The 144,179-nt window shown below is 41.6% G+C and overlaps 1 protein-coding gene across 1 annotated transcript; it reads right to left on the bottom strand.

Moving 5' to 3' along the window:
- Window positions 1-40,780: 40,780 nt before the first annotated feature.
- MYRFL (myelin regulatory factor like) lies at window positions 40,781-135,809 on the bottom strand. Its single transcript, XM_007082264.3, has 25 exons — window positions 135,782-135,809; window positions 134,550-134,640; window positions 117,702-117,769; window positions 117,346-117,604; window positions 116,344-116,435; window positions 110,414-110,564; window positions 106,989-107,184; window positions 104,630-104,706; window positions 102,752-102,862; window positions 101,099-101,189; window positions 91,775-91,975; window positions 82,604-82,712; window positions 81,741-81,850; window positions 63,325-63,488; window positions 62,648-62,711; window positions 57,686-57,771; window positions 54,915-54,989; window positions 54,779-54,831; window positions 54,478-54,654; window positions 47,324-47,386; window positions 46,586-46,673; window positions 44,545-44,619; window positions 41,613-41,733; window positions 41,206-41,280; window positions 40,781-41,046 (listed from the first exon to the last, which is right to left on the bottom strand). The coding sequence occupies exons 1-25, from the start codon at window positions 135,807-135,809 to the stop codon at window positions 40,960-40,962; spliced, it is 2,712 nt and encodes a 903-aa protein (XP_007082326.2). The 3' UTR covers window positions 40,781-40,959.
- Between the last annotated feature and the right edge of the window lie 8,370 nt (window positions 135,810-144,179).

Raw genomic sequence — 144,179 nt, 5'->3', positions numbered from 1 at the left:
CCTTCCTCTTTAGTAGCAACACTAAACACACACACACACACACACACACACACACACACAAACAGTTAGGAAAAGTGAGGAAGAAGAAAACCATTTCCTGGTCCTGTGTGGATCCTTATTCAAGGGTCCCTGAGGAAGCCAAGAGTTGGAAACTGGCTCCCACGAATAAATCTTTGATTTGGTTTAGTCTGCCTGTTTTGACCAAGAGCTAACCTCCCTCACCCAGCAAAGCCTTCCAGAGTATTCTGAGCAAAGTAAGCTAGCGCACAAACCACAGGCAAATCTGAAGTTTGCTTTCTGTTCAAACGGAGCAGGAATGAGAGCCTAAAGTGGAAAGTGCCCTCACTTATTAGCATGACCGGTGGTCTGAACTAAAATTATCCTGTGCTCAGAACACCCTGCGGGCTTTTATGCATCAAGCTTTTTAAAGCTTCAATCCAAATATGTTTTGGAGTATAGTTATAATCAGAAAAACAAGTAATGCAAAAATAACTCTTTATGAGTTCATGTATTTCCTGCCCCAAATAAGTTCTCACTGTAGCTGGCCCTGCACAGCCCCAATCACGTGGTGAACAGCCTGGGACTGACTCCACATCACGCGGGTTCAACACTGCCTGTCTCTGTATCAAATCAGTGACCACAAGAAAGTGATGAGTGGCTGGGCAGAGGGCAGAGAGAAAGATAGGTGAGAGACATATTGGCAGTTGAAAGAGAATGAGGGCTAGGTGAAAACTCTCCAGACAGCTTTCATTGGCCACGGTTGCTATTCTTTAGTTTCACCCACTGGTCAAATGGTGGGGGCAGGGGGGCGGGGGGAGCTGCTGTCTGTCTCTTTCCACCCTCCATCCTCTGACTTGGTCTGAAAGTGGAAAATTGCCACAGGGCCTCAAGCCTCTTCTAAAGCTCTGTGCACTCTGTTGGCAAACGCTTGTTTAATAACCCTTGCTATGCTTCTCTGTCTTAACTTCCAAATCTGTGCCTGGGATGTGTGAAGAGGAAAATTCAGTCCTGACACATAAGAATATCAGAAAGGGGAAGGTATGGGCTGCCCAAAGAGGAGGAAAGGGATTCCGTGGGACTATGGAAGTGCTTGCTTCATGGAGGTAAGATTCTCTCTCAGAACCCCTAAACAAATTGCTGGAAAGAATATAGAGAGGAAGTGTAGAGAGGGAATTAGATTAATCAGGTGCTGCATCATGTGCCCTGTTTATTGCACACTCACTGTATAACTAGCATTGTGCTAGACACTAGGGATACAAAGACAAGTAAGAGAGTTCTAGCCTCTAGGAGCTCCCAGTCTAGTCAATGTGTAAACAACCCAATACTTCCCCAAAGTAAAAACCAAGTTGAAGAGTCAGGGCCCGCAGAAATAGCAAAGGAGGAAGTGAATTAAGAGACAATGACCCCAGGACCTTTGCACCTGTTCTTCTCCCTCAGCTAGAAGCTGTCTCTGGAGATATCCTTGTGGCTCACTCCTTCAGTCATGCTCAGAAAAAAGCCAGCATCAGGGAGGAAAGAAAGTTAGATGAATCTGTAGGGTTTGTAGCATCCCTGGGACCTTCTGATCCAACCAAATGTACCAAATCTCTTACTGTATTACTCACCAACTTTGCTCACAGTACTTTCCTCATATGTGGGTCAGCTTTCCTCCGTACCAAATCTCTCATAGATGGTCAGTATTTCTAAATAACATGTGTTCTGCGATAAGCCCCTCACAGAAACCTAAGTCAAGCCCTCTCCTTGTTACTCAGTCACCAATCAGGGTCCCCCTGTGCAGTAAAGACATGGCCCCCTGGAGCTCCAGGCTGCAGCGTAGTAGTGGAGGTCAAGGGCAAGGCTATGCTATCGCTGGCTGGCATGGCTCATGAAAACGGGTGATTAAAGTCTTAAGAATTTTACAAGCCAGCTGATGACATGTTGGTGGCTTAAAGTCAACCGTGGTGTGATTATTCAAACCATCCAAACCAGCCAATGGTACATATCACGGCTCCTTTTTCTCCTGTAAAGCCAGTTTTGAACATTTACTAGCACACCATTGCCAAGGACGATCCTTCTGGGTTTTGCAGGGAACAGCTCTGAGCAAATGGTTCCATTAGCGAGAATGAGACAACACGTGTGGAAAGGGACAGAGAACAGCACCCTCCTTGACCCTAAGCAAGGACCAAAGTCCTCACAGGCTCCATGCTCACCAACTCCCCAAGGGAGGGGCTGGCAAACTTTCTGTAAAGGGCCAGAGTCAGTATTTTCAGCTTTACTGGCCATCTGGTCACTATTGCTACTGTGCAAGTCTGCCTTTGTAGCACAAAAATAACCATAGATAATATGTAAACATTTGCTGTGGCTGTATTCTGACAGAATTTTATTTATGGACACTGACATTTGAATTTCATATCATTTTCACATGTCACAAAATATCATTCTTCTTTTGATCTTTGTTCGGCCATTTCTAAATGTAAAAACCACCCCAAGCTCGCAGGCTGTACAAAATCAGACAGCAGGCAGGATTTGGCCTGTGGGCTTGTAGTTTGCCTAACACTGTCTTGGGAGAGAGGTGACCCCCATGTCTCAAAGAATAGTGGTGACAATTCTCATTATTGACAAGTTTTTGCACCGAGTGCCAGCGTAAGAGCTTTATATGCATTTGCTCACTTAATCCTTAAAGCAGTCCAAAAATAAATAACATTATTAAGGCTGAGAGAAGAAAAATAGCATGGTCAAGGTCACACAGTGGGAACATGGCAGAGCCGGCTAAGGATTTGGACTCATTTTTGCCTCATTTAAAGTCTGTGCTCTCAGCCTCTGCTGCCCCAATTTGAAATCCTGGGTCTTGTGTGCAGGAAATAACCCTGATCGTTCGCCCCCAGCTCATACATTTATCCTCCTTCAGCCATCGCTTGCAGCCAGCCCATCTTTCTGGAACCACCCTTCTCCGCATTCACGGGTCCTAGAAGTCATCCGGTCAACTTGCCTTAGGACGGGCCAAGGCACATTTATAACTTTATCTTTTATAAAGAACTCCATAAAATGTGCACATAGGTTGAGTAACACTTGTAACTTCTTTCCAAAAATCAGCCTAAAAAGAGGCACCTGGGTCACATGAGGATCCACGTGGAGCCCTGGGCTGGACTTCACCCTCGACTGACACAAGAGCAAGTGCAAGCTGACAAATGTCTTCTCCAACTCAGGAGCTGGCAGGACAAAGCCAGGAGCTCTGTTTTGACCATTTTTTAAATAAGGCACAGAAAATTAACTCTTGAGAGGACAGTGAGTCCTGGAGGGAAAAAAATTATTTAGTGTGTGGTGTGGTGTGTGTGTGTGTGTGTGTGTATTTATGGAAGTAATATCCTGAAATGAAAAAAACACACAAATTATAAGGTTAAATTATTTCTGGGAAATTAAATGTCATAATTTCTGTAATTATCTCACTACTTCAGTAAAAAAATCTGATGAAGCGTGTTAATATTGTTAGCTCTAAGTGAGACGTTTCATTATTCACCAAAAAAATTTAAACCCCTTAAAACAAATAGCATGATTGAACAAGAGACAGATTTTTCAAGAACAAAAATACGTTGTTTACCTCAAGTTCTAAGATAAATCAGAGGGATGGTGACCTAGGTGCAGTTGAGCGGTGTCCTGACAGTGATTTTCCAGTTTAGGTCAGCCCTGGCCACAGACGATCCTTCACTTGGCCATTAATTTTACTCAGCTTTGAAACAGGCCCAATCTATCCTTGCCAGTAAAACTCAGAAATCCAGGCACACGTTTAAAGGGAAATTTAGTTCAACCTTGAAAACGAGGATGAACAGATACTGGCTTATGAAGAAAGTTGATGTGTCCCCTTGGGAAGCTAGCTCTTTAAATAATAAAGTGCCCTCCATGCCTGCTTAACCTTGAAAAAGGTCAAGCTACTGGTGATGGAGCCCAGGCTTCAAAAGAAGAACCAGATGTCAGAATGGGGATGATCGAGAAGACTGATACTGATGATGCCAAGTGCTGGTGAGGCTTTGGGGAGGGAGGCACATGCATGCACTTTGGATGGGAGCGTACATTGATGGAACCTTCCTGGAGAAAAAATTGGCAACATGTAGAAAAGCCTGTTTAAAAGTCTCTACCTTTGGGGCCTCTGGGTGGCTCAGTCAGTTAAGCCTTTGACTTGGGCTCAGGTCATGATCTTGTGGTTCACAAGTTCAAGCCCCATGTCAGGCTTGGGCTGACAGCTCAGAGCCTGGAGCCTGCTTCAGATTCTGTGTCTCCCCCTCTCTGCCCCTCCCCCGCTCACGCTCTGTCTCTCTGTCTCTCCCTCAAAAATCAATGAACATCAAAAAAAAATTTTTTTTTTAAGTCTCTGACTTAGAAGTCCCACCCCTAGAAATTAGCCTTAAGGAAATAACTGGATAAACGTGTTAAAATAAACAAACGGGGCACCTGGGTGGCTCAGTTGGTTGAGCGTTTGACTTCGGCTCAGGTCATGATCTTGCAGTTTGTAAGTTCAAGGTCCACAACCCGCTAGCTGCTGTCAGTGCAGAGCCGGCTTTGGATCCTCTGTCCACCTCTCTCTCTGCCCCTCCCCCACTTACATGCTGTCTCTCAAAAATAAATAAACCTTTAAAAAATTAATTAAATAAACAACAGGATGTTAATTACCAGAGAGTTTATAGTACTGATAAATTGGAAATGACCTGAACATTTATCAGTAGGAATTTGGTTACATAATTATGACATCAATACAATGAAAAGTATGAAGCCATGCACTAGAATGATATGGCTCTATGTTTGTAAACGTGGAAAAAGAGATGTTCATATACTAGTAAGTGGAGGAAAACTGGGTCCTCAGATTCTACTAGGGAGAGGCGCACGTATGTAACTAGAGAGGGTTCTGGAAATAGTGATTCGGGAGCTGTGGCAAGACAACAATGTCAATTTCAATATCAACTGCAGTGCTAGGAGTGGACAAAGGAACATTAGACACCTGTCTTTGTTGAGGAAACTCCAGATACATCCCAAGAACCAGAGCCGCACCGATGTGACATCAAGATCCAGACTAAAAGCAGGAGTCACGTCAACATTTCTACATGACAAAGAGACCGGACCCTGCCAGGATGCCACATTTGAATGACTGAGCAGGCTAGACCTCAGCATCTGCAGCAAGAGAGAGAGATCATTCACAGTGACCTCCTGGAGCTGAACCAGATGAGCCGGCTGCAGTGATGGCTTGTTTTGCCAAATTCCTCTGAGAGCTGGACAGAAGCATCCACTGGGAACTCAGAGTCGTCAAGCAGCCGCCATAGCAAAGACTGAGCAAGGGTGACCATCAATGAAGAAGAAACAAATCTAAAACACTTCAAAGTATCTCTGCAAGCCATATGATTACAGGTGACATCAGGAATGGACACAACAGACAGACAAGCCCGGCAAGCGGTGCCCCAGACAGGACAGAGAGGCTGACAAGCATTTTTTGTTTGCTTGCCTTCAAATCTTCTATTCAGTGACATCAATAGTCTCTGAAAGCCCTCTCCCTTATTTTACTTACAAATTAATTTATGTAGGGGCGCCTGGGTGGCTCATTCGGTTGAGCGACCAATTTCGGCTCAGGTCATGATCTCATGGTTTGTGAGTTCGAGCCCCACGTTGGGCTCTGTGCTGACAGCTCAGAGCCTGGAGCCTGCTTCAGATTCTGTGTCTCCCTCTCTCTCTGCCCCTCCCCCACTCATGCTCTCTCTCTCTCTCTCTCTCTCTCTCTGTCTCAGAAATAAACATTAAGCAAATTTAAAATAAAAAAATTAATTTATGTAATAAGCTACATTATTACATAAATTAATTTCCATTTACCCCTCCATCCCCACCCCCATGCTCCTTTCACCACAGGCAATCATTTTAATGTGTTTAGTGTGGATATTTTAATTGCAAGTGTTTTGCAAAACATGTAACGTTTTGTGTTCACGGATTTTCAACTTACATCAATGGTTATGTTGAGCATCACATTCTGTTTTCTGCCTTTTCCACTCAACATCAGTGTGGCTATATGTTGCCAGATTCCATATTGCTGTCTGTATATGGGATTCATTGTTGCTGGCTGCTGCATGATGGGCCAATTGTGCATCTCCACAACACCTTACCCACAAATAATATTGCAGTTAATGTTAATGCATATGTCTTCTCAGACCTGCGGGAGAACATCTCTGGGATATACACCCAGGAACTGTACTGTTGGAACACTGGATGTGTGTGTACTTAATTTGACTAAATTCTGCAAGATTGCTTACCAGAATGGCTGTACCAATCTATACTGGCATTAGCACAGTGTGACGATTCCTTTGTCTCCACATCCCCAGGGGAGGGATCACCAACAAGAAATGGGTCACAATAGGGAGCTCTCTTTGAGACTATGGGCTTTTTGTGTCTCACTCCCAGGCTGGATGTCTGAGCTCAGAGCACCTGAGAAGCTCCTGGGAGTTGGTACTGAGAATGCCCACTGCTAGGGTTTCCTGGAAAAAAAAGATGAATTAATGTGCCCACTGTGAGTCAGTCATTCAGCAAATATTTCTTGAGTGCCTACTGTGTGCAAAGTTCCATTCTAATGGAGAAAATCTCATGTGGTCTGTGCCTTTTTTGTATGTAGAAATTAATGGGTAGGGGCACCTGGGTGGCTCAGTCAGTTAAGCACCCAACTCTTGATATGGGCTCAGGTCTTGAACTCACAGTCACCGGATCAAGCCCAGCGTGAGGTTCCACGCTCAGCATGGAGCCTGCTTGGGATTCTCTCTCTCCCTCTCTCTCTGCTTCTCCCCTGCTCACATTCTCTCTCTCTCTCTCTCTCAAAATAAATAAGTAAATATTTTAAAAAGTTTTTTTTTTAAAAAAAGAAGAAATTAATGGGGAAGAATAGCTTTGATTTAAATTCTTCCAAATATATCACCACAAGCACGCGAGGTTATGAACGAGAATTTCAGGATGCTGCGGGGAAACTAACCTAAACAAGAATGAAAGCCTCCCAAGGGCAGGGAGTTTCAATATTGTACTCCAGCTTCTAGAAGAATGCCTGCCATACAGCTGGCCCTCTCAAATATTTGCTGAATAAGTGACTAGACAAAAAGAGGGTCCGTGGGTAGGGCAGGCCTCCTTAAGGACATGACGCCCAAAACTAAGCCTTGGAAGCTGAGCGAGGGTAAGCTAGGGCAACGTGATGGTGGTGGTGATGCTGATGGAGGTTCCAGGAGCTCTCCCAGGTAAGGCATCAGGGATGGGGGCATAATGTCAGCAACACCTAAACACATCTGTGCAAATACTCTCACATGCCACCTCAGGCACAGGTGCCCTGGAAGGCTGAGCCCTCTTCTCGAAGCTGTTGGAACCAAGTCCAGACCTGTGAGGCAGGGGCACAGATGAGAGGAAATCCTGCAGCCACAGAGCAGAAGACAATGTTTCTATAGCACAGATTGGTAAAAAAAAAAAAAAAAAAAAAAAAAAAAAAAAAAAAAAAAAAAAAAAAAAAAAAAAATTGGTAATATATTAAAAAGAGAACATGTTTAAAACCACAGAGACCCGAATTTGAATCTCCTGCTCTATCTCTTGGCAGCTAAGTAAACGTTACAAATTCCCTGACTTCCTTTAGCTTCCTCATGAATAAAAAAAATGGATGATATCAACTTTATAGGGGTTTTGAGAAGCTCAGTTGGTTAAGCATCTGACTTTGGCTCAGGTCATGAGATCGAGCCCCATGTCGGGCTCTGTGCTGACAGCTCAGAGCCCGGAGCCTGCTTCAGATTCTGTGTCACCCTCTCTCTCTGCCCTTCCCCTGCTCATGCTCTGACTCTCTCTAACAAACATTAAAAAAAATGTATAGGGGTTTTGAGAAAATTAACTGAGATCTGTTATATCTATAAGACACTAGATAATAATAAAATATATTATTATTATAATAATAGTAGCCATTGCTAAACATTTGCAAAGCACTTTACTTAAATTTATTCTTCTATCTCTAGTACCTACTTTGTAGGGTTCTGTGTGCACATGAGCACTTAGAGTAGCACCTGGTACAAAAAAAACACACTCAAAAAATATTAGGGGCACCTGGGTGGCTCAGTCGGTTAAGCGTCCTACTCTTGATTTTGGCTCAGGGCATGATCTCACAGTTTGTGAATTTGAGCCCTGCATCAGGCTCTATGACGACAGTTTGGAGCCTGCTTAGGATTCTTTCTCTCCTTCTCTCTCTCCCCAGATAAATAAAAAAAAACCGTTTTAAATGTTAGATATCATCGCATAAATATTCTTATTTTACAGATGAAGAAACTGGGGCTCAGAGAGTTAAATAACTTACCCAAATTCAATTATCCAATAAAGGGCGGAAGCAGGACCAGACAAGCACAGGATCAGCCTCTGCGCTTTATGCCAAGGGCAGTGTCTCACACACAACAGGCCTCCAAAGACATGTTAGCCTCTCTTCCCACCCATCTCCCTGCCTCCCGTTTTCCTCTCTTGAGGAGTACTTAGCAATGAGAAACTTCATAAAGGCCTTCAAGTATGGACAGAACTATTAGTGACAGTAGGGGCATCTAAGTGCTCCTCTGTATACATGCACACACATAAACAGAAACTTACAGTTATTTCTGTCACATGTGGAAGGCAGGCCATAAATATTGTAACTGGTCCTAAACAGACACAACGAAATGTGCCAGCTTACTTCTGGGCGCTCCGGACCTTTATGACAAATATCAAGGGATTTTAAACAAAGTTTTGTTTAAAACTGGAGGTAATTTAAATGAGGAGATACTGAGTCACTTCTTCATCTTCCCTTGAAGAAGTAGGAAAATTCCATTATGGTGCCTGATAATTACTACCTATTTAATTTCTAAAGGAATACAAAATTGGGCAGAATCTAGGTCGCTGAATTCCATATAGTCACTTGGATTTTATTTTAAACAAAATAAACCCAAGGCATAAAGAGGCTCAAGTATTCCAGAGAGAGGATAAATCATTTGAAATAGACATATGGGAGCCTGAAGCATTCTTTTTCCTTCTCTCTCTCTCTTTCTCCCTCTCTCTGTAATTTATTTTCCAAGGGATATTTCACTCAGATGGAGTAATCTGTTTCCTGAGAGACTCCAGGAATTCTCTTGGGATGTCTTGAGGCTCTGGTTGAAGGTACAGTGATTAAGTAACTCAGTCCAGATGAAGAACCAAATGTTTTCTATCCACTCTTCCCAGGCTCCCTTCTCTTTTTCTCCCCCTCCCCCAGCTCTTTGAGTTTTTAACCCTGTGATCTCTTCCTTGCACGTGGATTTTCAGAGAGTGCACTTACCAGAGATAGAAAAGATTTATTTTATAAGATGGTCTAGATATCTTGGGCTTTCAGCCAGGCATAGAAAGGGCTTCTGACTGTGGAAATGTTAAAGGAAGATTGCTGAAATCACACACACACACACACACACACACGGAGTAGGAGAAAGGAAGATGGAGAGAAAAAATGGAGATGAGTTAGATCGGGTGCAGTTCATATTAATGGTGTACTAGGCGGGGCTTGAGGGAATTGCATGATGAGTAATGAAAATAAATCTAAGATAAAAATTTTTAAAGCTGAAAAAAATACAGGATCTGTTTTTCAGGATGAGTATAAAAACTATAGAAATTTTGTTTTATCATGAATAAATGTATGTTTCCAACTAGGGATGATTATATAGAACAACTTGTGAAATGAATCCTTTCCATCTCTGGTTAGGATACACCCTTTTCTCTTGAATTGGAGCAGTACAATGAGGTGGGGGGGGGGCGGGTGTATTGAATTACTGTCTACATAAATGGATACTATGTGTCATATCGATTTTCTGGTAATTTGACACTAATTCCAGGCAAAGAATCCTGGGAAATTCCAGACTTATGAATGTTTTTCTGGAAGGTCACAATCAAGATGTGTAGAAATCCAACTGTATTTCGGACAATTCCTGGATTCTTTTTAAAATTAGGAAACAGAGTGTCTGCATTGATTTGCCTCCTCTTTAAGCAAATACCTTTCATTAAATTGCTAGTATTTTAAGAATTTGACCTGATCCTCAAAATACTTCAGAAGGAAATGTGACAAGTGGTACCACTACGATTCTCCAGAGATTGAAGAGAATGCACTTAGCAGGCCAGTGGTGGAAATAACCATAAATGCCAAATTTCATGACTCATGGTATAGTGAGAGGCCCATTACACACGATCATCTCCTTGCCTCTAGAAATCAGAAACTGCTTCACTTCACTTAGAAACCCAAGTTACCTTTAACAAAAAATAAAAGGAAGCTGTACCGTTACATTTTTTTCACACAGTGCCAAATCATTCAGTCGATCCTGTGAAGAAAAAAAGAAGACAATTTAATTCAGCTAGCTTTAAATAAGAAAAATAACCCAACGTTGGGTCAGTTAGCTGCAATGAGATAAACGCCTCCTCCGTCTGACTACTCTCCTTTTTCCTGCTGTCTCCAATTTCATGTGCTTTATTTCTGCTCCCTTAACCTAAAGCTACCATCAACACCACTACTACAAAACAGTAAGAATGAACATGAGCATGTGCCCCTCTAGGCTCTCTGCCTATAGAAATAGGTACTATTATCATTCCCATTTTACAGATGAGGAAATAGCTTTAGCGAATGTTGAGTAAATGGCCCACCGTCACACACTAGGAAGAGTGGAAGAGCAGGGTCCAAACCCAGGGCCGTGCAAAGTTCACATCTTTGAGGAAGTCTCAAATGTTGACCATTTGCTGACCTTCCCTGTAATTAAACTGTTCATTGAAGCGTGACTCCTCCCATGCTCATCTGCATTTCCATAAGGACTTGATTAGAATGTAAACTCCATCAGGGTAGAAACTTGCTCTCTTTTGGTGATAGCTGCATCCCTGTGCTCAGCAGGCGGTAGACGGTCCATGATCAAAGTTGGTTTTATGGGTCTTCCAGCAGGGCAGTGGCACAGGGCCCCCACTCAGAAGGGCTCCACGCTTGCTTGGTGTTACTGTTCTGTAGTCAGTAGTGGCTGTATCTTTGAATCTGTGTTTTGTGGATGAAGTCTGATGGAACAGTGGAGCATGGGCGGGGCACTTGGAGGCTCGGCTCAAAAGTGGTCCCTCTTCCCACCACCTCCACACCGGCCGCCTCTCTGGGTTCTTGGCTGCACACTCCCCACCTGTAGTGCTCTGGGTGACAAGTAAGGTAGGTGGTTGGGGTAGGCAGACGGTGACTCTGGCCGAGGCATGGATGCCAAAAGGCTGCCGCTGGGTGCCTGTGCCCTGCAGCATCTACTGGATGGGCAGGGCAGCAGCCACCCCGCCCTGGACGGGCAGCTCCACAAATGCATTCATTGGGTGACTCCACCATGGCAAGCCTCTCACCACACCTGATCCAGGAACCAAGTGCATCCTGGTGTGGAGGCTGCAGTGCCTTTGGAGGACCTGCCTGTCCCCAGCCAGGGCCCAGCACATCAGATGCAGCGCTACATAGTGAGTCATGGAATGGGGTCCCAGGTTCCCGCAGAGATCAGCATTTCCCCAGGCGCATCCAGTACCCAAGGGAGCATGCCATTAAATGACAAAATTAAATCAGATTAGTTTAAATTAAATTAACAACATTAAATATACACTGTGAGAAATAAGCCCACTGACCCAATCAAAGAAGGGACACATAGACTCGCCGAGCACAGTGAAGCGAGGCTTTCATCAACGTCCTTGCAAGAGTGGGTGTCTGATGGACAAGCACACTCAGGGCAGTTACAGCAGGCAATTTATCTCTTAGCGTGCAAGCCCCTCCCGTGGTTCCTCATTGGCTGAGTACGACAGAGGTTACAGCCTTACCCGGAAGTCGCCTATGCCTACGTAAGGCACAAAGTAGTCTGATTGGAACAAATGTACATTACTTGAGGTGACACAGAGACTCCAGTTCTTTGGTGCATGCTCATTGCAAAGCCCGCAAAAAATAAGCCCACGAAATGGAGAAGGGGGAAAAAGAACGAGGAAGTGAAGTGTCTAAGTGTTTGGGACTCCACTGTTGGGGGCTGGGGTGTTCGTACGTATTTCCAACAGGTTGTAAACCTATTGTTAACTAGACAGCACAGGTTTTATTTGGTATTTCTGAAAATGAGTCATCTCACTGACTTCTCACACACATTAAATAAAACACCATGACATTTCAAGAGAGAAACCACAAAAGAAAAGGTTTAATATTTTAGTGTTTTTTAATCGCATTTTTTTCCTGCGTTTTGGATGGGGGGGCCACACGTTTTCATTTTGCAAAGGGCCTCACAAATTATGTAGCTGATCTTGTCAAGAGTTATGTATTATATATTAATAATTTGGACTCTCAGAAATCAGAACTTTTAGGTCTCAAAGGAATAAAGCATGAAGATCAAGAAACCGTGGCATCTTGAACTGGAAGTTTTTCTTTCAGATGATATTCCTAATATCATGGATGTTGGGGACAATGGATAAGACAGTGTGGATATTGGGGACAATGGATAAGAAAATAGTATATACCCAAGAACTTCTTGGCAATCAGAGCTAGCATAGGCCATCTACAGACACCTAAGTGAAATCTCCCACATGATAACTGTGGCTTCCATAGGCAAATTAACCAGTAGACATTTATTATTTAGCCAGTAAGGTCTTTGGGAGTCAATGTGATTGCTTTTTGGTATGGTCGTGCCATTTTCTAGTTGAGACCCATTTCCCGTGATGCCCTATTGTCTCACATTTGACTGCTTTTCAAATATTCTCACGCTTGCACGTGTGAAGCCTGGCCCCTGGAACATTTGTGTGTTTTACTCCTTTTTCCAGTATCACATGTGGGAAGATCTGTCACACTTCCTTTTAGGGCTGCAATTCTATGAATCTGTTACCAAAGAGAGTTCGCAAACACCATTATATATCTGAGGGATGTAATTATTTATTGTGGGGTGTGATATTTTTATATTTCCCTCTTCGCTACTGGACTATGCACTTTATGTAAGGACGCATGCGTTATTCATGGTAGTCTAACTCCTGAAACAAGCCTCAACTCTCACAGTGGCTTAAAATAATAAGGGTAGGTTTTTTCGCACTCATGTCTGGTCCAGTGGGAGTTAGTCAGGGCTGATATACTCCCCACAGTCATTTAAGGTCTCAGGTTCTTCCATCCTGTGATCTCCTCATCCCCTCCGTCCTCCAAATCTTCTACTAGTTTATTAGCATTTGGCTGACAGACAAGGAAAAATAGAGCCTGTTGGGGGATTGTGAGAGAGGTTTTTAGGGGTCAGGCCCGGAAGTGACATACATCACTTCCACCCACATTCTACTGGCTTACACCACCACCTGACTCTACTTAACTGCAGGGAAGGTTCCCAGGCCTTTTCCTGGTAGTGAAGTCCTTTCTGAAATTCACATAGGCATGGGATTTAAATATTTAAATACAGGGAATGGTCAGCGAATGGTCTGTTTTTGAGCCTGTCATCTACATTTGAACTTAGCCTACCCTAAAGTTAAATCCCACCCTGCAACTTTACTAGCTGTATAATCAAGGCAACTTACTTAATCTTCTCTTAGCCTGTTTGCATCTAGCTTTGTGCCTAGAAGAGAAAGAAATAAACTTTACTGGGATTGTTTTTTGTGGTTATGGTGAAGACTGTGGTATTTTCTTTATGTGTGTGATGACTGGCACCTCTGGAAGTATTCAAAACATATTTTCCAAATGAAGAAATAAATGAAGTGGGTTCGCTAGGATGGGGTGGGCTCTGGGAGCAAAAGGAAAATTCTGATCTGGGTGGATTTAAAATGAGAGGAGGAGTGTTATTTAGAAAAAAAAAGAATTATTCCAGGAGATGACTGGAATTATTGATTTGTGTTTGTCCTCTGATCCAGTGACTAAGTGGGTAATGTCGTATTCAAACTCAACTTTCTCTACTCCCATTTATTTTTCTTCTTTTAGTGAATTGCTTCTTCCCTTATTAGACTCCTTTCTTCTTATATTTGTCCATTCTCCAAAGAATGTGCCAAAGGTTTTCCAAATTCTGATCCTGCTCTTTCCGGGGTGTCATCAGTTGCCTTAAAAACACTCTGCAAGACATTAGTGTCTCAGCAGAGCATAATAAACTTCAGCTTGGCTTTAGGACAAAAGCAGTGCCACACAATGACGCATCTTCCATAAAATAAGCTGTCCCCTAAACAGGGAGAATATAAATGCAGCACACATTATCGTAGTAGCAGATATTCATCTCCACCCACAAACTCAAATGTGCCAGAATTATACCATTGGCATTTTCTCATTTCCTTTAAATCAACTTCATTTTTTTTTTTTCTCTAAGCTCCCATCCCACCTGTCTGGGGCAGAATTTCATTTTAGACATTAATAGAGCCTGAATCTGTCCAGAATCTGGGTTGGAGCCCAGAACCAGGAGAAGGTCCTCTAATCTCTCGTTTGTCCTGGTTCATCCTGAGTTCCTGTGTTGCCCAAACCAAAGTCCAGATGTTCTTGACTTCCCTGACATGTATGCGCTCAGTGCCTCAGTGGTCCAGCATCCCAGACACTATGTGGCCATCCTGTGTGAGGCTTTTCCTACGTGGAAGTATTCAGGAAGTCAAGATTAGAAGTTAATGGTGGATAAGAATACAATCAATGATTATTAGTAAAGTTTGGTGTCACTCCCTTGATTACTGCTAAGGAACTGTCAGTTTTACACAGATTGCTTTGGCAACATCAGTGCAAATGTCAACATAGTGACAATCTAGGGGCAGACCTCAGTGATATTAATCTTGCTAAGGGATACTTTTAAGGAAACAAATTCCATGACACCTAAGAATCTAAGTTCACACCAATGATGAGGAGTCTGAAAATAAGCTATATGATGTTAAAGCAGAGAAACCCAAAGTTGATTAGGACAGGGTAAACTCAAGCCCAACAAACAACAACAAACCTTAAGAACCTTTAACCCAACATCTAAACCTGGATTCAATTCTCCCACTTGCTTTTCTGCTCTATTTTTTATCCATCTGTCATAAGAACTATAATTATGTAGTTATATCATATTATTGTCACCTAATCTAATTAGAGTGGTCAATCTAAACACGGAAGTAGCAGGAATAGACTTCTTAAGTTAAGACATGACTTTCTTTGTGCACAAAACAAATATGGCCATTCCACAAAGAATTAAGCTTGAATTTCTTGAGGATGTTGTACTTTAATAGTTACCAAATATTGTGTAAAAGTCCCACTAAGAAATTAGATTTTACACCCTGGGTCACTGGGAAATGGGAATAATAACAACAATACTTTATGTGTGTAGCAAAGCAACTATACGTCAGCCAGTTAGATTATCATCCCAGCCCAGAATAATAGGGATAGAATAGCTTATTAATCCCATTATGCAGAACGGAACACTGAGAAATTATGTGATTTGCCCATGGTCATATATTATTAAGTGGAAGAAATGGGACCATAACTCAGGCTATTATCTAAAAAGCCTTTAATCCTTTCTGTTCTCTGTTTACGTACATTTTGATTCTGTTAAATTATATTGTTTTTATTTTCCCATTAGCTCAAGGACAACATCTTAGTAGAACATCTGGATTTAATATTCTTTCCACAAACTCTTCAGAGTCTATTCATTTGAATGAAGGGCTTTTGTCAACAGTTAACCCTTCAGACTGCCTGTCAGACAAACAAAAAAGCAAGACCGACTGTACAGATTTAAAATACATTTTATAGTAGTCAGGGAATTGAATTTACTTCCTAATTCTGTGGAATGAATTATTTATAGTCAAGATAGACTGCTAGATCAACCTTTATCTGTCTTTAAGCACCAGACATTTCCAGAATCCAGAAGAAGGGGTCAGTCACTGAGATGGTTGGTTTATGTCGTAATCCTGACCAGGCATCATTAGAATGGAGAAGATTTAGGAAGTCTGGGATTCCAACATATTTGCAGGACCAGGCAAAGACCTGGAGTCTGAGCATAGTAAGTAGGCCAAGGGAATATCATTCTTCTGATGAGAGGGAGGGCAGAGGGGCAACACAGGAATTCTAAGATAGGTCTACAATACGGGCCCTGCTCACAGGGGATGGGACAGCAAGATGTGTGGCACAATAGGAAAAGGGCTCAAGACAGAGATCTTGGCTTGAAGTTACATTCTATTATACGACATAGCCAGTAGGTGTTTGAACCAAAATTACAATGTAGGCAATCCAGCTCCAGAGTCCCGAGGCACTTAAGGTGTCCTTGGTAAGGACATTTAGAGAAGCACCGATTGAGTCCTACAGGGGAACAGAAGGAGGGAGAGAGGGACAGATACCACTCTGACCAAAGGGAATAAGGAAAGCTTCAGAGAATAAGGAAGGCTTCACAGAGAGGTGCATTTGAACAGGCTTCGATATTGGGCAAAATTCTGATAGCCAGAGAATAGAATGTGAGTGATGGAAAAACCCACCTAAGATGGTTTAGGCAGAACAAAAGTGTTCTGACGTACATGTCTGAAAAATCTAGTCATAGTTCTGGCTTTCAGCTCAGCTCGATCAGGGCTCCTGTTGGCATTGTAGGGGAGGAAAAGAAAATTTTTCTCTGTTACTTTCCTACCTCCTATGTTCTCTGGCTGGAGCCCTACAAATTAAACTGACAAAAAGCAGATTAACAAGAAAAAAAAAACCAATTAACACATGCAGCATGCATGTACATAGGAGAAACTCCGTGACAAGTAACTCAAAGTGGTGGTTAGAACTTGGGGCTTATATAGCATCTTAACAAAGAAGAATAAATTTGTACAGAAGTGATAAGAGAAAGGAAAGGGTTTTAGGCTTCGAGGGCAGCCAACGGTGGGAAGGTAAATCTATCGGGAAAATTAACAGAGGAAGATTTGTTCGTGCTGGTTCATCTTGGTGCCAACTTCCCATCTACCTCATTGCCATAAAACTTCCCCAGGAGAGGACAGTCCTCATTTCTCAGAAGTTTCTGCTTTTAGTCAGATGATGGGCGTTCCAAGAAGGCTTCTTTCTGCATCTGTTGATTCTCATTTTCCTCCAACTCAAAATGATCCCTTTACCAAAGTGACATATTTCGGGATGGAGTGTTTGGATTTCCTGCAGCACCTTCAGGACCTGGTTTCTCTAAGCTCTGTCTCCAGGACTGTATTTGTAACTACTGGCCCGGACTTTCTTCTGTGTGAAGGAGCTTACGTTTGATCCTGAGGAGAGACGTTTTTGTGTGGAGATAATACATCAGTTGCCTGTATGTTGGCATGTCTGTATTTAGGCGTCCCAATTTCCCCTCATACTTGCTTTAGCATCATGCTACTTTAGCCTATATGACTGTGTGGGTACATGGGGACTGAATCTGTATGACCAGGAATCAGTCTACAAATGGCTCACCAATGGAGAATGACTTCAGAATTCCTATCCCCCAAGAGGAAGCATATTTACAGCCATCCAGTGGGAAACCAAAGGACATGTCGCCGAATTCTGGAGGTCTTCGAGTAGGAAGGCAGACCAAGTAATCAACACTTGGGATAAATTTGCAGTTAAAGCAAAAGAGCCAATTGTTTGGGATTTGAGTTTCAGGGGTTGAAGTTAGGCCTTGTGAATTTAGATTTGTTGAGTTAAAACCAAACAAAATAAAACAAAACAACCTGTTTTGTATGGCCAGATTCTACAACTAGTTTCTCCGTGCTCATTTTGCACACAGTGATTACCTAATAAAAGCCGATTAGTCCACCCTAAAGAGCCTTGATGGCCCTAATTGTTTTTTCTCCAGCAGCAGAGCAGTTTCTGTCTCATTTACAGAGAGGAGCACCAATCTACCAAAATGTTCTCATTCCACAAAAAAGGAGCCGCTTTAAATGCCCAAGGACTCTACCAAGTGCCAATGCAAACCAAGGAGGAAGAAATGACTGGTCACTATGGAACCACAGTGACGAGTGACTTGGAGGCTTCCTTCAGAATTTCAGCACTTGCTTCCCTTCTTCCTATAATAGAAGTCTGTCATCTGACACTCTATGATGAATTCCTTTTAACAATAACCAGAGTCCAGTGCCCAGCTCCTGAACAGTTTTCTCCCTCATCTAATGGTTAGAATTGCAATTTATTTGTCATCCTGACTGTTTCAGGATCTCTGCCACTGCTGTGTCCACAGAGTTCCAGGGAGGTTGATGGCTGAGGGGGCTGATTCGAGACTCATGAAACCTGGATTTCCAGAACTGATTCCCAGTTCGACCACTTACCGTCTCTGTAAACGTGGCAAGTGCTGTACTTCTCCAAACCTCAGTTTACCCAAATATAAAATGGACATCACAAGAGTACCCAATTTATAGAGTATCGTGTGAGAGTTATTAAATAATATGATGTGGATAATAATATGCCACCCAAAAATACAGTATTTTGGCAGAAGGGTTATTTTGAACTAAGGGAATTGAGAAACCATAGACGCAGAACACAGCTTTCTACCTTCGCCCTGCCTTGCCTCAAAGCACAGCGTGAATTTCCCTTTGCGCTGGCCTCCCCCCTGCTCCTCGCTCTAATACCAGGAAGGGCAGAATGACAATCATCGGAGACAACTCAAGACTCTTATCAGCCTAGAGATGGCACTGAGAGGAATCTGCATTTTAAACCTGCCTCAAATGAACAACCCTTATCTTCCCTTAGTTTCCCACATATATTTAACTTCCCACAAGCTCAGAAGCTCAGATTCTTTTTCTTTTGTCGCATCCCGTCTCCGCATTTATCACTCTTCGTTAAAATAGTACGTAAGCCTTCCGGCCTCTTTGGACTTTTCACTTCATTCCTGTCAGACTTGCCATAGTTCTATGAAATAAACCTTGTTCTCCTGCCAATCTGCCTCTTATCGCTCTATTTTTCAGGGCCTCTGCCCCTCAACTTAAGAGGGTAAATGAAAAACTGTTTTATTTTCTGGCCCCAACAAATATCACAGATTCAAAAGCCTTGCTTATATCCTAGCACACCACACGCCCCACTAATGCTGGTGGTTTCTTCAGGCTCAAGAAATGCAAAACATTGGATGTTACAAACATTACTCTCGATTCATCTCTGGCAAACGCCGCTTCTTCCTAAAGGTGGTTCCCAGTGAGCCTCAACAGCCTCTGAAGCCACTTATTATTATCCTTTTCACAACGTTATTCGTATTTAACACTTACTGGGAGCTCAGTGTGTGCCAAGCCACCAATGCGAGCTAAGCACTATTACTATCCCTGTTTTCCAGATGCGGAATCCAGGGCTCCAGGATGCAAAATAATGGTTACGTGGCCTGAGTGGCTGATTATTGTGTGACGCTACCTCCCTCAGGATGAGGTTGAGGATGGAGAGTAGAAGAAAGGAGGTGCAAGATAAGGATCCTTAGAAATGATCTCTTGCTAAACAGTGCCTTGCATGTGGCCACTACTTAGATACTTGCTGAATGAATGGATGATTGACCAGATATAAAATTGAGTGAGCAGCCAAACAGGCCAGTCCTCCTGACCACAGCTCTTCAGCCATTTCGATATTAGCAGAAAGGGCCAACTCCCCCCCCCCCCCCCCGCCCAGAACTTTATAAATATTGATTTCCCATCCATTTACCTTTAAGGCATCTTCTCTCGGGTAATCACATCACATTGCTCTGTGTGTCACATTGTGTTTTACATTTTTCTCTTCTCTTCCTCCTCCCCCTGTATAATCTAGAGGACAGACCAGCTGGCTACGTAGATTAAAATCCTTGTCTGCCCCTCTCTTAGCGCAGCTCTGTGGCTTGGTTTTATTAGCAAGACCGAATGGAGTGTTTTTGAAACAGCAGTGAAATCTCTTGGAACAAAATGAGATCGCTCCTGCAACCATTCTGCCCCAAAGCATATTTATAAGCAAGTAAGTTCCATGTTGTTCCTTTCACCTTCTCTTTCCCATCAGCCAGGCACTGAGCTCTGGAAGATTAGATTATTTTAAAACTATTTGAATAACATTAGCTATCACTGTGTGCTAATTTCTCTGGGCCAAACGGTTCAGGTTCAGTCAGATTAAGGGCTTCCATTAGCAGTTAAGTCTTCTCTGTCCTTGACCCTGTAATTAAGACAGATGAGACTGTGACCCCTGACTGCATTTCTACATAGTTCAGAATTCAGTCCAATTGCCTGAGGAACCTCTATAAATATTCATAGAAAACCCCAAAGTTTCTTCCAGGTCTTTAGAGAGCAATTTCAAACAAGATATGGCTTTGCTTATGGTCCACAGGCCTGAGTCAGATTCCCCTTCGGCCATAACTTGGCAAATTACATTCTAGTAGGAAGTATTGCAGGTTCAGTGAGCTGAGATAGATCATCCAACATGGTAATACATTCACTCCTGAATGTCCTCAGAGTGGGGAAAGGATGGCCACGTAGGCAGTATCATCCTTAGAACTGGGCAACTAGGTTCCCCCCTCCCCCCGCGCCCTAGGTCCTTCCTTTTGCAAAACCCTTCCCACATAGTGAGGAGACCCTAAAGTCAAGGAGACAGGTCCTCTCTGAAGTCAACCTCCCACACGTAGACCATCCTCATCAAATGGCCTGTAGCAAGCAGCAGATCTTGCTTGGGCTTCTGTCTTGGGTCTGTCCTCCCAAAGGTAGCCATTACTCTACGCACACCCCTGGGCCCTTGAGATGACCAAAGAGTGGCGATTGGGCAGGCAGGGACTGGGGCAGACCTTGGACTTGGTGACTGGGGTGTCCTCATGGATGCTCACATGGCCCCTAATGTGAACAATAAAGCCATTGATGGGAAGAAAAGGGGAATAAGACATAAGCTTGAGTCCTCCATTTATACTTCTGTCCTGGGCTCTGCAAATGGCAGGAGTAGGCCTGTAGGCAGAAAGGGAGTGAATGGATCCCCTCAAATGTATGTGCGGGTTAATTAATTTGATTTTGTTAGAGCACCATAACGTAGCAGCTCTTTGGTTGTCAGCCTCATGTAAACCCACCTCTCAAGCAAGTGGCATATAAACCAAAGGCCAGGGACGCTTGGGTGGCTCACTTGGTTAAACGTCTGACTTCGGCTCAGGTTTGTGAGTTTGAGCCCCACATTGGGCTCTGTGCTGACAGCTCAGAGCCTGGAGCCAGCTTTGGATTCTGTGTGTCCCTCTCTCTGTTACTCCCCTACGCGTGCGTGTGTGCTCTCTCTCAAAAATAAATAAACGTTAAAAAACAAAACAAAAAAACCCAAAGGCCAGTTCATTCACAATGAGAACCAAAGCGTCCAGGCAGACTGGGATGTTTATGTCAGTTGATCAAATATTTGCTCCCTATAGGAAACTCTATATGGAAAACCAGATTATAGTCAGCCATGTTCTTGGCAAATGTGGAGTCAGAGGAAGGGGAGTTAAGAGCAAGGCCTGTGCTTCAGATTGAAGCTTTGCTTTCCCTGCTTGGACTTCATGGCTTTTAAAATGAAAGTTTCAGAGGATCCTGGGTGGCTCAGTGGGTTAAGCGTCGACTCTTGATTTTAGCTCAGGTCATGATCTTACAGTTCATGGGATCAGCCCTGCATCTAAGCCCTTCTGTACGGACAGTGAAGAGCCTGCATGGGATTCTCTCTCCCTCTCTCCCTCTGCCCTTCCTCCTCCTCTTCCTCTTCCTCCTCCTCCTCCTCTCTTTCTCTCTCTCTCTTCTCCCTCTCTCAAAAATAAATAAATGAAAAAAATAAAATAAAATGAAAGTTTCAGAAAGAAAGTCTCAATTCATGTTGTATTGGACTAAATACCAGTGACAAGCCTGGAAGAAAGTTTAGGAGTCTCCACTGGTCATGAGAAGACTGACCACTTTATAAATCTTTTCAGTTAGTCCCATCCCTAGCAGGGACATTAACAGGGAAACTGAAACAAAGAAATTCTCGGTTTTTATTAAAATTACTAACCAGCATTTCGCTTTCATGCCCTTGGCTTACCATCTGCAGTAACTTGCACTGGTTATTATAAATATGTTTTTCTATATCTTGGGTTTCAAAGCGAGAGTGCAATAGGAATGCTTTTCGAGCTTTCCATCATCCCTTCCCTGCCAGTTCGTCCATTCATTATTACCTCTCCTATTTTTTTCCATCATGAATACACTTTAATCCCCATCACCCGTTTCATCCATCTCCCCACCCACCTCTCCTCTGATAACCATCAGTTTGTTCTCTATAATTCAGAGTCTGTTTCTTAGTCTCTTTCTCTTTTCCTGGGGAAAATAGGCTTTAAAAGAATCAGGGAGGATTAAATGGAAATCCAGTGAAGATCAGTGTGTGTGTGTGTGTGTGTGTGTGTGTGTGTGTGAGTCTGTGCGTGCTTGTTACTCCTGGGGATGTGTGTAATTGCGTGCATGCCTGTGTGTGGTTGCACAGGCTTCGATCCCTTTATGCTTGGTACTCCGGGGGATCTGTTCAGAGGCTGGAATGCAACCGCAGGCAGATGCCTGTCTTTTCTCAACAGTGGCAAGGAAAGGAGAAGGAGGAAGACACAGCCATAAGGGGCTTGCTGGCAAAACACGGGGTGAGTGATTTCCAGGTTTCATGAGCCAATTAATACATTTCTGAATGAAATAGACTTTTAGGCTGTCCAGATGTACATGTCATCTTTATGAAGAGAATGGAAAACCCTCCCAGTGATTCTAAAGCTATCTATCCCCTGACTTGGTATCGACATCCATGTTGTAGTAAGATTTTATAGCAGGCAGCATCTAAAGATCTCAGAAAATCCTTTCTAGATGATGCCATCCTCATGGTTGCCTCTCGCCTTTTACTTATGCTGTTCTCTCTCCTTGCCATCTCTAAGTCTGACTTACGAAGCTTAGGTCATGGTGGGGTCTCGTGTTCTGCTGTGCAACGAGGTTAGGCAGGAGCCGGAGGGAATCAATCCGGATAAATACGCTGCCTGAAGATGTGCTGTTAGTGGAGACATCTGTCGACCACAAGTCTGGCAAATTCTGGTCACTGGCCTGATGAAGTAAGGGAAATGTGTACCTGGGGGAAAATGTCCCCACTGCCGTAGGAAACAACAACAATAAAACTTAGAGAAAGTGCAATCGTTCTTCTAAGCTCGGCAATGATGACGTTGCATTCAGAATAATGAAAACAGAACATAAACTTACAGAATTTTGGTATGAACATATTGCAGGATGAAATGGAAGGCAGTTGAGCTAAATCTTCATCTACTGTAATGTCTAAAATTGATGGACAACAGCAGCATAAGCATATTCTTTAGAAGCACGGGCCTCGTTCAAGAACAAAGAGCTTAAAAGAGCAGAAAATAGTTGCCACTGGACAGTGAAATGGGTGCGTAGGAGAGAACCATGGCCTCAGCGATGAGCTCACTGGTCCCATTCAACTTCTGAAGTCACTTGCACATGTTGCTCTGAGAAAACCACATTTAGAAACATTGAGTTTTGAGGGCGCCTAGGTGGCTCAGTCACTTAAGCATCTGACTTCAGCTCAGGTCATGGTCTCATGGTTCGTGAGTTCGAGCCCTGCATTGGGCCCTGTGTTATCAGCCTAGGATTCCCTCTCTCCCTCCCTCTCTCTCTCTGCACTTCTCCCACTGGCTCACACGCTCTCCTCTCTCTCAAATATAAACTTAAAAAAATTTGAATTTTGTCCAATTCCATAACTCAGTGCATTGGGAGGTCAGTATCACTAATTCCTCCTTCCCTGTATAAAGACAAAAGATCACAGTTTTTCCCATCTTGCACATTCCTCAATTTGGAGCCCTTTATCCTGTGCAATCCAAAAACACTGTAACTGGGGCAGTGAACTCCCCTGGGCTAGATTGTCTATGAAGGTCTATTTTCAACATGTCTGGGTTTTCTGCATGCACAGGCTTCACATACAGGAGCTATTGTTGAAGGAAGAATTATTTGATAACATTGAAATAATTTGCAGTGAGACAAATATTTGAAATAAGAGGCTTAATTTTTAAGGGAATGTGCCCCCTAGATTGCTGCCAACGAGCATAAATTTGCATTCGGCACGAAGAGGAAAACAAAGTAGTGAAATGTTAAGCAACCCTTGGTTTGTAAATTTGGGGACTAGTCCCTTGGGAGTTTATACAATTCCTCTTTTGAGGTCATTTGCACTTCTTCATTGTTTATTTGCACATACCTGGCTTCACTCAAGTAATAAAAGATTTTTATTTCTTCTGCTTATCCCTTAGTTATATGCCAGGTGCCTTGCCTGAAACTTGAAGACTGGGGCGAGATTGCTCCAAACAAAAGTAGTGAAGTTCAGAGCCAGAGAATTCTCTGGACACAAAGGCTTTGCAATAGAGAACTGTACAATGCGGCCGGCGGGTCAGCTGCAAACCGATGCCCCTGCCCCGCAGCCCAGGGTAACTAGATTCCTTACCGTCCTTGGGGACAGAGATGCCCACAGCACTAACTTCAGCCAGGTAAGCGATGCTGATTCTAAACCCAACGGTCTCTGGGTGGGGTTGGAAACGTGTGCGTGAGAAGAGCAACCCCACGCACGAGGCTGTGCGAGCACTCTTGACCTACACGCCAGGTACCCCGTCAGCCGGTTCTGCGGCCCCCGCAGCTCAGCTCTGGGCTTCATGCCTTTCTGTCCACACTGCAGGGCCCTCCATGCCAAGAAGACAAATGGAGGAAGAAACTGACCCCAAGTTACTCATTTGGTGATGCTTGCCACCCAAGGAACCGTGTGGAATATCAAAACCCCGTTAAAAAGCCAGAGTGGCAGTGAGTGTGGTGATCATTTGCTCACACTCTCCAAAATAGAACAGAAATCGGCGGGTCTGTGTTTGGTTAGCAGCTCTCCGACTTCCCATTTTATAACAGAAGTCTAGCCATCAACCAGTAAATGTCTGCTGCATAGCAAAAGCCTCATGATTGTTTCCTAATGAATGTTGAAATAGCTTGAGCTTTTCGGGCCTCTGTGGCTCTATCTTAAAATTCAGGAGGTTGGTATGACTGGTAATTATGATGCTCATTAATATTTATTGAGCACTTACTATGTGCTGGGCATAGTTGTGAATTAAATATTTTAATTGTCACAAAAACCATATTATCTTCTTTTAAGCTACAAGGAAATCAAAGCACAGAGAAGTTAAATGACTGAGCCAAAGTTACTCATTTGGTAAGAGGCAGAACCAGGATTCAAAACTCCCAGGACACCTGAGTGGTCCAGTCAGTTACGTGTCTGACTCTTGATTTCAGCTCAGGCCATGATGTCACACTTCATGAGTTTGAGCTCCGCATCGGGCTCTGAGCTGACAGTGAGGAGCCTGCTTTGGGATCTCTCTCTCCCCCTCTCTCTCTGGCCCTCCCCTACTCGCTCGCACTTTCTCTCTCTCTCCCCCATAATAAATAAATAAACTTTTAAACCAACTCCCAAGCCCCTCTGTTTACCCATTATGCTTTTGTCAACTTCTAGCATATACTATTATTCTTATTCTGTTGTTATTATCAATAGGAAGATGTCTAATCTCTCATTGCAATTCTCCATATACTGCCTGTTTTACTTACCATAGATCAGCCCTCTATGTATCCATCGATACTTGAGCCTCCAAACATCACTGAAAAGCCTATATTTATGATTCAGATATGAGAAACCAGGAATTTTAGACCTACCCGTGGATAAAGTAGGAAGTAGGAAGGGATAGCATGCAGGATGACAGAGTCACCAACCAAAACATGCTAACAAGCAAAGAGCAGCTTTTTTTTTTTCAGTTTCTTTAGAGAGAGAGAGAGAGAGGGAGAAAGCATGAGTCAGGGAGGGGCAGAGAGAGAGAGAGAGAGAGAGAGACTCCCAAGCAGGCTCCGCACTGTGGGAGCAGAGCCCCTCAAACCCACAAACGGTGAGATCGTGACCTGAACCGAAGTCAGACACGTAACTGACTGAACCACCCAGGCGCCCCAGGGGCATATTTAACAATTCAAGGACTAGGAACACACGGCGGTGTGCTGCAGAACCAGCTCTCTGAAATCAAAAGCCTTGATGCATAGTGACCCGGGTGACGTCATGAATGGAGGGTCACAGTCACGTGGGAGGAAGCACTGGACTTTTGGATTTAGATGACTATATATAGGTCCTACTGATTGCATACCCTAAGCAATCCTGTTTTCCTCACTGAAGCTGCTTCCACTTCTGTAAAATGGGGATGTGTCCAATACCTTACAGGCCTGTCCTAAGGATTGAATGGGATGACATAGGAAAACCCTTGGCAAATTAAAGATTTGTCACTCAGAGTGGGTCCCCAGACCAGCAGCATCAACATCGTGCAGGACTTAATAGACAGGCAAGTTCTCAGGCCCCACCCCAGATCTACTGAATCAGAACAAGAATTTCAAGAGGATCCCTTCATCATATGCACATTAAAGTTTGAGAAGTCCTGCTCTGGGGCACTAAACAAATGCAGCCAGTTATTCGAGCTCTGTTTTCCTTTCATATACTGCCAGTGAAATACAACATGGCCAACTTTAAAGGACGGGGCCTTCTTAAAGGTTCCCATATGCTCTTTCCGGATCCCACTGAATTCAGCAGGTATGACCGAGCAGGTTACTCCTGGCGAGCATTTCCCTTTGCTCAGGATAGGCCCACTTGAGAGAGAGAGAGAGACACTGCCTTATATAATCCTGGGCGATTTTTGAGGTGAGGGAGCCAATAAAATGCAAATGCACGTATACAAAATCGTCTTGGCCCTGGGAAAGTTGGTTAAATACGAGACTGAATGTAAGTTGCAGCCAAAGTGGAGTTGAAGTGGGTTTTAATCTTTCCCGTTCAGGGTCCTTGGGAGCAACAGCTAAGGGAAGCAACTCAGAGTGGGAGGGTGCTTTTGAAAACATTTGCGTTTTGTTAGACCCCTGTTGTGTATGAGAGACACATAAAAGGTGCTTCATCAACACCTGGTAGACTGGGTTGAATACTCTTATCAGCTTCCTGTGAAAAGATCCTAAATACAATCGTGAGCCTGTGCCGACATGGGGGTGTTAGACAGATAGAATATAAGGACCCCTTGATGTTTGGCCAGTAATGGGGTTTAGGATACACTACCCTCAAATATGGCATCTTGAATATTTTTTTTCCTTTTTTTTTACTGAGGTATAGTTAACATATGACAGTATATTAGTATCAGGCACACAACATAACGACCCAATATTTGTATATATTGAGATATGATCCCCACAATAAACCTAGTTGACATCTGTCACCACATACAGTTACAGGATTTTTTTTCTTGTGATGAGAACTTTTAAGATCTACTCTCTTAACAACTTCCAAATATACAACACAGTATTATTGACTACAGTCACCGTGCATCCCCGTGACTTACTTATTTCATAACTGGAAGTTTGTGCCTTTTGACTCCCTTCACCCATTTTGCCCACCCTCAACCCCCAGCCTCTGGCAACCACTATTTCTATGCAGTAGAGGAAACAGCCACCTCTCATGTTCTTGAAAGAGTGGCCTCGAGTAGGAGATAAGCCTTGTCGTTCGACCCTGACCTATCTTCCTAGCTATTAGCTGTCTCTCAAACTTCTGTGATTGTCCAAGCAGCCTATTTTATTTTTAATAGCTCCCAGTAGTTGAGGATGTGCCAGGACCCATCAGTGTCCCAAGGGGAGAATCTCAATCAGCACCTAGATTCAGGCTGATTGGAAGTTGGACCCCCAGGCTTCTGAAGAAGGCAAATATATACATTCCACAAACATAAGCCTGGCTGGCCCCCAGAGCCAGGTGATCTGGTGGTGTCCAGTGTCCCCTTGCCAGCAGTCACAAAAACCGAGACTCCAGACAAGCATACAAGCTCATTTCTGAGCTATCAGTGGGCTGTAGAGGGAGAGTGCAAAAATGGCGCCCCTCTGGCTACACTCCCTGAGAGCACTTCTGTAGTCTCTAAATGTGTGCCAAACCTGAAGCCTCCCCCTAAAACTGAAGCTCCAGGACTAGCAAGTAGGTCTCTTTCACAGAAAGGCTGGGGTTGTGTTTCAATCTGCTGTCTGGATAGTGCCCTGGGGGTGGTGGCCTGCCAAGAACGGTCTCTCCCATTGTTACAGGCTTGTCGGACCCAGGAACACATCCCCCTTGGCCACCAGAGCCAGGCCATCAAGGGGCATCTCTTAGGCAGCAGCCACAAAAACCAGGGCACCAGGGAAGGGTATAAACTCTTTTCTGTAAGATAGAGGGGAGTCAGGGCAAGACAGAGGGAGAATGCAAAGATTCTGTTCACCAAGAGCCCCTCTGAGACCTTTCCGTGTGCCAAACCAGAAGCCTGCCCCTCAGTCCAAAGTTCCTGGAAAAGCAAATATGCCTCATTCTCAGAAAGACTGGGGTGTGTTTCAGTCTGCTGTCTGCGGAGTGCCCTAGGAGTAGTGGCCTGCCAAGAACTGTCTCCCCCATTGTTACGTCTTATGGGACCCAGGATCACACACCCCCCCAACCCCTGCACGGCTTCCAGATTTAGGCAGTCACGGGACATCTCCTAGGTGGCAGTGACGAAACCCAGGTCACCAGATGTAAAAACCAAGGCACCAGACGCTCCCCTTTTTCCCTCTGTGAGATACTGGCCCTTGAGAGTGACAGGCAGAGAGCATAAAGATGGCAACTACTGGCTGGAGTGAGACAGAGAGGAAGTTCAAAGATAGGACTCATGGAAAATAAGTTTGAAAAAAGAAAAAGAAAAAAAGAGGAGGAGGAAGGAGGGAAGTTTAAGAGAGAGATAGTGATTGCCAGCTTCAGCAAGGAAGAGGGAGCGCATGGAAGATGGCCCCTGCCAGCTGGAGTATAGAGTCCACACCCAAGGGAAAGGGAAAAAAAAAAAAAAAAAAAAAAGATGGTGCCTGTTGGCTTTAGCAAGGCCGAGGGAAAACACCAAAATGGCATCCAACAACTTCTTTCCCTGGAGGGTATTCTTGCAGGCTCCTACCACCTTAGACCAACACTTTAAAATTAAGAAATGAGTTTCGCATAATGTTTGGGCACTTTTCAGAGGGCTGCTTCTGCACTGGCCCAGGATCGGGTGAGTCAACACATGATCCCTTTAAGAGACTCGGTTTGCCATAGCCCTGCAGGTCTGGTGGATAGGCGCCCTGTTGGTCTTCAATGCCAGATATTTTGGGGGCTTGTCTCTCAGATGCTGATTTTAAAAGTTGGGGTGCCAAATGTAGGGTATGAACCCTTTGATCCTTAGGGAGAAGCCCCAGGTTTTGAGTTCCCAACCAATTGGGGGTTGCCATCTTGAACCGGAACCCCCTATTGAATACTTTAAGCTGAAGGAGTTGGAGAAGCAGCAAAATGGGCCCCTTCCTATAGTTCTTCTCTTCAGAAATAGATTATAAAATCCCCAATTGAGGGGTGCCTGGGTGGCGCAGTCGGTTAAGCGTCCGACTTTGGCTCAGGTCACGATCTCGCGGTCCGTGAGTTTGAGCCCCGCGTCAGGCTCTGGGCTGATGGCTCGGAGCCTGGAGCCTGTTTCTGATTCTGTGTCTCCCTCTCTCTCTGCCCCTCCCCCATTCATGCTCTATCTCTCTCTGTCTCAAAAATAAATAAAAAACGTTGAAAAAAAAATTAAAAAAAATAAAATAAAATAAAATCCCCAATTGAGAGATCTTCTCCCTGTATCCGGAGGAAAGGAGTGTTCTTATCTCTGAAGACAAAGCGACACCACCAACAAAAATCCGAACGGGCCTCACTAAATTTCCCCCAGTTTACTACACTTACCTCATACTTTTTGGCCTATCGTGTTTCTACACGACTGTCCACTTTTCAGCAAATATAGCATAAAAATACTCAGGCTTATCTGTTTCTTTAGGTCTTTATTTCCTTACGAAGGCTCCTGTGTCATGTAAAATTTGCACTAAACAAATTTGCGTGCTTCTCCCCTGATAATCTGTCTTTGTCAGTTTAATTTTGAGACCCAGCCAGGAATCTTAAGTGGGTTGAGGAAAACATTTCACTACCTTATTCTGGCATAGACACACACACACACACATATTATTCCTTCTTTTCACCACTGTTATCATCTTCTCCATCTTCCAGTCCCCTGGTCAAAAAATAACCATGTGAACACATAATTTTAATAACCTGTCAAAGTGTCATAATGGAAATGGAATGGTGCCATTTGTAAATCACTATTTACCAAAAAAAAAAAAAAAAAAAAAAAAAAAAAAAAAAAAAAAAAATTCTTTGCATTTCAAAAGAGATTTAAATAGATGTCCTAAATTTGGTTTGTTTAAAAAAACAGTCTGTTCCAGAAAGTCTCTAAGACTTGAATAAAAAAATTAAAACACATTAAAGAAGTATTAGTGCGCAGACTTCAATAATTGTGCATTTTTCTAACACTTCAAAGTTCAGAGAACTTTGGGTCAGGGGAGAGAAAATGTCTCACCCGGAGAATATTCCAGTTGGGTTTGTGTGCTTCTCAAGAGCAGTGCTATTCTCCATGTTTTGTTGGTTTGGTTTTGCTCTTGCCACAAAGGAAACAGAAACCAGCAAGCTGCAAGGGTCGGGAGCACCGTCTCCTTGAGAGATTAGCCAAGCACCAGTTGGTTTGCATAAGGCATGGAGAGTTGCCTGGGAGGACTTTGTCCTCAAGATCCTTCTGCATCCAAGAGCACAGGAGCTAAGGTAAAGCGGTGTTTGATACATTTGCATTTCTAAAATGTTTGATATGAGTTGCTTTCACTCTGCCTCAGGGGTAAAATTATATAAAGCACTATTTGATAACAGTGGAAAGTCTGTCAGAAGATGTCCCTACATTTGCATGTATTTGTTTACATTTTGGTCTAAAATCTATATTCACTTAGGTTTCAAGCATTTCTGGCTATGGGGTGAGTCCCCAGGGTCTTTTAAATGACAGACCAAAGGTCATGATCTCACAGGGTTTGTGAGTTCAAGCCCTGGGTAGGGCTCTGTGCTGGCAGCGTGAAGCCTGGTTGGGATTCTGTCTCCTTCTCTAGCTGCCCCTCTCCCCTTGCTCTCTGTATCTTTGTCAAAATAAATAAAAAATAAACTTAAAAAAAAATGACAGACCAAGGGAAGCAAGGATAGAGGTCCACAAGTTTTAGGTTCTAGGACAAAATGCAGCCTCCTGGGAGGTGTTTCTAATATAATAAAGTCCTTAGGGCACCTGGGTGGCTCAGTCGGTTGAGCGTTTGACTTCGGCTCAAGTCATGATCTCATGGCTTGTGAGTTCGAGCCCCACATCGGGCTCTGGGCTGACAGCCCAGAGCCTGGAGCCTGCTTCAGATTCTGTGTCTCCCTCTCTCTCTGCCCCTCCCCTGTTCTCACTCTGTCTCTCTCTGTCTCTCTCTGCCCCTCCCACACTCATGCGCGTGCTCTCTCTCTCTCTCAGAAGTAAATAAACATTAAAAACATTAGAGGGGCGCCTGGGTGGCTCAGTCGGTTAAGCGGCCGACTTCGGCTCAGGTCATGATCTTACGGCCCGTGAGTTCGAGCCCCGCGTCGGGCTCTGTGCTGACAGCTCAGAGCCTGGAGCCTACTTCAGATTCTGTGTCTCCCTCTCTCTGACCCTCCCCCATTCATGCTTTGTCTCTCTCTGTCTCAAAAATAAATAAACATTAAAAAAATTTTTTTTAAAAACATTAGAAATAAAAATAAATAAATAAACACTTAATGTAATAAAATCCAACTTTCAGATCATCCCCTGATCCAACTGGCATGAGTTCAATCAAGGCTGACTCGTCGGAAGAGGAGGCTGCCAAAACAGAGCTGCCTTAGCCCAGGGTCCACGGAGGACAAGCACTGGCATCAGCAGACCCAGCACCTCTGGTGGCCGTGTTGGCAGACAAAGCCCTCAACCCCTCTGCCAAGGCACCGACACTGATGGACAGTAACAGCAGTACCTTCAGCAGCTCCTTGTGGCATCTTTGGTCAGTATCAGTGGGTGAGTCGCTAAATCGGGCAGTGGCAGTGACCAGAGATAACGCCTCAAAGAGCCACAAAAGAGAAAAGGAGAATGGTAACTGTCACATCACAACTAAGGACCACTGCTGTATATGAATGACATACCCTCACGGACACTGAGAACTGGAGAAGGGGGGTGGTGGGGTGGGAGGGGGGAAGTCCTGCACAGCAGGTCACAGCAGGGACAAAGAAACACAATTTTGTGATTGTATTAGTGAACGCTTCCTTCCCTCCTCCTCCCCCACCGCCTGCCCCAAGACTGGTGGGATATAGAAAACAAAGGATAGAACAGAAAAGTCTAAGTTTGTGGAAGCATAAGCTATAAATCTGAGATTCAGCCACCCGTGCTTACAAAGGCCCAGTGGGCCACTTTATTTTTTAAGTGTATTCATTTTTTGAGAGAGAGAGCATGCACAGGGGAGGGGCAGAGAGAGAGGGAGAGAGAGAATCTCAAGCAGGCTCCAAGCTCAGTGCAGAGTCCCACACAGGGCTCGATCCCACAAACTGTAAGATCATGACCTGAGTCAAAATCAAGAGTCAGATGCTTAACTGACTGAGCCACCCAGGGGCCCCTCAGATGGGGCACTTTATAACAAGATACCACTATTGGGTTAGCAGCATTTGCTACTCAAACTTATAAATTAAGAATCAAATTCACAGCCACCTCAGCTGCTGCCAAAACCCCTGCAGCTGCCGCTGACCCCACAGGTGTCCCAGGCACAGGGACCACCTTTACCCAACTGCCGTTCCGTGAACATTTGCTAACAGAATCCTCACCCTCGCTCGCTGCTTCGTTAATGGACAGCAGAGTATCGCTCAAGACCCACGGTTCAGATTTTCTTCCTTGATCTTCTCTTTCTGGATCACCACCAACTGTTTCTTTAAAACATTGAGTTAGTACTATTAAATCCTTGAACATGAAAACTAGATGCAATTGTGAGGCTCGAGAAAGGGAGACTAGGTAATTCCACAGTAGACAGAACTGCGCTGAGGAAACAATTTGGATCATAAATGAAAAGTTCTTGCGTTGAAGATTCCACATCTGTCACCTACCAGTTGCATGGTCTCTGACTTACCCTAAGTCTCATGTGAAATGGAAATAGTAATCATTTCTGTGTCTCAGAAATATAGGGACCATAGGGGACAAAGGGGCTACACCCGCGATGCTTATGATTCCCTTCCCTTCCACATTCCGTACGTGTGGAATCTATCCACCACCACACCCCGCCTGAGAGGCAGTGCTGCTAACTGCATGACCCTCTCACCTGGCCACAGCTCACTAAAGCCCAGGGGGACAGCTGAGCCAGGCTCGGCCAGTCAGAAATGTGCCTTCCTCATACCTCGGCTCCACTTCCCTTTGGGTGAGCTTCGTACTCAGGCAGGCAGTCCGCCATGACGGTAAGATGGCCCCCAGCAGCTCCAGGCTTACTCCTACCTGCTTAATAAGTCCCACAGAAAACTCCCTCTTTGCTTACAGTTCCGGTCAAACTCCCAGGGATGGTTCTGATCAGCCTGAACTGGGTCATGCAGTCACCCCTAAACCAACCACTGTTGCCAAGGAAATGCCATCTTTTCTTCACTCAGGCCTGGGTCACACGTTTTTCCCTGGAGTGAGGGAGTGGTATCGGCCTCACCTGATTCACAGAGATGGAGACCTGGGGGAACAGAGTTGGCCAAAAGAAAATCGGGGCGGGGGTGAGGGGGGGTAGTGTTGCCAAAAGAAGGGGCAAGTCATACCTGGAGAACTTTTAAGAGATAGTCCATGAACACCTGAGGTGGAAAAATGAGAAGTAAACTTTCTTTAGGAAGGAAAACCTCTTTCCTTTAACAGGGGCAGAGTGACCAAAAGACTGGGAGGCAGATGGCCCCTAGGGAGCCAGCCCTCGCCCACTGCACTTATCACGCCCCTACCACAGAGAGCTGGGTACCTGTGGATGAGTCAGTCACTGTCCTGAGGCTCAGCCTCCCCACCCACAGTCTCATTGCCAGTTCCCTGAGTCATCCCATGCCCCACCCAGCGTGTTTTGCTTTTCCCACGGTTCCCTCGAATCTCCTGGGACAGATGGCTGGCTGCCGGAGCCTAAGGAAAGAACGGGTGTCTTTTAGAAACAGGAGTGCCTCTCCTGTGAGCAAAGCTCGCAGAAGGGCTGGCTCAGGTGGGTGGGGGTGGTAATTATTCTCTTTGCAGTTCCCGGCGCACTTAAAAATCAGCTTCTTGTGCTCGCTTCGGCAGCACATATACTAAAAATCAGCTTCTTTCTTATAAAGAATTGATTCATAGGCAACCTCTACCTTCTTTTAATTTCTCCGTTTAAAAAAGAAACCAGACACAAAACCAAAAACCATTTGTCATTCTTTCGGAACCAGAACAGCTCAGACTTCTCTTCCTGCTTGAAGCCTTTCCCCTTCCTTCCCTTCCATCCTCTTTCTCATTTACCTGAGAGCCAGCCTTATCAGCCCATCCCTGTCTGCTCACAGCTCAACATCAATGCCACAGCCACAGGGCTTTTCGTGTGGTGTGATGGCCGTGTGGCTGTCTGGCTCCTCCACCGGGTGGGGGGATGCCTCAGAGAGGTCACCAGTGATGCGCTGCTCCTTTCGTTCCCTAGAGTCTGGCTCATGGAAAGTCCTCCCCACAGGTTTCAGCAAAAGAGTGAAAATGAGCAAGCTGTTAACTGCACTGGGGGCTGAATGTGGGAAAGATCATCTATCGTGGAGTGTCTCCTCAGAGGCAAAGGCGCCCTTCGTGAAGTCATGAAGACTTTTGCTTCTTAGCATAATTTTGAGTAGCTTCTCTACTACAGATAATTCCAGAGACTGCTCTTGAGAGCCGAGAATATCCACACTAAAAGGAAATGTTTTTTTGGGACTTGTACAGGATGACAGGCCCGAGGTCTTACAACCCACTTCAGGGGAAAATTGCAGCAGCCTAATTACTGTCATGCTCCATGTTTGGATATAATATGAAACATTCACTGAGTGCTTTATAATTAATCTGCAATTAATTTAGATTTTCATGCAGTTGTGGTGTATGGAAAAAAAATCAGCAGTATAAATACAAACGATGAATAATAGGCTGTAGCTGACGGTCAGGGTTTGAAACCCTCTAAAAGACAACAGGCCATGGATTTGCTTGTTTCTATCAGAAGCCATGTAGAGACATTTTAAATGTGTTTGGAGAAGAGGGTAATAACATCCTATTACTCCAAATGATACCAATTTAAAAAAATCACAGCGGAAGAGAGAGAACAGTTCAAATCTGGTTTACCGTTGCCATCTTGCCATACGCCTGGCAAATGCAAGGAAATTTTTTATTTACCCACCTTTCACTTAATACATGTTAACTGAGCATCTATTGAGTGCTAGGCGACATGTTTTCCACGTGAAGAAGATGGTGAATGGACAGGTAAGTCACTTGCCCTAAGTGTCATGAACTGAAACTCATTACAAGAAGCGAGAATTTCCGACTTCTTATTTATTTGTTCAAAATAATGTCTTCCCAAGGACCGTTCTTAACTGTATTCCCGTAGCGTTCACCCAGCACCTTCCACTTTACGAGAGGTCTCATGTATATATCGCTTTCAGTGTTCACAGTAACTGTCATGCAGACAGGATGATCATGGGTCCGAGTTTGCAACCCAGAAAGTAAAGTACCCAAGATGACACCAAAGGCCAACGGTTGAGCCGGGACCAAAACCAAGCTTCCCAGCTCTGACTCTAGTCCTTTTTCCAGTTACTCCGCATTTAAGCAGGAGGTCTGGCTGGTGCAGCCAACAATGGCTTGAGGACCCAACTTTGGCAAAGACGTGTTGTCAAGAGTCTTTCTAAAATGTGATCTCACACGTATTTGTGTGGAGCCATAAGAAATTGAAGGATTGAGACTGTGATTTCCGGCACCCATCCTTTCCACCAATTATGTGGCAGAGACTTTCCCATTCACAGAATCCAGCCAAGGGAAGATGGAGTCTACGCAGAACACTGTTGGTAAATGGGAGGTCTCTGCGGCTGCGCTGCCACAAGATTTGAACAAACAACACGTGGAAAATGCACTAGATTCTAAATCCTTGGATGCTTAAGAGCTCATCTGGCTCTTCAGAATCAGACACAAAAATCAATGACACATGTCTTTGAAGAAATGAAAGCCAAAAAAAAAAAAACACTTTTAGCTTTGCCAAGTGAAGATTTTCCTGAAGCGTTCCCCGGAATGAGGTTGGTGTGGAGCATTCTTAAGTGAGCTGTTAAGCCCTGGTGCAATAGAAATAGTTGTGACTTCGTGGCTGGTGACGGGGATTCCACTCATTTCTGTCCCTCTGCCCTCCCTCCATTCTGTGTGATGACTAAATGGCCTCTAATAAATCCTATCGGTTTACGAGACCTGGTCAGTGTAAACATCACTTACCAGCGCCATTAACACGTTAATGCCTTTTGGGTGGGTTGTGAAGAAAAAGGAATAAAATTCCTAAGGGTAAGGGATGTACTTCCAAGGACTGAATTGTCTCCCTTTGGAATGCATATGTTGAAACCCTGGACTCCAGGTATTTGGAGATGGGAACTTTGGGAGGTAATTAGGTTTAGATGAGGTCATGAGGAGACAGTTTTCATGATGGGATTAGTGCCCTTATGGAAAGAGACGGGGGCGCCTGGGTGGCTCAGTCCGTTAAGTGACTGACTTCGGCTCAGGTCATGATCTCATGGTCCGTTAGTTGGAGCCCCTGCGTCTGTGCCCACAGCTGAGAGCCTGGAGCCTGCTTCAGATTCTGGGTCTCCCTCTCTTCCTGACCCTCCCCACTCTCACTCTGTCGCCCTCTCTCTCAAAAATTAAAGAAAAAAAAAAAAAACATTAAAAAAAGAGAGAGAGAGAGAGAGACACCAAAGAGCTTGATTCTTCCCTCTTTCTCTCCACCTGCCTGCACAGAGCAAAGACCATATGAGGACACAGCAAGGAGACAATTTTCTGTACCTCCAAGACAGAAGCCCCAGCAGACACTGAGCCTGCGGGACTTCCAGACCCCAGCACTGTGAGAAATAAGCCACCCAGTCTTAAGTTCTGGAAAGCAGCCACCTTGAATAAGACATGTCATATAGTGGAAAGGGATAAAATTTAGCACCAGAAAACCTGTGTCAACTCTTGTCCTTGCTTACCCTCTTTGTGTCTCAGTTTCCTTATCTATAGAATGGGGAACTAGAAGTCCCTTCACTCCCCATATCACAAGGTCATGGTGAGAATCCAGCGAGACGAGGTTTGTAAACTGCCAACAGAATTGCTCTTCTGTTGGAGGTCTTTAATGATGTTTTGCTGGGAATCTGCCACTAAAATTGAAATCCAAAAATTGCTTAGGCAAAAGAAGTAAAAATATGGGAAATGGGAAAAGAGGTAGGTTAAGAGCTCTACTTTTTTTTTTTTTTTTTTTTTTTAAGTGCTGGAGGGTTGAACTCATGCAAGCAAATTGTTTTAAGTGAATTTTTATGGTTTGGTTGTCTAAAAACAATCTGACATAGCTTTCAAACTCTTGTTTATTAGAACTCAAAATTCTTGTAATTCTACTTGTTTATGTTATGTGATTATTTTATATTTTATAGTGTTTATAGCTTATATTATATGGCATTTTCTATGACACTGATATACAGAATCTGACAAATTGGCAAATAATTAGTTATATGAAAATATATACTGGATATGAAATACAGTAACTAAGATATAAATGACCTGAGGTTAAAAATGGTACCTGTTTTTCAGGATTGAACTTATCCTATGTTAGCACAAATGGCACCTGGTGGCAGTAGGTGATACTTAAGCCCAGCTCTTATGGACTTATTTTCTGACTTTTTAGAAATATATATATTTTTTATTTTAGAGCAGATTTAGATTTATAGAAAAATAGTGAAGCTAGGACACAGAGTTCCTATAAACTCCATACCTAGTTCCCTCTATTGTTAATGTCTGTCACAACAAATGAACCAACATGGATACATTATTATTAACTAGAGTCCATACTTTATTCAAAAGTCCTTAGTTTTCATCTGTTGCTCCTTTTTGGTTCCAGGGTCCCATCCAGGACTCCACGGTGCATTCAGCTGTCATGTTTCTTTTAAGCCCCTCTTGGCTTCGATGGTTTCCCAGACTTTCCTTGTTTTTGATAACCTTGATGATTTTAAGGAGTATTGGTCAGGTATTTTGTAGAATAGCACTCTGTTTGGTTTGTCTGATGTTTTGCTCATGGTTGGACTGAGGTTATGAGCTTTGGGGAGGAAGATTTATAGACACTACTTAAATTTGGGGATATTCCAGTAGAGTCAGACAGTTCTCTGGCACAAGGAAAAATCTTTTTGGCCTGAAGCAGCATGGTCCACGGTGGATATCTCACAACTGGGAAAGTGCTGAAAATACAAAGAGAATTTTCCAGCAAAGTTTAGTAGGCTTAACTAATCCTAGGATGCCACAGATTGCCACAGGTCTCTTCATTATGTTAAATCCTTTCTTTCTGAAGATTTTCAACACAGTCTCCTGTAGTATGCTTTTTCTGTTTTGTTTTGTTTTGTTGGGGGGAAAGACTTTCAGTTTTGTAATAGAATTTAACTTGAAAACAGTGTTTATTTGAGAGAAATCCTCTTATAGGCAATGTCAGTGAACTACCTTAGATATCTGAAACTCCATGTTATCCCAAACATAAATGCATGAATGAGAACATTGGGTCTATGTGCTGGAAAGAACTCTGTAACCCTGCTTCTCACAAACATTCCTTCCAGTGGAAGGGTCAAATTAATGAAGTCTCTCCCACACCACGAACCTGGGACATGATTTAAAAATGGAATGGAAAATACAGTCTCTAGACGCAGGTCATACCGGGACAGGCTGATAGTATACAACCCAGGACAACCAAGTCTGAATTTGAATCCAAGAAATTGCAGGGATCCTGAAATACTCCTCCCAAGAATTAACTACTCTATTTAATTTTCTACAAGGGCTATGCTGTTAGTAAAAGGTAAAACAATTTTCCAAATATAGAAAAAAATATAAACGTTACGTAACACACATGCATATGCTCTGTCTGTAGCTTGGTTTTTATAGTCGACAAACATGCCTTGATGTATGTGTGAGTGTTTTGTGACTCAATCTCCTTATAACCCCAGTGTAATCATTGTAATGATTCTCTTCTGTGCAGTTGAAACAATAATAGCTTATATTTATTCGCAGCCTATCTGTGCTTTACATATTTTATCTCATTTAATCCTATCTAGATACTCATTGTCCTCTTCTATAAAGAAGGAAATCAAGACTTAGAGACGTTAAGTATCCTGTCTAAAGGTACACAGAGAAAAGTCAGGATTTGAATTCAGGCAAGGACTGTTTGGATCTGAAGTCTCAGGTCCTACTGGGCTAAACTACCTCTGCGTCACTGAGTTTATTTCAAAATGCCTTCTGTGAGAGCAAGGACCATATCTCTTCTTAATAGATGGGGTCTCACAATTCCATTCATATGGCACAGGTGTAGTAATATTTGAAAACAAGGAAGAGGAGGATGTATTATTACTACTGATTATCACTGTCAAGGTAAAAAAACAAAAAAAACAAAAAAACAACTCTCATCTCCTAATTGACTCCCAGGCCAATAGTAAGATAAGAGAAGTCCAGCCACTCAGCAGCCTTGTCACCCGGAGCTAGAGCTACAGTGGCTCAAATATCCATGTCCTAAAATACAGAAAATTTGAGGTACAGGAAGGCCAACAGATCAGGAGATGATTGCCATTGAGAAGATAGGTTGTGATAGTTTCCAAGAGAAGGGGACATGCCACATGTTGGGGGCCACACTGGGAAGCACCAGGGTCAGTCAGGAGGCAGAGGAAGTGGGGGCGAACTGTGGGCAAGAGCCTTTGTTTTGGTTTCTATGGGAAGGAAGAAGCAAGGCAGGGTGGACAGTCTGGGGACTGGCTCATGTGAATAACTTCAGCAGGCTGTGGGGCTGTGCCTAGCTGTCTGGTACCTAGCCCTGGCGTGGTTAGGGCAGGTGGAGTGTGAGAGCCCAATAAAGGAGGTGGGTTGCAGTGTGGACTCTAGACTGTTTGGCTTGTATTTGAAAAGCACTCACGGACAAGTTGTTTACTATTTCTAGGAATTGGCTAACCTTAGGAGGTAGAGTCCCCTTAAGGTCAGTAAGACCCCCAAATGTCAAAATGTTTGAATACAGAAAATAAAAAACATGGTTGATAGACTCCAGCTAAGAGGCTTTCTGGCCATTTTAAATTGGGAAAGGCATATGAATGTACCCATAAGCCAGGCAGAAGTATCCAAGAGCTAATTTAGCTGAAAACAATAGAGATGGGTTGTAATGCCGTCATATGTAGAGGGAGAAGAAAACAAAACCAATGAAAACTGGAAAATAACCTGGGCCTAGATTATCTAGGTTACCTTAAAAAACTTGTCACAAGTTAGTGCTTCATAAGAGAGCACACAAAACTTAGTGTCCATCAGGCATTAGGCATTAGAGGGTAGAATTGCAACTATTTCTCTTATCCAAATCATTAACAAGCAACATTCTGCACTCTAGTATATGTCGTTTTTCTCTCTCTCTCCCTCCCTCCCTTCCACCTTCCTCTCCCTCTCTTCCATAAACACATAGCAATAGTTTGCCTAAATGTGAGCTCATCTGTGAGACACTACCCATCCGTCCCCCTAACACACACCATATCACACACTGTTAAAAGTCTGTGTTTAGTGGGCCCACGTTGGCAGAAACGGGCCTTTTTGTTTTTCTCGAAAGCTACAGTAAGAAATACATAACACAAAGTAGACTCTGACCTGCGTCTTTGGCCTCACAGATTCCTTAATACCAGAAGCAGTATTTTCAAGCCCAACAGTGCTGTTTACTCCAGGAAGAGTTTTCTTCATAATCACGGGAAAATCAAAAACCACACTATCTCAAGTTGCGGCAAACACTTTATTCTCCTCATTAACGTCTCAAAACTGTCAGAAGCCAAAGCTTGAAAAAGCCCTATGGCAATAAATTGAATGTTTTACAAAGAGAAGAAAGAGATTGCAAGAGGTTATGTTTCTGTTCGCCGTATTTTTGAGTATTTTTCCTTGGCGAAGTCCTCAACCAAATTCGAATACATCAGACACAGTGCCGATAGAAGTAAAAGAAGTAATCTGTAAAGAATATCCCAGCAAAATAAGGATCCGTTGAACAGTCAGCTAAATCCTGTCAGAACAGAAGAAAAAAGGAGAATGACTAATGTAAGAATCAGTTAAAGTAATTGACTGACTGAATTGAATTGATCGATGGATTGATTTAATGGTCTGTTTCTTTCTCACCGGAAAAGAAAAAGGGAAAGGGGGAAAAAAAAGAAAGAAAGCTTACCGGTGCAGCTACACGGAAGTGGTATGTGCTGTCAAAGAATGGGGCTACAGGGAGGCTCCAAATGTGCTGATAGCCCTAAATAATGAATGAAAGAGAGATCCATTTCATAACCACATTTTACACTCAGTTGGAAAGACTATAGTCTGAGAAAGCATTTCCTTGACTACTCTAGGAAAGGTATCCGTGACAACAGCTTTTGATAGGAGTCGCTAAAACAGTCTGCAGTTTCTGAAGGACACACGGAGGATGCTGAGCAAAGCCCTGTGACCAGGGTCAGCCAGCAAGGAGAAACAGCGGCATTTGGCTCGCGGCATCCCTCTCCTGGTGGGGAACAGAGGCCGTGCCGCAATTCTAGACACACTTCTTCTGGAACAGGGACGGAATGCCCAGGGGCTGGAAAACATTACCTGTGTCATCTCCTGGGAGACCTCTTGGTGGCTTTGTATCCCTTTGGCTTCCCTTTTACTATGGAAACATATATTTCCAAGGGTGAAATTGCATTGGAAGACTATCAATGGTTCTGTTGTGCTTCAAGAGACAAAGGAGAGAAAGGGCAAATGGAAAGCAGTTACCAGCTCCACTAGGCGATACCTTGATAAAAAGAGGTGCGAATGGGAACGTAACTTGGAAATCCATTCAAAGTTTCTTGCAGGCATTTTATTACGCAAAGCTCATCAATGCCAATATGCCCGTCCCCATCTCATTATTACAGAAAGAAACTCAGTCTCAGATAATTACTGTCATGGACTTAATGTTTGTGTTCCTCTCCCCCAAATCCATATGCTGAAATCCCAACTTCCAAAGTGATGTGTTAGGCAGTAGAGTCTATGGGAAGTGATTAGGTCTTGAGCATGGAGCCTTCATGGGTGGGATTACTGATCTTATCGAAAGGACCTCAGAGAGCTCTCTTGTTCCTTTGCTATATGGACACAGTGAGAAGATGGCCTTCTATGAAACAGGAAGCAGACACTCACCAGATGCCAAATCTGCCAGTGCCTTGATATTGGACTTCCCAACCTCCAGAAGGGTGGAAAATAAGTGTTTGTTAAGGCACTCAGTCTATGGTATTTCTGTTATAGCAGCCTGAATTGACCAAAACAACTACTGGGGTAGCATATGATAGTCCCTAAGATCTAATCTCGTGACTTAAATCACCCTAGCATCAGAAGTTTTTATCCCCACAGATTAGAAAATACTTTTTGAAGATATCCATTCTCTTTTCTCTGGCAACTGAATGTGCATCTACCTGAAGTTTCCAGGATTTCAGATTCTACACACCCCTGATCTGAGGAGATAGTGTTTGAAGCAGCAAGGTGCACAAACACAGGAAGGGATGTGGGGGTGAGCCCCATTAGAATTTACCTCCCTTAAAAGCTATCAGAGTAGAAGTCCTGCCAGAAAGAATGACTCTTCTCTGGAGGTTAGCCCATTAATTATCATCAAGAGGCTGAGATCCATCTGTCCTTGGAAATGATCTTATTGCACAAGTGGGACAACCTACGATCTCAGTTGAGTATGTGTGTTATTTTTAAATCACACATATTGGACAAATGGCTCTTCACCTAAAAAGCCTGATTTAGTGGCTCAAGATGGTTTTCTGCCACTTCAGGGGACATACCCTGTCAGCTTACTTCCTGCCATTGAAGCTAGGAATGAAGGAGGAAATGCTATTCCAGGCTACTCAGGGGGTGCTAGAAAACAGTACATTTAGCTCTTGCTCTGCATGAAATGTGATGGGCTCTGAGTCACGAAACACTTGCTGCTTGAAACAAACCTTTCCAAGGCAAGCCGTTGGGTTGAGTGTCATGAACTCAGTGTAGAAGCAAAGTTGAGGAGGGAAGAGGTATGAAGCCCAAGTGAAACAGAAGAAGGGACAGATGGAGGAGGAGTAACAGAGCTGGGAAAGCAGAGAGGGAGCGTGGAGGACAGAGAAAAGGAAAAGAGAGGCAGAAAACAAAGGGGAGAAGAGAGGAAATGTGGGGAGGGGGGAGAAAAGGAGAGACTATAATCAAGAGACGCAAAATAAAAACCATCTATCTTCCTGATGAGCAGCTCATTGCATAATTTGAATGAAGTGGGTCGAAAGTCTTAGAAGTACCATAGTTATTTTAAATATTTGGTATGAATAGATTAAATTAGAGCTTTGTGATTTTGAAGGAAAGGTACTGATAATAAAAGCTACAATTGAGGCGCCTGGGTGGCTCAAGTTGGCTAAGTGTCCGACTCTCGCATTTGGCAGAGGTCATGATCTCACGCTTTTGTGACTCTGAGCCCCACATCTGTGATGCCACCACAGAGCCTGCCTGGGATTCTCTCTCTCTCCCTCCCTCTCTGCCCCTCCTCCACTCACACTGTCTCTCTCTCAAACAAAATAAAATAACTTACAATTTTTATATAAAAAAAAGAGCTATCATTTATTAAGTGTCTCGTATGTGCCAGGAAAGGGCAACGTTTTTACATCTCTCATCTCACTGGGAAGGCAGGAAAGTGATGGTTTAAAGGATGGGCTGAGTATGAAACCCAACTCTACCATTTACTGTCTGTGAGTTTCAGGACAAGTGTGTTTGACCTCCCTAGGCCTAAGTGTTCCCATCTGAAAAATATAAACTAGAAGAGAAATACCGAACTCAGAGGGTTATTGTGAGGATTATATGACCCACTATTAAAGTGTAGAGTGTGTGGCATAGGCTCTGTGCTCAGCAAATGGTAGTTCTTAATTTCACTATTCTTAACAGCGGTTCCCACAGCAGCTCTACTTGTTCCGGTCTTATTTCAAACTTGTTTTACAGACAAAAACAACTCAGAGAGGATAAGTAGTTTCTCCAAGGTTACAGAATTAGTAAGTGGCAGAGACAAAATCTGAACCCTGGTCTGCCCAACTCCAAACTCTGACTCCTTGAACTCCCCTGGGGAGAGGGGGTGGTGTCGGCCTCAGCATTGCTACCAGGGACTCTCCCAACTGCCCAGCCCCCCAACCCGGGGACTGTGCTATTACTCTTGCTCCTACCCTAATTCAAAGGGACACAGTGGCGGGGGGGGGGGGGGGGGGGGCGGGGGGGAGTCTGCAACTTGAGAGCATCAAACCCAAAACTGCTCCCATTTTACAGGTGCTGAGTGTGAATCCTTAGGGTCTTTCCATTCACTGGAGGAGCCTGGAAGATCCCAGCCTTCATTTTGAAAACTCCCTAGAGCTGGCCCACCTCTCAACTCAACTACCATCCACCGGCATGGACTGATAACTTCCCACCTTCTAACTTACTGATCAACTGTGAAGTAAGTTCAGACTTCCTATTCAGATAATGATAGAAGCGGAATTGTCTTCTACAGTTATGCACTTACTTGATTTCCAGAGAGAATTTGACATTGGCAGGTGTATGCTTATTAACAGGAATATTGTAATTGTAGTTTCCAGAGCTAATTATGGAAAAAAATAAAACCACAAATCAAAATACACAGGAAAGGCTTCAAAAGGCTTTTGTTACTCATTAAATACTATGTGAACTGTGAAATGCTCTATAACAAACACAGAAAATCAAATTTAGCACAGGAGAGTTCTACGTTTTCCAGAGATGTACCTGTCAAATTTCAAAGTGATCTCTTTTAGGTCTTAATATATAAAATATACCACAGAGATTTATGGTTTGTTAGAACACACAGACAAAATGACAGGAAGCCAAATCCCAGGCCAAATGCATAAAACTGAGCACACCGGAAATGACTCCAGTCCCTGTTAAGGAGACACAGATTTCGGAAGACAAATGAGGCAAAGGCAAACTAACAATCCCTCTGGAAAGGAGGACTGGAAATAATGAATACCAGCTTTTCTATCCTGAATCGCTCCCTTTTCGGCAACATTAGCAGGAAATACCATGCACGTTCAGAACTTGAATCAACTAGTGTTATTATAGTCTGAATCACCATTTCATAAGGGAGAAAACTGCACCACAGAAGGACTTATACAGAGACACGCCCCCAACCCCCCGACCCCCACCCCCCCATACACACATCCCCTTTAAGAGAGATACTTGGGAGAAAGCGGGACTTCCTGGGACTCATACTGGAATGAAAACCCCAGCAGAAAAGCATATTATATCTAACACAAATTCTTATGTCCGGGCCATACCTTGAATTATATGGAGAAACAAAACCAGGTAAGTTGGAAAAAGAGCCAGGGTCATTTTAGATTCTCTTTAATAACACTAAAGTAGGTTGTTAAAAATGAGGAAGCAGTTGTTAAAACTGATCTGAATTGAGATCAGGAGAGCCTTGTTCTACCAGAGGAAGCTTAGATAAATGGAATTTACTTCCTACCACATGCCCCCCAGCATCTGCATGCAGTAGTATCTCACAGATGAGAAATGGACACTCAGGGGGAATGAACTTACCTTGTCAAAGTTCTGGTATTTGAACCCGAATCACCCTACTCTTCTTCATTATGTCACCCTAACATAGTAATTAATGTCTGTCTCTGAATTGTTTAAGCTCACTGAAGCTCAGGTTCCTTAATGGCAGAATGGGGATCAACTAGACCAACCTCATAGGGACTTTGTGAGAATTCGATGACATAACGAATGTCAAAGCCATAAACAAATCATAATGCACCAGACAACTTATTTTTAAAGCTCAGTATAATCAAGCCTGAAGCCTGAAGCCTACATTACATTAGGTTGAAAAAAGCAATAAGGCTGAGAATGCAAAGGATTTGTGACACCAGTTCCAAATACAGGGCCTTGCCTTTAACCTAGCAGTCACCCAGTACATATTTATCAAAGAAAGAAAATTACCTGCCCACTCTTAATGCCTTCAACTTGCATATTGTGCTTTCTGAAGCTACTTGTACTCTATGCTCCTAAATGCGTCATTACCTTACGGCACACGACAGACATGGATGTTGCTGATAACTTTTTCAGTATCTGGATTTTTTTCCTCCTAACTGAAAAAGCTAAAATAAGCTATATTATTTGGCAATTAAAACAATGGTACTCCTTGTTATTAAAATGTGTAAATGTCAGCTCACTCATTACTTGGAGCCATCAGTAACAATGTCTTTCTTGTCTATAAAATTAACCAGCAGCTCTGGGCCTATGGTATGTGTCCTCAGAGAGTCAGCCACAGACCTGCCCTCTAAGCTTTTTGCCTTGGCTTTACCCATTAAAGTGGGAGACTGGAATCGTGGGAGCCTTGGTTTATTGATATTTGCTAATACCAACCATTTTATGATTCCCTCGTCCACCGTGTAACAAATGTGTTTTCACTTAAGGAGCAATGTAAGCACACATCGATTTTACCATGTAGTTCTAGCTTTCATTCCAGTCTCAGAAACCCAGAGCCCTGAGTAAATTCCAGAAACAATCGAGGTATGATGGGGAGGCTTACCCACCCGCACTGGTGGTCTCCATTGCAATACCGATGATCTATTACTTGCTGGATTTCCATAATCTGAATAGAACTAATGGTTGTGTCAATCCCTGAATTGAGAAGAAATAGAGAAAAGAAAGTAAACTCTTCTGCAGAGGACAAGAGTATTGTGCTCCAGCAAAGTCTCCAAATTACTGAATGTGAAATAAGAGTTTCCTAGATAAATGGGTTCCATTTGCATTCAAATGGAAAAAGAAGGAGAAGGGCAGGGAGAAGGCCTCTGTTGTTGTTGTTGTTATAGTAAATTTTAAGAAAACTAATAAAAATCCAGGTTCCAATAGGCAGCCTCATCACATCCAAAAGAATTTCTGGACCCTGGAAGTCCTACTAAATTGACATTTATTGAAAATGGAGAGTACAATATGAAATGCTATCTGGCCAATAAAGATGGCTTTTAAAAACTCAGAAAACAGAAAACAAGCTAAAAATACAGTTAGAATAGAAAAAAAAAAGGCAGAGAGTTCAAATAAATTATTCAAATCCATGGAGATAAACCTCAACAGGTCCAGTAGTGAGAGACCAACTCTAATGTCTCCTTAATGGTTAGGTGGGCGTTGATTCTAAAAACATGATCCCTATGAGTGTTCTGGCAGGGTGCAGCCTTCATCCCTGTTCCTCACTCCAGTGATGCTTTTACAGCTTGTTGTTACTCTACCTGGCTCCACAAAGTCAAAGAATAGTCACATAAATGTAAACTCACAGTCAGTCCCCCAGTCAGGGCTGGTTAGCGCATCTCTTGCCAGGAATGACATGCTTCTGTCTTCTGAAGAAGAAAATACTCTGTCAATCTTTAATGCTTGGTCAGGATGAGAAGAAACCTAGTAGGAGCCCCTCTTTGTCTCTGTCAGTTGAATGTTTCCCCTCACTTTCTCTCTCCCACCTTTCAACCCATCCAATCCCTACCCCATTTCTTACAGATCTAGCATATTCTCACCTTCTTCCAAGAAGCCATCTGTTTTGGGTTGATGTGTGTTCCCCAAATTCTTACGGTGAAGCCCTCACCCCTGAGAATATGACTGTATTTGGAAATAGGGCCTTTAAAGAGGCCGTGAAGTTAAAACGAAGCTGCTATGCTGGCCCTACTCTAATCTGACTGGTATCCCTCCCCATAGGAAGAGACACGCAGAGACACTAGGGGTGTGCAGAGACAAAAGACCTTGCAAGGACACAGCACAAAGGTGGTCATCTGTGAGTCTAGGACGGAGGCTTCAGAAGAAACTAGACCTCCTAACACCCTGATTTTGCACTTCTGGCCTCCAGAATTGTGAGCAAATAAATTTTGTGGTTTAAGTTGTCCAGTCTGTGGTTTTTTGTTATGGCGGCCCTAGCAGATCAGATCACTGCGGCCCACAGTCCCCTCCTTTCCAGTGTCATAGCATTACTACTGAGCCATCTATATGGTGATTAATTAGTGATAGATCTGTCTCCACATCCAAAGCCTGTCATCTCTGTTTTATCATTTAACTCGTATGTATTTTTGCCCATTCTTGACAACTCCAGAATAGGGAACCTCTATTAAAATTCTTTGATTCCTCTGTAAGTCCTACCATAATATGATCCACACAGGAATAAAAGAACACTTAAAACTCAAGGTCAGGACTGTGCTGCAGCTGAAGAGAAGAGTCAGATCACTGGTGCAGGGCCAGAGCTCGCTTGTGAGGAAGGAAGTGGGGGAGTGGTTTTGACCCCGTCATAGCCAAAAAGTCATTTTAAAAGCAATTTTGGAAAGGTAACTACTGAGATGATTGTTGTTAAGGCTTTGGGGGAAAAAAAACCCAGATATCCTTAAAATGAATAGTGAAAGCAATTATTTAGTGGGTTGCTAAACAAGCTTTTAAAAAGAATTTTAAAGTTTTTGCATTTTTTAATTTTGCTGATTTTTCTCAAGTATGTGTACTCTTTATTGTATTCCTTCATTTGCATTAAATAATATGTTTATATCTCTCTACACAGTTTTGGGGAAAACACAGACAGTAACCTCAATTAGGAAGAGACATAAGTTAATACAATGTGTGCTACTCTCAGGAAGAAAAGAGAGACAAGATCTATTCAACTTTCTGCATGGAATTTCAGGATAGAAAGAAAACGCAAGAGTGCACGTTACTTGGGGGCCATCACTCCTAAGTAAATCTGCCCTGGTTAGTACTTCTTACACTAGGCACACAGGCTTGTTTGCCTGTCATCAAAACCAACCGTGAGCTTCTGGAACATCACACACATCCTGTGCACTGCCATAGCCCCAGGCAAGGCAATGCTGGGCTCTCCGCAGATGCTCAACAAATATTTGTGGGAGGATGGAAGGAAGAGAGGCAGGGAAAGAAGAAGAGCCAATCATATACCCTGTAGAAAAATGTTTCCTCTTACACACTCAAAGGGGAAATTGCCAGCGGATGGGTACAGACGATGCTGGGAATGGATATGGGAACCTGGGCTCCTTTGCCCCATTGGCAAACGGGAGTGAGATAGAACTTGAAGGAGAAGCAGGTTTCCTCAGGATCTTGCCTAACATGATCCTTTTCATTAAGAAGAAATGGATCATGATACATGAGGATTTCCTAGAAAATTGAATATATATTTCCCTTTAGATATAAATATATGTGCTGCCTAAAAGGCCTCTAGATTTCTTGGATTCCAGCTATTTCAATAATAATTGTCAGTACATATCCCCTGCTATGAGTTTTGCTTATGACTGCTTCCACAGAAGGCTGTGAATTTATAAAGCAAATGAGGCATGAAAAGAAGGGGAAACCAGGGGTGCCTGGGTGGCTCAGTCGGTTAAGTGTCCGACTTCGGCTCAGGTCATGATCTCATCATTCGTGAGTTCAAGCCTCACATTGGGCTCTGTGCTGACAGCTCAGATCCTGGAGCCTGTTTCAGATTCTGTGTCTCCCTTTCTCTCTCTGCCCCTCCCCTGCTCCTGCTCTGTCTTTCTCTGTCTCTCAAAAAATAAATAAATGTTAAAAAAATTTTTTTTAAAAAAGAAGAGGAAACCAGAACTTCTCCATCCTGTATGCTTTTATTCTTTACCTTTTTTTTTTTTTTTTTTTACTTTCCCGCTGAATTTGCAGAAAAGGGCTCATTATAAATTTTGACAACAGAACTACAGAGTTGCCTCACTTCCACAGAAGCATGTTTTCAGGTTCCTGGACATAGAATCCTAAGATAGGATGTAGTATCTTATGGGATAACTGTATTTTTTAAAACAGTAATTAAAAGGTAAGGTTGAGAAGAGATAATCTTGCAGATTAGAATTATGAAAATGGCAGGATTGGAAATAAATTTTAAATCTCCTATAAAACACCTCTAATTTCTCACCTCTCTGAGGCAAGACTATTGAATTCTGAAAGGCTGGTTATTGGAAAACCATAAATTCTCCTGTAGTCATATAGGGGTGACTCTCATTTTACAAATGCCTTCCAGTAATATTCACTATAAACTTAATATACACTCCTAGTGGTTTTCCCTGTAAAGTTGGAGATATATTTCACAATCGGTGGAAAAGATCTCCCAATAAACTAAATTAGAAACTTGTGGAGAGGAGAGATTTAAGGTGGCGTCCAACCAAAGCATATCCTCTTGTAGAATGTGTATATAGCATTACTTACAAAATTGTGCTCTATGGCTAAGTTCCAAAGCAGCATACCTTTTTCTTTCCTGATTGAACCAGACTCATGCCAAGAAAAAGTCAATGAGCCCAATCAATTGATGACTGAGTCCTTTAACACAGGGAACCATTTTATTGCAACCATTTGCTTTTCTCAGAGTACTGAACTCCAAAACAAGCAGGAATTCTCATGCCTTTTAGCTTCATGAGATTTTTTAAATCTTCACCAAAACTCTGTGGAATCCACAGATTTTTTTTTCCTCACAAGCTCATTACTTTTTAATATCTAACTCTATTTAAATCTTTATCGGTTCCATAGATTAAAATCTAATCCCTCACACTCAGTTGGTGCCTCAGATTAGAAGCTCAATGTTCCAAAATACCCACTCTCCACATCCTGATTAGTCTTCCCCAAACCTTTCATAGTAAGTGGGAAGAGGGGATAAACTTTCTGACGACATTTTACACAATCAATTTAGGCCCAAAAGAAGAACAATAGCTTGTGCTCAGCATATCATAAAAATGTGATGGTAAACTGCTAGATATTACAATTCATCTTACAGAGTTATTCCAAATTGTTGTTTTTTTGGTTTTCCCTGAACCCTTGAATTTCTTTATTATTTTTATTCCTTAATTTTTATTATTTTTTATTACTTAAAAAATTTTTTTAATCTTTATTTATTTTTGAGAGACAGAGCACAAGTAGGGGAGGGGCAGAGAGAGAGAGGGAGACACAGAATCTGAAGCAGGCTCCAGGCTCTGAGCTGTCAGCACAGAGCCCAATGTGGGGCTCGAACCCACAAACCGTGAGATCATGACCTGAGCTGAAGTTAGATGCTTAATCAACTGAGCCACCCAGGTGCCCCGATTCCTTAATTTTTAATTAGTCTTCAATGCCTCAGAAACATCTGGTTGAAAGAATTTGCCTGGCTTTCTCCACTTTCAGATTTAGGAACCCCGGTGTTATACAGTGGTCAGGACAAAGGGGAAGGATGGACCAGCAGCAGAAGAGAAGAGGCTTTCTTTACACCCCCAGAAATACCCCACAACAGGGACATCTCAATGGCTATAGGCTAACCTGCGGGAGGCAGATGCCGAAGGGGCTTTCCAGAACCATAGAATGAATACTTTCTGATTCCTCTAAAGCTGATCCCGAGTACATGTACACACTGTGCCCAAATAAATGGACGCACAATGGTAGATGGGAAGGAACCCAGGACAAGGAGACAGAGGACTCAAATTCCAATTCCAACTTTGCCAGTAGCTTACTGCAGAACCTTAAGCAAGGTCCTGGGCCTCCATTTCATCAGCTGTAAAATGGGTAAGCTGGTATAAATCAGAGGTTTTCCTGACCTGGGGACTCTGGAACCCCAGGTGATGGCATAAAGTGGTCAGTGGGGTCTGTGGACTTGAAAAGTAACAACTCTCCCACAGATGTGTACTATTTTTCAAGTATTGTTGTTGGACTAACAAAAATAATTTTTTTTAATTTTTATTTATTTATTTATTTTTTCAATATATGAAATTTATTGTCAAATTGGTTTCCATACAACACCCAGTGCTCATCCCAAAAGGTGCCCTCCCCAATACCCATCACCCACCCTCCCCTCCCTCCCACCCCCCCATCAACCCTCAGTTTGTTCTCAGTCTTTAAGAGTCTCTTATGCTTTGGACTAACAAAAATCATTTGATTACAAGCTTAACTGAGTTTACAGTAACATTCTCCCTCTAGGTGTTTTCTCAGTCAAATGATCCTAAAAGAATAATGAATTAATAGTGGATTCTATGGGTCAAAAAGTTAGGGTGCCACTGGTGTACTGCCCTCTGACATTCTACGACTCGAAATCCCCCAAAGTGTGCGGCTTTCCTCAACAGGATAGTGAAGAGAACTGTGAAGTGAAGCGAAGAAAATCCTTTCCATCTTTCTCCAGCCGAAAGAGAGAAGAGGGAACAACTTTCCCAGTGTATCAGGGAGCCTGGTAAGGCAGGACTTAAATTTCATTTTTATTTATTTATTTGAAAGACGCATCTCTTTTTTTAATGCCTATTTATTTTTGAGAGAGAGAGAGAGAGAGAGCATGCAAGTGGGGGAGGGGCAGAGACGGGGGACGGACAGTAGTGAGCGTGATGTGGGGCTCGAGCCTACAAACCACGAGATCATGACCTGAGCCGAAGTTGGACACTCAACTGACTGAGCCACCCAGGTGCCCCTCAATTTCACTTTTAGCCAGACAACGCTGATAATTGTGTCTAGTAGAACACAGCCAGAGATTGTGGGGCAGACCTTCTTTTTTTAGGAGTCTCTTCAGTGTCTCCCACACTCATGAAATATAAGACCTGCAGATACCCCTGTTCCAGAGAAGAGAGCAATAAACCTTCATCTGGTTTGATAAGGCTTCTCTTCCCTCCATGTGAAGAGCTGGTTCCCACAGGAATGAGTTTGCTTAAGGGTCAAGAACCTTTTTGCAAATGAAGATTGGATCTGTCCATGACCTCTTCCTGTACAGGATCCGTTGTTACACGTCTCTCGTGGGTGAGGTAGTCTCTCCTGAGGACTGCTCTCAGAAAAGGACACCAGGTATATCCAAGGTGGACCCCGAGGTAAGAAAAGAGTTTACCGGCCACAAGTTTCCATGTGCTTTCACAAGAGATGAAGGCTTTGGGGGATTTTTGTAACCATACTGGATTTTTCCATGTTTGAAACTATGGAGAATAAGCTGACTCAAACGAATTCCTTTCACATCTTTGTGAAAGTAGTGATGCATCTTTGCCCTGTAGTGTTGCATCTCTTGCCAAGTTCAATCAAAAGTTGCTTTCATGGGAAAAATAGTGCAAGCATTGCCTTCTATGGGTGCAGGGAAAAATTCTCTATGTCTCACCTTCTTGTTGGAAAGAATGGGGATAATAACAGTTCCTGTCTTTTAGGTTGGTGAGGACTTGAATGGTTTACTCATGTAGATTACTTATGGCAGTGCTTTTGTATACATTACTACCTCATTACATGATAATGATAATGGCGGTGGTGACGGTGACAATGATTTGTACAAGTTATTTATTCAACTCTACGATATAAAATAATGTCAAAAGGAAAAAGAAATTACATTGCTGCCCCAAAACCTCAACCACTGACCATATTTTACATGTCAGTCATTTGGACTGCTCAAAAATATTCTGGTTCATCTTCTTCTAAGTGTGTGTTAGGTCTGCACTTTATCAATTGTTTTTAAATTAGACATGACCTACGTCACTTGGTTTGGCCAATAAAGCGTAAGCAGAAGTGACATGTGTTATACCTAAGTTGGAACTTTAAGAGCCAGTGCACAATTTGCCTTTTCTCTTACCTACTGTTACAGAGGTGGTAGAAATATGTATTGAGATGGAGTCTCCATTAGTTAAGTTCCAAATGACATGATGAGCAAGAACCCTCTTTTAACCCATATTTGACATAGAAAGAGAATCAGCAATACATTTTTGCCACATTAAGTCACTGTAATGTGGAAGTTGTTGCTACAACATCCTGATATATAATCCCTACTAATATGTACGTATTGCTATTATCAGCATTATCATCATTATTATTTTATATACTTGTTGTGTGTATGCAGAAGATTTCCAAAATAATAATGAATTAGTATACATTTGGATGTACTACATTTGGTTTTATAGAGATAATTACACTTTTAGCCCTTACTCAAGTTTCCATAATGTTTTCAACATGAAAATTCTGTTACTCAAAAACATTCTGTGTGTGTGTCTGTCTGTGTGTGTGTGTGTGTGTGTGTGTGTGTCCCTAGAAGGTAGAAGATATTCTGAAAATGGTTGTGATTTTCACTGACTGGCAGCTTACCCTGAACTCACTAGATTTCCAAAGCCCTTTACATTTTTCCCTACTTGGTTTGGGCAGAAAGCCCAGCTATGACATCATTTTATAAGTTCTAAGTGAGCCAGAAAATCTACCCAATCCACACATGATTACTTTACATGTTCTACTACTACTGTCTTTGCTAGCAATGGACAGATGAGACTTTTTCACTTGAATCAACCAAAATTTCATCCCTGGGTGGGGGACTTAATATTACAGATGACTGCAAGTTTGTGTATTTGTGTTTTTAAAGATCTTGCCACCTCAATAGGAAACGATTGTCTGGAACCATTAACAGATCATGCAAGTAAATATTTGCAAAGAAGAAAAAAAAAACAAAACACCTCAGGTTCAGAGCCCTGGCTGCTTCTCTTTGAACATCCTTTACCTGCCCACGGCCTCTGATGGAATTCCTCCTTGGAACGCCTTTGCACAAGACTTGAGAGGACTCTTCTCTTTCCCCAGATGGGGCAGCAGTAAGTCTCCTGACAAGGCAGAATCTCACAGAAAGTGATTTCTGGTACTCGGAAGGAGGACTGTGTGGTTGCCAGAGATGTATTAGGTGCTGCTGCAAAGTGTTGGGCAGAGCCGAGGGAAGCAACAAGGTTAACCTGAAAGGCTGGTTCTTTTGTTGACAATTCACATGAAACACGGGCTGGGTTTGAGAGCGAGGAATGTGAAAATCTTACCTGAGGGGGAGGCTGTGGGTGGCAGGGCTGGCTCCTGAGAGCTTGTGATGTTGCTGGAGGAAGAAAACAAAATGATTAATGAAGGAGGCCTTCAAGACTACTTCTCCCCAAAGGAAAGCAAGACCAGAACTCTCACCTCAGAGAGAGATTTGGGGCATGTCGGTCTTGATCTTTTAAGCTAAGGATGTAAAGGGAGACTATCGTCAAGGCACTGTTAAAAAAAAACAAAAGAAGAAGAAAGCATTATGTGACAGATTTGAGTTCATATATATCTCACACAACCAGCTGGCCAACGTTCTCACAGGCCACACAGATGGGAGGGGGGGAGGGGCAGCCATGGCTGACAGAAGCACCATGGAAACAGCACAGTTATGCTTCTCTGCCCTGGTGAGAGAAAACCCTCGTCTTCCTAGAGCAAAGAGGCTCCTGGGGTACTCTGCACCGATGGATTTTTCCAGCGAGCGGCCCCTTGGCCCTGGCAAGCTGCCTCAGCAGCGTCTGTCACCAGTGGAAGATTATAAGAGGAAGCTGTAAATCACTAGAGGCAGCCCTCTGCTCCTTGCAGGAAAAAGGCAGAGTCCGCATCCCACTGGTGGAGGGCGTCCACACTGTGGCACTGGAAGATGAGAGGAGGCACAGATTTAATCAGCTGTAGATGCCAAACCCTTTGGCTGCGGCTCTGACATCTTCCGGCTGCCTGTCTTTTCAGAGCACAATACACCAAATTGGGGAGAGGAAGGAAAATAAATGCAATACAACCTTCATTTCCACACTGTGTGACTTCAAAATAATGACTATGTCCTTTTCCTCCAATGATCAGAACTTATATATTCAAATAGAAGCTTTTCTTAAAGGTTCTGAGCTTTGGGAAGCTATTCTTAACCATGCTCATGCATCCAAGCTCACTTAGCATTGTCTTCTTTGGGGGGTTCTGTAGCCCTCTCGCATGAGCCGCACCAGAAAGTCTGCCATGACATTACAATTCCACTGTGTGCGGGGTCTAACACAGGGTGACCTCACTTGACATCCTGCCAGCTTGACTTCACACCTGGTTCCCTACATTGGCTCCTTGTTATATTTTCCCCCATCAAAGGTGGTGGCTTACCATTATTAAATAACACACGAAGAAATGTGCCACACGTTGGGATTCTACTCATAAAGAAAACATTTCCAGAGTGTTCTTAGCAGTAGCTGGCACAACTGCCCAGCAGGCACAACCCTGACTGGGAAAAGTGGTGCTGAGTCCCAAAGATGCCATCAGACAGAAGCTGTTGTATCACCCGGGAAACTGCTTGCTGTGATCCAGTCTGCCTTATTTGCTCTCCCGTATCCCCCACTCTCTATCTCCCTAGGACTAATCCTTAAATACTCTTTCTCATTTGTTTCTGGCATCTACCTCAATGCATGGCCCAGAGAACTTCTAGGATCAAAAGATGAAATGGACATATCTGCTCCTTTCTTTGGGGGCAAATTCTGGTTTTGACCCTTCTTGCCACCACGGGCCAGAAACAAGATAAAAGCCTAATAACCTCCCGATTTTGATCTTAGCAGTCAACAGTATTGGAATTCATAAGATAATTCTGATAAGCACATTTGAAAAGCAGTCTCTTTACATACTTCCTACAACCCTCCCATTGGGTTTTCATGGGAATCTGTATCTCTAGAGAATGCTAAATATGTCTGCTAAAGTAGACTCTCACACTCTCCTGCGTTGGGAATCCCAGCAGAAGAAGGCTCACTTAGGACCGTGAGAAAAGGACAACGGCTTCGAATGGGAATTCTGTCTCCTGGTGTCAGACACTTGGGGATGCTTCGTGCAGTGGGCTGTAGCAAGCGACAAGACGCTGAGGGGAGAGAAGGATACAGAGAGATTCACATCACCTTCTATAGCTAGGAAGCTATAGATCAAGGAACTAGATACACCTTGGCACCTTCCCTCACTTTGCTTCTGAAAACGACTGTCTGCCTTGAGACAAGACCCAAAGAGAGTCCTTTCCCACACTCACCAAGCATTTTTTGAGAGATAGATAAATACCCCTTTGGCCATGCAAATAGCCTAAGAACAAGAAGGCCCAGAGGACACAGGCAAGGTGACCAAGGCCCAAAGGCTGAGGGGCCATCACTGCATCAGCAGAGCCTACAGACCAGGGCCCTGAGGAAGACGCCCTGCATGCCACTGAGGGATGCCCCCGACTTCCTTGCACAGAGAGGATGGATTGCAGTCAAATCACCCACTGCTTGCACAGCAAATGCTTTTCCTTACTGTGTCTGCCTGCTTTAACTGCCTAGTAAATTTGGCTGCAATTTCAAAATATTGTACCTCTCGGGGTTATCTCATAGTCCCTTTGGTGTGAAGTCTTCACTGAAGAATCTAGAAGAACGCTAATAAATATGAGTGTCTGGGGAGAATACATTGTACCTGATTGCCCTCTCACAACATTACCCCAAGTAGACAGGAAAGAGAACGAAGAATTTGAGAGTTATTTGCGAGACTGAAAAAGACACACACACACACACACACACACACACACACACAGGAGAGGCACAGTGAGTTGCTAAAAAGTATCAGTTAATTGCAAAAAAAAAAAATCCTTCCTCTCACATTTAAGTACAGAAAGCTTATGCTTTTTTCTAAAGAATATGAGTTTAAGAAGGGCATCCCTTGTTGGGATGAGCACTGGGTGTTGTATGGAAACCAATTTGGACAATAAATTTCATATTTAAAAAATTTTTTTAAATAAAAATAAAAAGGGCTCCTTTATCTCTAAGTTAAATCAAAGGTCAATGTTCAGTTAAAGAGCTCCTTGTCTTCAAAGTAAATAGGTCAGTCCCCAGTTCATATATGAGAAAAGGAAGATGGGAAGGATAAAAGAGCTTGACACAGCATAACACTGACGTTTTTCTTACCAAAAGGCCATCACAGCAATGAGAGTTATAACCAAGGTCTGGAAAATCCAGTTAGGACACAATTGTTTTTTTCCTGAAAAATAAATCTGTAAAAGAAGATTCAGTAAGGAGCAGTGATAAACCATCAATGCTAACTGGGAGAAGGACCCCTGAAGACTCGCTCCCAGCAGGGATCTTTGCTGCTTCCATGGGCTGGCCAGCTCTCTTCAACCTATATTTCCCTCCTCTCTGCCTCCTGAAAATGAAGTTCTTTCTAAGCCTGCCTCAGGCCTCTCCCTTTCCTTGACCCTCCAGGCTACAGTAAGCTCTCTTTTCCCTAGCACCCTGAATCCAGGACAAGTGTCTGTGCCGTTCATTTAGTGCTTATTCTTCAAGTTTTATGAGAGAAGAGGACCTATCAGACAAGATAGTGTCAGAACCCAGATGTTCATCTCTTTCACTAGAACACTTTTGAAAATAAAGTCTTCAAGAGACGATGGAATCAATTCCAATGGAAGAAGTTCAGGCACCATGACAAACCATGGAAAAGACTTGTATGGTGAGAGCTAGTGAGTACTCTTTAAATCATACACGTCAATATTCAATTCTGCTACCTATTTCTTTTTCTTTTTTCTTCTTTTGTGCATGTGCACAAGTGGAGGAGGAGCAGATAGAGAGAGAGAGAGAAATTCTTAAGCAGACTCTATGACTAGGGTGGAGCCCAACACAGGGGCTTGACCTCACGATGCATGGTGAGATCATGACCTGAGCTGAAATCAAGACTTGGATGCTTAACTGACTGAGCCACTGAGGCACCCCTTTGCTACCTATTTTTAAGGGCAGTTCTGGGCCTGTGTCTTATTTATTCTTATAAATTCATATTCATATTCATCATATATATTCATTAAGCACTATTGTGTATCGCATTATGGGGGCTCTAAAAATAAGTAAGTTATAGTTTCTAGGAAGTAAAGGAGACAAACCTCTAAGACTGATGCATTTTGGCATAAAACCTTGCATATAAGGAATGGGCCAAGAACTATAGAATAGAGAGCTCTGTAATTGCTGTTGAATCTGGCTGAAAAGATAGCAGAGGTTTTCTGCCCATTTTAATACAGTGCTCCTTAAATAGGAGCTTTTCTATGAATGCAGTAGAGAATATTACGTTTGCTTCCTTCTGGAGGGTAGAGGGTAGAATCATACTTTTGGTTGGAAAAGAATTGAAGGATGGTGGTACTTAAATAGTTTGAAACTTGTCTGTATTTAAATTTCTTGGGTTGGTTATCTGAATCAATAAAATGTTCTTCAATGTTATATTAGGGTTGGGGGTGGGATTAATTATACAAGTTTTTAACAAATATACAAACTCTTAGGACTCTCGTAACTGAGTCACCCGTAAGGGCAGCTGGAAGCCGCTCTGAATACTAAGAAGTGAATAGTTTCTACCATTCCTACATCTCACTGGAACTGTTCAGAGGATGTCCTAAAAATGTGCTGTACAGAGAAGGAACTCAATGAAATGTGTTGAATTGATTGTAATTAAACAGCATTAGGCTCGGGATAAGAGTTTCCCCTCCAACCTACTCCCCATGGCTGCTGAATTATTTTAAATCTCCATGCTTTTGCTCCAAATCCTTTGACCTAGTATAGGGAAATGACCTAAGACATGGAGTTGGGCTTGGAGTTGGGTCCTGAACAAGTCCTCTAAATGTCATTGATTCTCATTTCCTTCATCAATAAAATAGGAATGATAAAATAATACCTGCCAGCATTTCAGAGTTATTGGGTGGGTCCAACTAACAGTGCAATGGCTCTCAAATTTAGGTCTGCATGAGAATTATTACAGAATTTATTAAAAACCTAAAGGTCCTGGAAAATTCTGCCCAAAGGACTGAAGACCTTTCCATCTCACCACAACCATCAATACACAGTGGGGGTCACCCATCTACCTCTTGGAGGTAGAGAAAGAGAAGGAAGGAAGAGGAACACTAGATTGGAGGAGAGCTACTCAGGAGACCTCAATCTTCCTCCAGAACAAGTGCCACCATCGGCAGCTATGTGGAAGGCAAGGCAAGGCCCAGCCAGGCCTCTTACCATCTGCTAAGGTCCACCAACTGCTCACAACCAGCACTTTGCTCATTAACACAGCCACCTGTCCTAAGAGTAGCACATTCCACCCACACACATGTGTTTCAATGACCCAAGGATCATGGGGGCTCCAGGGAACAGAGGATACCTAGGCGTTGATGTCATGGAAGGGAAAGTCAACCTCAGAGAAATAGCCAAGACCTCATGCAAAGACAACACAAGGGAAGGAAAACATCCCCATTATTTGTACTTTATCAAGCTCCCTGGAAGACTCATAATATGCCGAAGTATGAGAACACTCAAGTTCTAATAAGAGTGAACACTTGCATAGTACTTATTATGTGCCATGTTGTCTTGTGAGTGCTTTATATATACTAATTTATTTAATGCTCAGATAATCCTCAACAACCCTCAGAGCAGGTACTGTTATCATCCCCATCTTACAGAGAAGGGAAAAAACGAAGCATAGGAAGGCTAAGTTCCTTACCCAAGATCACACAGCTAGTAAGTCATACAGCCAGGATTTAAACCAAAAAATATTTGGCTCCAGAATCTGTGCTCCTAACCACAATGCTATGTTGCCTCCCTTCTCCTGTCTGTAAAACAAAAGCACACTATACAACTTAGATGTTATTGTTATTATTCAAAAGGTTTTCATGGCCTACCAAGGGAATTCCATAACAGGTGGTCCAGGAAATTTGAACCTTACCTATATTTTCAGCCTTACCTCCTACTCTCCCCCCAGCCGACTCTCACCTAATCCTTCAATGAAGCCAGTGCCGGCCCCCAGATTTTACTTCTGCCAGCCTCTCTGGAACCTCTCCTATATCTAGCCAGAGCTTACTCCTCCTAGAAGGGCTGGCCCCATAATGCTCTGCAGCACTCGGAGCCTTTACAATATTTACCACATCCAGATACAACTGTTCTTGTATTGTTCTCCAATATTCCCTGGCCACCTAGAAATTCCTTTGGAGAAGAGGCTGTATCTTACTCACTTTTTCCTGCCTCCCACTTATAACAGTGACTGCAAGAGGTCTCTGAGTTCAATGGGTGCTCTTCAATACCCACATAAATCCTCTACTCTGTGTCCACAAGCCAATCCCCTTCCCCACCCACATACCCAAGAGACCAAACTACTTAATGTGTTTAATTTAACAAAAAATGTTTTTAAGTTTTTTATTTAAGTAATCTCTACACCCAATGTGGGACTGGAACTCATGACTCTGAGATCAAGAGTCGCATGCTCTTCTGACTGAGCCAGCCAGGTGCCCCAATGTTTTTAATTTAGATTGTGAGCCTTCAGGGAAGATGATCAGACCTGGTTTTCCATTCATGTATTCATTTAACAAATACTGCTTGAGTACCTACTATGTGCCAGTCCCTGGGGAAGGCAGACATGGGGCCTGTTCTCATGAATCACACATTTTAGTTATTATTCTGACATAGCTGCAAAATAAAAGAAATTCCCCAAGTGCAGAGTGAGAGCTACAGAGGTTGCACATAACCGAATTGCACCAATCAGTGCCGCCATGGATGTAGGTACCATTTCCTCCATCCCATTGCAAACCGGTCAGTACAAACAGTACCCTTCCTACACAACATGTTTAATTGTTTGTGTTTATTGAGCAAACTGCTATGTGTTGGTCACTGTGGCTAAGGGCTTCACCTTCTTTAATCCTATCAACAATCTTTGCAAGATAGAGCCTATTATTATATTTATTTCTCAGTGCAATTCAGTAACTTGCCCAAGGACACTTCTACATATATATTTACCCATGTGTTTATGTTTATTTGTACACCAAGTAGCTTGTCAGCAACATAACATTTTTAGCAGTTTTTAGTAGAATATTAAACTCTTTCTGAATTCTTTTAAAATAGGTCAATGCAGGGGCACCTGGGTGGCTCAGTCAGTTAAGCATCCAACTCTTGGTTTCAGCTCAGGTCATGATCTCACAGTTTGTGAGTTCAAGCCCCCTGTCTGGCTCTGTTCTGATGGTGAAGAGCCTGCTTAGGATTCTCTCCCTCTCTTTCTCTCTCTGCCCCTCCCCTACTTTCTCTCTCTTAAAATAAGTAAATAAACTTAAAAAAAAATAGGTAAATGCAGTAGAACATGAAGAATAGAGAGTAATTGGGGGCAATGGCCCAAACACCAGATCAGTCCTTAATAAGATATAGATTAAGGTCATGAATATCTTCCCAGGGAAGGGCCACCTGGGGAACACTGGTGGGTCAGAGGGAACAAGCTGGGTTTCATGGCATTTATGAATTGTACTAGGAAGGGAATAGTGCAGCTTCTCCCTTACTGACACTCCTCTTCATTGAAGAGGGTGTACTTTAAATCAATAAATGATTAGTCTTCACTTTTTAAGGTAAATGTTACCCTATTTGATGAAAGTTCTCTTTATTCATTAATAAAACCATCACACTTTAACCTTTGCAAGAAAGTGAATACCTATTTCCCCATTTGCACATAGAGTACTAACTATCAAAAGGGAAAAGAGGGATTTAGGGGATTAATGGAAGTCCCCCTGGGATCTTCTGAAGCCATAGATAAGGAATGAGGTTGAGTTAAGGCATCCACACAGATCTTGCAGCCTAAGGCCATATGCATGTGGAAGCTGATGAATTTCACTTGATAGAGGCAATCTATTAAAAAAAAAAAACAGCAGAATAGTATTTCTGAAATGAACATGTTCTGTACTTATTTCTCTAAACATCTTTTTGAAAAAACTATTAAAGGGGTAGTAATTAAATACCTAAAGTGCATGAAGATGCAAACAAGGGAGTCTATCAACAGATAAATGAAGGCAAGCATTTTTGATCAATTTCTCTAAACACTCTTTTTTTTATATATATAAAACATTATCACTGTGCATTACAAATAAGTCTATTTACCTTGTTGGTTTTTTGGGGAATGGCCTTTCTTGGAGAAGATGCACTAACAGCTCTGCTAAATTTGCTTTAAAAAGAGAGAGAGAATGTTAATTACCATTCAAATGCCTCTCCAGGAGTTACACGACAAAAGCCCAGGCTGCCACTAACACAGCAGTATGATTTTTTCTGTAATACAGTGGTAATTTTACAAAGGAAAAGTCAAGGCAATTGAGAGTTCCTTTTGAGAAAAAGAACCTTAGTAAGCGTAAATGAATGCGTTAAATGTTGTATTTCTCTTTTTCTCATAATTAGACCCCAGGAAATGTGCATTTACCTCCTTAAATGAAAAAAAAAAATTAGAAGTTTTTCCCCTGAGAACCAAAGACGATTTTCGAAATTTAGAAATGGCCACTTCTACTCCTTAAAGGAGAAGTCATCCTTTGGTAAAATGCAACATTTCCTAAAACACCTTGCTCTTAAACACATACTTCACGGTTTGTTTCATTTTCAAAGCAGCAACAGAAAAAATAAGAACATTATCACATAAGGCAATTGTGTCCCAAAACATTCTAAAAACAGAATAGGGACTTCATTAGCAGAAAGTAGTGGTTGCTGCTTGATCAGAAAGACCATCTAGTTTGATCTGGTTATGGAAAGGCCCTATTGTCTCCTTTCTCCTGTGGTGCCCCTGGATATACCTGATGGAGCTTGCTTCACTGGCTGAAGACTTCAAACTACTGAGCCGCTTTAGCCTGGCCAGCTTTCTGTTCCATATTTCTAACTCTTCTATTCTTTCTTCAAGGTTGTTTGTTAGTTTGCAGAGCTGCTTCACTGCGCCCACATTTTCCATAAAGATCTGGTCCTGGAAAGGAAGATAGTACAGAGGGCATAAATTTGCAGTTTGAGACCACCAGGGAACTGTCTGAGCCCATTCGAAGACAGTTAAAGTATACCACTGAAAATACTTATATACACACCCAACCTCAAGTTCATTCAAGACAAAACTGGAGAGGTTTGCAACTTGAAATGATCTCTCTAAACTGCTGGCTGTGTAGTCAAACTGCTTGTGTTCAATTTGCAATAAAATGGAAATATGTCCTTGTAATCCAAGAGAGAAAATAGAGCGGAAGGACATTGTCAAGTTTGGAATCTGAAGATTTATTTTGTATGGCCATTATACTATATTTAAAACTCATAAAAAGAAAGTCAGAACAGGCTTCTGAATGTTGATTTGTGTGTACATCACTAAATCCTCATAAGAAATGATTCTTGTTCTTCCTGGTAAAATGCATCAAATTACTTAGGTGAAGGAGAAAGGAATGAAGACCTGGGCTTTTCTCTGAGTTCTGCCACTTACTAGATGTGAGACCCCATATAAAACAAAACAACTTCTCTGAGCTTCAGTTTCTTCATACTGAGAAGATAATTCTTGAAGTATTAATTTCTGCTTTAACATCTCATGATCTACCATGTACAATTTAAATTTAGCCTAACTCCCAAACAAAATTTAAAACAATAACGCTTAATTCTATCTGTTCAGGGAAGGTCACTGACACATCAGAAAGAGCAAGAAAGGGAAACCAACCAAAGCCAGAGTGTGCAAACCATCTCTTCTCCAACCCACATACTTTAGTTGTCATAGAAACATGTGTGTCTGTCTCTCAGCCATAACAAAAACACTGGAAAGCTCTCATCAACCCATATCCTGATCCTGTGACCTCCCCTCCTTTCCCCCTCTCTGTTTACAAGTTCAGAATGCCAAAGAATTCTTTGGGGCTCATAGAATCTGATCCACTATGGTAAAATGATGAGGTCAAAGCCAAAAGAGAAAGATTGTTTTGTAGTTGGGGGATCAAACTCAGGGCTATGTGTCTTTGAGATTCTCATGATGCAAAATGAAGCTTTAAAGGTTTCAAACCCTGTAAAGCAACCACTCAGAAAGGACTCAAAAGCTCAACATTACAAACTCAAAGCTTAGTTCATGAAATTTAAAGGTATGCACACTGGTATAAAACACGACAGTAAAGGTAAATACATAGTCAATTTCAAAATACTCCAATACCGTATTATGAGATGTGTAACTCACTTAACTCTAGTATAAAAGTTAAGGACAAAAGTACTAAAAGTAACTACAGCTACAATAATTGGTTAATGGTGCCTACATAAAAAGAGGTACATTATGACATCAAAAACATAAAATATGGAGATGTGAGTAAAAGGGTAGAGTTTTTGTATGTGATCAAAATTCAGTTGTTATCAGCCTAAAATAAGCTGCTGTATCTATAACATGTTATATAAATAAGCCTCATGTAACTATAAAGCTAAAACCTACAAAAGATAAAAAGAAGAGAGTCAAAGCATACCACCACAGAAAATCAGTTCACAGAGGAACACAGTGAAAGAGGAAGAAAGGAACAAGGGAACAGCCAAAAAACAATGATTAAGATGGCATTAATAAGTCCTTCCCTATCAAAAATTACTTTAAAAATAAATGGATTAAATTCTCCAGTCAAAAGGCATAGAGAGAGCAAATGAATTTTAAAAAGACCCAACTATATGCTGCTCCCTACAAGAGAGATTCACACCAGCTTTAAGGACACATGTAGCCTTAAGGAATGGAAGAAAGATACTCCATGCAAATGGAAACCAAAAGAGAGCAGGGGTAGCTATAGTTACATCAGATAAAATAGAATTTATGTCAAAAATTGTAACAAGAGACAAAGAAGGTCATATAATGCTAAAGGGGCCAATTCATCAAGAGAATATGTATCTATATATGTCTATATTCTATGTGTGTGTGTATATATATATATACACACACACACACACACACACACACATATATATATATATACACACACACACACATATATATATACACACACATATATATATATACACACACACATATATATATATTTCATCAAGAGAATATGTATCTATATATGTCTATATTCTATGTGTGTGTGTATATATATATATATATATATATATACACACACACATATATATATATATTTCTCTATCTCTCTCTATATATATAGATTAGATATTGGTATATCTATATCCAGAAAGAGAGAGAGAGAGAGAGAGAGATCCAACATCAGAGCACCTAATATTAAGCAAATACTAACAGACCTGAAGGAAGAAATAGAAGCAATACAATAATAGTAAGGGACTTCAGTGTTCTACTTTCAACAATGGATAGCTCATCCAGACAGGAAATCAAAAAAGAAACACTGGGCTTGAACTATACTGTAGACCAAATGGACCTAACCGACATATACAGAAATTCCACCCAACAAAGCAGAATACAGTCTTCTCAAATGCATTCAGAATATTCTCAAATCTAGATTATATTTTAGGTCACAAAACTGTGTTACAAATTTTAGAAGATTAAAATTGTACCAAGTATCTTTTCTGACCACAATGGCATGAAACTAGACATTCATAACAGGAGGAAAACTTGAAAATCCACAAGTATGTGAAAATTAAACAATACATACTTGGAAAACTAATGAGTTAATGAGGAAATCAAAAGGGAAATAAAAAATATCTTGAAGCAAATAAAAATGGAAATGCAGCATAATAAAACTTATGGGATATAGCAAAATAGTCCTAAGAGGGAAGTCTATAGCAATAAACACCTACATTAAGAAGAAAAAAGAAAGATTTCAAATAAACAACCTAATTTTATACCTCAAGGAACTATATAAAGAACAAACTCAGATGAAAGGTAGTAAAAAGAAAGTAAAAAGAAAGAAAGTAAAAAGAAAGTAAAAAGATCAGAGCAAAAATAAATGAAAAAGAGACCAGAAACACTACAGAAAAGATAAACAAAATTGAGTTAATTTTTTGAAAAGATAAACAAAATTGACAAACCTTTACCTAGATTAAGAAAAAAAAGAATGAGAGAGAAGACTCAAATAAATAAAATTAGAAAGGAGAGGTGACAGTGCAACCGATACCCCAAAAACAGTAAGGATCATAAGAAACTACTATGAACAATTGTACTCCAACAAATTGGGTAAGTGGATGTTCCTAGAAACATACAACCTACCAAGACTGAATCATGAAGAAATAGAAAATCTGACAGGCCAATTAAGAGAAAGGAGATTGAATCGATAAGCAAAAATATATCAGGGTGCCTGAATGGCTCAGTTGGTTAAGTGTCTGACTTCAGCTCAGGTGATGATCTCACGGTTCATGAGTTCAAGCCCCACATTGGGCTCAGCACTGGCACTGCAGAGCCTGCTTCGGATCCTCTCTCTCTCTACCCCTTCAACTTGCTCTGTCTCTCATTCTCTCTCTCTCTCTCTCTCTCTCTCTCTCTCTCTCTCAGATAAATAAGTAAACTTCAAAACAAACAAACAAACAAACAAACATCCCAACTAACTAAAGTCCAGGACCAGACGGCTTCACTGGTGAATTCTACCAAACACTTGAAGAAGAATCAATAGAAATCTTTCTCACCCTTTCCCAAAAAACTGAAGAGGAGAGAACACTTTCAAATTCATTTTAAACGGTTAGAATTAACCTGATACCAAAGTGAGATAAAGACATTACAAAAAAAAGTCAATTATAAGCAATTATCCCTGATAAACATGGATAAAAAATTCTCAATGAAGTATCAGCAAATCAAATTCAATAATCATTAAAAAGATCACATATCATGACCAAGTGAGATTTATTCCTGGGATACAAAAGTGGTTCAACATATGCAAATCAATCAATGTGATACACCACACTAATAAAATCATATCATCTCAATAGATGTAGAAAGTGCATTTGACAAAATTCAGCATCTTTTTTTTTAATGTTTATTTATTTTTGAGAGAGAGATGAGAGAGAGAGAGAGCAGAGGAGGGGCAGAGACAGAGAGGGAGACAGAAGATCCAAAGTGGGCTCTGCACTTAGAGCAGAGAGCCCAATGTGGGGCTTGAATTCACGAACCATGAGATCGTGACCTGAGACAAAGGTCTCAGGACTAAGCCACCCAGGGACCCCTCAGCATCTTTTTGAAAAAAACTCTAGACAAAGTATAGATGGGCTATACCTCAACATAATAAAAGCCCTATATGATAAGTCTATATCTAATATTACACTCAATGAAAAGCTGATAGCTTTTCCTCTAAGATCAAGAACAAATCAAGGAAGTTCACTCTCCCCATTTTTACACAACATAATACTGGAAGTCCTACACAAAGTAATTAGACAACAAAAAGAAATAAAAGTTATCCAAATTGGAAATAAGTAAACTGTATCTGTTGCAGATGATATGATCTTATATACAGAAGGTCCTAAATATTCCATCAAAAAACTATTAGAATTAATAAATTTAGTAGAGTTGCAGGATACAAAATCAACATACACAAATTAGTTGCATTTCTATACATTAACAATGAACTATTTGAAAAAGAAATAAAGAACCCCATTTACGAGGGCATTAAAAACAATAAAATACTTAGGAATAAATTTAACCAGGAGGTGAAAGACCTGTACATTGAAAATTATACAACGTTGTTGAAAGAAACGGAAGACATGAAAAAAATGGAAAGATATCCTATGTTCTTGGATCAGCAGAATTAATACTGTTAAAATGTGCATACTACTCAAAGCCATCTACAGATCCAGCGCAATCCCTATCAAAATTCCAATGGCATCCTTCATAGAAACAGGAAAAAAAGTCCTAAAATTTATATGGACCACAAAAGATCCCTAATATCCAAAACAACACTGAGAAAGAACAAATCACACTTTCTGATTTCAAATTATATTATAAAGCTACAGTAATGAAAATAGTACTAGCATAAGAATAGACATACAGACCAATGGAATAGAATCGAGAACCCAGAAATAAACCTACACCTATATGGCCAACTAAAATTTGACATGGGAGCTAAGAGGACTCAGTGAGGAAAGGATAGTTTCTTCAACAGTGTGGGGAAAATTGGATATTCACAAGAAAAGTATGAAATTGAACCCCTATTCTACAAAAGTAACTCTAAATAAATTAAAGACTTAAATGTAGACTCAAGACCATAAAAATCCTAGAAGAAAACATAGGGAAAAAGTTTCTGGACATTGGTCTTGGGAACCATGTTTTGGATGACACCAAAAGCACAAGCAACAAAAGCAAAATAAACAAGTGGGGCTAAATCAAATGAAAGAGCTTCTGTACAGCAAAAGAAACAATCAACAAAATTTAAAGGCAATCTACAGAATGGAAGAAAATATTCGCAAATCATATATTTGATAAAGGGTTAATACTCAAAGTACATAAGGAACTCACACAAATCAACAGCAAAAATAAAAAACTAAAAACAAAAAAAATAATCTGATTAAAAATGGGAAAAAGACATGAATAAACATTTTTCCAAAGAAGACACACAAATGACTAAAAGGTACATGAAAGGATATTGAATATCACTAATTATCAGGGAAATGCATATAAAAGCTACAGTGAAATATCACCACATACCTGTGAAGATGACTATTTTGAAAAAGGCAAGAGATAACAAGTGTTAGTGAGGGTGTGGGGGAAAAGGGAACCATTGTGCACTTTTATTAGAAAGGTCAGTTGGTACAGGCAGTATGGAACTCGGTATGAAGGTACCTCAAAAAATTTCTGGGTATATGTCTGAAGGATATGAAATCACTGTCTCTAAGAGATATTTGTACCCTATGCTCATTGCAGCACTATTCACAACAGCTAAGATACAGAAACAATCTAAGTGTCCATTGACTGATAAATGAATAAAGAAAATGTGATACACACACACACACACACACACACACACACACACAAATGGAATATTATTTAGCTATAACAAAGAAGGAAATCCTGCCATTGTGACAACACGGATGGACCTTGAGGGCATTATACTAAGTGAAATAAGTGAGACATAGAAAGACAAATACTGTATGATATCACTTATGTGTGGAAGCTAAAAAAAGTCAAACTCAGAGAAACAGAGAGTAGAAATGGTAATTGGCAGAGGCTGAGAGATGGGGGAAATGAGGAGATGTTTGTCAAAAGGTACAAACTCAGTTTAAAATGAATAAGTTCTGGGGATCTAATGTACATCATGATGACTACAGTTAACAATCTTGTATTATATACTTGAAAGCTGCTAAGAGAGTGGATCTTAAATGTTCTCACCACATGCACACAAAAGATGATTGTGTGGGTGATGAATGTGTTAACTAACCTTATTGTAGAATCACTCTTCAATAAGTATGTGTATCAAATCATCATGTTGTATGCCTTAAACTTGTATTATACCTCAACAAAGCCAAAAAAATTCAGTTGGTAAGGGAGGATAGTTGGTGGGGGGTTTAAATAAAATGAGATCGGACACAAATTGAAAACTGTCGAATTTGCTAAGTATATACGTGGGTTTCACTATTAATCTCAGTTTGTGTATGTTTGAAGTTTTTCATTAAAAATGTTAACAAATAAATCAGAAAGCAAAAACAAAAACAAAAAATCTCCCGACAAAAGCTCTTTAAAATTTTCTAATTCTATTACAAATTTTTGCTTACTTCTAAATTTATTTTAATAAAAATAAGGCAGCAATCACGAAGACAAGAATATTGTTCTATGGTTCTAAATCACAGTAAATGTCATATGACCATTCACTATGTTTACACTGTAGAAAGCTTTATACTATAATTATAACTGGTCACTATGTCCAAGCAGTGGTCCCAGACCACTGGGAATCCAGACAGATTCCCAGCCATCATCTCTGACTCCTCCTCCGTCTGCTTACCCACAGGCGATCCCACCATGCAGTGCTGTCAGTTCAATGTCCCAAATCTCCTGAATCCACCCACTTTTATCCATCTTCAATGGCACTACTATACCTAATATTCTTTTCTATTTTTCTCAGCAACCGGCTTCCTCTTCTTTTTTAATCCTTGCTTGATCCATGAATTTGATTCCAACTGAGAGCAGGCCATGGAGAATGATACTAACGTCTCCTCTAAACACAGTAAATTTCATTCTGCAATATCTACCCAATGGGACTTTTCATGCTGCCTCACGAGATATGAACGATTGGCTGCAATTGTCCAGTTACTTGTAAATAATGATAAAAAGCCAGCTTTGATCTCCCCAACTCAAGTTTACTAGCACCATACATCTTCTAAGTAGATCCAATAGGCAAGAAGATAATTCATGTGTTTTCCTACTTAAGAGGAAATAAAGATGGAGAGGGAATTTACTACTACCTTCCTGGTTGTAATTACGGCCCTGACTTTATGGATCCAATAGAAAATTACCAAAAAATAAATTTCTAGGACATGTTCTAGGGACTGACTCTGACTAAAATACTTCTGACTTCTATCCCCTATCACCATATTGAAGCCAGTATAAATATGCTCAAAAACATAATCCAGAATTTTCTGAAAATATTCTTTTCTATGCAAGTGATAAGGTCTCTGTGAGTTCACTTTAACCATGACCATGCACCTAGATCCCTGAAGAACTTTATCTAAATAGACACATCCCTGTCCTATGTAAAGGTTTATATTCATTAGGACTCGGATGGGCATAAGTCTGGGGCATTTTGAAAAGCTTCCCCATCTAATACCCAGTGTTGGTTCATAACTATTTTATCATTGAACCTAATTTAATTATTCAACTCTGTCCAGTTATTATTAACCATATTAATGGGACCCACTATCTCAGCTGAAATGTAGCTTTACAACTGTGATACAAAAGTCATGAAGCCAGCTTGCCACCAATAATTGCTCGGGAGACTCTGGGGGAAAACAGAAACTGCTTCAAATCACACAAGAATCTTGTGCCTGTGTAAGACTCGCTTTGGGGTGAAGGTACAAATGGACAGCATGACATATTTTCTGAAAAGACACGTGGGGCAGTTTGGCAAGTATATGTGCACATGAAAACAACAAGGAGCAATATGAAATCAGAGCAATGCTGAGCTTAGAGGAGGTCACTTACTTAAGCCCTATCCTTTCCTATAGCCCCCTTCACTCTCTGTGCTCTAATCACATTGAACCATTTGCCCTTTGCTGAACATATCAAGCTTTCTCTAGTGTCTGGGGCTAGCACAGCATAGGCTGCTCCCTCTACCTGAACCACCTGTCCTCCCCCACCTCCCACTCTCCTTCCACTTACTGTCATATTTACCTATATTGTAAACACCTAGAGATAGGGCCGCATCTTGTCCATAGTCGATGTTCCAATACAGGCAGAAACTCAGTATGGATTTGATGATTAAATGAACGAATATTCTTACCAGGATTGTTCGTGTCATGTGGCATTGAGAGGTCATAGCACCATTCTCTAGTGAAATAAAGAGTGGCCAAACTTCAAGTTTATTCTTTGTCTGAGGTTGCTCTCAGATAAGGAAAAAGATTGAGGTCCAAATTCCATTTCCATGTTAGGAAATGTCCATGGAAATGTGGGTGAATTAAACAAAGAGATACTAGTGTGTAACACCCTCAGCGAAATGGGCGACTGGTTGGACGGTACCCGGGAAACTGGTTTCCACTCGGGTTAGGTCCTTTCCTCTTTGGGAGGGTTTGGCTCAGGAAATGGATAAAAGCCCTTCAGTGCCTCCTCACTCCCCAGGTAACCCTTGCAGAACACAGTTTGCAGGCTCCCGGGTCCCTGGCATCTCTGATGACAAAGGAGCCTACAACAGGAGCAGCCAGGCAGCAGAGCTCATTCCTTTTCTCTCTGAGGGGCTGCAACTTGTCCTCTATTGAACACTAACTAAGGGGAATGAAGTCTGATCACAAAGCAAGCTTTGAGAAGTTGAAACAGGCTCTTCTTATTTCTTTCCCAGAGACAGTCACAGACTTGAAAATTTCTCCTGGTGGCATCTGATGTTGCATGAACTAATGTTTTATAATAAAATGATGGGAATAAAATAGCCTGTAATTGAGCATCATGAAAATGACTACCAATGGGAGAAAAACCTTTAGCCAATGGATGTGCCAGGCAATTATTTGGCCTTTGAATAAACTCAGCTTTACATCTCTGTCCAAGAGTTTATTTTGTAGATAGCTCACCAGGCCTTGATACGGATTTAAAAAATAGAATCCTGGGGCACCTGGGTGCCTCAGTCAGTTAAGTGTGCGACTTTGGCTCTGGTCATGATCTCACGGTTCGTGGGTTCGAGCCCCGCATCGGGCTCTGTGCTGACAGCTCAGAGCCTGGAGCTTGCTTCGGAATCTGTGTCTCCCTCTCTCACTCTGCCCTTTCCCCGGCTCGCGCTCCATCTCTCTCTTTCTCCAAAAATAAACACTAAAAAAAAAAAAAAAAAAAAAAAAAGAATCCCTAAGCCAGAAAAGCAGGCTGCTGAGTTATACTTTAGTAAAGCATAAAATTCCAGGTATTAAATCAGTGGCTTGACTAAACAGGCCTATCTGATTTTCAAAGTATTGCCACCACCTGCTGCCACAATATTTAAATTGCAGTCTTAGGTGTCTGGAATAACATCTTCTTTTCCTAACATTTCATTACAAAAATTTTCAAGCACACAGAAAAGTTTTCAAAAGTGTCTGGTAAATGCCCATATATCCTACCACTTAAATTTCACAATTAGCATACTTTCTCACATATCTCCATCCATCCAACCATCTTGTTTAAATACATGTTTTAAAATAAAAAACACTCTTGTATCCCTCGGGTAAATTCCTAGCAGTGTTATTGCTGGGTCATAGGGGAGATCTATTTTTAAATTTTTGAGGAACCTCCACACTGTTTTCCAGAGCGGCTGCACCCGTTTGCATTCCCACCAATAGTGCAAGAGGGTTCCCGTTTCTCCACATCCTCACCAGCATCTATAGTCTCCTGATTTGGGTGATGGGTATTGAGGAGGGCACCTGTTGGGATGAGCACTGGGTGTTGTATGGAAACCAATTTGACAATAAATTTCATATTAAAAAAAAAAGATAATTATTAGCAAATTTAAAAAAATAAATAAATAAAATAAGATAAAAAACAAACGGAGACTAGACTTGAAAATTCCCTGAGCAGACAAAATTAGTTTACTCATTTAACAAAGCTTAATTTAACTTATTTTGCACAACCAACTTGACATAGGTCATCTCTTGCTTGTGCCTCTGGAAATCAGCAGCAAAACATGAACTGTTTCCCAAGGTTGACCAATTTCCTATGATTTAAGAAAATTCTAATATTATAACCAATCAGAGTGAAAAATAAACAGTCACTGCCTTCTCTCTATATAAGCTGTTTCATAATAATACACCCTGGATCCTTATTCCATGTTTTGGTTTCAGCGCTCCCAGTTTGCAAACCATCTTTTTTGTGTGTGCATAATAAACTTTTCCTAATCACTATTTTGGTGATCCATTGGTTTTACTTCTGTTACTTCTGAACTTTTGACACATGAAAAAAATGAGCAGTAACTTTTTAAAAGAAGACATAACTACAAAAAGAAATTTTCCTACAAAACCAAATTTCCCAAGAAAACAATAAATGTCATGTTTCTCTTTAAACTGTTACTACCAGAGGGGAGCCTGGGTGGCTCAGTCAGTTAAGCATCAAACTTTGGCCCAGGTCATGATTTCCCTGTTCATGAGTTCGAGCCCCACATGGGGCTCTGTGCTGACAGCTCAGAGCCTGGAGCCTGCTTCAAGATTCTGTGCCTCCCTCTCTCTCTGCTCTATCCCCGCTTGCGCTCTGTTTCTTTCTGTGTCTCAAATATGAGTCAACATTTAAAAAAAATTTTTTTTGAATGTTTACTACCAGAAACAAGAGGATTTTTCTCCCTGCTTCCAGTGTGAGGAGCTCTTAGGAAACAAGATGGCCTACAAACAGATGATCAGTTATTAAAATATCCAGGGTTGCTTTTAATAACATACTAGCTGTAAGGCAATCATCAGGCTTGGAGTCAAATCGATCATGTGAGTGCAACAGAGAACGTTTACCTCCGACAGGAAACTTATCGCCACTGCCAGTAAATGAGTTCTGCTACCTCCCTTGATGAGAAAAGATTAGATTTTTAAACCAGCTGCTGACTAGGACATTTAAAAGCCCCCATTTTGGGGGAAGGGGAGCAGGAGATACAGGCTTCCAGTTACGGAATGAAGAAGTCAGGGGAATAGAAGGCACAGAACAGGGAATACAGTCAGTACACAGTGGGAGGGTAATAGTGTTGTGTGATGACAGACGGCAGCTGCACTTGTGGTGAGCGTAGCATGATGTACATAAACTTGTTGAATCCCTGTATTGCACACCTAAAACTAATGTGACGTTGCGTGTCAACTCTCCTCAAACGTTAATGATTTTAAAATAAATAAATAAATAAATAAATAAATGCCTACGTTTGGATTCTGGGCCAGCCATATGAACTCAAACTAATATGAATTTTTTTACAACTCAGTTATTCTGGATAAAAACATAGCATGTGTCATTCTGTCAAAAAAACGTCAATCATTTCAAAGACAGCTGAGGTGGTAGCCATCTCTGAGTGGCATCTGGAAAAAAACTATTAACAATTAACCATTTATTAGGTTAATCCTACATTACAGACCTAAAAGTTGTGGTCTTTTTTTTTTTTTTTTTAAGTTTCTTTCTTTATTTTGAGAGACAGTGCGAGCTTGAGCTAGGGAGGGGTAGAGAGAGAAGGAGAGAGAGAAAAAGTCCCAAGCAAGCTCCCCCTTGTTAGAGCAGAGCCTGATGCGGGGTTTGAACTCCCAAACTGTGAAATCATGATCTAAGCCAAAATCAAGAGTTGGCTGCTTGACAGACTGAGCCGCACAGGCACCCCAAAAGTTGTGGTCTTAAGAAAACTTATATTTAAAAAAATCATTTAAAAAAAAAAAGCAATTGCTTCCATGGGGGAAAAGTGATTAAGGTAGAATTTTAAGTTGCCATACTAAAGTTGTATTTACTGAGAACTATAAAGAATAAAGTAATTTGGTCTGTATAGTAATGAAAGTGACTTTATAATCCCCCAAACTTGCTGAGCCAGGTTTTGGACAAAGTCTTACCTGATGCTGAAATCCATGCTCTTAACCACCTTGCCGGATACGATCGGTGACTTTTCAGTCATCAAAATCAACAATATTTTGTTAACGTTCATTTTCTTCCCATCCCGTCTCTTTCCTCCCCATGTCCTCATCCATCCTCTCTGCTCACTTGGCTTTCTGACACTATGCTTGCCCCTTAGTCTCCTGCATTAGCCCAACCCTCTCAGCCTTCCCAGGTCTTTTCCTTCCTCTCTGGGCCTCAACTAGAAGAAATCTGCTGCTTTTAGTCTACTTTCTTCTTATTCCATAAGAACTGAAAGCCTATAGACCAGGCAAGTAGCAGGAAGTAGGGGTGGGATGGCCCAGGAAGCCTTTGTAGGGAAGCTTCTCCTAAGCATCATGTCACCAGATCTGATATTTCAAGGGAGCCAGAAATCCAAAATTTGCGTGAAGATCTCCTAATTTTTAAAAGTTATTTATTTATTTATTTATTTATTTATTTACTTATTTATTTAGAGAGCGAGCAGGGGAGGGGCAGAAGGAGAGAGAGAGGATCCTAAGCAGGACACGGGACTCACAAACTGTGAGATCACGACCTGAGCCAAAGTCAAGAGTCAGACGCTTAACTGCCTGAGCCAGTCAGGTGCCCCTAAGATCTCCTAATTTTTACAGATATGCAATAAATTTGAAAAATTTTAAAACACCATGAGGAAAAGAAGAGTGTAAGCCAGACTTGGCCACAGGCTTCTGATCTGTGACCAGCATCCATAACCTTTCCCTTATTAACATCTTCACCCATGTCTGCAGCTTCTCCTCAAGCCCTACTGTGCTCTCAGTCTCCACACTCCTACTCGCCACTGGGCATTTTCATCCAAATGTTCGGATGACATCTCAAACTCAAAACTGAACTAATTTTTTCCACTAGAAAACCACTTCTCCCATCAGATTTCCTTATATTAATAAAACTACTTCTCTTCTTTATTTGAGATTCAGAAACTCAGCCATTAACATAAACAAATTCTTACGAGAACCCACAATATACCAAATACGTACTAAACAGCACAAGATTGACAAGGCACATTCTCTGACCCCGAGAAGCTCACAGTCTAGTGGAAGAGATATGGAATAGAAACAGAATGACAACACACTATGATAAATACTCTAGAAGATGTTATATTCAGAAGCCTAAGCCAACGTAGAGACAGGATCAATCAAGGCATCACAGAATTCATTAGGTCATTCAACCAGTATTTGTTGAATTCTTACAGTACTCTAAGCCCTGGGCTTGAATCCACAAATAAAGTATAGGAGATATAGCTTTGAAAAATATAGAAGATGTTTGGAGTCACACAATTAACCAGGGAGACTGGCAAAGAATAAATAGGCAAATAAGATAATTCCAGCTAGGGGCAGAAGTCTCCAGGCTGTCATGAAGAAGTTTGCAATGTGCCCCCTTCACAGAAGCCCAGCTGAGGGGCTGGATGGGGTCTGCACTGGCCCAGAGGAGGCCCCTTTTTCTAATTACAGCAAAGGCACTACGTATCCTCTCAGTGGTCCTGAATCTTACAAAACAGTGAAACCAAGTGATGTGGAGACTATTTTAGATGAGGTGGTCAGGGAAGGTCTTGGCAGTGAGATCTAAATGATGAGATCATCTAAAGGAAGAGTCTTAAGGGCAGAGAACACTCAACAGAACAGCTCTGAGGCAGCAACAAACTTTGGTGAGCATGAGAACAGAAAATGAAGGTTGTAGGGGAGGGGATAGGCAAACCAGATGTGCCCATGTGTGCAGAGACATGGTATTATGAAGGTGTTTTGGGGTTGGGGGGAGTGGGTGTGAGTGTTAGGAAATGAGTTAGAAACAGAAGATTCCATCCAGATTGTGGAGGGTTAGCAATAAACCAGTGAAGAGCCAAAGTGGGAAAGGAAGATCGTATGATTAGAGGTGTTTAGTTTTGTTTTTGTTTTAGGGAGAAAAGTGAGAAACATAAAGAGAATAAAGAGGGATGATAATAGACAAGAGATGTCACCAAAGTTAGAACAGCAGCACTTGGTGTCTAATCAAATACTGTGCATGAGAAAAAGGAAACTTTGAAAGGCCATCTGTGATGCTCCACCCTCAGTCACACCTTTGGACCCCAAGGTCCACCACTGTCTTCTGTCACTTGTCTCTCAGTCCCCCGCTTCCTTCTCATCTGTGAACCCCTGCCTAGTGTCCACAGACAGGAGCACTGCGCATCCCACAGTACTTGTCACACTGTCATTCAGAGTTCTATTCTTACGTCCTATCTCATCACCCCGCTTAGACACCCCGCTTAGCTGCTTGAAGATAGGAACCCTGTCTTACTGAGCTTTGCAAGACTCAAACAGACAGTTCCTGCCACATTACAGTTGAAGGAAAAGAGAACCAATGAAAAGTAACTACATATTAAGGCAGAGTAGGGTGGCTTATATCATGCTATTGTAACATACACACACACACACACACACACACACACACAATTACTCAAGGCCTAGTTATTCGCAGAGTGAACCTCATCTTTATAGAAGCTTAGTTGTAAATTCACTTCAGGCCACTCTTACATTTATTGAGCACATTTTTCTTACACCAAACACACCTAATAATACTGCTCAAGAAATGTAGCCATCTGGTCCTAAATAATCACAGAAATCAATAAAGTTGCCAAGCGAAGAGACAGATGAGTAAGCCAAACAGCGAAGCCCTCACGGTCTAATGCAGGGTTAGACTGCGGTGGTCACCTGCCATGGCTCCTGGCTCTCAGGACCAGCCCCCTCCCATCACTGAGCTTTCACTGGGGTACACGAACCATGAGGATTTTGTAAGAAGAAGCAAATTATCCCAGGTAAGAGAAGTTCATCGTGCACAGTCATCTGTCCTGAGACTTATACCAACTTTGACCGACAGCACTAATCTCCAGCTCTGGTTGGTTACATGGGCAGTCTGTAAAGATCCAGCCATTTCTGTTTCTTACTTGGGCATAACGTTGCAAAATGTGCATATGGAAAATATAGCGCAGTCACGGAGAGCAACATTTCAACATTTTCATGTGCATTTCTAGTTTGCACTTCAGCTTCAACAAAAATTTCTTTATTAAAAAGGGACATTCAGGGGCGCCTAAGTGGACCAGTCGATTAAGCGTTCAACTCTTGATTTTGGCTCAGGTCATGATCTCATGGTTTGTGGGATTGAGACCCATGTCAGGCTCTGCACTGTCAGCCCAGAGCCTGCTTGGGATTTTCTCTCTCCCTCTGCCTCTGGCCTTCCCCCACTCATGCTTGTTCTCAAAACAAACATTTAAGAATAAATAAATTAAAATAAAAAAATAAAAATGGGACATTCAGTGGAAGAGAAATAGAGTGTAGAGGGAGAAACTGTAACTGAACCTGACCTATTACTATGGTACACGAAGCCCAGGAAGTCCTAAAGAAGTCCCTTAAAACAAGCAGTCCTGGATATGGCAACCAAGGCCAACATGGCACCCACACAAATGGGTAGGAGGCCAGGAAACCAAGAGGCTCCCTGTATATCTTGTCTATTGTACAATTAACAAACAGCATGGGGCAGTAGGAGTCACATTACCCATGTTATTAATAAGAAAGAATAAAGGAGATATTCTGTGAAGTATTTATAATGTAGTGGAGGGATATTTCACAGTGTTGAGGATTAAACCAGCAATTGAAATCTATCCTCAGAAGTGAACCAAGGTGGAAGACCAGGCTTCAGAGCATGGAGGTGTTCACCTGCTCTTAGTGTTACAGATTCTGTAAACGAGGGCGGTCTTGGTGATGTCCTCATAGATTGAATCACTACAAGATCCTATTACTCAGAGAATCACAACCTGTCCATTCTGGACTCCTGTCAGTTTGATTTACTTATAAACTGAATGCTGCCTTGGCATGGATTGCTTCTCAAATGACAAATGAGCCTGGCTGCCTGCAATAGGAATACCAACGCTTACTTTCTCAGGGCTCTAGGCTTGCCTTCTTAGGAATGAATTTGGGTTGTAGCCTCTCTGGGGGACTGAGGGAGTGGGTAGCCCTCGGAACTGCTGTTGCTAATAATCCTGACTATCCTCATTCAACTCAACTGGGAATGGGAAGACACGGGGCCAGGGGAGAACTAATGATTTTCCTGAAGAGTGACAATCATAAGGTCCTGGACGGATGTTACCTACACAGAAAACACAGAAATCTCTTCCCTGGGTATTCCAGCAAAGGACCACAGCCAAAAGAGATATGGCTGCTACGAAATGAGTAACCCCAAGAGCCCTACCTTGGTAGCCTAATGACACATTCCCAAGGCTGCACCCTGAGCTTGATGGCTGTGCCTACATACTTTTCTCTCACCCAGGAAGCTTCTGGAAATGCAAGACAGTGAGGATGACCTTATTACATGAATACCTCAGAATATCCCTTATCATATAGGTATGATATATGATATATGATATGTGTGTGTGTGTGTATATATATATACATATATATATATATACATATATACATATATATATTACTATTTATTTTTGAGAGAGAAAGAGACAGAGTGCAAGCAGGGGAGGGACAAAGAGAGAGAGAGAGAGACAGAATGCGAAGCAGGCTCCAGGCTTCAAGCTGTCAGCACAGAGCTCAACGCAGAGCCATGAACCGTGAGATCATGACCTGAGCCAAAGTTGAACGCTTAACCGACTGAGCCACCCAGGTACCCCACCCTTATCTTATATTTTAAGTAAATAATTGGGAAACTTCAGTACTTTATTATTAAAAATAGATTTCTCATGATAAACCTCTCAAGGGTAGCCCAGGTCTGAGGGCATGACCCAAGAGCTGCTTCTATTCGAGATGGGTCTGGGAAGCAGGAGTAAGTAACTCGACCTCTGCCCCTCTGTCCTTGCAGTCTTGGGGCAGAGCAGGCCATCCAAGCCCATTATCTAAGTATTTGTTGTCCAAGCACTTGTAGGGAGAAGACCGAGGAAGGACCCAGCATGGAAAGGCACCATCTATCCACCTTGCTACTCCAAGTGTGGCTTGCTGACCAGAGAGGGTGGAAAAATTGGCATCACCTAGAGGCTGGTTAGAGATGTAGGATCTTGGGTCTCACCCCATTATTGCTGAATCAGAGTCCGTATTTTTGTAAGTTCCTTCACTGATTCACGTACACTTTGAAGTTTGAGAAGCACTGCCCCCGTGAACTGACAGATTACAAATTAGTCTCAACTCAGACATCTCTCCCTACAACTGTAACATCCCCATGTCAATCAGTTTTCCCTCCAGCATCAAATATAACAGTGCAATGTACAGCATGTCAGCAGCAGGGTGAATTTGCCAACCTTGCAAAAAATGCAGGATTTCACAGAATTCATAAACCTGAGTTTGGAGAACCACTCAAGTCACACACACACACACACACACACACACACACACACAGAGCAATGGCAAGCAAGGGAATGACAGCCTTAGACCCCTTACCAAGAGAAGGGGAGCTCATCTACAAGATGGGGACATTCCTTCAAAAGAGAATGATTTGAATATCAAAGAATTCAGATGGGCCCTTGGGAAAAAACGATGAGGCTCATGAATATCTTTTTAAGACTGACCCACTTTATGTGTTATGAAAATGGAACATACAACTTTGTTGAAAAACTATGCTTGAAAAGAAAAATCAACACTCCATTCAGCCTTTAATCAGGCTAAGAATTTAATTATTTGATCCTAATGATAACCTAAAGTATATTAGATGAGATAAATTACACTTCCTCAAGTTTGAGTTCCATTTTCTAAGACAAGGCTGATTAAATCTTGCTGTCACTATTTCACATGACATTGGGTCACATTTTAGTTGTGCTCCTGTTAAGTGGACTTTCCCCAGGCCAGTTTTTCTCCGACAGTTAAGACCTGCTCCACTCTACTGTCACTGTTACATATTCCTTTTTCTTTTTTGCCTTACGGGGCTTCTTTTTGGTACCTCTGAACAGCTTAGCATAACTGATACCAATTACTCCATAGCTGAGTGAAGCTTTCTTTTTACTGTCTTGTTTCCTGGTTGGAAGTTTCAGTGCATGTGGTACCACAGAAAGGGGTTCACCATGGGGTCATAGCTCCAATGGCAGATCTACTCAGTGGTTACCTTATCGACCATGAGGAAGTTCTCCAGTGTCTCCCCATTTTCACAGGTGACATTACCGACCTCTTTTACAGCTCTGGGCAGGATCTCTCGTAACTCCTGGGCGATCATTCCTAGACACAAACACTCCCAACAGGTTTAGTCAGGAAAAGACCTTTCTGGAGAACATCCTCCCTAGCCTACATCAAAATGGAAGGCTGACAGCCCCCGCCAGGACATCTTTGCAAATACATGCTTATCCCCTCACAGCTTTCGCTTTGATCTATGATACATTTGAAGCAAAGAAGGAATTTTGAGCCCATAACCACCATAGGATTAAAAGCAGGGGTGTCATTTTCTTGACTTTTCCTTGAGACTCTGGGCCGGATTTTGGAAGGAGGGAGTAAATACCTTCAAATCCCTGTATATAGAAGTAAGGGTGGGGCGTTAGCTTGATTTCCTTTCTTTTCTTGCAGGAGGATTTGCCACCTAAATGGTCCCTCTTTCTCCAGGATTCCTGGATCGGAGTACAAACACCACTCTGCCCCTTCTCTGACCTAGACTGACCTATTCCACACCTCTCCCTCTCCCGGGTCTGCCTTTTACAGCTGGAGCTGTGATCTGCCCCCCCCCCAAGCTCTGAGCAAGATGATTCCAGTGAAAAGAAACAATGTATTCAAAATATTCTGCCAGTACCTTGGAATGTAGGAGTAAGGATGGGGGTGTTGAGTCAAGATGACACAGAAATTTCTCTCACCTTTCCTGTTCTAGTGATTATGGATTTCACAGAGGAAATCAATGCCATAGCACACAATCTCCACATAAAGAGGGAATTGAACTTTTAAGAGTTGACAACACAAAATTAAAAAGGGAATTTGTGTGCATACCTGTTTGATGGGCAGTGTTTATTCCCATTGAAGATGCGAACTCTGGTTTGTAGTCGTATTCAACAATCCTCATTTGGGCTATTCGTCTCAGCTGCTCATTTGTGTCAACCTAATTTAATTAAAGAAGAGCGGATTTCACCCATTTAGATATTTCCCATTCAAATCAATGCCCAAAGAGACCCAGAGAAATTAGGAATGTTGACAGCAGGGTTCTTTCCTCTTGTCCTAACTATTTTAAGGAAAGTTTATGTTTTTCTCCTCAGAGAAACCAAAGCTTCAAGGTCCATATCAATGACTTCCATCCACTGACAAACTGAGACAGAGTTTTTATGTCTAAATTACAGGGTGAAAGCTCCCCCATTCACTACTCTTGCCTTTTTTCTCTCCTTTGAGGGGTGAACTCTCCTTCTGAGAATGGAGACTGATCACGTTAGAGAGAAAAAATCGCCACTCAAGATTGCAAGGGATCATTTCCAAATGGACATACAGTATAAACACCAAATAAATATAGGCCAACCTTGTATTTACAAACTGAAAATGCTTAGTTCAAGTAACAACCTTTGAGGAATGGATATAACTACTATACCATTGATTTGCTTTTGGACATTTCACTGGAGAAAATTTCCTCAAGTGGCAGGTTGCAAGGCTGTATTGTTCACCTGCTGGACCTTCCAAGATCCAGACTTTCCTCTCCTACAGACGGCTTCTCCCCCAAACCACTCTGGTCAGTGATGGTGTGCTTCTCTGAGCTCACTTCTTTTACAGGTTATTGAAGGTATTCCCAACTTCCACTGCCAATTCCTCAAAATAATGTCACTGGGTCCCAGCAAAATGATAGTAATACACAATAGAGTGAATTTTTCCTAAAGCTAAATATGTTTCATTCAAAGGATTTCCTTTTGAGTTTTTTTTTTTAATGTATTCATGGTAATAGCAGAATCAATTTTTATAATGACCTTATTCTATAAGTAAAATGCTGGTAGCTCTTTTTCTTTTCTTTTCTTTTCTTTTTTTTTAATTTTTTTAAATCTTCATTTATTTTTGAGAGAGAGACGGAGTGCGAGTGGGGGAGGGACAGAGAGAGGGAGACACAGAATCTGAAGCAGGCTCCAGTCTCCAAGCTATCAGTACAGAGCCTGACCCAGGGCTCAAACTCACAAAGAGTGAGATCATGACATGAGCCGAAGTCAGAGGCTTAACCGACTGAGCCACCCAGGCACCCCACCCTTTTTCTTTCAGGATTTTCTCTTAGGCTATAATTTTCTTTTAGGATATAATGATTACAAAACCTGTGGTCTCTTGGCAATTAAAATTATACTGCCTTGACATTCATCCATGTATTAGAGTAACCAAAATTGCTTTGTTGTTCTTGTTTTATGAAAACCCTGAAATGGCCTTCAACTCCTCCCTTGACCCACTCTGTTGGGTGAGTTGGAAAGCTCCTCCGATATCATTAAAAGTTCCCTGTCCTTCACTAGTTCGGCTGATTGTGAAAAATTGTGGCTTGACACTTACCTGGTTAACTGTGCAAACTCTATTTCAGGTACTTCTTGGGAAGTATAATTTTGAGCTCACTGTTATTTTGATACTTGCTGTCATCAAAAGCCTGGTTCAATTCATTTATTCACTGTATTATTCAACTAACATTTAACAGTCACCTTCAACTTACCATGCACTACACTAAGTGCTGGGACTTAAAAAAGTGATTGCTTTTAACAGTTTGTGGTCAACTAATTGTGCAACCTGAAACCATAAAACTCGTAGAAGAGAACACAGGTAATTTCCCTGACATCAGCCACAGCAACATTTTATGTCTCCTAAGGCAAGGGAAACAAAAGCAAAAATAAACTATTGGGATTACATCAAAATAAAAAGCATTTGCACAGTGAAGGAAACCATCAACAAAACAAAAAGGCAACCTACTAAATGGAAAAAGATATTTGCAAATGATATATTTGATAAGGGATTAATATCCAAAATATATAAAGAAGTTATACAAAAAAACAAATAATCTGATTAAAAATGGGCAGTCAACCTGAATACACATTTTTCCAAAGAAGACATCCAGAGAGGCAACAGACACAGGAAAAGATGCTCAGTGCCACTAATCATCACGGAAATGCAAAGCAAAACCACAGTAAGATATCACCTTATACCTGCCAGAATGGCTAGAATCAAAAAGACAAGAAATAGCAAGTGTTGGCCAAAATGTGGAGAAAAATGTACTATTGGTGGGAATGTAAATTGGTACAGTGTTGTTGGGAATGTAAATTGGTACAGCCATTGTGCACTGTTGGTAGGAATTAAAATGGTACCGCCATTGTGGAAAACAGTATGGAAGTTCCTCAAAAAGTTAACAGTAGAAATACCATATGATCCAGTAATTCCACTGAGGAGTACCCAAAGAAAGTGAAAACATTCATTCAAAAAGATATATGCACCCTGTGTTTGCTGTAGCATTATTCACAATAGCCAAGATATGGAAGCAACCCAACTGTCCAATCTTAGATGAATGGGTAAAGAAGATGTAGTATATTCATACAATGGACTATTACTCAGCCATTAAAACATTGTGAGGTCTTCCTATTTGAGACAACATGGATGGACTTCAAGGGTATTATACTAAGTGAAATAAGTCAGACAAAGACAAATACCATATGGTTTTACTTACATGTGGAATTAAACACAAACACAATTAAAAACAAAACAAATGAATAAACAAGCAAAAAGCAGGTATAGAGAACAAACTGATGGTTGCCAGAGGGACGGTGGGGATAGGCAAAATGGGTGAAGGAAAGTGGAAGATACAGGCTTCCAGGGGCGCCTGGGTGGCTCAGTGGGCTAAGCATCTGACTTTGGCTCAGGTCATGATCTCACGGTCTGTGAGTTCGAGCCCCAGGTCAGGCTCTGTGCTGACAGCTCAGAGCCTGGAGCCTGCTTTGGATTCTGTGGCTCATTCTGTCCCTCTGACCCTCCCCCCGACTCAAACTCTATCTCTCAAAAATGAATAAATGCTAAAAAAAAATTAAAAAAAAAGATACAGGCTTCCAGTTATGGAATGGAAAAGTCATGGGAATAAAAGGTACAGCACAGGGAATATAGTCACTGGGGTTGTAATAGCCATTTATGACAACTATACTTGTGATGATAATAGCATAACACAGAGAATTGTTGAATCACTGTGCTGTACACCTGAAACTAATGTAACATTGTGTGTTAATTATACTCAAATAAAATATAAATAAGCAAAATAAAAATTAAGAAAAACTTTAAAACAAAATAAAAACGAATAAATAAGTTTTCTAATTGTTTTGACTTTGTAGCATACTGTTTCTCTGGGATTACACATTCCAAGTTTCCTAAAATTTAGACCTACTAAATGAAATTTTTAAAAAATGTTTGTGGGGCACCTGGGTGGCTCAGTCGGTTAAGCCGCTGAGTTCAGCTCAGGTCATGATCTCACGGTTTGTAGGTTTGAGCCTCGTATCAGGCTCTGTGCTGACAGCTCAGAGCCTGGAGCCTGCTTTGGATTCTGTGTCTCCTCCTCTCTCTGCACCCCCCCCCACCCCCCACTCACACCACTCTGCCTCTCTCTCTCTCGAAAATAAACATTAAAAATTTTTTTTCTAAATGTCTGTGGACTAGACAGGCAGACCCATCATAAATGAAAATGTGAGAAATGCAGGATGAAAATGGAATTATGGATCGAGAATTTGGCAGCTCCAAGGAGGACCCCAAAATATTCCTAGGGGAGCATGAAGAAAGACTTCCTAGACATGGCAAAACCCCACTGAGATCTTGGCTTATTTTGATCTTCAAATAAGTTCTGCTCCTTTCGCTTCAGGCCTTTGGCTCAGGGCATTTCCCAGCCTCGAAAGCTCTTCCTTCCCACTCCTACCTTCTCCCCCAACTTAAACATCCCTTCACCAGGGAAGCATTTCTTGATTTCCAATACCAGGAAGGGTCCCTTTGCCCTGTGTGCCAATGGGAGCTGTTGTTTTTCTTCATAGTGCTTATCACTGTTATCACCAGACAAAGTTGTGTCACCTTCATTATCTGTCTTCCCTATAGGATATATACCCCCTGAGGATGAGGACAAATCTACGGCCATGGTTTTCTGCTTACCACCAAATCACCAGTTTCTAGTACAATTCCTTGCGTGTAGTTGACACTCAACTAACATTTCTTAAATAAATTAATAACTTAATAAATAAACCTCATACGAATAAATTTAAGAAAGGAGTTAGTCAGGGAAAGATGCAGGGTAGAAAGAAGGGACAGAAAGGGCGAGGCCAAGACCCGATGCTAGACTGAAAGAACACCATGAGTAAAGTGCCAAGGGAGTAAGTTCCCTGAATGATGTCTGCCCAACCAGGGTGGAGTTTGGCATTACTAGACTGTAAAGATTAAGGCCAGAGCAGGGAGGGCCTTGCAGGACATGCTAGGGAGGGGAGTCACAATCTCACATTGCCCTGTGCACACAGCTATCACTGTGAGCTCCTATATTCAGCAAATATTTAATGAACAGCTACTGTGTGCCAGGTGCTATCCTAGGCATTGGAGATGCAATGAATATTTCTTACTCAGAGTTTAGATATTTATTTTTTAAAGTTCTATTTTTGAGGGCAAGTCTCACATCTAGTTGATCTCAGGACCTCTGGAGTGCCCAGCAGAGTGGCTCACATGTTATAGACACCCCGAACCTTCAATGAAAGAAAAAGCCATGAAAGAATGAAGGTAGTGAAACAGCAGAACAATCCCTGTCAATCAGGAGCCAGCGTGGCATGGCCTTGCACTAGCCAGGCCCCACCCAGTGCCCCATTCCCTGCACCCTTGGGAATCCTGTGGCTGCTTTGCCTACTTTTCATTATCCCCGTGGTTCCTGCACGAGCCCTCATGGGTGACCTTTGCTGCCAACAGGAAGCAGAGGAGGCTGTGTCCTCACTGAGGCTGTCCAGGCTACCCAGAGGGAACATGACCCCTGGTGACTAAGCTGGATCCTTTAATGCATTTTCCCCCGAAGGCATATTGCTGGACGAAGCATATTGTGGGTTTGATGGTATTATTACCATTGTGCTTCAGAGAGATTTTTGGCTGAAGAAAATTTTCAGGGTTGGTTGGGGGATCTAAACCCCTTCTGCAACAACGTTTCTATAAGACAATGCTCTTCTGGTTTCTAATGTGGGGCTGTACTTTCCAAAGTTAAATATAAACTGCCCATGCTGCACACTCCCTCTGTGTACACTTGACCTAGGGAAAGCCCTTGAGGCAAGGGCTGTGCCTTCTCAGAATCCTCCTCCAGGAGCCAAACACTGGCCAACACTTAACACCACACCTTGCTCATCCACGTGGGTTGAGTAAGAAGCTAGAAGCTGAATTCAGGTGTCTGAGGTGACCTTGCCCACAGCAGTTTCGGAAAGTTTTGACCCTGAATGTACGTGGCCATCGTGGTCATGCTGCCTCACGCCCAAAGCTTCTCTATCATTTCTTTCTTTCTTTCTTTCTTTCTTTCTTTCTTTCTTTCTTTCTTTCTTTCTTTCTTTCTTTCTTTCTTTCTTTCTTTCTTTCTTTCTTTCTTTCTTTCTTTCTTTCTTTTTACAATCTGAGAAGCATTTATTCTTGAAAAACTGCTGAACTTTGGGTAAGAACAGTAGGAGTCCATGGCATTCTTGCCTAGGGCTGTGCCCATCTCGTCACCACTCCCAGCTCGGTGGGCTCAGAGGTACACTCCTCAGCAAGGGAGACGATGCAGACCAGCCCCTGTGCTGCCCAGATCAAAGGGACTCACTCAGTTTGCAGCGGCGGGTGACGTCTGTAAGGCTTCTCTATCATTAACCCCAGAATTGCACCACAGAAAAGTCATTCTTGTCTGTGGGACTCCACAGTTTGTCCAGGGAGGGAGATCCTGTTATCCACCATCTGGCCACAGCCTAGACTATTAGTCTCGCATCAGGAGCAGCTTGAGTAACACTGGCTCACCCCAAGTTGAAGAGCTTCTGCATCTGGCTCCTGGCCCTTGGAGCCTTTCATCTTAACTGATTTCGTTCCTGGTTTTTATTTTGAAATCTCTTGTAACCTTGTTTTCAGCCTTCATCATAAAATTGCATTGATGCGTTCAACTTTCAGCTTCCTCACTTTTTTTGCATTGGCCTTGGTGATCTTCACGCTCCTCTGTTTTCCAGCATATCATCTCCACCCTAATTTTGCTGTTTCCATTGAAAGAGCTGCATTTCCTTCTGCAGTCTGTAGTCACATCAGTAAACACAATGTTGGGATATGTTAGGCTGCTCCTCATTAAGGCCGACCTCATTTTCCCAGTGGGTCCAGGGCACGGGCTTCTGTCACATCTGCTTTATCTTCTCCATGTCTTGTAGACGTGTCCAGATGAGCACAGGGATCTCCACCAGGACTCTCTATGCAGAGTGCTCATGTGCTTAACACCTACAAAACAACCTCCATTGCCCTGAGTGAGTATGCACAGAGCCGGGGCAAGGAAGCAACTTATTTTTATTTCCCCCTCCCGCAATCATCACAGTACTGGGCAATGTGTTTGGCCACTATGTTTTGCAATAGCTCATCTGGAAGCCAGCTCTGGTTATCATGCATCCTTTAACAATGAGAAATTGCCTCGAGTCCTATGCTTGTAATCAGATCAACCAAGGGCCCACTTCCCAGAGCATTTGGAGGAATGGCTATTCTTAAAAGTTGGGCAAACTGAGTCAGGAGGAGGTGAAGACAAAGTTCACACATCTATCAGCCCCATCATCAGCATTATCATCGCCTCTTTTGTCTGTAATGGTGAACAGGACTGGTAAGTGCGTCTCTCCCCATTGGATGGGGGCCCCCAAATGTGGGGCCACTCGATTGGGTGGAGGCTGGCAGCGCGGGCTATGAAAAAATTCACCCAACGCAGAACAAAGGAGATAGAAGTTTAGTGAATATACCACAGGAGGAGGGGCAGGCAGTGAGGGAGAGGCTGTCTGCAGTGAGGTAGGTGGATGGGGGTTGTAGTTGGATGGGAAAGGTGAGGAGGCATGGGGACATGTGGAATTTTCCCTTTCCTGGTAACCGTGCCTGGTTGTAAGTAGCCCATTGGTTACTTAAGGCCTATGGATATTTTGAGGTGGGTCACCTGATGGGTCGGTCTGTCTGTGTTCAGCATCATGGTCTCTGTGAGCCCTTTCTACATTCCATTGCTCAAGTCTGTTGCCTAAAAGCAGCCTCTACAATAAGATTTCTAGAGATCTATATTTCATACATGTGGATAGACCTATTAAAAACAAATATATTAATATGAAATAAGTTAATAAATGAATTACATGTAATTTGCATTTTATACAAGTAAATAATGATAATATCTATTTGTCCCGCTAAAGAATGCTTCACGTATATGAGCTTAGAAGAAGCCCTTAACACAAGTGAATTGAACATGAGCCTTCCCTGCTCACAGGAGAATAAACAGAAGCACAGGACATCTCTGGGCGAAGGTTCCTGGGCCAGCGCTTGCCCGAATCAGGACTAAACCTCCTTCCACCATCACGCTGCCGTGAGCAGGCAGGGGAGACAGAAATTCCACATTTGGAGCCTGGATTGGGGTGACATTTTATTTACACAAGAAGGTGTCATGGAAGGGATTTGAGAAGTTCTAGGGAAGCTTGTTATTTTAAGACAATATGTTTTCTTCGGACAAGGGGCAGCGCCCGAAGACATCTGGTAAGTGAACTGTGGGGAAAGCCTAATAGTGGCGAGAGGAGCTGTGGAGGACTTTCCCAGCTTGTTATCTTCCATTTGCATTTAGATAAGACCTGTAGGGAATTGTATAGCCAATTGCAAAAATAAGTTTCAGTTGGTGTGATCTGAAACGCAGACAGTTTATCTCTCTCTAGAAGTCAAAAAAAGCACAGTATCTAGGACTGGAATCGGGAAATATACGTGAGAACTTTCTAGCCCTAAGAGTTCCCATCCGGCTAGCAGGTCACAGCTCTTCGAACATGAACCACAGCTTTGCAATCAGTATAAAAGTCTACAATTACAACCATTCTTTGGAATGCACTCGGCAAAGGAGGACATTCCTTGGCCGGTTTGGAAACACCAGTGCAGATTTGCACTGGGAAAGGAATGCGGTCTGGAAGAATGGCCAATGATTTACAGATTGTGTCTCCTATTCACGAAAAAAGAATAAGGGAAGGAGGTTAAAAACACAATTCCGCCACAGCCTCAAAAACGCTTACAGGAGCAGCAGTGTGCGTGCAAAGGTGGAGAAGCGATAGAAGCAGTGAATGGGAAACAGACTTAAAGGATGGAAGAGCTAGAACCTGGAGTGGCCTGGCTAAGGGATTAGCATCTTAATCCTAATCTCTTAGGTCTTCATAGCAGCTGTGACTTGCCATGGTGATTCACTTCTTATCTCAATGTGTAAAAGCAAATAAAGGACTTGGCGGGGTCAAGCAGAGAGGCACGGTTTCCATCTTACAGATAAAGGCACTGGGTTGGGGTGGGGTTGTTCCGCCCAGGGCGAGCCTAAAGTGGAGAAGCACCACCTGATTCATGAGCCTGATTTCTGCCTTCCACTGGGTAACTGTCTTTCCACAGAGGGAGGAGGTCTTGGTCTGGAGCCTCAGGCGACGGGATTGACCTTGGTGGAGGCTAGGGGTGGGAAGAGGAGCTTCTCCCACTGCTCCTCGGAGAAGGACAATGAATGGGGAAGACAATGGCTGGCAGGGCTGGTCCCAGGGACTCTGGGAGGAAGAGGCTGGGGGTCTAGTAGAAATACAGGCAGGGACTGGACTGAGACAGTGCTCAGATGAACAGGGAGATGGACATTTGGAGACAGAAAGGAAAAGGCAAGCTTCAACGGCTGACAATGTGTGGAAGGAAGGGCAATGGCCCATGGAAAATAGCTCAGAGACTTCTGCTTGGGAAGCCACTGCTATGCTGTCACTGCCCACTGCTCCTGGCAGGTGAATCCGTTCTCCTGGGTAGGAGCTACATTACCCTTTCAGCAGAGATGCCTGTCGGCTCCAACATTCATAACCGTTACGCATTGTGTTCATCCCCTATAAACAGGTGACATATAGAGACGCTCTGTGCGAGGTGTGTCAGAGTCCAGGAGTGCCCAGCACACCTGACTCAGGTGTCAGCGGAGGCGCCCAAGGCCTGCCCTGTGCTCACCTCCTGGATATTGTGCTTTGCCCTGCTGTCAGAGGGATGCATAATTGTCCCCATCACTTTCATGTTGCCACAGACGACCAGGGCCTCATCCGGCGCATCTGTATTGATTCCCACTCGACCATGACAAACAACAGATTCTGGAACTTGTCCTCGCTGCCATAATGCATCACTGTCATTTTCAAACTGCCCAGGGTTAGAGGCCTGGAAAAAAATACAGAACTATGTTACCATTGAAGTTACAGTAGCAAATAGATGATTGCTTGATTCCTCAGAGCAGGGGAAAACAGAATGTTGTGTAAGTCTTTCACCTGCAAATCATATATCGGATGGGACATTCTGACATATCCAAATAACTGTGGCACCAGGAGAGCCCCTAACTGCTCTGCTGCCCATGAGCAGGAGCTCAGCATGCCATGGTTTGGGACGTCCAGTCTCTATTGCAACTACGTGGAGTTGAGAACGTGTAAGTTATACTGGGTGGACGATAAGGAAGAAGAAAACTCAAAACGACCTTCTTTTCAGGGATGATAATATTAATAAGGATTTAAAACCAGAACCTTACATAAGAAGATACTACGAGTTTATTAAAGCCCAGATAAATAAAAATACTTTGCATTTAGCTAGCCCTTTTATAGTTTTAAAACACTTTAATACTTATGATTTCATACACAATTGACAAGCAAATGACAGGACAAATATACTTATACACCTCAATGATTCCCCAAACACAGATGACATTGAAAAAGGATAACAACAGCTACGTTTGTTGCGTCTAGTGCACATCCCCATTCTAGGAGATGTGTACCATTCACCTCATTTTACAGATAATCGAAAAGACTCTGTGCCCAAGGCCACAAAGCTAGTAAATTCTGGAGCTGGACCTATACTTCTTTTAATTATTAATGATTCTGACTTCTCCTATCAGAAGTAGCCCTGGCCAAATGCAGTCTTCAACGAGAATCCAAGTGAAACTATTGAGATTAGACAAAGTTCTGGAGATTCTGCTCTTAAATGAAATCCTTTGCTGAGGGATTCTTCACTCTACTGCCTTCCCTCTTCCCCACCTCCTGGGGCTGCTGAATGCATTTCCAAATATCTTTAAGTAGGGATCTCTGAATCCCTCCAAATCCTCACAACAGAATTAATGTTTTTAACATGATGGCCTATTCTTCTAAATGTGAAACTTTTGTGTGTTTGAGGCAGGCTGTCACAAATTCAGACAAGCACTATAGACCCTGATCATCTAAGAAGTCAACGCTAACACCAAAGTCTTGACTTTCAGCCTTTCTGGGCAGCCCAGGGGACATTGCAAACTCAGGACCTGAATATGCACAGATCATCTCCGGAGAATACTTGAGGCACCAGTAACAGTGGTTTCTTCAAGGCCTGGAACTGGGAGATGGGAAACTGATCTGGGAAGGAGATTCACTGCTCAACTTATACTCTCTTGGTATTGTTTCAATATTTTTGCCACAAGCATGTGCTACTGATTTTAAAATAATAATTTTTTTAAAAACCCATAAAGTTTAGTTCTTAGTTTGGGTTCAGTTGAAGCACATGTAGGAGTCTTCAAGGTTTTCATTCTCACCTGTCTGAACCCCAAGCTACTTGGAAGAGTCAACCATTGACATTTGATAGGCGAAAGCAGAAAAGAAGTAACAACTTTGAACATCATTTTGTGTCAGTTAAGCAAAGAACTTTGTTGCAAGGTCCCTAGAGGCCCCTGGGTTGTGAATGGCAAATTGGCTTTGACCCAAATCCTTCTATAGCAAGCAGTCAACTAAAACCAAGGTGTACCATATAAATGTTGATGTATTTTGCTCTACCTTGAACATAAGGAGCCACTACAAGAAAACAAAATAGACAGTGATGGTTTTTTTTTTTTCTTAATGAGCTTTGGAATAATTGTTATCATAAACTTGATATCATGTTGGAATAGCAGATAAGGTAGATTCAATTTTTTGGGACAATTATAACAATCTCACTTGGCCTTCATCAGATGAAAACTCAGATCCCTAAAATATGTTCAGATCATTTGGGAAAGGGCCGCATATCTGCAATTTGCTAAATATATAGACCTATGGAGGAGTCCTCCTCGTCATTAATGGGAGATGTCATAAAATCTGCGAACTTTCTTCCCCCTTCTCTGGTATCCGCAATCTTAATGTGTCAAAACAAACTAATGTACTAGCTCTTTCTGGAATTATGAAGTTGTGTTCCCATATGGTCCATTGGTGGTTCATTGATATCAAACACTGAAATGAATCAAAGTCTCCAAATACTTTTATTATTTATCCCACAGCCCCATATATGTAGGGAAAACCTGAACATTTTAATCTATGTTATGACACAAACTGGCTGTGTGACCTTGGGGCAGTCACTTAACCTTTCTGCACTGGCTTTTTTCTTTGAAGAATAAAGATAATAATGACTTCTTTACCTATCTCACAGCGTCGTGGGAATTTACTAAAATCACATATATGGGAATACTTTGCAAAAATGAGGAGGAATAATCTCAAATTATCCTTAAAACACTGCTGTGCATAACAACTACTGTCCAACCAATACAGGCATACCTCCTTTTATTAAGCTTTGCTTTATTGCACTTCACAGATTATGTATTTTTTTTTTTTTTTTTACAAATTGAAGTTTGTAGCAACCCTGAATCAAGCCAGTCTGTCTGCACCATAGACTATGGATGTCACAGTGTCTGCTCATTTCATGTCTCTGCTACCATTTGGTAATTCTCGCAATATTTCAAACTTTTTAATTTTATTATCATTACATTTGTTATGGTGATCGGTGATCAGTGATCTTTAATATTACTGTTATAATTTGGAGAGCCACAAACCATGCCACAAATCATAAGATGGCATAACTTAATCAATAAATGTTATATGTATTATTCTGACTGTTCCACAAACTACCCATTTCCCCATCTCTCTCCTTCTCCTCGGGCCTCACTATTCCTTGAGACCAAGAATATTAAAATGAAGCCAACTAATAACCCTACAATGGAATTTAAGTACTGAAGTAAAAGGAAGAGACGCATGTTTCTCACTTTAAATCAAAAGCTAGAAATGATTAAGCTTAGTGAGAAAGGCATGTTGAAAGCTGAGATAGGCTGAAAGCTGGGCCTCTCATACCAGATAACCAAGTTGTGAATGCAAAGGAAATGAAAAGTGCTACTCCAGTGAACACACGAATGATAAGAAAGTGAAAGCCGTATTGCTGATATGGAGAAAGATTTAGAGGTCTGGATAGAATATCAAACCAACCACAACATTTCCTTAAGCCAGAGCCTAATCCAGAGCGAGGCCCTAACTTTTCAATTCCATGAAGGCTGAAAGAGGTGAGGGGGCTGCAGAAGAAAAGTCTGAGGCTAGCTGAGGTTGGTTAGGGTTTAAGGGGAAAAATCATATGTATAACATAAAAGTGCAGGGTGAAGCAGCAAGTACTGATATAGAAGCTGCAGCAAGTTCTCCAGGAGATCTGAATAATCAATGATGATGGCTTCACTAAACAACAGATTTTTAATGTAGATGAAACAGTCTTATATTGGAAGAAGATGCCATCTAGGACTTTTGTAGCTAGAGAGAAGTCAATGCCTAGCTTCCAAACTTCAAAGGACAAGCTGACTCTATATTGAAGTCAGCGTTCACTGACCATTCCAAAAAGCTTCGGGCCCTTAAAAAGCTACCCTAAGTTGGGATGCCTAGGTGGCTCAGTCGGTTAAGCATCCAGCTTTGGCTCAGGTCATGATCTCACGGTTCGTGGGTTCAAGACCTGCATCAGGCTCTGCACTGATAGCTCAGAGCCTGGAGTCTGCTTCAGATTCTCTGTTTCTTTCTCTCTCCCTGCTCCACCCCCCCCCTTGTTCTTTCTTTCTCTCTCTCTCTCAAAAATAAATAAACATTAAAAACATATATATTTTTAAAAGTTACCCTAAATCTACTCTGCCTGGGCTCTACAAATGGAACAAAACCCAGATGCCAGCATATCTGTTTGCAACATGGTTTACTGAATATTTTAAGCCCACTGTAGAGACCACCCAGAAAAGAAGATTCCTTTGAAAATATGACTGCTTATTGATAATTTACCTGGTCATCCAAGAGCTCTGATGGAGATATACAATGAGATTAACATTGTTTTCATGCCTGCTAACACAACATCCATTCTGCATCCCATGGGTCAAGGAGTAATTCTGACTTTCAAGTCTTATTATGTAAGAAATATATTTCAGAAGGCTACAGCTGGCATGGATAGTGATTTCTCTGATGGATCCGGGCAAAGTAAATTGAAAGCCTTCTGTAAAAGATTCACCATTCTATATTTCTTTTTTATTTTTGTTTTAAGTAGGCTCCATGTCTAATGTGAGACTGGAAGTCATGACCCTAAGATCAAGAATCGCATGCTCTCCTGACTGAGCCAGCAAGGTGCCCCTAGGAGTCACCATTCCAGATGCCATTATGAACATTCCTGATTCATTGGAAGAGGTGGAAATATTCATATTAAAGGTGTTTGGAAGAAGTTGATTCCAACCCTCATGGATGACTTTGAGGGGCTCACGGCTTTAGCGGAAGTGGTAGAAAGAACAAGAGAGCCAGAATGAAAAATCGAGCCTGAAGATATGATGAATTGCTGAAATCTCATGCTAAAACTTTTATTGATGAGAATTGCTTCTTATGCATGAGCAAAGAAAGTTGTCTCTTGAGGTGGAATCTACTCCAGGTGAAGATGCTGTGAAGATTGTTGAAATGACAACGAAGGATTTAGAATATTACATAAACTTATTTGATAAAACGACAGGGTTTCAGAGGACTGATTCCAATTTTGAAAGAAGTTCTATAGTGGGTAAAATGCTGTCAAACAGCATCACATGCTATGAGGAACTATTCATAAGAGGAAGAGTCAACTGATGTGGCAAACTTCACTGTTGTCTTATTTTAAGAAAGTGCCAGGGCCACCCTAACCTTCAGCAACCACCCCCTTGATCAGTCAGCAGCCATGAACTTTGAGGCAGGACCCTCCGCCATCTCTAAAAGGTTCCGTCTGGAGCCGAACCCGCAATGTCTCTGAAATATGCCTGTAATCATTCAATCTGCTCTCCTCAGCAACACAGTGGCAAAGTTGTGAAATTCTGCCAGGGAGCATCATTCACTGAGTAAAATGTAAATGGCGCCCTCTGCAGGTGCTTGGAATAGGAAATAGCAATTAACAGTAATTTGAGGTTTGTTCTAAATTTGGAATGGAAAGCTGGAATTTCTTTGCTTTTCATTGTTTGGGCTTCTAAAGCAGCAGCCAAAGAGCATAATAGGAGAGCCTGAGTTGAGGAAGGCAGTTAATAACAAATCAATTTTTGTATCTTTTGAAAGGGCTATGGAAAATGGGCCCAGAAATGCTCCCTACCAGTGTTAGTCAACGTGTGGTCTGGAGGTCAGTAGGCAGCAGCATCGGCATCTCCTGGAAACTTGCCAGAAATGTATATTCAACTTACTGAATCAAAAACTGTGGAGGTGCCTGGGTGGCTCAGTCGGGTAAGTGTCCAACTTTTGCTTTCAGTTCAGGTCATGATCTCACAGTTCATGAGTTCGAGTCCTGTGTTGTTGGGGTCTGTGCTGACAGAGCGGAGCCTGACTGGGATTCTCTCTCTGTCTCTCTCTCTCTTTGTCTCTCTCTCTCTCTCTGCCCCTCCCCCGCTCAAGTTCTCCCCCCCCACACACACACCTCAAAATTAATAAATAAACATTTCAAAAAAACCAACAACTGCGGAGGTGGGACCCAGGCATCTCTGTTCTACTCTCCAGGAGATTCTTTGTACCATACACACCTGGTCGAGTTATCTCTTCCATAGTTAACCAGCAAGTTGAATCCCAACTACAGGGTGAAATGGACACTGCTCCACACACTGATTCCTCTGGGTAAATAAAAAATTCATCTGAACTCCAGAAGAGGTGTGTGTGTGTGTGCGTGTGTGTGTGTGTGTGTGTGTGTTAGGGGAGGGAAGGGGGTTTTGTGGAAAAGGGTGAGAGCTGGTAGCAATGAAGACGCCCTACTCTATGCCCATCCCTCTCCATCCCTGCAGCTGCACTATTTCTTTTGTTCTCCCTGTCCCTGTTTGTCAGTTTTCCATCTTAGGGCAGTGCAGTTTGCAGGGCAGTAAAGGGGGACTTCTTGGGGACGTGCCCATTTATATTCTTCTGGAAAAGAAACTGGAATAATGTATTAGTTTTCAAAACTAGGAAACCCCAGTGCGCCTTTGAAGGGCAGACAAAAGTAATCATCCCTCCTGCTTACAACACAGCACTCCAAACCAGGTTTAATCACATGTTTTAGAAGGAAAGTGGAGCTGAATGAAAACCTAGTCATTAACAAGAGAATGTGAAGGAACTCCACTGCAGAATGCTCCCAAAAACAAAGACCTGGGAAATAAACCTGTCTTTGTAGTAAAGCTTAATTTCCATGAAATTGGTCAATTTACACTACAGGACCATAAGATATTTCTAAAGCTGTTCTGGTTGACAATCCAGATGAACAATTACTGGGTCTGGCCCACCATTCTCTCTCCAAGGAGAATTCTAACAGTTGTGGTCTCTTGAACCCCTCTTGGGGGCCTGAAACTCATCTAGTCCAAGCCTCATGCATTTGCCCTTTATGTTAATCTCTGCTATTGGGAAGAATGATTCTTAGGCTTCGAAATGAACCTGCATTTGCTCAGTGCAGTTTTCAGTTCTCCATATAACGTAGTCTGCTCTTGTAACATCTTCGGTTGTCAATTTTTTTCTTCCTTTACTCTGGAGCTCAAACTAACAGACCCAGGCCATAACCTAGGAGGGCACCTCTGGCTTTTTTGGAGAATGTAAGCTGGTCTGTGCTCTGTCTAACTAACTAACTAACTAACTAACTAACTAACTAACTAACTAACTATATATATCCAAGGCATATACCTATATAGAGCTCTCTAGAAACTTAGGGGCAGGAAATATTTTCTGTGGACATTTTGAAAACTCACTGATTCAAACATATCACCGGTTCTTTTTTTTTTTTTTTCATTTTTCTTTTTCCTTTCTTCTTTTATAAGTAGGCTTCACACCCAGCATGGAGCCCAATGTGGGGCTTGAACTCATGACCCCGAGATCAAGACCTGAGCTGAGATCAAGAGTCAGACGTTCAACCAACGGAGCTGCCCAGGTGCCCCAAACATATCATCATTAATGAAATTCAGTTTTTTTCTCTTGGTTGGTTTCGACGTTAAACAATTAAGCAGATTCAAACGTGCATGCATTTTCACTTCTGCATTTGGGGTCAGAATAAAATAGTATCACTAAGATATTTCCAGTTTGGGGGAGGGGCAGAATGGTTTTCCCTATCACCATTCTTCTTCTTCTCGTTGTTAGGATAACCCTTGTGTTGCCCAGCACACTTCTAAAATAGGGCATTCTCTTTAACCAACAATTATGGCTGGAAGAAAGCAATCAAATCTGGAATGGAATCACTTTTTAAAAATAAAAATTTAGTGAATAACATGGCACCCAATCTTCACTAAGTATAATTTAATGTTTTTTAGTATTTATAACAAATATGAATTGCAGAAACACCTTCTCAAAGCTACCATCACGAGTTAAATGATAATTATGTTTTGGATACGAGCAAGCACCAATTAACAGAGTTCTGGAAATATAACATCAGACAGTAGAGTGCTCCCCCTTCCCACCCCCCCCCCCCATTGTACTCCACTCTGCTGGAGTACAGACCTGCCAGCAGGAAATGGAGAAACCCGACACCAGGTAAATTATTCAAGGTGTGCAGGTGACTAGCAGGCTGCCAGACTCAAGCATGAGTTTCCCAGCTCAAAGCAACATTTTCAGAATATCTAATCTATGCTAACTCTGAAAAGAATGGCATTATCTGTCTTTATTCTCCCTATGAAAAACCAGCAACAATAAGTGACTTTACTTTAAATCACACTTGTTAGTGCAGCACAGCAATCCCAGATCACATCACGCCCTGGGCCCCGAACCCAAACCACCCCCCACCCTTCCACCCCCCGCTGAGGGATGGGGAACCACTGCCCCTGCTCCATGACCAAAGAAGAAGGCTCCACCAGCTTTTGCTCCAGTGGCACCCTGTTTGCCACAGATTAGATCGGGTTCCACAAAAACGGCAGGCACATAGTCCAGCCCTTACTCTGGGACATCTGAACACAAGCATTTTACCTCATTTCCAACATTACTTCACCCCCCATTAAAAGTCTGAGATGCAGTTTAAGGATTTCCACTTATAAGTGGCTTATTATTTTTAATTGATTGGAAGAATTACACAGAGGACCCTTTGTTTCAGAACAGCTTGAGGCAAGAGAGGAAAGACTCATTTCCCCAAACAGGCAGATCTGGTCCCCAGGCCTAAGAGTCACAGCCACGTACGTGGGCATGCCCACACTGGACGATTTCTCCTGTTGGACTTCACATACCCTCCCTGTGTCACAGGACAGCTAGCTTCTCCCCGGCTGCCAGGCCCGTGGTGACCCGTTACCTTATGCCCCTGGTATTCTCAACGGTGGCCAGCCTGGCCTCACACAGCTGCATTTCCAGCTGCCAACAGCTTTATGCTTTTGTGGCTGCCAAGATGCCTGTCCACAGCTGTGACCAATCATTCATTCAGCAAAATGTGCTGAACCATGACTATGTGCTAGGCAGCGGCCCAGATGGTTCCTGGGGTCACCAATCACTTTTGGGTATGAAATGCCTTCTTTACTACTCTCCCCACCCTGTGGGCTTTGGGATCAGAGAGAACTAGGTTGTAACCCGGGCTCCATCCTTCACAAGCTGTGCAATCACGATGAGTTTCTCACCTCCTTGAGCCTCAGCTCCTCTGCATGTAAAGAAGGTAACGTAAATGTGGCCCGATGTAAAATGACGCCATATATAAATTATTCAGCTCAGTGCCTGGAATACAGCATTTAAACCAGGGTGTCTCAGCTGTGGCACTGCTGACATTTTGGAAGGGGTAACTCTTTGTCGTGGGGGCTGTCTTGTGCATTGTAAGGGATTGAGCAGCATCCCCGGCCTATACCCACGAGATGCCAGGAGCATCTCCCCCCCGTTGTGACCACCAAAAAATGTTTGCAGACATTGCCAAGTGACCTCTGGGGGACAAAAGGTCTCCTAGTTGAGAACCATTATGTGAAAACTAAAATAATAATATCTGCTATTACTATCATCAGTTGAGAAATTGCATACTTCAAGCATGCCAATGAAAATGCAACTTCCACTTCAGCCGAGAAAAGCAGGTGGGATCCAGAAAGATGAAAGAGCTGAACCTTACCCTTACAATGATCCGTTCAGAGATGTGGGCAGACAGTAGATAGAACTGGTCTTGGTTAGCAGCATACAGTCCAACCACCAACATGAAGTACCTAAGTCAAAAACAGCAGACAAGGCCAACGCGTAAGGAAACAGAGACATAATTTGTGCGATCAAATGCCACACAACAGTTCATCAATGGTGAATTTATCTCGGCAGGTTTGCACATTTAAAGATTTTCTACTGTGCTTTCAGCTGCCCCTCCTGTGAGAGGAAATAGCAGTGGATTCACTCGGTACTGGTCTGGGTCTACCCTCTGCCCAGTCTGAGGGATTTGCGAGCTGTTCCGCAAGCCCCCCCAGCACAGCGCTGCTCACAAACAAATGCACAACAGGCAGCCATCTTAGAGGTCCCCTTACCGAGAGCTGCCCAAGCCACCTACCCTATCACAGCAGGGTTTGCCCAACCACACCGGGCCCTTCCCACCCCATCTGCTCTTGGCCCTGTATGCTACATACCCCCATGTCGTGACTTAGTCAAAAACCTGGACCCTTCCCTCCAATTGCTCCCAATGAATTTTCACCAAGGTTATTTTAATAGCTTCTTCATATGTAACACTGAGGAGGCATTTTTAACATCAGCTCATTTTTTGAAACCAAAACAAAACTATCCCTATGAGAGTAGCTTTTGTTTTAGGAACCGCATGAGAAAACTTTGCCAACTTCCTCTGCAATGCTACAGATTCTCTAATCCTTAGAGAATAGGAGTTGTCCCCTATCTCTAAAGTAAAACAGTCATAGTAATAATTGTTATTTTCATTGTAATTATTAGCTATCATCTGAGTCCTCAAAATGTGTCATACACTGGGCTAAGCAGGTTATCTATAGTATTTCATTTAGAACCCCAAAACAACCCCATTGGAGTAGGATATGAACATTGTCCCCATTTTAGAGAATGGGAAAATAATGAGTCTCAGAGGGTTAAGTCACATGCTCAAGGGCACCCAGCTAGTAAACGGTGGTTTCAAATTTCAAACTCAATTTTTTCCAACTCCAAAACGTATGTTCTACAACCAGTGACTCCAAATTTGAGACTGCATCAAAGTCACCTGGAGGATTTGTTAAAATACAAATTATTGGGCCCCACCTCCAGAGCTTTCGATTCTTAGATCTTTGGTGAGAGATCACACTTCTAACAAGCATCCTGGTGACAGCATCTCTGCCAGTCTGGGGCCACACTATGAGAACCACAGGTGTAAATCATTGATCCGAGTTCCTTTCCTTTCTTAATCAAAAGAAGCTATAGCAGAACTCCAGGAATCGGGGCTTTACACTAGTGACCAGCACACAGGTTTCAGCAGGGCAGTTGGTCCTCAACCCTTGGACAGCAGTGAGGCATAAGCATGTGGTCATTCTAGAGAATCATGGAGGGAGTCAAGGCACGCAGATTTGAGGTTGGGCAGGAGAGTAGGCACTGTGGGGGATGAGCATGGAAAGACAGTAAGGGTAAATGAGACATGTTAAGAAACAGAAAGAGTTCAAGAAGGGGGAAGTGGCCAAGGGCAGCCTGGGTGGCAGGCTGGCAGCACCAAGAGGACCAGAGGGGCCTCTGGAGGGCACTGGCCAGTCAGATAGAGTACCCGGCCACCGTGGGACATACATAGGGATGCCAGTACCTCTGGTCAGGATTTGGTTTTCCCTTCTTCCTCATGTTATTTGCTGTAGTTTCGCTGAAGTGTAACCGGCCCAACGTAATTTTGGTGACCTGGTCGGCCAGCAGGTCGATTCTAAAACAAACAGCAGAAATACCGAGAGACTGTGAGAGAACGTGGACTCCTCGATCATACCTAACTCATCCTGAGAGTCCCAAGTATGTTCAGTCCCCCATTCCCATCACACTGTAGAGGACAGTTTATTCCAGTTGCTGATTTTTAATAAACTCTCCACAACATGGTCTGGAATGGCTGCCAGGGAATAATTCTTGAAAGGTAAGATACGCTCATTCAGCAGAAGCTCGAGCCTGGAGTTTCTCACCCATAAAGGCAGTATGCTCCCCATACCACATATGGGCTCTTTTAACTCCACAATGGGGAGGGGCGCCTGGGTGGCTCAGTCGGTTGAGCGTCCGACTTCAGCTCAGGTCACGATCTCACGGACCGTGAGTTCGAGCCCCGCGTCGGGCTCTGGGCTGATGGCTCAGAGCCTGGAGCCTGCTTCCAGTTCTGTGTCTCCCTCTCTCTCTGCCCCTCCCCCGTTCATGCTCTGTCTCTCTCTGTCTCAAAAATAAATAAACGTTAAAAAAAATTAAAAAAAAAAACAAAAAAAAAAAACTCCACAATGGGGAGAAAAGACATTTCATTTGTGCCTCTGCCACTGCTGCTAGAACTGCCTCCTGACAAGCAATTTCTCTAGGTTCCTCGCGAACTCCTTTGTATCCCCTTCACGTATTTGCCCTCTCTGGGCCTGGCCCCTAAGGAAGACCACACCCAGACCGCCCAGGCGGGAGAGGGAGAACCAGATGCACCAGGCGACTTTACTGCTGAGCTTGTACACATGGCTCCCACCGGAGCGTCAGGCCAAGCTCCTGCCTGGTCTCTCCAGGCGGTAGGACCATCTTTGTGCCACCCGGAGTGGGATTGCCTCAGGGTCAGAACACTGGGATATCTCAACTACGTCCCAGCCAAATAGTCAAAAAGCAAATCACACTCCAAGTCATTCCACAGGCTGAATGCTCACTTTGGACTGCCATATTGCTTGGGATAATCCCAGGGCGGTACGCTTTCTATTCTGGAACCCATTAGGCAATCTATCAACATAGCTTTGAAAAATAAGAAAAAATGAATTGTAAGCACAGCGTAACTTAAAAGAAAGGTCTCATCATAACCTATGTCAAGGAACCCAGGTAGTTAGCAAAGGTGTCAGTAATAAATGGTTATGAAAATAATCACTTAAAAATGAAGCTTTTTACAAGAGTTTGTTTGAAATTATTTCAATGCATTTTACCTATTTTATTTTTGTTGATACGCATGTGTTCATAATATTAACATCTTATTACCCATGTAGTTTCTGCAGTAGGATTCATTTTATTTTTTATTACTTTTTTTTATTCACATATAGTTGATAAATAATGTTACGTTTGTTTCAGGTGTACAACATAGTGATGTGACATCTCTCTACTTGGGCTATGCTCACCACATCTGTAGCTACCACACAATGCTATCACAGTAACACTGACTATATTCCTTGTGCTGTATCTTTCATTCCTGGGACTTACTCATTCTATAACTGGAAGTCTGTATCTCCTACTTCCCTTCACCCATTTTGACCATGCCCCAAGCCCTCCCCTCTGGCAACCATCAGTTTGCTCTCTGTATTTATAGGTCTGTTTCTGCTTTCTGTTTGTTTGTTTGTTTGTTCATTTGTTTTGTTTTTTAGATTCCACATGTAAGAGAAATCACATGGTCGGTGGAATTCATTTTTAATAAACAAAATATATTGGGCAATGGGTCTTTTTACCATAGCATTCACAAAGGAATTCAGAAAAGAAATCTTACTTAACAGGATTGAAAATCTTTTTGCTTCTATCTGCTTGGGATTGTTCAATAGCAATTATTTGACTGGTAGCTTCTACCTGTTTGGAACAACAAAAAGTAAATTAGTTATTGACTACATAAACTTATTAATAAAAATGTTCATTAGTAAACAACATTCAAGTACTTTAAAACTTTTCCAAGGCATCATGATAGTCACTGGGTAGGAGGAACAAGTCACTGAAAAGACATATAAGACAATGGCCCCAACCTTAAGCAGTATGCTATTGGTGAGAAAAGAAACAATTATCTGTAAAACTAAACAATGAAAACACAAGACAACAGAAAACTTCAGGTGAGCGGTGATTATAGTGTGAGCTAGTAGGTGATTAAAACACCAGGAGCAAAACACAGCAGCGAGGCAGCTAAAAGGATGCAAGCATTCATTCGTTCATTGATCCATTCATTCTATAGATACCTGCATTCGTTCATTCATTTATTCATTCATGTAGGAGCCCCTGCTATGCACCAGGCATTGCCCGAGGCATTGAAGATGAGCAGTGGACAAAATTAAGAGAAATCCCAGCCCTTGAAGAGCTTGCATTTGAATAAGAAGAAATAACAATAAACAATAAACAATAAAAATAAATAAAATACAGAGAATGGTATTTTTTCAGTACTTGTTACAAAACTCTTCTTGCTCTTAATGAAGAGTGGCATGGGGGTAGTGAGATCTGCCCCGTCATATATGGCTTGTGGGTATTAGCATAATAACAATTTTTCTGAAAAGCAATTGGGCAATCTACATCAAGAGTTTTAGTAACATCTGTCCTTTGATGTATAAATTCTTCTGGAATGTATCCTCATGCAAAGACAGGTATACGTGGATGTTTACTGAAGTTTAACTAACAATAAAAAATTGAAAACAAGCAAAACTTATAATAATGCAGGAATATGATACATTTATACAATAGAAACTGTATCATCTTTGTAAATAATACCTTATAGAATCTTTAATATCACATGTCATTTTCATAATATGCTATTAACAATATAAAATGAATTTTAAAAACTTTTTATTAGTGAGAGAGAGAGAGAGCCAGGGGGAGGGGCAGAGGAGGAGGAGGAGGAGGAGGAGGAGGGGGATGAGGAGGGAGAATCTTAAGCAGGCTGTCCGCCCAGTTAGAATCCCAACGCAGGGCTCGATCCCACGACTCTCGGATCATGATCTGAGTCAAAATAGAGAGTCAGACACTCAACTGACTGAGCCACCCAGGCACCCCGAAATTAATTTTAATAAGAGAAAAATTAGACTAACAAATGGTGGGTCCCAAATATGAATGAATTTTCTTTCTTTATAGTTTTCTTTTGCATTCCAAAATTTTCACAATGGATTCACATTACTTCCATGATCAGAAAAATATGTTTTGTTGCTGTTTGTTTGTTTGTTATCTGTATTTACTCTGGGTTTGGTTTGGAGCAAGCAACTCAGTTTGGAGCAAGAGCAGCTGATGTGTTCAGCAGTCAAGCCTCATTTTGGGAGACTCAGTGCTAAGCTCAGGTTAATAATCAGAACAAAATATGCAGATAATGGATGTTTTTCCCCCTGAGAAGCTGGATCTGAGGTCACAAGTTAAGAAAGAGTTGTTGACCACTCAGAAATCATCCTACCTGCACTCTAAAGTCAACTCTCTCATCCACTTATCTTGAATGAATTGTGTAACTTTACTCAGTCTCTCCTCTGTTAAACTGGAAAAAAGGGGACATTGACCAAATTAACAGTTCCTTGGTTTTTTAAGTCAGGGACCTATTTGAGAATTTGGTGAAAACTGTGAATCTATTGCATTTGAAAATGCACCAGCATCAAAAAGAATAAAATAATTACATTTAGTCAAAGGAGTGCAAGATTTATATACTGAAAACTATCAAAATGTGGTTTGAAGTGATGCTGTCCCAGGTTCTGAGCCAGTTTCAGACTTCAGAAATTAGCAGCTTCTGCCTCCTATGTCTTGGAACGTTTACTCTTAGAACCCATCCGCCATGCTGTGAGGAAGCACAACCTATCCCACAGAGAGGTCTGTGTGAAGAAAAGCCAAGGCCTCCCAGCCACAGTCTCATTTGAGCTCCTGGCCAATGGCCAGTCCAAACTTGACAGACATATAAATGAGCCATCTTGACACTGGATCCAGGCCTAGCTGAGGACCCCTGAACAGGCATGAACTGCTAGAGCCAACCCCTAACTGGCCTGCACATTTGTGACCCAAATAGATGGCTGTTATTATTTTAGGTTGCTAAGTTTGGGGGACAGTTTGTTAGGCAGCAACAGATAACAAGCACTTAATAAAAGTTAGCTTAATTAAACCAAGCTAAATAAAAAACTTACCTTAACCCCAAAAGCTTTCAAGTAAAACATTTCTATTGGCTTTAGGCCCATTTGGGTTTGGACAAATTTTGGACTTCCCCAAACTTGGATATGGATGGTTATCTGAAAATGGTTTTTCTTTTGGCAAACAAAAGCTTCATCTGCTGGTGAAAAATTAAATCCTTTGTCTGTGATAACTCGATAACCGACATCGGGTCTATGGAAAGAGGAATCAAGAAACCAGTTTAACAAACATTATCCACACATTTTCTTTCATTAACAATATCAATTGTATAAACATTTCAAGAAAATATATTGTAGAAAGTGATTTTTGCTATATTGAATCAATTTGGTGAATTTTTGCTGAGGAAGTGAAAATGCTATTTCAAAACACAGATGGCTTTCTCACAGCATTTTATCTTCTCACAAGGAAGAAGCACAATTCTTGCCAAATGGAAGACTGTCGCCTTGGCCTGCCTTTTCCCTTTGTGCTTTCCAGAATTCTAATTTGACCCCACCACACAATAGAAAGACGTAGTCCAGAAGTTGAGAAATCACCACATTCCTCAGACTTGTGAAATATCTGGGATAAAATTCATCTTTTCCACCTTAAAAAAAAAAAAAGCCTCTAAATGTCATCAGCAACACCACACTCAAATACTCCCTCAGATGAGTGAATCCCTCAGATTCAGCCTGTTGGTGGTCATAAGAAAAAGGCAGACTGGTCAGGATTACTAGGAATAGCTTTAAACCAAATTAACCAGAGTCAGTCAGAACACTGATCGAAACCTGTTTTCACCAGAGTGTAGTCATTTCCTTCTTAGCCTCCTGCTCTGGTAATAGCACTGAAAACCTACTATGCTGGTTACTTTTGCCGGGAACAGAAGTGGTGCGGTGGCTAATCAGACTCTTGTTTTATTTGCCCCATAAAATTATGTTTAATATCAATGCTATGTGTATGACATGTTTAATTAACTACTTCCAATGTTAAGGAAAATAAAACATCCTTAATGAATGGAGAAGAGAATATAAAAGGTGAAAACTTTTTGGCGAGTTTTTCCCATACATATTGTAGATATGGAACATGATTTCTAATTCATCAAGATTCCTAAATGTGGGGTTTTCCTCAGGTAAGAAGCTCCTTCCCAGGACCACAAGCAGAGGCGAGCAGGACTTAGAGCTCTGCCGGCTCTCTGCGGCTGTGTATGTGGTTCTCTGCTTCCCGGGATCTCAGTTTGGATGGCTGCCAGTATAATGAACAACACTGAATTTCTAAATTTTCCTTTAACTCCAGAGACAGAAAATATGGATGAGTCTCTTGGGAAAAGAGTGTTCCTGTTCTTTGCAAGTTAAGCTCCTTCCCAATGGGTCAAGTCACTGGGCCATTGATCACCTCCAAGTAGCTGACATGTCAAAGGCTCCACAGTCCTGCGGCTGCCAGCAGCAAATTCGGGAACAGTCACTGAATGAAGGATTTGATAAAGACCACATGTCTTATGCCATCTGGGAACTTCATATTGACTCAGGTTTCTAGAACTAATCTTCTAATTTGCTCATCTAAAGGCTAGATGAATTGAATCGTATAGATTTTACTGCAGAGGGTAATAAGAACGGTCTTGGTTGAGAAAATAGGAAATACCTTTTTGTAAAATATCTTTTTGTGATCTTCCATGTTTCACTATCAAAAACTCCGAAGAAGGTAAGGTTTGTAGCTCAGATATGAGCATTAGCCTGAAATTTAAAGATTGCTGGAAGCAGAAACTGAATCAACCAACAATCACAATGTTGAAGATTCCTGTGAATCTTAAACACCAATCTCTGGCTATAGAAATTTATTTACCTAAAAATAGTGATTCTGATTTTGGTATCAAAAGATATACATAAAGTCAACTAAACTGGCTTTTAAAAGCTCTGTTGACACAAGTTTTAAATATCACTCAGAAAAAGGTTTTTGATAAATTTTCAATCCCCTAACTTTAGTGCTTTCAGGAAAACTTAAGGAAACAATATTTTTGTATCAAATTAGACATAATAATCTGAGACAAGTGATATTCTGTCTCAATGATATGAGTAGTGGAATTAAGATGACCTGAATTCTAATGTAGATTAATATTGTCCTTTTCTTGCACTTAAGAAAAGTGAATTATGTCTAAGCATTCAAAATACATCTGCCTCTATACCTTTGAGCTGATACCATCCATGTTCTCTTTTTTTTCCAGATCAGTGGAGTTTAGATTGGCTGTTCAAATAAACTTTAAAAAAAAATCTACTCAAGTGAGAAGAAAGAGAAGTTACCTCAAGAAGTTGAGATTTCATACCTTGGTACTCATATTTAGGAAAGCCTATCAAACACTCCCCGAAGGATAACTAAATGCGGACTAAGACTCAAAACCAAGACCTATGGACCCTTCCTTTCTTTTTCTAATTGCACTCAGTGGCAAAGACAAAAGTTGTGACAGTTCAATGACACAATTAGCAATTTGCTTCTTTCTGCCTCCCATTCAACATACCAACTCCCAAAGTCTGTTTAAGTCCTTAGAATTTGCTTGAAGGAAAAGATTTCTTCCTTCTAGTTCATCCAACATGAAAGTCCTAGTGATAAGTTTTGCTCTTAAATAAGCTATATTTGAATTTGGAAAATACCACAAAGGCCCTCGTTTGTAGACCAAAATTTCTTATTTCATATTATATGTATTACTTGAAAATCCGATTCTTTATCCATTAACATTGTTTTAGGTTTATTCAAGAAGGCGTTTTTAATCTTAAAAATTCTAGAAGACTTAAGTGGGTGACATATCCTCAGGAATAAAGAGAAGGCTCAGAGGATGTTTAAGAGTAATAATATGTACGTTCACATTTATTTCCTGAAACTATAATGTCACAAGATTAGGATGAAAATTTTTCCAGTTTAAAGATATTTTCTATGTTTTACTTTTTCAGTCTCTTACTACAAAGCCACCACCAACTGTGACTCCTTCACTAGATGTTGCCAATGAACTTGACAATACTGATTCACAGCATAAATATTGGGGAAGTAGGGGTGTCACCAGCTAGCAATTTAATGTGGCCCCCTAAAACAGTATTTTATGGAATTTTAAATTAACTGCAGGGTTAAATGTTACTGATTTGGGAAATCTCCATTTTCCAGCATTTAGGTGAACTGGGTATTGATCTCAGAAAGATTCGCTCTCCCTCCATCATTTAGTGGGCAAATTATAATGAGTTAGAATTTTAAGGTTGGAGTCCTAACGGCCAGAAATCCACGTCTCAACTATTCACTAGTTGGAACGCAAAACATAAGGAGTAAAGCACGCTTTCTCATTGGCCCATCCTATTCAATCAGGAGTGGCATCAAAGCCCAAATACTTGGATTTAGTCCTGAAGATTAGCACTGCCTTCCTTCCCTCACTCTCCAGCACAGCACCAGGCATCCCTGGGCCACTTACAGTTTCTCGTAATGACCATTTAACAAACTGTGCCAAGGAACACTTTGATACGGCTGCCACTTCAGAGTAGGAGAACACTGGTCCACAGGCATCATGTTCTGTCCCTCACTGTCGTAGTCTTGCACTTCACTGCTGTGACTCCTATTTGTCACTGCAAAGAAATCGGCATGTTAGAGCCTCCAAGGCTGTTTTTCCTAGATTCGCAGACAGCTGCAGGGAGCCAATGAACTGGCCATGGATGAGGTAGAGTGAGCACGTGGGAAGTAACAAGTGTTGGGAGGCAGGAGACGTGTGGCTAGCCTTGTTTCCTCATCTGCAAAAAGAGCAATTTGGGGTCAGTGATCTCTAAGATGCAATGGTACTTGGGATATTTTGCCCTCAGTGTCTGTCTACCCTACTTCCTGCATAGCCACTTCCAGCCAACGTGGCTCCAGGGAAGCCTACTCCCAGTCAGAGGAGGGTATGGGGACCCAGACCGGATCAGTTAAAACACAACATTCACCACTTGCATCAATAATTCCATCAGGTAGGCTCATGGCCCAATCCTATCCAAGCACAGTGCACTTCTGCACTTCAGCGGACAGGGGTTCAAAGATGCCGACTCTTTTCCATGAGCTTTAAACCTCTGAGATATAACCCCAAGAGCCGCCGGCACCATTTTGGGAATGTTTAGGAATGAAGCCACACAGCAGCAGAACACAGAGTTGAGACTGAAGGGCGCCCAGTTTTGATGGCGTGATTTGAGTTCTGGGATCCAATTCTAAACTCTTGAGTTATAGGAGCCAATAAATCCTCCAGTTTTGTTTTTTGGTTTGTTTTTTCCTTAAGGCAGTTTGAGGTGTGGGGGTTTTGTCCTTTGTTTCTTTGTTTTTGTTAATTGCAACCCATACATTCTACTCTGTTACGGGTCCCTTGTGGCACTAGCTTTCTGAGCTTAGAGGAGCTATTTATTCACTTAGTGTCTTACTTCCCTCAACTGCACAATAGAAATTAAAACAGATGTCTTGCCCATCTTGCAACATCACGCAAGCAGAGAGAATACCATAGTACAAGTGCACTCAGAAGCTAATGCCAAGATAAAGTAACAAAATACCGTATGTAGTATTGACGATATGAAATTGCCACTTTTGTATGTTAAAATAACAGCAATTTCACATACACGAGCTACTATTTTTGCATAATCCTTGTAAATTGTTTGTCTTAATTTGAGTATGCTTCCAGACATGTGGTTCAACCTCAGATACTTTTTATGTAAATTCTATTGGTACGTTTTCTGTTTTTCTTTTAACTCCCCTACTATCACTCATGCCTGACATCAGGAGTGAAAGGGAAATAGTGGGCGTTCATAAGATCAGGTGCAGGCTGTAAGCAACAACAGAGAAACACAACATGGGCTCCTGGGGAGCATGCACTTAGCCCAGAGCTTAGAAAATGCAGGGTTTTCTTTCACTCACCTACCTTTCTTTCTTTATACTTGCACTGCAGACTTGCTCACATAAATAAACAACACACTGCTTCAGGTTGTCTTTGATCTCAAATGTCATACAAAATGTGTTTTCTTGGGGTGTCCCTATTAACACGTCACCTAAGCAAAACATTTTTTTTTCCAGTTTTTGTGACCAACCATTTTGAAAAGATTTCTCAGAATCATGAAAACCTTCCCCCCACCCCCCCGACCCCCCCACCGCCACCTCGGCTAAGACTACAGGGGGTCAGCAATGCAAGGACCTCCTCATGCCATCACTCCTCCAAAAGTTACCAGACCTAAAAACTTTTTAAAACAAACGGACAAACAAAAACCTTCCACAGTTCTCCTGCTTATACCAAATTCAGAGAAGAGGAGAAACCAGTTCTTCCTTCTTTCCTTCCTCTCTCCTACAAGGGACAGAGGGTAAAGGAAGTTCAGGAGTTTGGAGTCTGAAATCAGATGGGCCTGGGCTTGAGGCACAACTGTACATTTCATAGCTGTACAATCTAGGAAAATGGGTTCAGCTCTCTGGGCTTCAGTTTCTTCATCTACAAAACGGAGGCAACAGTATGAAACCTCCTGGGCTCACTGTGTGAGGAGATTCACTCATAACACAATGAGTTATGACTGTAGGTGCTGAGCACAGGGCCTGTCGCTAGCAAGGATGTAAACTATGGCGCTTTTGGTTAATGTTAGTGGCACTGTCGTCACCACCTGCACTTGTTTTGGCTCAGATGACTCAGTTATTCCCAAGAAGCCTTGAGGAATACTTCATTCTTGGCCTCTGTGGTAATTCTATCCGATGTGAAATAACTAACACTGAGTGCCTGAGTGAATATCAGCTAACGTGGGCCCTTTCCCACTCAGGCATGGTGGCCAGGTCAAGGATAACAGCAGTTCCTGCCTTTTCCCATTATAGCAGCAAAGCTAAGGGGCAGTCACTCTAACAACACCAACATAGTCATGGCTTCCCTGGGAGCTGGCCATCCACTGGTGACATCCAGGGACCCCAGGCCCACACTGAAATGCCAGGCACAAGCCTGAGCCCAATACTGGGACTTACTATTATTCACACTAATAATAATGTCTACTACTCCCATGTCCTGTCTGTACCAAGACACTTGACACGGTTTCTTATCCAGTCTTCAAAGTAAGAACGCCTTTTCTTCAATAACCTTTCTTCAGTGAAGTCTAATATACATAAAGAAGAATACACAGACCATTAGTACACAATTTGATACTTTCTAATAAAGTGAATTATACCGGGTAACTATCAGTAGGCCCGGAAATAGGACACGTCCAGGACTCTAGAAGACACCTTCATGCCCCCTTGCAGTTACTACTTTCCCCTACCCAAGACAAATCACTAGTCCGATACCTCATACCATAGAGGAGCTCATAGAAATGGAATAATATGGTACGTATTCCTGCGTGTTGGCTTCTTTTGCCCAATATCATGTTTATGAGATTCACTCATACACATATTGTTGCAAATGGCAGGCGTTTTGTTTATTCCCATGCCTGTAGAGTAAGTACTCCCCTGTATGACTATACCACAATTTATCCTGCCCTTGACAGCCATTTGGGTTATTTTCAGTTTGTGGTTAGTATAAGTAATGCCACTGTGGGTATTTTTTTGTGAATGTCTTTTCATGGGCATATGTACACATTCCTGTTAGACACAGTCTAACACAGTCTTGGGGTGTCCCTATTAACACGTCACCTAAGCAAAACATTCTTTTTTTTTTTTTTTTCCAGTTTTTGTGACCAACCATTTTGAAAAGATTTCTCAGAATCATGAAAAGTGGCAGTGGAATTACTGGGTCACAGGATATGCTTTAGTAGGTGCGGCCAAACTGAAGTAAGGATTCCTAATCTCATTTAACAAATGCAGCAACTGGGGTTCAAAGACCTGAAATAACTTGCTCAGAGTCACAGCTGGTAAGTGGAAGAGACGGGATTCAAACCACCCTCTTCTTTTCATGCTATAGCGAGGATTTCTCGAGAAAATGTAGCAGAAGAGAAATAGGAGTGTGAAGGCAGCACACTGCCCAAGTCCCAACCCTTTTGGAAAAACTCATATTTGCATTTTAATGCCTTTCAAAATATTCTTTTCTACATTACTTAAAAAAAAATCTTAGAAATGGGTGAAGTAGAAATTATGATTCTCATTTGGCAATCAAGAAAAGTCAGGCTCAGAAAGTCCCCAACTGCTGAGGAGACGAGACAGATACTTTTTCTGACTCTACAGTGTGAATTCAGCCAGTGCACCTCTCACTGGGAGCCAAAGGCCATAACTCTGGGGCTGAAAAGTCCTTTTGTATTTGAGGTCCAAACTACGTGAGTCAATGAATCCTCTCATAGTTGGGGTTCAGATCAGATGGAAGCAGAACCCCCTCATATTTGGGATCTAGGCCATGTGAGGCTGGAACCAGCTAGCAAGAGCCTATCCCCCAGCTGCTTTCTCTCTAAGCAACATTTCACATCTGCCCACAGCAAACCAGTGAGTCTACACCGTGAGCCCTATAAATGGCGATCTTGGAACCCCTTGGGCAAAATAAACCGCTCAGGAGACGGTCACTAGAAAAGCCTTACTGATTGATTTAGAACATCTCTTCCCATCAAAATTCCTGCCTAATAAGACTCGCATAAGCTCCTTCTTCCTCTGCCCTTGTACCATTTCCCCAGGAACTTTGAAAGCACCCTCGGCCTCTGCCACATCAACTATGAGTTCTCTACTAGAAAACTTCTGCTAAAAATATAAGCTGTAAGGAAAACATGGCATTTGGATTTTTGTCTTTTTTTTTTTCCAGCCCTGGGCACCTGTTCATTTACATTCTGGCCCAGTTGTCTGGGGCCAATTATCTTTAGTCAGCTTTTCAGTGACCTTTGTTGGAATAGGACTTAAACACGGGATTCAAGATTTCCTATCTGTTGAGACATTTCAGTTACTCTTCTATGATTTTCTCTGGAGATGGTGAAAAATCAATGGCCTCTCCAGAGACAGGCAGCAGAAAATCATCACAGGATGGGGCTTAACTCTGAGACAGCCAGGATGATTTGAGCAGCAATCTGGTTTGATGAGGAAACGCTGGGGAGGTTTGGGTGGCTTGCCCAGTCCTCTCAGTGAGCTGGTGCATCTGTGGAAGTGAACAGATGGTTCCCTCGTCTGGCTAGAAATTCACTCAGCCTTTTATGTTTGAGGATCACAAAGGGGCTGCAGGCTAGATGCAAGAACTCTTGAAGAAATTAGAGTAAGCTTTGCACAGGAAGGTGGATGGTGAGCTCTATATTATCCAGAAAGGAGACTTTAGCCTTTTGTGTCTCAAGCGTTGAATAAGAAAAACCAAGCACCCTGCTGGCCAGGGTGGATCCATGTGAAAGAAAAGGCAGTGACAGGTTTGGTTCATGCAAGGGCCCAATACCCAGCACAGTTCTGCCACAGCACTCCCAGGGAATGGCCCCGTGTGGGCCTTGGCTGAAGGACCCTCCAGCCCATGCTGGAGCGGAGGCCAGCCATCCCTGAAAACACCAGCAGGCTCCATGGGCACAGAGGACCAGCACTTGTCATAAGGCTGTGAAAGACAAAGGCAGCAACTCAAGCAGGTGAGGAAGCCACCACATCACCTTTCAGGGCAGTATAAACCTCTGGAATTGGGGGACAATAGTGAGAGGGAGAGCTGGAAGACAGAAATCTTGACCTTCCCGTCAAGCTGTTGCATGTGGGAATAAAAGAGATGTACCCTGAATCCGGGGTTCTATTCACATTGCCTACGTCTGATTATTTACAGGGGCTAACAGAATTGGCATGGAGCATTTTCCTTTCACCCGATAAGTGCCATAGCATTTCTTCTGAAAGCTCAAGCCTTCAGACTCCAAATCCCCAATTTGTTCATAACTTGAAAAGGTCTCTAAGCTTGAAACACGATGTGTCACATATTGTAGAAGGCAAAAATAAGGTAGTCTCACCACTTGGGCACCATATGAGTCTGCTGAAAGACTTCGCAAATGATCTTCCAAAATTTCAAAGACCTACTTGGGAGCCGCTAACCTGAAGCAGATGCTAGAGGAGCTCAGCTCTCTACCTTCCTGCCCCACTGGAGAAATCTTCCCAAGTCTGCTTCTCAGAGTACCCTCCACGAGCAGGCAACACTGAAAGCCTGTTCGGACGGCAGAATCTCAGACCCCACCTCAAGCCTACTGAATCAGAACCTTGCCCCTGAAATTGAAAGGACCGGCACTTCATCTCCACCAAAGAGAGAGACAATGGCACCTCTTCCTAGGAGAGAAGGACCTACATGACCCACCGAAGACTGCACGAAACTGTATGTCAAAAGGAAAGAAAGAAACTCCTATCCTTGCCCTTCTAGGAGAGAGAAAATCATCCTGTAGGGCTACTGCAAGACTGGTCAAAATCCCCGTCTTAATGGCGAAAGCAGAGATGGGCCCCGGGCTGGCTCACTTGGTCTGGAGCGGTGGGCCCACACTTGATGGTCCCCGGAGTCCTCCAGCGCCTGTGTGCTCTTCCTCTTCTTGGTTGGTGGCAACGAGGCTCTAAAATCAAGAACCCAAAATGCAGGTTAGGAGTTTGTGCTCTCCATGTTACGTTAAATCAGATTCAATTTCCCAGGTGTCTTCTCTCAGACTTCTTAAGACTAATTCCAGTTAGCTAAGAGTCCTTGAGCCCTACTGGTGTGCAACACTAGGTTGTGCATGAGTGGAAAGAGCAAGCTTCTGTTCCAGAAACCCGCGAGTCTGAAACTCAGTAACCCGCGAGTCTGAAACTTAGTTTCCCAATATCCAATGGATCAGAGACTCACCTACCTGAAAAATAAACTGCCAATGTTTCCGAAGGCAGAGAAGATATTGAGACAGAGAAGTTAAAATATAGTATATGAACGTATATATAAATACAGTATAGACAAGATAGTGTTATAGTATACTTATAAATATAAGTATATAAAATATGTATCCATTTTACACCTGACGGTTTTTTTCACATGGAATTTCACCACAATTTTTGATGACCTCTACTCTCCTTGCCATTCTGTAGATTCAGAAGAAAGAAGAAAAGAAGAAAAGGAGGAGAAGAAGGAAAAGAGAGAAAATTAAAACGCATATTAGTTCATGCTTAATATTTATCTGAGGACTCTATGTGTTAATTCACAAATTACTTGCGTATTCTAGCTGAGACTACAAATGTAAATAGTGCTTTCTCCATCACTCAGAATGTCTCTCTCTATTTCTGACATTTTCACTTTCCATCGAACGAGGACTTTGGGTTTAGCGGGTTTTTAGTTAAAAGACGGCCTAAAGCCGAGAGCGCTGGGGCCTTGCCGTGTCTGATATATGTCTCAACACCGCCATCTCCTGGAGAGAGAACGCCACTGTTCATTCTTTACCGGCACTGCGGGGGGTGCTGGCTGCTCTGAGGTCTTTCATAACTAAATATCTTGCCCTTTACCCAGGGCTGTGGCACAGAGGCTGCTGATGGTAAGAACGGCTTATCCCCGGACGGCAGGACACGCAATGGTCCGGGGGGGTCGTAAGATGACCGGAGCCTGGATAGCAGTTGTGGACGCCGCTGTGGTTGCGGGCAGAGTTGCTCATTTCACGCGAGCTCTGCGGCAGCTGCGCAGGCAGCGAGTCAGGTGCAGCCGCGGAGTGGAGAAAAGTAGCTGGAGTCCTCCCGGCTGCAGGTCTCACCGCTGGGCAGCATGCACCTGGGGGAACACACAGGTGAGAAGAGCTCTCTTTCTGACCACCCAGAGTCCAAGAAGAGGGACGCTGCAAGGCGTGCGCGAGGCAGATGGCACTCACCTTTGATCTGCGGAGGAGAACAGGAGTCTGATGCAGAATAAGGTGGAGTATCCGGAAGCTGCCCTTGCCTGAGGATTAGAGACACGCATTGCTTTTTGTTGTAACCTGTGCGGTCATTATACCCTGGCCACAAATGGGAGGCACCGCTGGGTACAACACACAGTGCACCATGGGGACCAAAGCCCACCAGGCCATGCCTGGTGTCATGTGTTAAGTAAATGGGCTTTGAGTCAGACAGACCTGGGTTTGGGTCCCAGCTCTTCCACTTCCTAGCTGTGTGTTCATGAACAAGACCTTAGTCTCCGTTTCCTCACCTACCATGTGGAAATAATCATCATGCCTTCCTCATAACACTGTTGAGAATTAAATGAGATAGTATGTGTAAAACCCATAACATAATTACCCCCAAATGTAGTGCATGCTCAATACAGTTTAATTAACCGTATTGTTGGCTTCTTAACGTTCTTGAAGCTCTTATACCAGAGAGAAGGTTGAGCATACTGTTTAGGCTAAAGCGCTGTGAAATGTCACCACTAAAGCAATGGTTTTCCATCTGTGCTCTGGGAAATCCCAAAGAGATTGGAATGAGCTCAGTGATTTTACAAAAGAAAAAATTTAAATGCCTGGGGGAAAAAATCATAACTTTTTGTTTTATATATTGAGGTGCAAGTAAAATTTCATTTAAGAAAAAAATGAGTACCACCACTAAAAAAGTGTGAAATCTTCTGTTCCAAAAAACCTACAAGTCCCTTATGGCTCAGAAACTCCATGATTCTAAGTCATTCATAAGCACTACCACCCTCTACTTGATTCTCCTGCTGGAAGAGTAAGCTATCGTGTTTTTCTTGGTTGATTAAGATTTCAACCTCGTACAATGAAAAGTCTGTTTTTATTATTTATTAGAAAAGTTAGGTTTTCAGGGCACCTGAGTGGCTCAGTTGGTTAAGCGTCTGACTCTTAATTTCAGCTCAAGTCGTGATCTCACGGTTTCTAAGATTGAGCCCCACATCGGGCTCTACACTGACAGCACAGAGCCTGCTTGGGATTCTCTCTCTGCCCCCGCCCCTGATTGCACGCTCTCTCTCTCTCTCAAAATAAATAAACATTTAAAAAAAAGAAAAGTTAGGCTTTCTCCTCAAATTAGTCTTTTATAATTTATTCACTCTTTATGAGTAACAGAAAACCTTCCTCCAAAAACACCACCTTCCTCCAAAAATGCCACCAAAAATGAAAGTAAAGGAATAAAGAGGCATAAACACAAAAGGACATAGAGTACATGTGCAGAGAGAGTGTACAACAAGACTATATTTTAATAACATTGTGGCACACTGAAGTAGGATGGATGGTAACTTGAATTAGTAGAATGGAAAAGGCAAAAACAAGACTGCCTGGGGATGGCAGAAGGGACATAGGAGCCAACAAGAAGTTATCCAATTTTAATGCAACTTCAGAAAAGCCCAAGACATTGGAGTCACCAGGAACCTCTGAGTTCAGGCTGAAGGTGGAGCTGAAAACAAAAGGATTGATTGAAACCTTGATTAAAGAATGGTTGGATCCTAAGAGTAGCTTTCCCAACCTGTACAGCCAGACAACTACCTCCATCACTGCAACGCAAGTTGGAAAGTTTTACTCTCTGAAGAAACAGATCCAGGGAGATTGTAAAACTACCGAGCTAAAAATGGAAGGATTCATTAAAAGTCTAAATACCGAACCCTGAGAGCCTTCTTCAACTTGACTTTGTAAGCATCCGAGCAGATTTCCTACCATAGGAAATTGAAAGATTGTTCCCCAGAAAAGTTGAATGACCTCAAGGGAAAAAAGGATATTTTGAAGTTACCCCCCCGCAACATAGCCAATCCCCACTTGATCACTCTATGATGAAACGCATCCTTTGAAAATAATGGTTTGCAAACAGAATGTCTTAAACAGGAACAAAAGATGAAGGACTAGACATTTCCAGAAACCTTTAACATTAAACACAAAGAACAAGCAAATAGATAAAGAAGGGATGCAAAAAAAAAAAAAAAAAAAATCTGCAAAAAGCTCTTCTGCTTCTCATATGACTGGAGCTCCTAACAGACCTGACCCTTCCATAAATAAAAACTGTGAACTCTGAAAAATTTAAAACAACAACAACAACACAACACAAAACAAAACAAAAAACAATCTGCCTGAAAACACTGGAAAGTGGTCAAAAGCAAGAAGATTCTGGAGGGACACTGAAACTTGGATGAAGGAAATAGCATAAGGTAAATCACTTATTTACAGCTTTTAGCCTCAGACCCAGTTGACGGCAGAATCACAGAACAGCTAAAACTCTGATAGAAACACACAAACTTTCTGACCTAAAGAACCAGAGAACAGAGTTGGGGGCAAACAGCTGCTTAAAGTGAAAGGGAAATCTTGGGGAAAAGAGATTCAGAGAGGAGAAACCCTAGATTCTGTATAAAAACTCTGGCCAAATGTCTGGCTGACTCCTGAGCCATCAATGTATGGGGCTGACTATACACAGTCCAACCAAAAACAAAACAAAACAAGACCAAAAATAAAATAAAATGAAATAACTGAACAAATATTTGAGCTGCTGCACAGGAGACAGAGTTTATATTTGAGTTTAAAGAAAGTAACCACTTGGAAAGCAAAAGTATATATACTTTTTAGAGGAATGTAAAAAGAAAAAAAAAAGCCAGACATTCACAATTTCCAGAATACAATTAAGAATTACTCAACAAACAAAGAACCAGGAAAATATGGCCTAGCCTTGAGGAAAAGAACAATTATAAGACACCAACCCAGAGATGATTCAGATATTGGATTAGCACACAAATCCAGATTTTAGCAGCAGCTATTATAAAAACAGCTGTTACAACTAAGCCTAATGGAGGAGAGGATAATGTGTTTGTAAAGAATAAAAAATACAAAATCTTAGCCAATAAGTAGAAACTAAAAAGGAACTAAATGGAAATTCTAGAATTGAAAATATTTAGAAATGAAAATAAAAATAGAAAATGAAAAAATCCCTAGGTGGTGTAACAGAATAACTTGAAGAAAATCAACAGGGATGATCCAACCTAAAGAACAGAGAGGGAGAAATGAATTTAAAAAGAGGGAGAGAAAAAGATTCATGAACCATGGAGAGGACATAACAGAAAAATAATTAAAGATATAGTGACCAAAACCTTCCCAAATTTTGCAAAGGACATAAATTTATAGGTTCAAGAAGATCGACAAATCCTAAGCAAGATATAGAGAAAACCACGCATAGGTCATCAGAGTCAAATCAGTGTAAAGCAAAAATAAAGAGAAACTTTCAAAAGTAACCAGAAAAAAACATATTACATGTAGAGTCACAGTGATTCAAATGACCAATGACTTCTCATCAAAATCTCCAGAGGCAAGAAGACAGTACAACAGTATCTTTAAAGTGCTGGAGAAAATCAAAACTGACCATCTAGAATTTCAAATATGATGAAAATATCCTTCAAGAATAAAAGCAAAATAAAGACATTTTCAGATTAAAAAAAATTTAAGTAAAACCATGAATAGGCATGCACAATAAGAAATGTTAAAGACATTATTTAAGGCTAAAGGAAAATGATATCAGATGGAAACTTGAAACTTTAGGAAGGAATGTAGAGAAAAATATATATATATATCTAAATAAAAAATCATTTTTTCTCAGTTTCTTTAAGATACGTAGGACTATTTAAAGCAAAAAATTATGACATTATCTTGTAGCATTTATAATGTATGAAAGTGTAACACTTATGATAACTATAGCATAGAGGAAGGGAGTCGGGGGTAAAATAGAATTATACAGTTGAAGGTTTCTACATTTTATGTAAAGTGGTACAATATTAATTCATTAACTCTAAGTAGGCAATGAAAATTTAAATGATTCAAAGAAGTATATAGGTAAGGTCAGAAGATAAAATGGAATTCTAATACAGTAGGAAAGTAGTTACAAAGAAATAAGAAATGGATAAAAAGAAGACAAATAATAAAATTGCAAAATTAAATACATCATCAATAATTGCATTACATGTTAATAGATTAACGACTTCAATAAAAGGTAGAGATTGTAAGAATGGGTTTTTAAAAAGCAAGACCCAACTTTATGTTGCCTACAAGAAACACTTTAAATATAAACACTCAGGTAAGTTGAAAATTAATGGAGAAAAAAGTGTATGAGAAGGCAGAAGTGACTTCATGGATAATAGGTAAAATAGACTTCATAATAAAGAGCACTACTAAAAATAAAGAGGCTCATTCCACAATAATAGTTCTTTCATTAAGAAGGTATAGCAGGGGCACCTGGGTGGCTCAGTCGGTTAAGTGGGTCTGACTTTGGTTCAGGTCATGATCTCACAGTTCATGAGTTCAAGCCCCGTGTCGGGCTCTGTGCTGACAAGCTCAGAGCCTGGAGCATGTTTCGGACACAGGAGCCTGTGTCTCCCTGTCTCTCTGCCCCTCTCCCACTCATGCTTTGTCTCTGCCTCTCTCAAAAATAAATAAACATTAACATTTTTTTTTAAAAAGAAGCCATAGCAATCATGATTGTTTCTTTAATAGCTTCAAAATACATGAAGCAGAATTTGCAGAAATAAAAGGAGAAATAAATAATTGTACAATCATAGAGATTTTAACATCCCTCTCTTATCAATTGATAGAAATAGGTAGTACAAGTTGATAGAACAAAAAAGTCAGTAATGGCAAAGATCATCTGAGAAATTTCTTTAGGGAGAAAAGGAATTGATGTGTTTTAATCCTGGGAGGAATTTGGCAATTCTCTTCAGAGAATTTGTGGGAAGAATTAATGATAGTTATATTCAAAGTCAAGAAAATCATGAAAACAAGACTAGGTTTGAGAAAAACAATAAGTTCAAGAAAGAAAATATAATTGTAATAAATAATATGTGAACACATAGTGATAATAATGTAAGCCCTGGCTACTGACCTAACCAAAAATTTTATACAACTTTATGATATTGGGAGGCTGGTGCTAGAAGTGGATGTCAGATGTGGTATAAGAAAGTTAAATCCTCCCTGAAGATGACATTAAGTTCTAAAATACATAAAGCAAGAATAGCAATATACAACACCATTCAGATATAAAGTGGTAGAAATCTCTAAAGGAGTTGGAAAGTATCTGCCTCTAGGAGAGCCAGACTCAGAAACATGGTGAAAACTAGGGCAGAGGATTGCTGATTTTCATTATAAGCCATATACCCACAGTTCTATTTGACTTCTTAAATTCTGCACATGTATCACTTCTATAGATTTATAAATTAAATTTTTTGATTGGCTCTGTGATTTCACAATTCCACATTCAAGATTCTAGGCAGTTGTTACCTCTACATTAGTGGCACCACCGAATTCAATAACGTTAATAAAAATTAAAAATCGGAAGTAAATTATCAATTCACTCGAGAAATATGGCATGGAATATTTTATGTAGGAATACAGGCATGGAGAATCAAAGGTCCCTGTGTTGAGTGGCAGCAACATATGGTGATGGTTTCAAGATGAAAACATTGAAGTTTTTTAATGCTTTCCTTACAGTTTACTCTCCCTTCCACAACTCACCACAGCTACTCCTTTATTTCATTGCATTCCATGCTTGATGCATTTTATAGTATTGAGAAAAATTTTACAGTCCTTTTAAGAGAATCTGAAGGAAGAATTAATGACAACTACCTCTGAAACTGAGCAAATTGTTAAAACAAAGGCAATAGTTAACTTTAAGAAAAATACTTTTGTTTGGGACTGTTAATGAGCTGTTAATCTCCTCTTTACACCCAGTCATGCATATTAGACTGTTCTGGCCTTTGTGTTCTGAATTTGCCTATTATGCTAAAGTGATTTCCATGAAGTGGACTTGGAAAGTAACAGAATCATGGATCACTCCTTCAGTGGCCATCTTTGTCTCCACCTTCTGTAGGAGATAGTTGTAATAATCAACAGATTCTTAGCTACTAATAAAAAATGAATAATTTGCCTTCTAAATCTCCTCTTCTCAGATATATAATTTGTTTCTGTGTTTGGGAGGATATATGGATAAATATGGTCTCCTGGGGGTTGAATGCTATGCAAACTGAAGGAGGGAGTGCAAAATAGACTCTTCTTTCCAGCTGGTGAGATTATATGTATATCCATGACAACTGCATACTGTGCCCAAAGCAGCCAATATTTCTCTCAGCTTGTAACCAGGCTTGACCAAGTTTTTATTGAGTGGCTACTATGTGCTCATGACTATACCAGGCACTGCGTGGGAAATACAGTATTGAGACATGGGCTTCATGTGAATGCCCAGCTGGGATTACTCACAATCCAATCCCCAGTTTTCTTTGATGACTCCCCTAGTGCCTTCACACACCAACTGCGCCTTCTCTTAAACTCTATTGCACAGTGATCTCAACTCAGCACAGTGCTTGGTACAGAGTTGGTACTTAATAAATATGAATGACTGCTTTTTTATACAACATATGACCATAAATATGTTATATATATATATAACATAACATGTTTTATATATATATATATATATATAACATAACATGTTTTATATATATATATATATATATATAACATAACATGTTTTATATATATATATATATATATATAACATAACATGTTTTATATATATATATATAACATAACATGTTTTTTTTATATATATATATATATATATATATATATATATATATATATAAACCTAGGTTATATATGGTTATATATAACCTAGGTTAGGCTATATATATATATATATATATATATATATATATATATATATTCATATATTTAAAGATGGCTTTCCTGACCACCCAATCAAAAATAATGGCCTCCCTACCCCCTTTTCCTATTCCTTCACCTTCTAATGCTTATTTTTCTTCATCTTACTGAATGACTTTACACTAAATTCTGCCATTATTTGCCATTATTCTGACATATGCCATTGTCTTTCTTTTCTCACTACAGCAGAATGACAGCAGTGGAGCATCAAGAGTGAAGGCAGGGGAACAGCTCACCCCAGGAACAGGCAATAAGGAAATGCATTGTCTGTTGGGAACTTAAAAACACTACTTAAACCTACAAAAAGCCAGTGTGCTTTTTATCATCACCATGCACCACCAACTCAGAGAAAAATTCCTGGGTGTCCTGCCAGGGAAGACTGCTTCCCAACACACTGCCCTTGGTAAACCATTAGCAGCGATTTCATCTGTTTTGTTCACTGCTGTACCCCATCAACCAACCAGAGAAATAACTGCTATTGAAAATGCTTTCTCCAATGTTTTAAGTATGCGATTTACCCTCCCACATGGATATCTGCATTAAGAATATGTCTTAATACTGTGTGTATATATGTGTGAGTGAGTGAGTGTGTGTGTGTGTGTGTGTGTGTGTGTGTGTGTGTGTTCTGCATAGTGCCCCGGTAGTGAACGTGTCATAGGCACACAATAAGTATTTGATCGAGCTTGGTTAGAGCTTGTACCCACTACCTGGAAGTTGGGATGAGCAAGAGTCTTGGCAGAAATGTTGTCAGTAGATAAGGTAGCCCAAGAAAATAATTTCTTGACAAGGCAAAGGAAGTATGATGTCACCCCACCCCTCCAGCCCTTTATTGGCAAACTGCAAGGACCCTGAGCCTCTTACCGCCACTCCTCTGCTGCTTTAGAAATAAACTTTTATGGAGAACCTGTTCTGGTCCAAGCACTGAGCTCCCCCTTTGCATGTGTTATCTTATCGAAGCTCTGGACCATCACAGGAAAAGCTATGCCCCTATTCCACAGGCAAAGAAACTAAGACTTGATGCAGTTAAATAACTTGCCCAAGGTTATTCATCTGGCAAGTATTCAAGCTGGAGTCAAATGGTCTCCCACCAGAGTTAATGCTCTAACAAACACAGTGATTTAAATACAGACTATCCTGGGGTGCCTGGGTGGGTCAGTCGGTTAAGCATCTGACTTCGGCTCAGGTCATGATCTTGTGGTTCGTGAGATTGAGCCCCTGCATCAGGCTCTGTGCTGACAGCTCAGAACCTGGAGCCTGCTTCGGATTCTGTCACTCTCTCTCTGCCCCTGCCCTGCTTGCACTCTCTCTCTCTCTCTCTCTCTCAAAAATAAATGAACATTAAAAAAATTAAAATAAATTAAATAAATACAGACTCTCCTAATCAAATTAATTACTATAGGTGATTTCACTTCCCACAAATATCTTTAGAATGGAGACACTGCCAGTAATGTTTCAGCACAGGATTCTGTTTAGCCTTCTCCTACTGCATCAGTTTGAACCCAGAAGCCAAGCTGGTCACACGGCCTTTGACAAGCTCTTCTCACAGAACTACACGTTACCTCACCCCTTTCACAACACCACAGTAAAGAGCTTATCAGCCCCACTCCACTGGCTGCAGAACGAAAGCACGCAGCTGGTCATTGACTCCTAGCTCATTTTGCCGTCCAACCCCAATGAGCCAAGTCCTAAGTAAAACCCAGAATAAGCTCCATCATTAGAATGAAATATTGATTACAGTTGATTCCTCACAGACTTAATGTGCCTTTAAGGTCCCCCTCTTGTGAAGTCACCCATTCAAACCTGTGAATAGGTGTTACCTCAGTGCCCTCAGCTAGTTCTCTCTTACTCCACAATCAGGACCCCAAGGCCAGCCTATAGCCTGATATGATATGACCCCCACAGAGCACACTTACTCAAACCATGCTAAATCATTTGGATTGGAACATAGGAGGGGATGGGGAAGGAGGCATGTTTATGTGACCTAAAGCAGGGCTTCTCAAATTATAATGTGCATGTGAATCCCATGGGGATCTCATGAAAAATGCAGATTTTGATTCAGCTTTTCCAGGGTAAGGTCTGAGATGCTACATTTCTGGCTCACAGGTGAAACGGGTGCTGCTGCTCCCTGACCCACACTTAGAGAAAAGAAAAGAAGCAGGTGAACCTCTGGGCATTTTGAAAGAAATAAAGCCTGTTTTCAGATTCACTAGTCCCTTTTCTGGAGTCTTCCTTTCACACACACACACACATACACACACACACACACACACACACACACACACACTTCTTGTCCTTTTTTCCTGCATCCTCCAGGGTTTATGCTATCTCTTAAACCTCTACCCACCCTCCCTTCAAGCAGCTCTCCACACCTAGACATTTCCCAGTACGTCCACCACAGCTTACCTGTGTACCTAGTAGGTAACTGGCTGGCTAACCTAGGGAAACCAGAGGACTTCAGCCTGCTCCTCCTGGGCAGACAGCTGCCCTGGACTCTGCCACACAAGGAAACAAAGGGTTAAGGGCAATATTTAGAAATTTCCATGTGCTGACAGGACTGTCCCAGCTCAACATACCAATTAGATTTACACAGAAAGATGAGAAAGTCCTGAGCAGCATATCCCAGTGCTCATGTATGAGTGCATGCCTCCCAAAAGGGGTTCATGGCCAAATAAATTTGAGAAACACTGCATACCATTTCCCTTCTTCAGTTGCACATTAGCATATCAAAAGCTCTGAAAAGTCCTGCAGCGAAGTTCATTTAATATTTTTTAAGCTAGTGAATCATAAGTTCATTTGCTCATCATGGAACTTTTATTTTTTTATTTAAAAAAAATTTAATGTCTATTTATTTTGACAGAGAGGGTGAGACAGAGCATGAGCGGGGGGAAGGGCAGAGAAAGAGGGAGATACAGAATCTGAAGCAGGCTCCAGGCTCCGAGCTGTCAGCACAGAGCCTGATGCAGGGCTTGAACTCACAAACCACAAGATCATGACCTGAGCTGAAGTTGGACATTTAACCGACTGAGCCACCCAAGTGCCCATGAACTTTTATTTTTTCCCACAACATCTCATGGGACCAGTTTTCCATACAGCATTTAGGGGTACCTGTTTTAGAGGGCCAATAATTCCAATTCCATTTTTTAATATGACTGAGACATGAAAGTCTCCCTATGAGATTTAAACTGGCTCTCATCAATTTTGCAGCCCAGTAGTCTCAGATCGCTTAGGAAAAGAGTTGTCACTGACATTTTTTTAAAGCACAATTCATAGGCAATATAATAGAGAGGAAGTAACTCAGGATTGGTAGAAACTCAGGTTTCAATCCCAGCTCTGCTACTTATTAGCTGTGAGCCCAGGCAAGAAAACCTACATCTCAGGGCTGTTATGAAAAATGCAATAACCTGCAAAAAAAGAGCCGGGTATTTAGAAATACTCAACACTTGGAATATTTCAATAGGCTGCACTAATCATCATTGAATCACCTGAACAGCCCCATGGTCATGGACTGGAACTGTTTCCACTTGTTCTCTCTCTGACTTTTATTGCAGCCTCATTTAACTACATGCAGCTGAGCAGTTTTTATCAAGCAATGACAGGTTATCTGATCATAGGACTTTTCTTTAACGGGCATGAACTCTGACAATCTTTGCAAACTATGGCTCAGATCCATCCTGAGTCACATCTTTTGTCAGATAATTTTAGATGCACTGAATGTATTTCCCTGAGATTCACATCCTCCTAAATATCACCTAATTAATGTAAAAGCTGCATATAGAAGAAAGGGCATGTGTTGGAGAGCCAGGTACATTTTAATCCCAGCTTTGCCACTTATTGACCTGTGGACTTACTCTCGTTCCACCTCCATATTTATAAAATGTAGATATTATTGTTTCTATTTGGCAAATTTGTTCAGAGAATGAAATGTGTAAAATAAAAATCAAATGTGTAATTAAATAAATGAATATGTAAAACACAAAGAACATTGCCCATTGCTTGGTAAGCGCTCAACAATATTAATTCCCTCCTCTACCTCTTATACCCAACCACCCCTAAAGGTAGAGAATGAATCTGGTTAGGCAAACCAATAGTGATAGCCCATGAGGAGATAACTCTGGTTCTACAGGAAGGGCCATTATTATCATGGAGACTAAGATCATATAGCAGATTTCAGACCTCCCAGATAAGAAGACCATTCTTTGAATAAGACTTTTGTTCACTTCTCCCCACCAAACAGCCAAAATTCTTTCTGCTAGTTATAAAAGTGATCCAGATGATTAGAACCCTGGTAAAATTAGCTGTACTTTCTCTTAAGGAGCAGTTACATAGAAGAGAGACTAGACAATTTCTGGCAGATTGTTTCCAGGCCAGAGATGGAAAGGATGCATCCTGCCCAGTCTTCCTACAGGGACTCACATCAGTGGTTTGGATGGAGTGAGGGGGAATGTGAGGGCAGGCACAAGGGTAATTAGTGTCTAGGTTCAACCCACGCAGTGCCTACAACAGAAGAGCTGGCTCAGAGTGTGGGCTCACACATTTGGCAACCCACTAGCTGTGTGTGTGTGTGTGTGTGTGTGTGTGTGTGTGTGTGTGTGTGTTTAACTAGCTTGCAAAATGTTGAGCTGCCCTTTTTCCATGGTCATTTGGCAAGGATGTTCTTGTTGGCAAACAGCAGCAAGAGCCAGGTACCAGAGATATCCACAAATAGGTTTTCTCATTACTGAGATTCAGGTCTGGTTTCATTCTTTTCACAGGGGAGAAGAGGGAGGACATTTTCAGGTATGCCAAGATAGGGTTAATAACAAAATGCAAATAACAGAGGAGGGTCAGTGAACTTAAAGACAGTGAATCAATAGAAATTATCTAATTTGAACAACAGAAAGAAAAGAAATTGAAAAAATAAATCAACTGAGACTCAAGGAACCCATACAGTATCCAAGGTCTAACATTTGTATCACTGGAGTCCTAAAAACATGTAAGAAAGACATTATTACAGAAAAACAAATATGAAGAAATAATAGCTGAAAACTTCCCGGATGTCATGAAAATTTACAAAGTCAGCACATACAAATATGCTATAAATTTACAAATTCAGAAACAATATAATCCCAAACAATATAATCTCAAAGAAAACTATGCCCATACCCAGCCACAACATAATAAAACTGCTGAAAACCAAAGATAAAATATCTCACAGTCAGAGAAAAATGACATATGCAAAGGAAAAATGATTCAAATAACTGTCTATTTCTCATCAGAAACCATGGAGGTCAGAAGACAGTAGGTCAAAATTTTTTAAGTGTTGGGGAAAGAAGTATAAATTCTAAATCCACAATCATTCTTGAAGGCTTAATATTCCTCTCACACTAATAGATGAAAGCAGTAAAAAATCAGCAAGGATAGAGATAACCTGAACAACAATGTCAACCAACTTAACCTAATTAGCATTTATAGAAGATCTTACCCAACAATAGCAGAATACACATTCTTTTCAAGTGCACATGGAAAATTTACCAAGATAGACTCTATCTTGGGTCATGAAGCAAGTCTTAACAAATTTAAAAGAATCAGAATCATACAAATTATGTTCTCTGTCCATAAGAGAAATAAACTTGAAATCAGTAACAGAAAAACATAGAAAAAATCACACATATTTGGAAATTAAGAAGCACAGTTCTGGCAACCCATGAGTCAAAGAGGTGGCCTCAGGAAAATTAGGAAATATTTTAAGCCTGAAGAAAATTAAAATATGTCAAAAACTGAAGCAGGCAGCTAAAGCCATAGAAAGAGGGAAACGTACACATCAAATGCTTATATTAGAAAACAAAGAATGATCTCAAATCAGGAACTAAGTTTCCACCTTAAGAAACTAGAAAAAGAAGAGCAAACTGAACCTAAAGCAAGCCAAAGAAGGAAATAAAGAGTAAAAATCAGTGCTACTGAAAACTAGCACAATACAGAAAATCAATGAAACCAAAAGCTGCTAATAAAACTTTTAAGTGTCTAACCAGATTGATCAAGAAAAAAAAAAGATAAAAGAAGCATATTATCAATATGATGAACAGAAGAGGAAATATCACTACAGACTCAGAGTCCGTATGGGGCTAATAAGAAATACTTTGAACTGTGTCCATATTTGAAATGGACTTACTCCTTGGGGGCAACAGAGAAGGAAGACAAACTACCAAAATCACTAAGCAGAAAGAGATAACATGAATAGTCTTATATCTATTGGATAAATTTAATCTGTAGTTAAGATCTTCCAACAAAGCAAACTACAGGCAAAGATGGTTTCACTGGTGAAGTCTACCAAATATTTAAAGAGGAAATAAATCCAATTCCACACAATCTTACCCAGAGAATTTAAAAGGGTGGAACCCTTCCCAAATAATTTTAAGAAGCTATTTTACCCTGACACCAAAGCCAGAGAAACACCATCTATGAAAACTTCAGATCAATATCCTCATGAATGTAGGTGCAAAATCCTCAACATAATACTAGTAAATTGAACCTAGCAATACGTGTAAAGACAATACCTCACAACAAACTGAGGTTTATCCCAGGAATATAAGATTTGTTCAAAATTTAAAAGTTAAGGAGAGGAAGCAAGAGCAGAAGAGAATCTCCCTCAGTTAAAAAAAAAAAAAAAAAAAAAGCACTGGGGCACCTGGGTGGCTCAGTCAGTTAAGCAACTGACTCTTAGTTTTGGCTCAGGTCATGATCTCATGGTTTGTGGGTTTGAGCCTTGCATCAGGATCTGTGCTGACAGCACAGAGTTTGCTTGGGATTCTCTCTCTCCCTCTCTCTCTGCCCTTTCCCTGTTTATGCTCTCTCTCTCAAAATAAATAAAAAGACATTTTAAAGGGGGAAAAAACATTGTATCATACTCAATAATTTTAAAAAACTGAATAATGGCCCTCTTAGATTAGGGACAGGGCAAGTACATCTGCTGTCTCTACTTCTCTATTCAACATTATACCCAAAGTCCTACGCAGTGCAATAAAGCAAAAAAAAAAAAGAAAAGAAAAGAAAAGAAGTATCTAAAGGCATAGAGTTTGGGATATACAAGTGTCCTAATTTGCATATGACATCATTGTAAACACAGAAAATCCCCAAAAATCTATGAAAAAAAAAAAGATCTTAGAACTAATAAATGACTTCATTAAGCTGCAGGACCTAACCAATATATAAATATCAATACTATTTTTATATGTTGGTAATGAATAATTGGAACCTAAAACTGAGGAAAAAAACTATTATTTATAATGCCTCAAAGAGAAACATGAAATATTTAGACATAAATCTAAGAAAATATGTGCAGGATTTACATGCTGAAATGTATAAAACATTGATGAAAGAAATCAAAGAAGGCCTAAATAAATGGAGATATATACCATGTTGATGGATCGGAAGATTCAATTTTGTTAAGATACCAACTTTCCACATGTGGATCTCTGAACTTAATACAATTCTAATCAAAATCCCAGCAGGACTGTACAGATACTAACAAGATAATTCTAATATTTATATGAGAAATCAAAGGAACTAGAATAGCCAGAATTTTGAAAAAGACAGATTTGGAGCGCTTACACTATATGATTTCAAGACTTATAATAAAAGCACAATAACCAAGATAGAAATCAGAGTTTTGTTTTGTTTCTCATCTTCTCCCTTTTCCTCATCTGTTTCTATTCTGTCTCTTAGGGCTGAAAATAGGGGGGTATTTTTATGTGCAGAAAATATATCCCTTAAAAATAGAAATTCCCTGGGGTGCCTGGGTGGCTCAGCTGGGTTAAATGCCCAAATTGAGCTCAGGTCATGATCTTGCAGAATGTGGGTTCAAGCTCCATGTCAGGTTCTGTGTCGTCAGTTCAGAGCCTGGAGTCTGCTTTGGATTCTATGTCTCCCTCTCTCCCTCTCTGCCCCTCCCCTTCTCTCTCTCTCTCTCTCTCTCTCTCTCTCTCTCTTTCAAAAATACACATTAAAAGAGGATATTTGCAAATGAGAAGACATTTATTAAAAAAACAGAAGTTCTCTATTAGTCATATCCGATATTCCCACTGCCTCATTTTATGTCTGATTTATCTTCACTGTGTGACAGAGTTGTTTTTTTTTTCTCATCTTCTCCCTCTCCCTCATCTGTTTCTATTCTATTTCTCAGGGCTGAAAAGGGGGGAGATTTCTAGCCAGAAAATATATCTCTTAAAGATAGTGTAGTATTGGCAAAATGATAGGCACATAGATCAATGGAACTGAATATTTGTCTAGATATAGATCTACATAAATATGGCCAATTGATTTTTTGCTAGATAAAAAATACTACTGATTTTTTACTAAAACTAATTCAATGGAGAATGGTTATTAAACAAATAAATCTGGAATAATTGGACATCCATACACAAGGAAATTAATCTCAACTTATATCTCAAACTTTACACAGAAATTAACTCCAAATGGATCATAGGCTTAAAAGTAAAATGTAAAACTCTAAAACTTTTAGAAGGAAACAGAAGAAAATTTGGGGGAACTTAGAGTAGGGAGTATCTATATTGCATAGATATAAAGCTTAAACTGTATAGGAAAAAATGGATAAATTGGACATTATAAAAATTTTAGGGGTGCCTGGGTGGCTCAGTCCAGTTGAGCATCCGACTTCGGCTCAGGTCATGATCTCACAGTTCGTGAGTTTGAGCCCCGTGTTGGGGTCTGTGCTGACAGCTCAGAGCCTGGAGCCTGCTTCAGATTCTGTGTCTCCCTCTCTCTCTGCCCCTCCCCCGCTCATGCTCTGTCTCTCTCTGTCTCTCAAAAATGAATAAATGTTAAAAAAAAATTTTTTTTTAATTTTTAAACTTTTGTTCTGGGAAAGACACTGTTAAAAGAATGAAAAGTTACAGACTGGGAGAAAGTATTCACAAATCACAAATCCAATGAAGTTCTTATACACAGAATATTTAAACAATTCTCTAAACTCAAAGGTAAGAAAACTTCAATGGGCATAAAATTTGAACAGACACTTTACCAAAGAAAACATACAAATAGCAAACAAGCACATTAAATGATACTCAACATCATCCATCATTAGGAAAATGCAAGTTAAAACACAGTGAGATACCACTATAGAATGGCTTTTTATTACAGAACAGCTATAAGAAAAAAATTTTAAACTGATAATACCAAGAACTGGCAATAAAGAGAAGCAATTAGATGTCTCATATGCTGCAGGTGGTAATGGCAAATGGTATGGCCACGCTAGAAAATTTGGCAATTTCTATAAAGTTAGGCTTACACTTAAAATACGACCCAGGAGTCTTGGGATGGGTGATAAGTTTCCCTTATGAAGCATCAGGGAAATGTTTCAGGTGAGGGAGCTATTGTTTGTGCTGATCATGATAGCAGTTCTACAACTCTATGAATTTGTCAAAACTCACAAAACTATATACAGGATAAAAATTTAATATTACTATATGTAAATTAAAAATAAAAGAAAGCTGAAGTAGCTATGCTATTATCGGAATATAAGAGCAGAAATCAATGAAATACAAAACAGAAAAATGATTAAGAATATAAATTTAACCAAAGCTGGATCTTCAAAGAGTTTGAAAAACTGATGAACTTCTTGCCAGATGGATCAAGAATAAAAAGACACAAATTGGTAATATCAAGAACAGCAAAAGGATCATCACTACAGATTCTATAGACATTCAAAGTAAAATAAGGGAATATGGTGAATAACTTTATGCCAGTGAATTTGACAACTTAGAGGAAATCAGTAAATTCACTGAAACACAAAAACTGCCTAAGCTGACAACTACCAATAGATAACCTGAATATCCCAGTATCTAGTAAAGATATTGAATTAGAAAGGGAGGACCTTCCTATAAAGAAAACTCCAGGCCCAGCTGACCTCACTCAGTGAAAACTGCCAAAGATTTATAGAAGAAACATCAACTCCATCCATGCCTTTCTGGAAAACAGAAGAGGAGAGAACACTTCCTAGCTCACTTAACCATCTCATAACTTTTAAAACATCAAATGGAGAGCAGTACTTTCATTACTTACAAGGCCCCCAGATCGAAATCATTGCCCAAGAATTCCTCCAGCAGACTTGTGTCCAGCGTCGGGTTCCCCAGACTGTCACTGGTCCCGTGAGCTGCGAAGGCAAATTGAAAATCTTGAGATTCATGAAGATTTCAGAATGGCTAACAGCTAAAGATATTGACATGGCTACACCCAAGAATTTTAAAGCAACTAAATGGCATAATACATTTACTGAGAGTGTGATCTTTCTTCCATTCAAATATTTCCTTAGAAATCTTTTTAGATTTACTCTCCTTCCCTGCCTGTCTAAGGCTGGTGTAGGTACCCTTTTTATGTGCCTCCATTAACACCCTGTGCTTTGCCTTATACACTATTATAATTGCTTGTCTTTGTGGCTGTTTCTCCATCTAAAGTCTTTAGGAGCAGGGGTGTTGTCCTTCTTAAAGTAGCCACATGAATCTATGATATAAAAAAGGCAGCAATAAACATTTATGGGATGGATGTATGCATATATGGATGGATGATGGATGGATGAATGGATGGATGGATGAAATGAAGGAAGGAAGGAAGGAAGGAAGGAAGGAAGGAAGGAAGGGAGGGAGGGAGGAAGGTGGGATGGTTGGGCAGATTATTTCCAGTTAAGCTCAACAAGAAGTTCAGTATCTTGCTTCACATTTTTGTTAGACTTCACAAAATGTAACACAATATTTCTATCCTTTTCCTTGATTTAAAAAAATGAAAATAAACTTACTGGCTTCTTTCTGATAATAATAAAGATGTTAGAATTAAAAAAGAATATAAAACATAGGAATATATAATAAAGAAACAAAACAATATTTGTAGAAATATTTGTAGAACAATTTGTAGAAACAATATTTGTAGAAAATATGACTCTATACCTAGTAAATTCAGGAGAAAAAAGTGACAACAATTCAAAATAACTGGAAAACTCAATAAAGTAGTTGATTAAAAGTAAAAAAATAATTACCTCCTTACACACAAAAAATAACCAATCAACTATTCTGATAAATATAGTGCAGAAGATTCCATTCAAAATGACAAAAAGTATAAAATACCTAAACATATATTTGGGGACAATATTAAAAAAAAACTCTATGAGGGGTCATAGGAAGAGATTTGAACAAATGGAAAGACATTGATCTTAGACTAAAGGATTCAGTATCATAAAACTTTTACTAGACATTATTGATAACATCTGCCAAACCCATATATTCATTTTCTAAGAACTTTACCCTTGTGAAAATAGTCTCTAGCAGCCATATTTGTAACACAACCTCTACAGGCACCTGAATCAGGAAGAACAAATCCATTGGCTAGCCAGCGACCAATTCAATTATTTCTCCTAAGAATTTGAACTAGATTTTATTATTTTTAAAAAAATGTTTACTTATTGGACTCTTAAAAACTGAGAACAAACTGAGGGTTTGGGGGGGGTGGGAGGGAGGGGAGGGTGGGTGATGGGTACTGAGGAGGGCACCTTTTGGGATGAGCACTGGGTGTTGTATGGAAACCAATTTGACAATAAATTTCCTATATTGAAAAAACTAAAAATAAAAAATAAATGTTTACTTATTAACTTTGAGAGAGACAGAGTATGAATGAGGAATGGACAGAGAAAGACAGAGAGAGAGAGATAATCCCAAGCAGGCTTTGTGCCATCAATGCAGAGCCCAACACAGGACTCAATCTCACAAACCCTGAGGTCATGACCTGAGCCAAAATCAAGAGTCAGATGGTTAACTGACTGAGCCACCTAGGTGCCCCGAACTAGACTTTAGAGCTGATGATTGAGATTAAGTCATATAATTATTAGGCAAACTAGAGTAATAGTCTAAATATCTCCATAACATTAACCCAGGTCCTTCTTGATTTTTTAATCCTTACTAAAGCCTGGTTGTTTGACTTTTACTCCAATTAGATGACAAACTCTTGCATATACCCTATTAACCCCTTTGAACTGGTTTGTGTGTTGCCTGAAATTAATCCCCGAATTAGAGTGTTCTGAAGTTCTTCTAGAAGAATAAATAGTCAAAAATCACCAGAAAAATTATGGAGGAGGAGGTAAATAAATATTGAGAAATACATGCAAGGACACATCAAAGGATGTAGGATATATCCAGGATATATCAAGAAATATCACATATACATGTAACATATTAGGACTTTAAGTACACAATAAACATATCCTTTGACAGCAGTGAGAAAAGAGTGATTATTCAATAAAAGTTTTGGGGAACACTGGTTAGACATATGAGGGGTCAAATATGGATTATTTTCCTACTTCCACACCAAAATTCCAGATAGAGCAAAAATTCCAACATAAATAAATAAAACTATAGAAAGAAGTGTGAGTTAATATTCTTATGATCTTGGGTACCTGGGTGGCTTAGTCAGTTAAGTGTCATACTTCAGCTCAGGTTATGATCTCATGGCTCATGGGTTCGAGCCCCGTGTTGGGCTCTGTGCTGACACCTCGGAGCCTGGAGCTTGTTTCAGATTCCGTGTCTCCCTCTTTCTCTCGGCCTCTCCCCCACTCGCACTCTGTCAATCTCTCTCTCAAAAATAAATAAACGTTAAAAAAATTTAAAGAATATATTCTTATGATCTTAAGATAAATGTTTCTCCAAACGCAGCCTAAAAGCCAAAAATTATGATGAAAAAGATTGATAAATTTAACTTTGTGCATTTTTTGAGAGGGAAAGAATTTTTAACAATTTATTTTGAAATAATTTCAAACCCAAAGAGAAGCTACAGGAACTCACTTGCATCCTTCACTTATATTCACCAATTATTAACTTCGTGGGTTTTTTCCTAGGCACAATTTAATATATAACACATCAACTGTCTAGCCCTCACACCAAATATTCCTCATGTAATCCAGTTCCTTGTATTCTTCCAGGGGCAAGGGACGCTCACATTCAGATCACAGCACTAGTGACAGGAGGACCATTGTATGTTTAGCTTTTGGCTTTCTACTTCACCAATTAAAACAAAATTTTTAAAATCTTGAGCACCTCCCAAATGGGAAACATTGATGGATATCAGAGACAGGTGGAAGAGAGGGAGGAAGAAAGAGAAGAGGAGGGAATGAGAAGAGAGATCACCCACTTTTTTCAGTGACATAAACTAAGAGGGAAATAGATGGAAGATATTCTTAAGTGTTGCGATGGTGAGAAATGACCTCATACTACATACTGGAGTTTAGTCTTGAGTGAGATGTTAAAGAAAGAATAGGATGGAGATGAGCAGGGGAAGACATGTTCGTTCTATCACTGATCCAACTAATATTTATCAAGCACCTACCGGGGCACCTGGGTGGCTCAGTCACTTGAGCAGTTGAATGTCTGACTTCAGCTCAGGTCATGATCTCACAGTTGGTGAGCTGGCTTGCTGCTGTTAGTGCAGAGCCCGCCTCATTTCCTCTGTCCCCCTCTCTCTGCCCCTCCCCTGCTTGCACTCTTCTAAAAAAAAAAAAAAAAAAAAAAAAAAAAAAAAAAAAAAAGCACCTACCAAGAGGGGGTAAAACAGACAAAAAGACAAATTCCCTCAGGGGCCTGAATTCTAAGGGAGGGAAAAGTGGCATCAATGGGGGCCAGGGGAGGACTGATGTGACATATAAGAAACAATAAGTAAACAGGATATTTTCATAAGAAAGTGAAACAGAGTGATATGATAAGCTGCAGGCTTATCATATCAGAAGGAAAGAGTTCCTTCTGATTGGAAGGGCGTCTCAGAAAAGAGCCAGCCATGCAAAGACCAAGAGCAGAGCATGGAAGGCAGAGGAGAACAGGAAGGGCAAGAGCACAGGGCTGGTTTGAGAAACAATTCCAGGGTGGCTAAAGCACAGGAGCACAAGGAAGGGGCCAGGGGAGGTGGTCAGAGCAATGGGAAGCCTTTTGAAAGCGATATGATATGCTTGACATCTTTAAAAGTTTTCCTCCCTACAGCCACTGTGACAAACAGTATGGAGGTTCCTCAAAAAATTAAAAATGGAAATACCATCTGATCTAGCAATTCCACTATGGGTTACTTACCCAAAGAAAATAGAAACACTGATCTGAAAAGTTATAGGGGCACCTGTGTGGCTCAGTCAGTTGAGCATCCGACTTTGGCTCAAGTCATGACCTCGCAGTTTGTGAGTTCAAGCCTCACGTTGGACTCTCTGCATCGGTGCAGAGCCTGCTTTGGATCCTCTGTCCCCCTCTGTCTTTGCACCCTCCTGATCGCTCTGTCTCGCTCTCCAAAATAAGCATTAAAAAAAATAATAAAAGATACATGCAACCCTATGTTTACTGCAGCATTATTTACAATATCCAAGATATGGAAGCAACCTAAGTGTCCATCACTGGACTAATAGATAAAGAAGATGTGGTATATGTCTACAACGGAATATTACACAACCACAAAAAGGATGTGATAGTGCTATTGGTGACAACATGGATGGACCTAGAGGGTACCATGCTAAGTGAAATAAGTCAGACTGAGAAAGACAAATACCATATGATTTCACCCATGTGTGGAATCCACAAAAAATAAATGAATAAACAAAAAGAAAAAAAAGAAGGCCATTCTGGTTGCTTTGTGGGAAAGGACTATAAAGGGATAAGAACAGAAGGAAGATGAAGTCCAGAGCTATCATAACGGTCCAGGGACATTCAGAGGTAGCTTGGATTTTTGACTCTGAGCCAAGGCAAAGAGAACCACTTTACCTAACTCATTAATCCTCATAAGAGCCCTAGGAGGTGGACACTAATGTTTCCAGCTTACACAGAAGACAAAGTGGTTACATAGGTAACTAGCTTGTCCAGGGTCTCACAGCTAGTAAGTGGTACGCAGGGAATCCAAGCAGGCTGCCTGATTCCTGAGCATGCGCCCACTCCCCTCCCCACCATCACCACCCCATCCCATGCTCCAAATTGCAGACAGGACTGACTTGCTTCTACTACTTCACTGGGCTTTGGTCAAGCCAATTGCTAAGAGAAGCAGATGGAGGGAAGGATCTGTTTAATTTCCCTCTGAAGCCCCTGCTGGTGTCCCATCTGCTTTATACAGTGTGCTCGTGTGCACACACACACATACACACACACACACACACACTGCCCCGGCAAAAATTGGAGGTGGCCAACAGATGCTAAGACCTGACCAATGTATCACTTGCTTTCTATGACCCATGCTCCCCCACCTCCATCCCCCAGGCAGAAATAGGAGACGGTCCACAGCTCCCAGGACCTGCCCCATGTAGCCTGTCCAAACACTTTAATGAACAAGGAGAGTTGATCCCCGCAGTAGCCAACTTTCTCTAGGACTCTAAAATCACATCTATGCCTTCCAGACTCAAAGGAAATTACTCAACAAGATAAATCCATACTGTCAGATAAAATTGTTTTCAGAAGGCTTTACACGCACACAGGGAAACTCTTAAATGACTGTTAAATAAATCTCATGCTTTTAAAAATAATCACTTTGCTATAAATGTCTTAAACACTTATTTATTACACCCAAGCCCGCAGAGATGGCATTGTTAGGCAGCCCACCCCCTGTCAGGGAGGCTCGCTTTCAAGCCTGGATTCTACCCTTTTCTACATTTGTCTTTTGTGGCTGTCACCATCCTGCTCAGAACGGGAGAAGCTGCCCAGGCCTCCTGGGAATGCCAGAGAACTGCCCTCTTTATTGCTCTCAGAAAGAAAGCCCTTCTTCACCCTAGGTCTCTGCCTCCCCTTCTAGGCACAGCGACAGCTGACACATGGTAACTTGTCCTGCTACCCCTCGGCCTTGGACAGACAAGAAAAAAACACATAGTTAGGGGATCAATCCACTAGGGACTAGCACAGACAAGTCCAAGTTGAATACACAGGACTTGTTAATAGACATATATATACATTTGAGGAAACAATACTTCTCCAGAGGTGTGAGTAGGGAGCAAGAACCTTCCTTTTATTTATTCTGCTTTCTCCATCCACCTGCCCATCCACCACCCACCAGTCCTTTCCTGTTACCTTCTGATAGACTCCCTTCCCACATCACTTTCCTCAACCCAGATGCCACCTGTCCCTTCCTTTACTGACTCTTTCACCTTTTGTCCTGCAGCATCCCTGTCCAGAGCACTCAGACAACAGCCAAGATGACAACATTTGTCTATTACAACAACTCTAGGTTTGTTTTTTTTTTTCAGTTGAGAGAGAGAGAGAGCACGAGGGGCAGAGGGAGAGAGAGAATCCTAAGCAGGCTCCATGCTCAGCCTGAAGCTCAAGGCAGGGCTCGATCTCATGAACCATGAGATCATGACCTGAGCTGAAATCAAGAGATGGTCACTTAACCAACCAAGCCACCCAGGTGCCCCTAGGTTTTTAAAAGATTCTAAAAAGCAACAGTGAGGATCCCCCTAAATGGTTGCCCTTTGGGTTTAAACATAAAGATAGTTTCCCTATGATACACCAGTGTTCATGAGAAATTCAAGCAGAAATGCTAATGAGTACTCCAAAGGAGGAGTAGGAGGGGTAGGAGAAGAGAAGATGGAGGAGAGGAGGAGAAACCAAATTCTCTCATTTGCTAAGGACATTTTGTTTTGAAAATAAAGCTGGATTATATATATACATACATCTATACAGATGTATATATACATACATCCATGTACATACATGTACATACATACATCTGTATAGATGTGTGTGTGTGTGTGTTTGTGTATATATATATATATATATATATACACAATTTATTGTCAAATTGGTTTCCATACAATACCCAGTGCTCATCCCAACAGGTGCCCTCCTCAATGCCCAGCACCCACTTTCCCCTCTCCCCCACCCCCCATCAACCCTCAGTTTTTTTTCTCAGTATTTAAGAGTCTATTATGGTTTGCTTCCTTCCCTCTGTGTAACTTTTTCCCCCCTTCCCCTCCCCCCTGGTCCTCTGTTAAGTTTCTCAGGATCCACGTATGAGTAAAAACATATGGTATCTGTCTTTCTCTGCCTGACTTATTTCACTTAACATAACACTCTCCAGTTCCATCCACGTTGCTACAAAAGGCCATATTTCATTCTTTCTCATTGCCATGTAGTATTCCATTGTGTACATAAACCACAATTTCTTTCTTTTTTCTTTTTTTTTTAACGTTTTATTTACTTTTGAGACAGGGAGAGACAGAGCATGAACAGGGGAGGGTCAAAGAGAGGGAGACACAGAATCTGAAACAGGCTCCAGGCTCTGAGCTGTCAGCACAGAGCCCGACGCGGGGCTCGAACTCACAGACCACGAGATCATGACCTGAGTCGAAGTTGGCCGCCCAACCGACTGAGCCACCCAGGCGCCCCTAAACCACAATTTCTTTATCCATTCATCAGTTGATGGACATTTAGGCTCTTTCTGTAATTTGGCTATTGTTGAAAGTGCTACTATAAACATTGGGGTACAAGTGCCCCTATGCATCAGCACTCTTGTATCCCGTGGGTAAATTCCTAGCAGTGCTATTGCTGGGTCATAGGGTAGATCGATTTTTAATTGTTTGAGGAACCTCCACACTGTTTTCCAGAGCGGCTGCACCAGTTTGCATTCCCGCCAACAGTGCAAGAGCGTTCCCGTTTCTCCACATCCTCTCCAGCATCTATAGTCTCCTGATTTGTTCATTTTAGCCAGTCTGACTGGCCTGAGGTGGTATCTCAGTGTGGTTTTGATTTGTATTTCCCTGATGAGGAGCGACCTTGAGCATCTTTTCATGTGCCTGTTGGCCATCTGGATGTCTTTAAAGCTGGATTTCAAATCTAATGTCAGTGTTTAGAGCCACAGCCAATTCAGAGTTAGATGAGAAAAGATGGTATTTCCAATCATTAATTCACTAATTTTTCCATTCATTTATTCAATATATACTTAGTGTCCACTTTGTGTCCGGGAATAAAATCAGAAATGAGTTCACAATCCAGTGAGAGGGACAAGAAAGTCAGCTAGAGCCGTACGAGTTAAATGTTAGGATGGGTGTAGACATGAATACTATGGGAGCTTTCAATTAGTCTGGCAGGGGTGGGAGAGGGGAAGGACTCCTTGTAGGTGACACTTGAGAGGAATTTTTAAAGATAAGTAGGTAGTTATTAAGAAAAATTCTAAGAACAGAGAAGAGCATGTGCAGATGAATTTATAAAACCAGCAGCAGGACTCCTGTGGAAATGTGCCAATAGCATGGCCAGAGCCAGGTAAAGAACACGTCAGAGACGGAGACAATGCCTGTTGCAGACCCTGGTGAAAGCTGAATGCACTTCTGTTCCAACCCCTGTGGTTGTGTGGTGTGCGTCTGTCTCTCTCACTAACCTCTAAGCCTCTCTAGGGGATAAACTGCCTCTTTCGTATACATCCTAGAACAAGGGCTGGAACCTTGTTAGGCCTAGCTATTCAATAAATATTGCATCTGTTGGATAAGTAATAAAATTTGAATGAATAAATGTGATGATGAAGAGTGGAAGGGGCATCTAGAGAAATTAATAGACACCAGATCATGAAGCTTCATAGGTACCAAGGTAAGGAATTTATCTTGAAAGTTATGGAGACATTGCAACATTTCCATCAGAGGGGTAATGTGAGCAGGTTTATAGTTTCTTGCTGTTGGGAGACTGGCTTGAAGCTGAGCGAGACTAGTCAGGAATGCTGCCAACATGAGCCTTCCCTTATTAAATCACTCAACACACCTGCTACGGACCAGGAAGAGTCCCAACTGCTAGAGACACAAAGACGAAGAGGCCTTAGTAGTTAAGGGTCCTGGTTCTACAATCAGGCCTGGGATCAACTCTGGCTGTAGATTTGTGCAACCAGCTGTTCAACCTTGGGCAAATCATGCAGCCCCTCGGTGCCTCAATTTCCTTACCTACAAAATGAGGATAATAGGAGCATCTACCTCATAGGATTGTTCTGAAGATTAAATTTTCTTTCATGGTTGTTTATTTATTTTGAGAGAGAGAAAAAAACAGAACACGAGCAGGTTAGGGGCAGAGAGGGAGAGAGAGAATCCCAAGCAGGTTTTGCACTGTCAGCGCAGAGCCTGATGTGGGTCTCAAACCCACAAACCATGAGATCATGACCTGAGCCAAAATCAAGAATCAGATGCTCAGCCAACAGACCCAGCCAGGCACCCAAAGATGAAATGAGATAATGCATTTAAGATGCTTAGCATAGTTCTCAGCTCAATAACTACTACCCTTTGTCAGTACTATCAGTTTCTGTGCTCAGCAAGTTCACAGATTAGTGAGAAAGACTGACATAAACACATACCACAGCAATGTGATATGACAACAGAGATGTACATATGGCATTATGGGTCACCTAAATGACCTAATAAGAACAAAAAGGTGCCAGGCAAAGCTTCCAGGAATAGGGGTCCATGAGGCTAGAATTGTCAGCAGGGACAGATCCTGGGGTCTTAAATGCCATGAAACTCTGATCCAGTATAGCAGCAGCGGGGAGGGGGTGTCGGGAAGGTGGAAAATCCCTGGTGTCCTGGAGCCAGCTTGTACAAGCGTGTGCACATCTCTTCCCAAATCCCTATTTGCTGTGTTGTGTTAGCAGCTTGCAATTGGCCACGAGGGAGGGTTTACACCATGGAAATTGGCAAACACTACAAATTGGGAATTCTTTCCCCAAAGAGTT

The sequence above is a fragment of the Panthera tigris genome, chromosome B4 (genome assembly GCF_018350195.1).
Source record: "Panthera tigris isolate Pti1 chromosome B4, P.tigris_Pti1_mat1.1, whole genome shotgun sequence".
NCBI lineage: Eukaryota > Metazoa > Chordata > Mammalia > Carnivora > Felidae > Panthera > Panthera tigris.
The sequence above is the reverse complement of the archived record's forward strand: the minus strand, read 5'-3'. Positions and strand labels throughout refer to the sequence as shown.

What these genes read in the sequence shown, in the direction of transcription:
- MYRFL (XM_007082264.3), bottom strand. Translation starts at nt 135,809, where the DNA reads ATGGCTGCTAGAGACTATTTTCACAAGG. An exon ending in GATTTCGATCTGGGGGCCTT is followed by an intron (nt 117,770 to 134,549) that starts GTAAGTAATGAA and finishes TCTAATCCTCAG; the next exon opens with GCAAGGGCAGCTTCCGGATA. An exon ending in CAAAGCACAATATCCAGGAG is followed by an intron (nt 82,713 to 91,774) that starts GTGAGCACAGGG and finishes TAATTAAATTAG; the next exon opens with GTTGACACAAATGAGCAGCT.